The sequence below is a fragment of the Pogona vitticeps genome, chromosome 2, assembly GCF_051106095.1.
Source record: "Pogona vitticeps strain Pit_001003342236 chromosome 2, PviZW2.1, whole genome shotgun sequence".
NCBI lineage: Eukaryota > Metazoa > Chordata > Lepidosauria > Squamata > Agamidae > Pogona > Pogona vitticeps.
The window spans coordinates 186,844,473-186,956,102 of NC_135784.1; the positions used below are offsets into that span (position 1 = coordinate 186,844,473).

At 41.1% G+C, this 111,630-nt stretch overlaps 1 protein-coding gene across 2 annotated transcripts; it reads right to left on the reverse strand.

The window, feature by feature from the left end:
• Window positions 1-5,304: 5,304 nt before the first annotated feature.
• On the reverse strand, window positions 5,305-90,069 carry LOC110069780 (alpha-2-macroglobulin-like protein 1). Of its 2 annotated transcripts, none has more exons than XM_072991652.2 (37): window positions 89,912-90,069; window positions 83,807-83,993; window positions 80,570-80,614; window positions 79,801-79,942; window positions 78,277-78,329; window positions 76,311-76,331; window positions 74,942-75,104; window positions 73,907-73,991; window positions 72,189-72,315; window positions 71,678-71,792; window positions 66,744-66,853; window positions 64,729-64,893; window positions 56,068-56,301; window positions 54,431-54,494; window positions 51,976-52,127; window positions 48,895-49,041; window positions 48,192-48,359; window positions 45,886-45,970; window positions 38,646-38,790; window positions 34,729-34,957; window positions 33,667-33,793; window positions 32,532-32,653; window positions 32,207-32,258; window positions 30,140-30,223; window positions 28,443-28,619; window positions 27,492-27,573; window positions 20,211-20,367; window positions 18,984-19,058; window positions 17,942-18,104; window positions 16,556-16,707; window positions 14,656-14,871; window positions 12,449-12,570; window positions 12,188-12,278; window positions 11,350-11,418; window positions 11,035-11,137; window positions 8,797-8,838; window positions 5,305-5,422 (listed from the first exon to the last, which is right to left on the reverse strand). In XM_072991652.2, exons 1-37 carry the CDS (start codon window positions 89,977-89,979, stop codon window positions 5,385-5,387), a joined length of 4,377 nt encoding a protein of 1,458 aa, XP_072847753.2. In that variant the 5' UTR covers window positions 89,980-90,069; the 3' UTR covers window positions 5,305-5,384. The 2 variants fall into 2 exon arrangements, with proteins under 2 accessions (XP_072847753.2, XP_078242796.1); XM_078386670.1 differs by lacking the exon at window positions 89,912-90,069 and adding an exon at window positions 89,429-89,492.
• Between the last annotated feature and the right edge of the window lie 21,561 nt (window positions 90,070-111,630).

The following is a 111,630-nucleotide window of genomic DNA, read 5'->3' on the forward strand; positions in this document are numbered from 1 at the left end:
TGAGGAAGAGCACTTACCTCTCACCTGCCCATATGCTCCGTCACCTACATACAAAAGTATTCCCATTCATTGCATTCCTTCAAGACTCCTTGAACAGCAAAGGGAGAAGCATCAGCGGACCAGACAAGTCACACAGTGTACTTTGTTCTCTATCGCCCTCCCAAACACTTTGCTCAGGGACTAACCAGAAAATATTCCAGTTTACCTTTTTTTGGGGGGGGGGTCATTGTCACAATTTGACTTGTCTGCCAAGCCTTCCTGGTCCACTCCTCAGATAATATCTCCATTCCTCTGCCCTTTTCCGTCTCGAGATGAGGAAATTCAAGGAAGGCGAGAGAGATGCAAGAGAACCCATCAAGCTCAATCCCGACCATTTCTCTACACTCTCTGGCATGCCACCCCCCTTCTGGGGTTGTGGCTTTTAGGAAGTGTTACCCAAGAGTGCTTAATGCACCCAGACTCACTGCCAACGTCCTCACTTCCATTCTGCTTGCCTCAACACTCTAACTAGGCCACAACACTAAATATTAGTACCCAGATTTCCTCTATGCAAAAAATCCAACATCTGGGTAGGATTTCATATATTTTTATTAGAAATAAAAGAGTTAAGCAAAAGAGAGAGAGAGAGAGAGAGAGAGAGAGAGAGAGAGAGGATAAAATTGCTACAAAAAAAGAAAAAAGGTGAAAGTTATACTATAAATCTCCTTGGAAAAACAGAACAAGGTTACATGGCATTACAACACCAATTTTTGAGAAGGTACACACTTAGAAAAATAAGAAAGTCCAGATAACCTGGGTCTCTTACTTATTCTTAACCCATGCTATTACCTGAACAGGATCTCCTCAGAAATAAGCAGAGCCTTTTGGGGGTGTGAAGTTTGTCCTTACATGAGTTCTCACTCCTCGCTCACCTCAATCCCAAATCTCTCTGGCTTGCTCTATAAAGAACAGTGCCTGATGTTACAGATGCTTTACTCACCTCTCATTGCTGTTAACTTTTCAAGTACCTTCAGGTGAATGGATTGCTTCCTTAACAGGGATTCATCCCTGGGTACCTGGGGCAGGAAGCAGGTACCCCATTGAGTTCTAATACACTTCAGACATCGGAGTTAAGCATCCACAAAGTGGGTCCCTCAGGAAAGTGCCCTTTAGCAGCTGGCTTAGGGAAACCCAAACTTAGAGAGATTTTATAGGAGAGTCAGGGGAAAGTTCTCTTCAATTTTGGTATCTCTAGGTGCCTTGGGAGCTGTTTTATAGACCAAAAAATCAACAAATCAAAAATTGCTAGAAATTCATTGATTCGTATTTGTCAGGGGCATTGATTTGTACAAACACAAATCAAGAAATTAGCGATATTTGAACAGATTTGGTGATTCATTTTTTTAATTCGTGCCCACATCTAGTATAAAATCATACAATCAGAGACATATAGAATTGTAGAGCACGGAGGGATCCCAAGAACCTTCAAGCCCATGCCAAAGTAAGAAATGTAGTAAAAAGCTGAACACATGGGTATTTTGTGTGCAGGGATGGGCTGGTTCACTGTTAAAGATGGCAGTCAGGTGACATGTTTGCTGAAGTGAACTGCACTGTTTCTAGAATGGTCCTGCCTGCACCTTTCTGGGCCCTGTTAGGGTTAGGGGCTTCTACTTTTTTGGGTGCAGGTGGCATCACCCTCTTTTGGCTCATCTCAAGTGGGTGTCATCGTTGGGAACCAATGAAAAACCTTCCTGTGTTTATTTGCCAGTGTCATGAAGTGGCTAAATATGAGAGACATCTTGTGTTGTTGACTAATTAAATATTTCGCCTGCTCCTCAGATTTTTTAAGATTCCATTAGGGCAGAAAAGTGTGCTGCATCACATTAAGAATTATTTTTTCCTTCCCTTTCCATTAAAGGTCTTGTTAAAAAAAACACCCACAACTGAATCTCCTAGAGATCATATTTAGTCCATACCACCTGGCTCCAGCCTAGCCATATAAAGAAGCCCTAAAATGCATGATGTGAGATCTTTGAAATTTTCATTTTAAGGATTACAGCTCCCATATTCATTACTATGGTCTATAGTTTCTTTCTATGCATTGTTTGTATAACATCTGTGCAGGTGGTGCTGAGCAGGTTTCTACAAACACATTTTTGCTGATTTACATCTCTATGAAACCTTTTAAACTACAGATGACTTCACTCTTCTGCTAGACCTGGCTAGATCTCTAGCAGCTAGAGGCTTTCTTTTCTTTCTTTTTAAAAGAAATCTTGGAATTTGGGGCAAATGATGATCCAAACACCTCTAAGCTCTGTAAAACAAATTTAGCTAAAGGGATAATAAGGCAAATTATGTGTGTTTGGGTTATAATTTTTGCAAGGGTTTCTTTGAGAATCTACTTTGGAATGTGGTAGTTGTTGGTTAGAGCGTAGATTCTGTAAAGGCATAAAGGAAATCAATATTAGAAAGTGGCACAGTGAACCATACAATATGTGACTTGTTCATGATGCTCTGAAAAATACAACTGTGTGCAGAATCTCAACTTAGAACTCCAGAGCCGGAAGGGACCTTATGGATCATCCAGTCCAGCCTCTGTCAGGGAGGCACAGTGGGGAATCGAACTCCCAACCCCTGGCTCCACAGCTAGAGAACTAAACACCGAGCTATTCAGCAAGTACACTGAAATGAAGCAGCATGTAAGAAATTGAAATAGTTGAAGATTTTGTTTACCTTGGTTCAGTCATCAAGGAATTAGAAGACTGAGACTAGGAAGGACAGCAATAAAGGAATTAGAAAAGATAATCAAGTGTAAGGATGTGTCACTAGAGACTAAGACCAAGATCATCCACACCCTTGTGTTATGAATCACCATGTATGGATGTGTAAGCTGGGCAGTAAAGAAAACTGATAGGGGGAAAATGATTTCTTTGAAATGTGGTGCTGGAAGAGAGCTTTGTGAATACTCAGGACTGCTAGAAAGACAAACGCATGGGTCCTAGATCAAATCAGGCCTGAACTATATCTGGAGGCAAAGATGTTGAAACTTCATTCCCACCATAAGACAGGCCTGTGGAACATATGACACTCCAAGTACTGATACACTATAATTAGTCCTATGATTCCCTGGCTATTGGTTTCATATTGAACTAGAATCTAAGAACACCCAGAAAGCTGAGTAATCTCTAGGAGAAGGCCCCTTTATTGGTGAAGGTTGAGAAGTGAATGAATGTTGGGAGTGATCTTAAGGAGCATAAAGCCCCAAAGAAATGTATCTGAGCAAAATACATACGTAAAGGACTGAGAGAGTTAAAAGAAATGTAGGTGGAGGAAAAGAAGCTTGAGAGGTGAAGAACAGAGGAAACAGGGAAGTGAAGAAGTAAGCAGCTCATCGGAATGGGTGCTATAAAGAAACTTCCGTGTTTAAAATTAGACGAGTAGTCTGCAATGGAAGGAGGGAAAGGGAAAGGTGAAGAAGACAGGGCAAGAATTATGGTAGCCAGCATCCCCACCCCCACCCCCACCCTCCCCGGGGAGAAAAAAGTACTGGATGAAAAGCACAGGGTGAAAGCAAAAAACAAAACAAAACCCAACCTCCCAAATTTTGCTTGGCTACTGGTCTGGTGCTAGTGAAGTGGGGGCGGGTTGTAGTGGGATCTTTCAGTAGCATATGCCTTAATGTTTTCAGTTGCCACCATGACCTGGATGGGTATGCACCATGCATTCATCACTGAAGTCTTTATCAAAGCAAACAAATCTGTGTTTGTGACTCAGAGACCTTTTCATATCCGCTTTGCACTTAGTCGAAATGCTGCTGTTCCGGACTGAAGAACCATATTACTATGGTTTGGAAATTTCAGGACCACAGGACCCCTGGGGCTTTTTGAAAGCTGAGGTCTGCAAAGATCGACCAAGAACTATTGATGAACTGAAGGCTGCTATGCACCAAGAGATTGCAGCAATATTGCCACAAATGACCCTCCAGGTGATGCAAAACCTCAAAACGCAATTAAAAATGGACAATGTCATTTTCAAAACAACATGCACTTTTAGGTTATGTAATAAAATTTTGAATTGCATTTACTGTGCCTTTTTTGTTGACCTTTAAAATCAGGGAGTTGTTTATTTTTGCCTCACCCTGTATTAAAATAGTAGACAAATATTATTGGCATAAAAGAATCCAGAACCCCTAATCACATCAAACAAAGCAGCCAGATTCTGATGGAAGGCCTTTGATTCATGCTGCCCAAACGTTGGCTGGTGCTAAGGATTAATTAAATCCACTGACTGAATGCCTTCCAACCTGGCAGGAACATCCCACCTTGGATGATTTTGCTAGGTGTCCAGGCTTGTAATGGAGTTTAGCCTCCTGATGGCATTGATTTTAGTTTCTCTGACACACTCAGACCCCCCTCACCATGTTTAGATGTGCATCCAAGAGGAGAAGACACTAAGATGAAACTCATTTTCTATGTATTTGGCTTGGTATGGCTTGGTACTAAATTGAGACCTGCAGCTCAGGAAATATACGTTTGTGTATATCTGTAATTATTACACAGCAGAGTTGGAGGAGTTATATTCTTGGACTACCTTGCATTTCCTTGCACTACAACTTCCAGAATTTCCCACCCACCATCGTCAGTGATAGTGAGGGATTTGGGAGGGGGGGTTGTTAATTCAATGAAATGTATTCAGACTCTGAACACCTTTGCTATTGGGGTAGGTCACGTGGAACTGCTTACCTTTCTAGCACAAATTCTTTTCAGCTTCTACATTATGACCATCTAACCAGGGTGTTCAGAACGGCAAAGGCTTTTGCCCGATTACTTGATCCTTCTCCCTCCTGGCAAATCAAATCTACAAAGATGGCACTGGATGTCATGGTTAATGGAGAGGGTAAATGTTTTTCAGTGGCTCTATCTCTTCTGTCTAAAGGAAGCTGTTTTAAGACCCATGTTAATGAAAACTGCCCTTGACCCTAAAGTTCTCAGTAATTATAGGCCATAAAATTTATTCTAGCTGAAAAAAATGGTGGCAGTGTAACTCCAAGCACACCTGGATAACCCGATTACCAATACCTGGCTTTCAGCTGGGATATGAGACTTGGTCCTCTTATCCAGTCACCTACTCAGAGACTGAATAAGAGGACTGCAGCTTTTCAGTTGCATTTGATCATGGTACTCTGTTGGATTGTCTGGTGTTGGAACACTGTATTGCATCTCTGAAGGATGTTTAATGTGATGTGAACAATCCTTTTATATCCCCTGTCATTATGATTTTATGATTAAGCAAGCAGTCCAAAAATATGATTCAACACAAAGGAAGTCTTCTCCAGCAGCTTTATTGTTCACAGTGGACTATTAGGGACACAAAAATGGAGAATCTTAATGTGCCTTTGTTTCTTTTCATGACTTTTCTTTTCTTTTCATTTCATTTGCGCTTTCTGTGGAGAGAAATGAATGTTATAAAAGTGAGTCTGGAGCAGTGTTCCCCAAAATCCCCTGTCCCGTGGGCATCATTGCTTCCTGACAATAAAAGGGATTCTATGGGAGCTTTGAGTAGGAAACTAGAAAATACTTTATTTCCAAATAAAATGGTCATGGCTGACAACAGGAGTCTCTTCTTTTTGATGAGATTGACTGGGTGGGAGAGTGATTAAATAAAGGGGCATAGATGGGGTGTGAAGAAGGGAGAACTCTTTACCTCATGTTTAAAAACGAGGTGCTTATATACCAGAGCTAACTTGGTCCCCACTCCAATCCTATAAAGCTATGGTTGTTGCCCGCCAAAATGTGGATATGGAATCGTGAAGGGAAAGAACAGTATGTGTTCAGAGGCATTCACTATTAATACTTCAGAACAATATTCTTTATCACTGACAGAATTCACCTGAGCCCTTGCACTAATGACCCCCACTCACACATTCTTATTCTGAAACAACATTTTTCAAGTAGCTATTATTGCATTCCTATAAACACTACTCTGAGAGTGCTTTCCTTTTGCAGGACCTGGTTAATTAATCACAATTACCAGTGTTTATGCCACAGTCTATTTGTGAACTGAGAAATGGAATTTATATCATGAAATTTACCACCTGAAGTTCACAAACTTGGTTTGTGTGCAATTAGATTTTTACCTTCATGGCAACATCTACAGATAGTCACTGTCAACCATCACCATCCATATGGAACTACATTCTCCACCAGGTGTTTCATACCTGCCAATTACATTTCTGGCATAACTACTGCCCATACTTTAAATAATACACTGCAATACAAAGAGGCATAGAATTCTATGGTTTTATGTATCAGGACATAATAAAAATCGTCTTGTCCTTACCAGGCTTGAAAATTAGGTAAATACAACTTCAGATGAAGAGCAACACATAACTTATTACACTGTGTCAATATTTATTTTGCAATAATAAAACCAAAATGGAGAAGCCATTTGTGAAAAACTAAGTACTGCTTTACTGCTTCCATAGGAATTAAAGAGACTAAGTAGCAGCCAAGTGCTGCTAACCAAGTGCGCTTGAATAAATTGATCATCAACAAGTGTGACCACCTCTATAAAAGCCAAAATTTTGGCAGTTAGTTGGTTTGGAGCATTTGGGTGTGTGTTAACACAATGTCAAGGAAGAAACACATCAGCAATGATCACAGAGAAACAATTGTTACTGCCCATCAATCTGGGAAGGGTTATAAGGCCATTTCCAAGCAATTTAAAGCCCATCATTCTATAGTGAGGAAGATTATTCACAAATAGAAAAATGTTCAAGACAGTTGCCAATATTCCCAGGAGTGCACATCCAAGCAAATTCACCCCAAGATTAGACTGTGCAGGTAAAAGTAAAGGTAAAGGTTCCCCTTCACATTTAGTCCAGTCATGTGCAACTCCAGGGGATGGTGCTCATCCCTGTTTTCCAAGCCGTAGAGCCAGCGTTTGTCCGTAGACAGTTTCCATGGTCACATGGCCAGCGCGATTAGACACGGAACGCCATTATCTTCCCACCATGGTGGTACCTATTTATCTACCCACATTTTACATGCTTTTGAACTGCTAGGTTGGCAGGAGCTGGGACAAGCAACGGGAGCTCACCCTGTAGCATGGATTCGATCTTACGACTGCTGGTTTTCCAATGTTGCAGCACAGAGGCTTCTGCAGTTTAACCCGCAGCACCATCATGCCCCTTTTCAGACTGTGCAATGCTCAGACAAATTGCAAAAAAACTCAAGAAAATAAATAACCCCCCTCCAAAAAAAATAACCACAAAAAACCCAATGTAAATAAATACATATTGTGGTTATTTTGAGAAATGTAGACAGACTCTCAGACTCTAGAGGCCTCAGTTAGCATGTTAGATGTTAAAGTTCATGACAGTACAATTAGAAAATGGCTGAACAAGTAGCATTGGTTTAGAAGGGTTGCCATGAAAAACCCTCTTTCTTCTAAAAAGAACATGGAAGCGCAGCTCTGGTTTGCAAAGTTGCATCTGGACAAACTACAAGACCTGGAACAATGTCCTTTGAACAGATGAGACCAACATGGAGATGTTTGGCCATAATACACAGCACTACATTTGGTGAAAAACAAACATAGCACTTCAAGCACATGGTGAAGTGGTGATGATTTGGGCTTGTTCTGCAGCCACAGGACCTAAGCACCTGCTTTCACTGAATTGATCATGAACTCCTCTGTATACCAAAGTATTCTAGAGTCAAATCTGAAGCCATCTGTCTGACAGCTAAAGTTTGGCTGAAAGCGGGTCATGCAACAGGACAATGATCTCAAGCACACCAGCAAATCTACAACAGAAAGGCTGAAAAAGAAAAGAATCGAGGTGTTGAAATGGCCCACTCAAAGTCCAGACTTCAACCTGATTGAAATGCTGTGGCAGGACCTTCAGAGAGCTGTGCATAAACAAATGCCCACAAACCTCAAGGAACTGAAGCAACTGTTGTAAAGAAGAGTGGCCAAAATTCCTTCACAATAATGTGATAAGACTGATAAAGTCATACAGAATACGATTACTTCAAGTTATTGCTGCTAAAAGTGGTTCTAAAAGCGAATGAATCATAAGATGTACTTAGTTTTTCACACATGGCTTCTCCATTTTGTCTTTATTTTTGTTAATTAAATTACGACACGGTATAATATGTTGTGTGTTGTTCATTTGAGGTTTCATTTACCTACTGTATTTTTCTGTTTATAACACACCCTTGTTTATTTATTTATTTTATTTATATCCCGCCTATCTGGTCGTGTCAGGATTCCCCCCCCTTTCTAACCCAAAAATTAAGAAAACTTAGCTTTGAGGATTCAGTCTCTAGGCTCAGAATGGTCAGACATTTTGTGTCCCTGTTGAATCTGTGCCTACAGGCTCCGCTTCCAATGAGGTGTGTTCCAGTTGGTTTGTACAGCATCAGCTGATGTCAGTTCCATAATGCTTGTGATTGGAAGAAGCTAAGTCTCCTGACTATAGGAAGCTAAGCCTTGTGACTGAGGGAAGCCTGTTTACAGAGGCAAGGTATGTGCTGTTTTGTTCTCTCCTCAATTATCTCAGCTTACTTCCATGTAAAAGACACCCTTCAATTTTTAGTGTAATGCTTTTAGGAAGAAGTAGAGTCTTATACATGGAAAAAATATGGTAAATTTTCATACCTGCCACGGACCAAATTATTTTTATTACGATCTGATACGTAAAACCATAGAATTCAAAGAGGGTGTACTTTCTTTTTTGTTGACTGTATGTAGTGTTACACCCAATCCTTGCAAAGGAAGAAGGAAAACAGAAGCTTCATTTTACCCCATCCTTACCTATGGTGCAGGGTGCACTATATTCCACAACCTCATACTCATCTGTGTGAGAGAAAAGAAACAATATTCATTCATTCATTCATTCATTCATTCATTCATTCATTCATTCATTCATTCATTCATTCATTCATTCATTCGACTCACAAATTATGGGATAAAGATGAGCACAATCTAAAATCAAAGAAGGGGTTCATTAATTTTTGGGTAATCTGATGCTGTTGGTTGTCCTGATATGTGGTTCTAGAATAAGAATTGCGTGATGATGGCTCCCTTCTTTGCTGAGAAGTTGGAGACATTAAGATGGTTTACCCCCACCCAGAGGCTATTGGACACAAATAAGTTCCAGGAGGCCTCTGAGGGCAGGGTTCCCAAAGGGCCTGGTCCATGCACTTGTCAAAACCCAGGTTGCCAAATGGTATTCCTTGGTGGCCAGGCAATTGACACAGTTGCGCTTAAATGCCCTCTCCAATCCAGGATTCATCCTTCATCCTGGTTTATGGATGCGTTATAAGCCATGAAGGCGAAGGCTAGAGAGTAACTAGAGGAAAGCTCCCTCAGATGGGAATTTAGCTGCAGTAAGAAAACTGTCCAGCAATATTGTAATGTCATTTGATTGCCTAAGAGAGCCTATTATACCTCACTCATTATTGAGCCATCTCACCAGCAAACCATACTCTCTGTTAAGTGGTCTGGGACCTCACAAATGCTGGACAGTCCAATGGTCCTCAGTCTTATATTGTCACTGCTAGCTGACTTGCAGCTCACTTTCAAGCAAAAACTGAGGCCATCCCTAGGCACCTCGACTCTCTTAGGGACACAGTTTATTGTGCTGAAATGTCCAACGCATTGTCTTTCCTGGTTTTGTTGGATCTGGTTCAATCTGCAACGCCTGATGACATGGACGCTTGCACACTGCACAGCCACTTCCTCTCTACTGGACCCATGTCCTCCGTGGCTTTTGAAATCTGCCAGGGAGGCAATGGTGGAATGCGCCACCCTGATAGTTAGTTCCTCTTTGCAAGAGAGCCTTCAGCCCTCTTATTTGAAAGAAACTATAATCAAGCCCATTGTTTAAAAATCATCCTTAGCAGCGGAGGATGTAAATAACTGCAGACTTGTTGCTAACATTCTGTTTTTGGGAAAATTGATAGAGATGGTTGAGGCAGACACCACTATGGGACTAAGATAGTTTTGTTCACTCTGCTCAACGACCTATTGAGTTAAGCCAACTAGGAGAATGTGATGTTGTTGGTCCTCCTGGATCTCTCAGCAGCCTTTGATACTGTCAGCTATGGACAAGCTGTTAGGTTTGGAGATTGGAGACTCAGTGTTACACTGGCTCTGCTTTTTTCCTCAACGGCTGTGATCAGAGTGTGCAGGTCGGGGCTTTTGTGCATTGTGGAGACTGAGAGGGGTCAGTCATCTCCCCAGTGCTATTTAATATCTATTTGATGCCACTGGGGATGATCATCTGGAGATTTGGAGTTCATTGTCATCAATATGCTGATGACACACAGCTCTATCTCTCCTTCTCATCATCATCATCAGAAGTTGTGCAGACCCTGGAGTGGTGCCTGACCTTGCTTATGGCCTGGACGAGGGCTAACAAATTGAACTAAATCCAGAGAGAGATCATGTTGTTGGGAGGGGAGCCTGCCTAGTTAGGAGGTAACTTGCCTGACCTTGAAGGGGTCACACTCCCCTTAAAGGACCAGGTCCACAACTTGGGGTGTTGCTGGATGCAGCTCTCACCAGGGTGAAATAAAGATCTGCTGTGGTAACGTCTGCATTTCTTCATATTTGGCACAGTTGCTGCCCTTTCTGGACAGGAACTTCCTAATCACACTGGTCCATGTGTTGGCAATCTCTAGGATCTGTTACTACAGTGCTGTCCATATGGGGCTGCCTTTGAAGGGAACATGGAAGCTTCAACAAGGGAAATTTAAATGTCAGCTTATTTATTTATTTATTTATTTATTTATTTATTTTATTTTATTACATTACATTACATTACATTACATTACATTATATTATATTTATGTACTTCCCATCTGGCAACCAAGGCCACTCTAGGCGGTTTACAACAACTAGTTAAGCTACCACTGAATTAGTGGTAGTTACGTTACCAGTGGCTGTTGAGAACCCGGGGCCCTGCCAAAAGGAGAGAAAGAAAAGGCACAAAACAGCTTGAAGAATCAAATTCAATATTCAACATGCTGATGCATCCTGCATGCTTACCTGGATGATAATAATCATAGACTTTTACAACTGCAGGCTTAAGATCTGTCACTTCAAATTCCTGTTCCACAGAGAAGCTGTAGCTTTGAACTCCGCTATCCAACTAAAGAGAAGAAAGTGGGGGAAAGGTCTCATATCAGTACCAGATTTCTCACAGGGCCTATTCCTTCAGACAAAAGCTATACCTGCTCCTCCTTATTGTCAAGAAGATGGCTAGTCAGCTGGAATTATTACCCACAGAACTCTACAGACCCTGATCTGTCCCTCCAGGTCGCAGACATGAGTGAACCCGACAGACATTTCCACTGTTCTTACCTCATCCAGGTAGATGCTGATCTTATCAGGATCAAATTCCACCTTCTTTACATGGGTTTCCCTTTCCAGCTATCAGAGGATAGACCAGGATAAAGTTAAGAAATAGCTTGACTGTAGTTTTCTTCATACAACAAGCCATGAAGAACAACTAGTGATGATAAATGTACATCCACACAGCATATGATTACATATAAGTAATCTTTAAATGGACAGGTTCCACACCTCTGCTAGAATAGTAGAATGATTATTATATTCAGCACTCTATACAGGTTTCTGCTTTCCTTCAACTGGACTTTTTACACACAAGTAAGACTCTGGCTCAACAAATCCAGCTTGGCAACCACCTTTCTTCTTACAAGTGTGATGGTCTCCGCACCATCACACAGGCTTTTCCAGCACTGGGAAGGTTGGTTGCTGTCACATTGTTATTCCTCTGTCCATCCAAGAAACAGTGTCTAAGGCAAAACTAAATGCTACATTTGTCACTGCATTTACATTGGGCTCCCCGCCTCCCTTCCAAACGATTAAGCATTTCTTTTTGTCACAGTGTGTGATTTTCCTATAGTTAGTATGCTTTGCTGCTGTTATTGCTCACTGGAGGAAAAACTCAAGTCTTACAAGTCTTATTGCTAAGGCAATTATGTCTGATGGAATTCCATCATGGGAGGAAAAATGGGAATCAGATGAAAAACAAATTGAGTGTAATGTCTAAATTGACCCTATATGGTGTCTCTTGACCCCATATAGCACTGGAAAGCATGGGCTGCAAGCAACAATTCTGGCAGTGCCCACCTGGACAAAAGGATGCATAGCCAAGTGTGGTTCAAAACTTTCTTACCTCCTTCACAGACTTCTTCACAGGAATGAATCCTGAGACCATGGAAATTTCTATCAGAACCATGTTGCTTGTCTCTCGTTTACCTTTGTAACTAAAGGATGAAAAGACATTTCAGCAAGGAAGGGATTCTCAGCATGCCCTTGTCAGGAAGCAAAATGACTGGGGCATAAGTCTTCATACACCTTGTAAAGTTTCACAAGCTGCCTTTTTACCAAATGCGATTGTCTGACCTCAGGATCCAAGTGAGATAAAATGCCATACCTCACTTGGAGATGGATGTCAAAATGTTTCCTGGAAGTCTGGTTGCATTCTTCAGGCAACGTCTCCACATTCAAAGCAAACATATTAGTCATCTTGGGTGGCCAGTTGTATCGAAGGACAGCCTGGGAGAGGACAAGAACATTGCTGTATCCAAACCATACAATACTATCAAGCAATGAGTCTACTGTATGTGGACACAAGAACATTTACCAACCTTGTAGCAAAATGGATTTCTCTTGTAGTATTATATTTTCACAAAGACTTGTATGGCAGATATAACACCCAAGCTATTCACTTGGTTCACACTGAGCAGCGTGACTTTTGGTGGCTAAAGAGTTCTGACAGGAAGGGACTGAGCAGTATTAGATCTCCTGCATTTTGGATGGTAAAGATTTCAGGCATATCCCTTTAAGAACCTGCTCAGGTGTTAAGATCTTTAAGACTTTCTCTTGGTCCCACCACCCTCACAGGCATTGTTGGTGGGGATACAGGGGAAAGCCATTCTCTGTCACTGCTCCCAGACTCTCGAACCCCCTCCCACAGACCAGGATGGTTCCCCATCATTGCTGTCCTTCTGCAAGCAGGCAAAGACCTTTCTCTTCAGGCATGGCTTCCCCTTAGTGACTGTATGCCTGGGACAGGTTTTTAAATGGACTGTTGAGCCATGGCTGCTTTTAAATGTGTTCTTGATCTTATTTATCGTTTTGTTATAACATTTGTTTAATTCTTTTATAATATTTGTATACTTCTTGTTTTTAGCTTTTAAATACTGTATTTTAACAATGTAAGCTGCCTTGGATACTTTTTAAGGAGAAAGACGTCCTTTGTCTAATTTGGTTAAAAAGGAAGGCTTGATATTGTTGCGATGTGTAGGGTTTTTTAAAGTTCATACCACTCCAGTTTTTGAAAGAGGTGGAACTGAGGGGACAAAGAAGTCTAGCCTAGTACATGCTCTGCTTTTATAAAGGTAACAGATTTTGGAAGGAACTATATCTGTCAGGGAAGTGCCATTTGGATTTTTGCAAGCTGGGCTGGGTTCAGGCCACAGAACCTGTGAGCAAAATGTAGGTGTGTGTAGCTGTGGGTCTGTCAGGTGGACTTCAAAAAATCTGGATGGCACATCCCTAGTTCCAGTTTCTCTTCCCCCTCTAAGGAATGTGATAATCCAGAATAACAGAAAGAGTCTGGTCATTTATGTATGTCAGAACTGAGACTAAATGGAAGCAGAGGGCTGACCAGCAGTCTGCAAGAAATCTTAACTGTGTTATGGGTTGTCCTAGATCTCGAATTTTTCACAGAAATGTCCTAATTCTCTGATGATCTCCAAAGAAAACTAAAGTCTTGCTCTGCAGCTAGGAAGAATGTCACATGATTTTATGGTTATTGTGTCTGTTTTGCTATCTTGTTGCATTACTTTCGGATGAATATTGTGTTATATGTTCTTTTGTAAGCTGCGCAAAGTACTCGCCACTAAATGGGCAGGATAGAAGCACCATGAAAGAAGGAAGGAAGGAAGGAACAAACTCCATGTCTGTAGCAGCATCATAACAGAAATCTTCCTCATTAATGTTATGGACAGGCATTTCTGCACAAGGTGCACATTATAATGCAAATAGGGTTGATGTTTCTTTTTTGATCATAACTGTAGTCCAGACATATCTGATGGTGTCTGGCTGGACATGTGGGAGTAATGCAGTCCAGCACAAGGAACATAGTTCAGTACTGATGTGCCACAGTTATTAAAGGGAACATGGAACTAATTGTGGACTGGATCAGGGGTCTACTATAGATTTCCCCTTACTTAAGACAGTAACAGATCCTTCACTAATAGTCACAGATGTGACTGCCTAGTTCTTTCTACTATTGGCCTTGATAATTTCCATGGAAAAAAACCCCAATGGCTAATTCTATGCTGGTGCATAAGATGAGGAGGAGTTCCCCCCCCTTCAGACTTACTCCAGCCTATACATTTCATGGCAGGTTTCCAACAGCGCTCTTGCACAGCATGACAACAGCATGGCAAAAAAATGATTTTTTGGTTCACTTTTTCAGTCTTGCTCAGGATTCCAGTCGCCCCATCAACCTTCCCCATTCCTTAGAAAAACTCCTTAGGGACTCCCTCCTCAAGCCCTGCTTCACAACCTATTTCCAGACCAGGTTCCTTGGTACCTTTGTGAGTTTGTTGCCTAAAGTTTCCATTAGCTCACCTGCACATAGACACAGCCATTCCCTGAGACCGCCACCTTGTATTGACCTGGGATCTCTGGAAGAGAGACCTTCTGCAGCATCAGGCGATTCTTCTTGTCCACATGGAACTCATGCTGGAAATCCTTGCTGGACTTCACCAAGACCTTTAGCTCTTCTGTTTCTCGGTAAGTCAAGCTTGCGTATTTGGCTAAAGCCTGCAAGGCAACAATTGTGTCCTGGGGACAAAAAGAGGGAGACTTGGTGTGGACATCATGTGTTGTTTAGAGACAGGAAGATAAAGCATCCTATGTAGGGAGATTTGAGCTATGGATGGGAATAATGCTCAGAAGGTCTAAAGATTTTGAACTACCTGTAGTTATATGGTCATTTCAAATTTACATTGTACCCAGTCTTGGATCAGACTCAGTGAGACTGCCATGATTTGCTTGGAGAATGGTCTTCCAGAAAGGTCACAAAGACCATCACATCATCAGGCTGAGAGGAATGAATCTGAAGCTTTCACTGTTGCATCTAATGTCGCATTTCTTACCAGTGTAAGGGGACAACCACACCCCGCCTGGACACTACCAAGCATCTCAAGGCCTGCAACAACCCAGAGCTAATTTCTGGCCAATCCTGTGGGCTTTTGGGAAAAAAACCTATTGATTTAGGCCATTGTGTCCCTTTCTTTGAATTTTACAAAACATTCAATTCATTTTCAATCTTTCAATCAATTTTTTTATTTTAAATTATTTACCTGGCCATGTGTTCATGTGAGGTATACATTAACTGCCATGCCTAATCATGGTCATCTGAAAAAGTGGCAGGGTTCACATCATGCCTGCTTGTGCAACTGAGATGGACTTCAGCATCTCATCATTTAGCCACAATTAGCCACAATGATGTGTGCAAATTAGTGAAGATCAGTAAGATCCAGCCACTACAAACCTCAAACTCTTCCAAAGACAGATAAAATAACAATTCCGTTGATTTATACAACCACGAATTACTTTATACTTAAATAACACATTTGGCAGACTAAAAATGAATTTAATATTTTTCAGCTACTTGTAAACTTCCGATTTTGATAGCTTCCAGACTCCATTTGCTTTTATTCATTAAATTAAACCTTATTTGGGAGTTGTATTTAATTTAAATAGCCTACTATCACTATGAATACCCAGTGTAGTATCATGGACAGGGTGACGAACTTGGACGCTGGAGGCCTGGGTTTTAATCCCCACTCTGTGACAGAAGTTCACTGGGAGTGTGGAACTAGTGAAACCACTCGTTAAATATCTCACTGACTTTGAAAGCCCTATTATGTCACTATTAGTCAGATCTGACTTGGCAGAACACAATGATGACAAACCCTCATTGTATAACTCTCTTGTCTTTGAAATATGTATTTGTACAACTGCATGTTTGAATTGTGTGCCAAAGCTAAATTACCACTGCACATGTGAAGCTAGCTCCTGGTAGTAGATGCAGACATATTTTAACATGTTCTATTTATCTGACTTTTTTCTCTCATGGGCATATTGGATAAAGAATTGTCCAACGAACAGTACTCACACACAGTCTTTATACAGTGGTGCCTCGACTTACGAAATTAATCCGTATTGGAATGGTGGCTGCTGCCCTTACTCATGAGTAGACCTGCAAATTCGGTGCCCTTACTCATGAGCAGACTCGTGCCTTCGGCGGGCCTTACTCATGAGTAGAGCAATGCCATACTTGAATTTCATTTACATTTCAAATGTTGTCACCACCACTGGCCCCATTAGCCATGGCATTCAGAGCCCCTGAATTTAGTGAGGCAAGCTTTTGCTGCCAGACTGTGTACTTCCTAATCCATGTGCTCTGCAACAGTGCTCTGCAACAGTACTCTTTTCCTGCAAGGAAGATTTGGCTCCTTACCTGTGTGGAGTAAAAGCCTCCGTAGGGATTCTGCCGTTTGGTGAGGGAACGCACTATCTGTGAGGGTTTATCTGTGGACACATCTGGTGCAGAAAGATGGGCCAAGAGAAAGTAGGCAGTTGTCTCAGTCTCTAAGAAGGACAGAGTACCATCTAAAAGGAGGGGGGGGAATAATGGAATGAAAATGGATTAAAATTCAATCCAGAACATAAGACCACCACTAGGTCTCACATCAATGTCCAACAATAATTCACAGTAATTCATGGAGAAGTGCAGGTGCTTCCAAGATTTTGCCCACTAGGCTGCTGTATTTTGCACACCCCGAAGGCAACTGGGAAGCAACAATTTAATCTCAGAATTGTTAACCATGTTTTCTGAAAAAGATATAACAACACAACTGGGAAAATATCCAGATATTAGGTGATCCTATAGATGAGTACAGGTCTGGTGGGCCCTTCAGCAAAATGTCTTCTGTAGTCCAGTTCTTACATCCGTGCATCTCTCAAGCATGTTCACATTCTTGAAATGCATGGGACACACTCTGTACCAGTCAATCCAGGGCAGTGTGAGAAATAGCCTAAAATATGAGATCTCGTCTTCCCCAAATAAAGACACACAGTTAAATTAACATGACTAGCTCTATAAAGAACTACAGAATCTACACATCGCTTTCAACTAAACGTCTTTAGCAGAATGCTACAGAAGCCAGCTTAAAAGTATAGAATTTTGACTAAGTTATTCAGCCTCTTAGCTTTAATGTCCAATTTCCTACCATACCCACTACTTCACATTATGCAATTTAAAATTACTGGCTTCTAGTTTCTCACAGATTAGGTTCCCACAGATTACTTTGTATGAGAAACACTTTTAGAAGTTTGAATTTGGAGCAAAATTAGTCTTTGCCCTCAACTGGAGAATTAATCCATAGTGATATGGACTGCCTCTTCCTTCATCACAGCTATCTCTGGAGACATTTAGATAAAGTTTTTTTTTAAAGAAACCAATGTTAACTTTAACGTTTAGTAGTCTTTAAAATTGCTACAGGATTAATAACGAATAACACTAATAATAGCTTTATTATTGTAAATTTAGGGAGTGGCCCTATGACAATTGGTGGCCAGTTTAAAAAGACCCAATGATTCTGCTTGAACAGGATGATTCTGGAGGTTCTGCACAATGAAAATGGTTTTGTCTTACTTATCTCTTCGGCAGCTGTCTTCAAACCACAGAATAATACATTAAATTCTTCTTATAATGAGTCTTAGGAGGTATGAAAATACTGCTCTTGTAGACACTGCCAAATCCAATGAAATTCTTCCATAGGGAAATCCTGGCTAAAAATATTTGTGGCTGGTATACCATATTGAATGGAATAGTTGTTCCTACCTGTTTTGTCAGCCTCGTCCTCTAACTCTTGCAGGAGCTGTTGCCGTATCTCTTTATCACCAGCCAATGAGAAGACATAAGCTAACAGGGCCTTGGGGTAGGTCCCATTCATAGTTTTTGAGTTGTTCCTCAGGCAGCGCAAGGCACCATCTACCATTGTATTCTATAACACAACAATAGTTAGTTACATTACTAAGCAGAATACAGGGGCTGGACCAGATGAATTTTGGGGTGTTTTCTAATAGAGTTCTATCATTTCTGATCCCCCAGAAGCAGTGACCTATTTATACACCTGATCTTGGCTGCATTGAATAATTGTAAAAGAAGAAAATGAAACAAAATTCTATATAACAAATATTTTGTATTATAAGATTCTAAATATAGGTATTTCCTACAGCATTTATAATGAGGGTCAGCAGCCACTTATGCATATACGTCTGTGCCATAGGCTGAAATGAAATATATGTAGTATGTTAGAACTTGCCTAATACAGTGGTGCATCGCAAGACAATGTTAATTCGTTCCACGAAAATCGCTGTTAAGTGAAAACATAGTCTTGCGAAACACGTATTCCCATTGAAATGCATTGAAAACCTGATAATCCGTTCCAATGGGAACGGATTGTCATTGTAAAGCGAAAATTGCCATAGGAAACATCGTTAAGCGAAGACAGCCGTCTAACGAAACAGTGACTATTAAAAGACCTGTCTAGCGAAGCAAGACCAAGCTGTCAAAAACATCATAAAGAGAAAAACAGGGACCTAAAATTTAATCATCTTGTGAGGCAAGGTCCCTAACATAGTAAAGCAAAAATCGCCCATAGGAAACATCATTATACAAAGCGCAAGATCGCTCCGAAAACCTCATTGTAAAGCAAATTCGTTATGCAAAGCAATCGTCTAGCGAGGCACCACTGTACTTGCTTTGGTGTCAAATGTGTTCAGTCTGTATACATTGTGTCAGAAAATCCATTCTTCAGGCTCTGTGTTAGCAAAGACCTCAGACGTCTTGCAGAAGAAACAAAAACTAAGGAAGGACTTACATCTGTCTTGAAGTGGAGCTCAAGCAGGGAGGCAGTGATGTAAGCTGTCAGTAAGAAATCATCATCCACGGCGCCCTGTAGATGAGCAGTGAGTCAAGCCAGAAGGCTGTGAAGGTGCATTTCTTCACAGCCCCATTTTGGCAACAGTTCAAATACCCATATTATGCCTGCCTGCCAGGCAACAGCAAGCATCACCTTAAAAGACAGAATATATGACCCAAGGAATAGTTTCTTCCTTGCCTCCCTTGCCCCAGGGACATTTTCACAAGTGACTGTGAAAACCCAAAGAATAAGAAGCTGTGTGGAGCTTATTGTTCAAGGCTTTGAGCACAAACCCATTAAAAGGCAAGCGCTTCTTTCCAAGACTGGACTTGAGGGACAATAATGAGTGGGAGATACAGAGGTCTGACCATAAACCCAGGACCTAACCTGCACGAAGGGCATTGAAATGAAGGGGAGTGGCCATGGTTTCCAGGAGACCTGAGCTACAGAAGGTCATAGTGGCTCATGTCTCAGGTTAACGTGATCCAAATGAGACTTCACACCACAGGAACCAAAATATTTTAGGCCTGCCCATGCTATTTTCCTGCCACTGTTACTCTGCAGGAAGGAAGGTGCAGAAAGACTGTGACAGAGGCCCCTGGTGTACCCACGGGTGTGGCAGGTCACCAACCATGCTTTCACCTTAGAGTAGCTCTCCTGACAAAAGAAAAAGCAAAGCGGGTGCTTATATATTGCCACATAGAGCTTAAAGCAGTGGTTCTTAACCTTGGGTTACTCAGGTGTTTTTGGACTGCAACTCCCAGAAGCCTTCACCACCAGCTGTGCTGGCTGGGGTTTCTGGGAGTTGCAGTTCAAAAACACCTCAGTAACCCAAGGTTAAGAACCATTGGCTTAAAGCACTCCCGGGGACGGGGGGTGGGTTACAATTTAATTACACTTTCCCATTTCCCCAGAGAGCTGGATACTTCATTTACTGATCTCGGAAGGATGCAAACCTGAGTCAAACCCAAGCCAGCTACCTGTTAAGTCATGAGCAGAGTATTGACTACAGTACTGCAGTTTAACCACTGCACCACTCCTGCCAGCTTGTGGAAGTATCATATAAATTACTGTAACTATGCTGCAAGGAATAGACAACTTGATTTTTATGACAGCAAATGAGTATAGCTATTCTGGCAGAATCCTTATGTGCTATGCTACTGCCCCAGACGTCGTCGTTCCTACCTTCAGAGCATTGTTGAAGAGCTTTCCCACATTTTGAAAGCAGCCACTGGGAAGCTGCTGCCGCCCCAACCAGTGAACGGCATCCTGAATATGCTTTTCTTCAATATAGGTATAGGACTTTGCTTGCCCAAAAGCCTTAGCCACAAAAGCTGTCAGCCTGTAGTTTAGAAAAAGAAGAGGGTAGAAAGAACTGAAGTGCAAAGGTCATAGTAGACATCAGCATGTCTTTCTGTTCCACAACAGGATGTTCGGAGAGATCCTTGCTTCAGCATTGGATGTGCAATTACTTTCAGATAACCAACCACAAAACAAAGCATAGAAAGTACTGTGCTATATAAATGGCCAATTCAATTTTACAAGAGGTGCTCCCTCAAATGATGGAAGAGGTCTTATTTTTCCAGAGCACATGATTCTCCTCACTTGCATTTGCCTTTTGCAAGCTTCGTTTTGTGAAAATACAGACATTGCTTGCAAGACTCCTTCATGATGCATTTTTGAGGGATGAAAGTGGTGTCAGTTGTTGGTAATTTATTTATTTATTTATTTGGCTTTTATAACGCCCATCTAGACCAATCTGGGCAGTTTACATTCCCAAAAAAACCAATAAAATTAAAAACATCAATAAAAAGACTGAAAGAAGCAAACATAATTCAAGATGGAAAAACCAGGAGAAGAATTTAAGTAATAGGCGACTTCCGGTTGGGTGGAGTTTGCGTTCGGCGGTGTCGAGACGGAGCTCCAAGAAATTCAGAGTTATAGCTGGTAATGAAGGTAAACCCTTTGAAAATTTTCTACTTATGAGAGAGCTTCTCTGCTCTCAACAAGTCTAGAGAAGAGAAGAGGAGTTTGTGCTGCAGGCTACAGCGTCTGAGAACTGAGCAGTATTTTACAACCAATATACTCCCCCTCACATACGCAAGATAACATTAGACAAGGAGCCAAGAAGTTGGCTCTGGAATGTTAATGACTACTGTCTTTTCATGTTATCAAGTATCTTGCAAGAAACTTTGATGTGAGGCTCTTAAAGGTATCACCTGTGCACCACCAGTTTTTAAACTCTGTTTGTTGAAGCCTTTACCTCCGTTAACTGATTTCCACACCTATACTCTCTGCTTCTCATCAACATAACGCAGAGATTTGCACCTTTAACCAGAACCTATGGAGAATCTACAGAGAATGGAAGAGCCAGTTTTAATTACTGATGGGTCACCTGATCAAGTACTTGACTTAACTTTATCTCCCCCAGCGTTGCAACAGGTGCTGAGATATACTCCAATGTCCATTACTCCTGTTACTGAACTTAGAAAAAAGTGCAACAATACTGAAATTCCAGACCATTTACCAGAGGATAGACTTCAGAGTTGCAAAAGTGACAGCCAAACACAAAGAAGGATGAGGCAAGCTAAGATGACAGATTATATCTTGAGATCAAAATCAAACTGCAAAGAACCATGTAGTCCAATTATTGATTTGCCAAAAATGGTTGCTGATCAGAGCCATCTCCTGGAACAAAGTCACTTGAACAGCTTTTCAAATGATGACTTTGGCAGGCTGAAAATGGAATACTTTACATCCCCTCTATGCAACATGGCTACCCCTGTAGAAGTGCCCACTGAACACAATAACACCCTAGATGAGTATCTAACAAAGCTCCCTATCTTCGATGAGAGTATAGCTAAGAAACTACAGGGACCAAAGCTGGCTACACACAATAACTCTCAGTGTAATCAAGCTCCAACCCTACCAGAAGGAGGCACTCACTTCCCTCAAAATACTATCTTGGAAATAAGGGACTCAGTAAAGGGTATAAAAGACCTGCTGGGCTGTTTGGTTGATTTAATGAAGGAAAGGGTTATTCCACACATAAATGACCCTATTGGACACAGTGGAAAACCAAATGCCTCCTTGTGGGCAGAAGCTGATGAAAACTTCAATTTATCATCTAATACCATCCAGAAAATCGCTAACCTCTCCTATGAAGAGTTACTTTCTTGCGTTACACAGACAAATCAGGGACAGTCCTTGCCTCCTAGGCCAGACTTAGATGAAGTGAATGAAACCTTAATACCTCAAATCATCATCAAAGAGTATATACCAAACATACCCATAACAAATACTAGAAAGGAACAGGTGAAGCCCAAAGCCAAAAAGAAAGACAAAGCCTCAAAAAACCAAATACCAACTAACTCCATAAGACAACCAAATTGTAAGGTTAACAAAAACAACAAAGGTAAGAAGGGTTTCATACATCTTACCCAAAAAGGTAGAAGGATGGACTTTAAACCCTTATTCCAAATGCTAGATGTAATGCAAAATGACCTAAGGAATAAAGATGACCAAATAATTCCACAGCAAGGAAAAGGAAAAGCAAGAGAAATGACTGCAAAGGAAGGAAATCAACGGCACACACTGAAAATGGGGGAAAAAACCAAAAAGCCTCCAGCAGAGAAAGGTGAAGCGCCTGTTCAAAAGAAGAAACAAATTACCAAACAGACCTCAAAGATTCTATTGTCAGATATACACTCTCCACTCAATGGAAACTCGGAGATGACTACTGCCAAGGTGGTCAACAATGAAGTGGGAGGAAACAACTGCAGACAAATCCCAGCCCTGATACGAGACAGATATGCAACAGCTAAGAAAAGAAGGGGAATTTATAAGAGACCCACATATATGTATAGAAATACAAATTATTCTGCTAACTATAGAGCAAATCTTAAGGCGGATCTGCAACCTGCTGATTTTAATCAGGTTAGCCACAGAGATCTAAACCATTTTTGGTGGGATTATAGCAGCTACGAGGATAGACCCACCTGGAACTATATGTATTGACCAAATAGCCACTGCAATGAGCCAGAATGCTTAAACACCAGCACCATGAAATCTAGCTGGATGCCCCAGATATCCCAATCACATGGAAAGGTTGTCGTATATCCAGATGTCAAGACTGAGGCCCAAAAGACAACCTTAACGTCAAGGGCCTGTTTATTGAAAATCCTTTCATGGAACATAGCTGGTTGGGCCTCCAGACAGGGTGACCCAGGAATATTCGATTATCTAAGATTACACGATATAATTGCAGTACAGGAAACTTGGAGCACTGATAATATTAGTTTGAATGGCTATCTGGTACTTAACAGCTATGCAGTTCCTAGCAGTGGAAAGGGCCGCCCCAAAGCAGGGATGGCTCTAATGTTCTCTACTGCTATGGAGGCTAGGGTCAAATCGCTTCCACCCTGTGACAAAATTGCTATGGCTGCCTTACTTGTTATCAGGTCAAGCTTTTATCTGATCATCAATGCTTATATTCCTCCATTGTCTTCTAAAAATCAAATAACTCAAATGTGGAACCAATTGGAACTTTATATTACAAACTTAGAATCTATAGTCCCTAATGCATATGTGATACTTATGGGAGACCTGAATGCAAGAACTGGATCGAATAATGACATCTTTTACCCCTCCAATGTCTGGGGTACAGACTCTGTAGAGAACCACACCCTGATGAATTATAGAACATCAAAAGATTTGAAGATCAATTATAGTGGGATATGCCTGGCACGGATGGCAGAACGTCTTACTCTTTATATTGTAAATGGCAATGCATTGTTTGATAATTGCGCAGAATTTACTTTTGTATCAGGGAGGGGCAGTAGTGTGGTAGACTATGTGTTAATTTCTCCATCTTTAACCAGGTTGGTTAAGGAATTCTCCGTTGGACATAGAACAGATAGTGATCATTTACCCCTACTCCTAACCTTGTCACTGCTAAACCCAATACATCTTCCCCCTGAACATCACTTAAGTGACAATGTCTTATCTGTAAGATATAAACGTCTAACTTGGACAGATGAAGTTAATGCAAAAGTCTCCAGTTTCTTAAAATCTCCTACCAGTGAGAAATTAAGAAACTTAATAACAGCACCTACAAAATCTACTTTGACTTCCATCGTAACAAACTACAACTCCCTAGTTTTAACAATACAATCTGTTCTAAGCCCAAAACAATCTCAAACTCATAAACAATCGGGAAGATATACTCCTAAATGGTTTGATAAGGAATGCTCCCATAAAAAAAACCAACTTAGAGAAATATACATGCAGTATAGGAAGAAGAATTTGGCAGTTCTCCCCCGGGAGTACTACATAGTTAAAAACCAATATAAAACCCTGATTGCCCAGAAAAAGAAACAATCAATTCAAAAACAATGGAACATCTTGATTGACTCAGTACTAAACAAAGACTCTAAGCTATTTTGGGCCTTGGTCTCTGGAGCGCTAGGTGCCCAAACAGGATCAGCTTACTGCACTATCCCGGCAAATATATGGGAACGGTACTTCACTAAAATATTCGAGGAAACTAAACCTGCACAAACTGTTAACATCACATTCTTAGATTTAAACAAATTGCCAAACTGGGACCCAGTAAACGAAAATGAAATAAGGCCATTAATAGCTTGCCTAAAATCAGGGAAGGCACCGGGACCCGATCTAATACCAGCAGAGTCTTTAAAGACCAATGTAGACTGGTGGGCTCCCCTTTTATCACATTTATTTACATTTATTAATAACACTGGGCAAATTCCATACTCCTGGTTAGAGGCAATAGTGATACCAATCTATAAGAAGGGGAACAAAGATGAACCCTCAAATTATAGACCAATTAGCCTCCTGTCAATAGTGGGCAAGCTTTATGCTAGATATCTAAACAATAGACTAATCACATGGATTGAGGAGGAGGAGATCTTAGGGAATGAACAGGCTGGTTTCAGGAAGAACCGCTCCACTTTCGACCACTGTATAGTACTGAATCACCTCGCAGAGAAGTATATGGGTTGTCATGGGAATGGCCTGTTTGCAGCATTTATAGATCTAAAATCTGCCTTCGACTCAATACCCAGAGGAAATTTATGGGAAAAACTCTACTCTTCCTCGATTGATAAGAGGCTACTATACCTTATTAGAAGCCTCTACCAACAGACCACAATTAGGGTAAGATGTGGAGTCGATGGGAATCTATCAAACCCCATTCAGGCAGAGAGAGGGGTTCGCCAAGGTTGTATTCTGGCGCCTACATTATTTAATCTGTATTTAAATGACCTTCCTAAAAGCTGCACAGCTCCTGAATTTCACTCCCCGAAATTGGCTAAAATCAGTGTGCCTCTTCTACTATATGCAGATGACGCAGTTATCATGTCACTATCAGAAGTTGGTCTCAAACGTATTTTACGTGCATTTATGAGTTATTGCAGGAACAACCTATTAACAATTAATTTCCAGAAAACCAAAATAATGGTTTTCTCTAGACATAGTAAAGTTAAAGATTGGGTTATCGAAGGCCAACATATAGAACAAGTTAAAACATTCAAATACTTGGGAATTGTCTTCTCACGTACCCTCTCCTGGGCGTACCATAGACAAGCAGCAGTGCAAGTGGCTAATAATACAACCAAAGTTCTTAGACGATACCACTATGTCCAGGGTGGGCAGTTTATCCCTGCTGCTCTACAGATAGTCAAGTACAAAATTCTTGCACAGCTCCTGTATGGTATTGCGATCTGGATAAATGGTTTCAATTCCTCCGTTGAAAGTGTTCTGTCAAACTCACTGCGAATCCTATTCGCTATGCCAAGATGTTGCTCTTCAGCTGCTTTGCGTTTGGAGGCTGGCCTTCAATCGGTGGAATGTCAAGCCTGGTTGCATGCATTCCGATTCTGGTTGAAGGTGGTATATGCTCCCATAACCAGTGGGTATATACACTATTTACAAAAAGATGTCTTTACCAGCTCATGGCACAAGGGATTTACTAATAAATTACATCTCTTAGGCTTCTCTATGGACTTCTTCCTGAGTCAGCCTTATGACAACATCAAGACAATGCTTGTGCAACGCATTAAAGACATAGATCTTCAGTACTCATTAGCAGGTGCAGACAGGACCTGCTCACCAACGTACTTTGGTATAAATTTTAACTTTCCCAAGTTACCAAATTATCTATATCAAATCAATGTACCAAGGTATCGTTTTGCCTTCTCAAGGGCTAGGTTCAATTGCTTTCCCTCAGCCTTGTTAAAAGGGCGGTTTAATAACATTCCTTATGGAGAAAGGATATGCCCCTGTGGGGAAGAAACAGTTGAGTCTCTGGCACACACCATTCTAGAATGTAGTTTATATAAGTCTGAACGTACCCATTACCTCCACCCAATAATGTCTAAATGCATTAGTATACCTCCCGCAGACTACCTTAAGTTTCTGCTGTCCGGAGAGAACCAATTAATATCACAGTCAGTGGCTAAGTTTTTATTCTCAGTTTTAAGAATCCGTAAAGTGTTGTGTTTAGATGTATGATTCAAGTTTTTATTCCTGCTATCTTTTGATATCTAACTTGTTTTGTATATTTTATGTAATGTTTTTATCCTTGTATTTTTGGGTCTTTGACCGTACAATAAATTCAAGTTCAAGTTCAAGTTCAAGTAATAGGCATTCTCCTCAATGTTTCTTTTTCGACTCTCCAATTTACTAATGCTGATAGCTTTTATGTTGCCTGTATGGTACAGGCCACTCAGCTTAATACAGTGGGGTCTCTACTTAAGAACGTCCCTACTTAAGAACAATCCAACTTAAGAACAGCTCCATTTGCTAAATTTTGCTTCTACTTGACAACAGAAATCCAAGATAAGAACAGGAAAAAAAACCTTTCCTGTTCTTTTTTTAACCTTAGGTCATCTTAGGTTAAAAAAAAAAATCTCCCCATAGTGGTAGAGTACGTATTAACCAGCTTTGGTTAATGTACGAACGCACCTCTACATAACAAAAAAAACAGCCAGAACGGATTAATTGGTTTTCAGTCCATTCCTATGGGAAATTTTGCTTCAACTTAAGAACATTTCAACTTAAGAACACCATTCCAAAACGGATTAAGTTCTTAAGTAGAGGTTCCACTGTAGTTTCTATGGCCGGAAAAGAGCAGATACGGTTTAAATGGTTTTCAATGCATTCCTATGGGAAATGCAGATTCAACATAAGAACTTTTCAACTTGAGAACCACCTTCCAGTACGGATTAAGTTCTTAAGTAGAGACCCCACTGTACAGTAATGGCAAGGAAGTGCTGTCAAGTCAATTCTGACTTAGGGTGAGTAGGGTTTGCCCTTCCTGTGGGGGCTTCTCTGGGACTGTGTAGCCTGCCTAAGGCTATACCGCTGGACTTTGCTCCTAACAGGCACAGCATACTTTGCAACCACATATCACAACTCACTGAACTATTCAGCCATCTTGCTCACCAGGTGTTTCCCTCAGCATCATTCTTCCCAAAAGCACTATAGGAACCATCATCATGTTTGTAGAGTAGCTGACGTTGGTATCCTGCAGGGGATGAGTGGGAAGAGTATTGTCAGTTCTGAACCTGTACTGTACTTGAGATTTACTAAAGGCTTGGTGAATTTAAGGTTGGAGACAGCACAGAACCAGCTTGTCTGAAGTCACAATGAGATGATTTTCTTCCATTGACTATCTTTAAAAATAGTGAGATACAGCTCAGGAATTTGTAACTGCATGCATTAAACAATTTAACTAAAAATCTCTACAGACTTTTCATCAAGGGTAGCTCTATTTCTACTCTAAACTGAGCGAAAGGATGCAAGGAATGCTTTGCTTTCTCTGAAAACCTGTAGCAGTTGCTGTGAAAACATTCAACAGACAGAAACCAGCCCTAGGAGTTTCTGTATTTGATCACATTTTATCCTGAATGGATTTATTCAGGGCTGGATAAGACCTCTAAAGGCCCTGAGTACTGGAAAAAATTATGGTGTCCTCTACAAATATAACACATGGTAGGTCCCATGGCTTGGGGGAAAAAAACATATAATGCAGACATTATATGCATGAAAATACAGTAATATAATTGTATAGCATGTGGAAAAAAAGAATCACGTATTGTAAGACTCATGTTTTGAAAGTGGCCAGCAAAGTGACTCGGAGGGGCCCATCCTGGTTTTGCTGCTTTCATTTCACAGAATTCCTGCAGTAACTTGTTCAGTTCAATGGCCTTTTACTCCTCAAGTAGGCGTGCCCTGTATTGCATTAAAGTAAGCTCTTTAAGGGCCTCTGATTAAAAAGCAAAAAGATGTAAAACATTAAAAACATGATACATCTTTGATAATGCCATGGGGCGTACAACGTTTCACATAGCTGTGGGTCTCAGCCTATCTCGATCCAACTCTGACCTTACTCACCACTCTTCATGTATTCTTCTGCTTTCTCTTTGATTTCAGGAGTCGCCTGGTTGGTTGCCTCCAGGTATTGAAGTACAAAGATGTTAGGAACAAACTTGACCATGTTTTGCTCACCACAGCCAAAGGGCATCTGAAGCAGCTGGCCTATATTTTGTAGCGAAGTGCCCATTATATCTCCTGAATGCCAACAAAATGGAGGATGAAAATGTGAGAATCTTTCTAACTCCCAAGCAGACTTTAGAAGCAACCTTCTCTTAGCAGCCTGAGACATGAAGGGCAATGTCACATATTCAGTAAACATCCTTGTCCTTGTGAACAGTCTGGGGAAGAAAAAAAAAAAAGGCTGCCCCATCAGGGATTTGCCAAACCTTGCTACTGAGTCCTCTTCTCAAGGATTACTTTGCCACCTAGCTGAGTCTAGGACCCATTCGTTTATTTCCCACCATGTCCCACAGACTGACACAATATGGAAGATCACTCAGCTGTCCAGAAGATGTTATTTGTTTTAATGAGATGCAAGGAGCCAGGGCAGGAGAAGAGCACAGCAGTATCAAAATCTGCTTCTAGTCTCTCCACATTCGTTTGAGATTGGGCAAATTCAGGGGACAAACCTGTGCTCCCAGGCCCTTCTGTAGCACTTTTGCTTGACTTTTTAAAGGAAACTGGAAATTCCTGGATGGGGTCTTCCTTCCTTCCTTCCTTCCTTCTTTCCTTCCTTCCTTCCTTCCTTCCTTCCTTCCTTCCTTCCTTCCTTCCTTCCTTCCTTTCTTTCTTTCTTTCTTTCTTTCTTTCTTTCTTTCTTTCTTTCTTTCTTTCTTTCTTTCTTTCTTTCTTTCTTTCTTCCTTCCTCCCTCCCTTCCTTCCTTCCTCCCTCCCTTCCTTCCTTCCTTCCTTCCTTCCTCCCTTTCTCTTTCTTTCTTTCTTTCTTTCTTTCTTTCTTTCTTTCTTTCTTTCTTTCTTTCTTTCTTTCTTTCTTTCTTTCTTTCTTTCTTTCTTTCTTTCTTTCTTTCTTTCTTCCTTCCTTCCTTCCTTCCTCCCTCCCTTCCTCCCTCCCTTCCTTCCTTCCTTCCTTCCTTCCTTCCTTCCTTCCTTCCTTCCTTCCTTCCTTCCTTCCTTCCTTCCTTCCTTCCTTCCTTCCTTCCTTTCTTTCTTTCTTTCTTTCTTTCTTTCTTTCTTTCTTTCTTTCTTTCTTTCTTTCTTTCTTTCTTTCTTTCTTTCTTTCTTTCTTTCTTTCTTTCTCTCCCCGCCCCCCTCCAATCCAAAGAAGTTAAAACAGCAGCAACCCAACATTGCTTCTGAAGATCTCCAGGAACAGAAAATCTTACTATTGTCTAATTTTAAAAATGCCCCTCTGTTTTTTTATAGGGAGAAGGGGGGGGGGCTTACATGTTTTAAAAAAATACCCCTAAGGGACCACATTCAGTCTGTGCCCACCCCAATTTAAACATTCCTGGATATAATGAGGAAAGTCAAGATTCCTTAATGGCGTAGCCCCTTCTCAGATGTGTAAGGAGGGATGGAGAGATACCCCCCATGGTTGCATTGCTCCATACAGCTGATCAGAATATCTGCCAGGAACTAGAACAAACAGATCAGACCACGGACTGAGTAGGATATCCACTTAGCTCTCATGGGGTTGGTGATGGGAAGGGCTCTTGGTCTGAACTTTGTTTCACAACAAGTGCACATGTTGTTACCAATGGCGGAGATTGTGGCACGGACAGAGTCCTCCACTGCAGTTTCAGGCAATTCTATGGAAATATCATCTTCCACTGGCTCCCCTGCAGAAGGATAAATCCGGGAAATTAAGATGGTATGTTATGCTAAACCAAATAAAAATCACGAGATTGCTCTTGTACAGAGCTGTTGAGTACTTTGCATCTACAAGCTCAGTGAGAGCCGAAATATATGCAAGCAAAATTCTTCATAGGATGCACAAGCAATAGGTTGTTATAAACCTGCTATGAATTATGAACCTGCTTGGGTACTAAGATCATCGGGGAGGCCTTCCTCTCGGTCCCATCACCTTCACAGGTGAGTTTGGTGGGGACATGGGAGAAGTCATTCTCTGTTGCTGCACCCAGACTCTGGGACTCCCTCCCTCAGGAGGCCAGACTGGCCCCATCCTTGCTGTCCTTCCTCAAGCAGGCAAAGACCTTTCTCTTCAGGCAGGCTTTCCCTCAGTGACTGGTTGCCTGGGCACAATCTTTTTAGATGAATTGTTAGATCATTTCTTTGTGTTTTTAGTATTGCTTGTGTTTTCTAAGAGGGGTATATTGTTTGTTCCCTTTTCATATTCCTATACTTAGTGCTTTTAGCTGTAAATATTGTCTTTAAATATTGCCACTTCAATGTTTTGTTTTTAAATATTGTCTTTAAATGCTGTAAGTTGAGTTGGCTCCTTTTCTAAGGAGAAATGTGGGGTAACAAGGATCTAAATAAATTTAAATAAATAATAGTTTGCACAATCAATAGGCAAACACTGCCTGTTTCCCCCCCCCCCCAGTGATTAGCCAACAAACAAAAACAAGTTAATTTGCAGCATGGAAGTTAGTAAGAGCCATTTCAATTAACTGAGCAATTCACATAGGCAGATATGGAAACAGACATAATATATTAAGGACTGTAAGGCACACAGGCTTATAAAAAGGGATGCAATTCATAACTGAGGAAAACAGATTTGCAAATGAACACCTGATTTTTTTTAAAAAAATTGTGTTGTAGTAATTGTTCAACTGCTTACTAAGCATAACTGAAAGTGTATAAAAGGATTGTAAACACCCCAAAAAAGATAGGAGGGCCTGGTGTGCTCTGGTCCATGGGGTCACAAGAGTCAGACACAACTAAATGAGTAAACAACAACAACAACAAACAAACACCCCAAAGGGGAAGGTGGCTCTCCTGGTGTATTTCTGCTTTGTGGCTGAATTGCCAATTAACTGCCCTTCTAAGTTTTGTGTTTGGTGTTCACTTCTACAGCAGCTTGTAAAACATTTACAAGTCTTTATTGCTTACACATCCACTTCTTCTAACAGCAGAGCTCCCTGAATGATCTACACACAACTACTATATTCAAGTGGAACAAGATGAGAGTCTGATTCTACTGGATAAAAAAAAATCCTAATTAAATCAAGTCTCGCATGGTTTACATTGATTTAAATGTGGGCAATTACCCAAGGTACGCACATGCACAGATTAATTTAAAAGAGGGTTAGGTTTTTTGGTGTGGCAGAGAGCTATTTTACTCCTCTGCTGGAGGCCCATTTATTTTGACAGGGATTGGAATCGACTGGAATGGATTCTGCCTATGTGAACACCCCTTTCTGCATTATTATTTTTTAAATGCCTGCTATCTGTTCCAAGAATTCATAAAAATAAAATAAAAGTGTCATGGTCTGCTTGCAGAAGCCCGCACCGCACCAAACAGCTGATTTCCAGTCAGTCAAGCCAAGCCAAGCCTTCCTTCGTTCCCTTTCTGGGGAAGGGAATTGCGATTGCAAAAACATCGTCGTGAAGCAGATTTGTCGTTATACAAGGTAATCGTTAAGCGGGGCACAACTGTAATTGGTTCCATTGCCGTACTGCTCTAACAGTTAGGAAGTTTTTCCTGATATTCAACCAAAATCTAGCTTCCTGAAACTTGAGCCCATTGTTGCGTTTCCAATTGCCTGTGAATAGGGAGCATTCTTTCCTTTAAAATACTATTCAGTGAGGCATTGGGGAAAGAGAAGCTGTCCTGCATGAGTAATGCTGCCCAGTCATACCTGAAGAGCAAAGGAATGCATTGTGGGTCTTTTCTTCAAGGACACCTTCTGCCTGTAGGAAGAAGTAGTAGTAATGAGATACTGTATTGGGTCTATTAGCTAACTCCTCAAATGAGCTTTTTTCTTGCCATACCCTTTAACAAAGTACGGCCCTAGCTCTTTCCTGCCCAGATTGCCAGACTGCTGGACCTGATAAAAAAAATCATCTTTCTTTGTATAATCCCTTTATTATTAATCCTTTAAGTATCTTCCAGAGGCTCTCAGGACTTGCCAATGATTAAAAGGTATGAACCAGATTTGGCTTTTGCGCTGGCAACACACAGACCTTTACAAGCAGGGATTTGATCACTGTGTCAGACCGGCCTTGTGTAGGTGTCGTGGAGATCTCATTGCCACACAGGTCTTGTGTCTCCATGGCCTCAACCGTTACCGAGAGGTTGACCTGCCCTATAGGAAAACAGAAAAGGAGAGATCATTGACTACCAGACTCAATGTAAATGTGAGCATCCAGCCACCCAGCATCCTGCTGGGCACTAAAGTCAGCTTAGTTTCATTTCTAAAAACATTTCAAATAGAAACAATAGCTGTACCTCATTTTATGACATTCATAATTAGAACTGAGGTTTACAGTAAGAAACAGAGACATGGGGTTGGAGATAAAGGAGAGAATAAGCATGATGGCATGTACCCGATGATACAATTGAGGAGAAAACTCATTAGTATCATTCATCTTTATAATAAATTAAGTTGCATACTAAATTCCTCCACAATATCACTTCTATTTGTGAGACACTGATTTCTGGAATGCTGTTGTAAAAATACAGAATAATGTGATACCACATTTCTCATCATGTGTCTTTTTTCCCTGTGAGTTGATAATTCTAAAACATCCCATATTATACTAAATTATGCTTTCACTGTAAAAACTTTCCACATTTTTGCCACTTCTAACTGGCAACAATTTTCACTGCTTCTAATCTAACCTAGCAGTAAATATATAACATCTTTGAGGAAAAGACTCTCACTTTCTCCCTGCAAATAACAATAATAGTAGCAGTACTCCACATAATTCAATTGTTTGGTGTCACATAAACTATAAGAGAGTTAATTTGTCACCCAAAATCAGAACCTTTTGGGAAAGGACATCATCCTAGATAGGAAGAAAGCCCATCAATATCTCTACAACCTGGTGAGTGTGCATAGATAGACAAGGTCTGACCAAAATCATTACACTATTCAGTGTTTATGAACATGAGGGGCTCCATCTACAAAAGCTGCCATAGCCATCTGACAAGGTACCAGTTGCTTGTGAATAGCTGCTCATTAAAGCCCTGTTGGGAGCTACCACAGTTAAAGTTCTACACACTAAAATACTGAACAAGACACCAACTAAAGAATTCAGGAATAGATCTCTCCCCCCCCCCCCCCCGTCCCTTCTTCCTCAGGTCCTTCGGTCTCACCCAGCTGGGTAGCTGTCACATTCCAGAAGAAAGTTTCGGCCTCATCAGAACAGAGGCAGGCAGTGAACTGGCAGGTTGGGCATGGCTTCATCTCCACTTCTTGAGACTTTGGTAGATCTATTTTCACCTGGACGATGCAAAGGAGAAATACACATGATATGGACAGCACAGCAAGTGGCAGCCGTTTGATGGGAGTTGTGGAATGGGTATGTCTCAAGAGGATACTACAGTACTGGGAAGCAGTTGCCAATGACTGGGGCTTTGCTGCTAACAAGGGTGTTATGAAGGATATGAAGTGGTGCTGAGTAAAATGGAAGTAGGTATGCCTTCCTCTTGCTCCCCAAGCACTATATTTCAGTCAGGAAGGAATTTCTGCCTGGATCGGATTGTTTACAAAGCTTCTAGGGCTGTGGTTCCCAACCTTCGGTCTCCAGATGTTCTTAGACTACAACTCCCAGAAATCTTAGCTAACGCAGCTAGTGGCAAAGACTTCTGGGAGTTGCAGTCCAAGAACACTTGGGTTATTCAAGGTTGGGAATCACTATTATAGGGGTTTTGTATTGTAAGTGGAGGGTCTGGCTGCCCCCATCTCATGAACACTATTTGTAGCACACTATCTTCTAGACTGGGAATGACAAACTGTAGAGACTCAACGAGATGCTTCTCTGAGTTGTTCATCTTTCTGTAGTTAGAGATGAAAGACTTTAAAACATCTTCTGGCATTCTAGAGATGAGGCTCCATCTGTACCTCTGGCTCTCCACACTTGGGTAATACTTCTAAACTTTGAAAGCTACTCCATCCATAGCTAGATACTGTATTCAAACTACTGTATTCCCCAACACTGAACTTTGGTTGGATATTGTGAAGGAAATAATAGAGTTCCATCTTGGAAGTGACAGAGAAGTCGTTAAGTTTGAGGGAAAAGAGAGGACTTTTCCACCTCTGGTTTCCTGGCTCTAGACTTCATCTTGTCCAAAGCCGAGGGCAGTTTTTCATTTCTTTCAGGATATCTATGTAAAGGAAGTCTTTGGGCCAGGGCAGGGGCCAAAATGGGCACTCACCTGGATACATTCTTTGAGATAATTGAAGACAATCGCCTTTACTAGGAAAGTCTCTCCACGAACCACAGAGTACGGCAGCTGGAGGTCAGCAAAGAAGGGCTTGAAAACTGTGAGTGTGGCTTGCTGGGAGAGTCCAAACCCAACAGACGAAGCCACACAGAAGGCATTTGCATTCCACTCTGTGATTGTGTCTGGAACGGTGACTGAGTGTGTTGCTTTCCCTTCCTCACTGAAGAACAGAAATGAGGTAGATTGCTTAGTAACCACAAGGCTGCAGAGTGTGGAATCCTTCTAGCCAGTGTTTGGTTACTCAGAGAATCATACAAGTTCTCTCAAGTGTCTAACTTTAGGCCTGTCCCGATTGGCCCTTTTGGGTATGGCGTGGAGAGGGCTACAAAAACTCTGGATAGGGTCTGAGGGAGGAGCAATGGGCCATTTGGTGTGCTCCTCCCATCCAAACAGAAAACGACGCTTTATAGCCACAGGAGCTGTGCCTGGCTTCCTCCCTCGACTCCTTCAGCAGGCAGTGAAAAGCACTATTTTTCAGGGAAGCCTTCATGTCAACCCACGTCAATGCCTTGCCCTCCAGTTCCGCTTCAGTCCAAAAACTGGTTTAGCGCCACTGGTTGTGACTTTTTTAAGTAGAAACATTCGCTGACAAGGTCTTCTTCTGCTTCTTCTCCTTCTTTGAAGCCAAATTATACCATCTCCTATCTATGTACCCTATCTATATGCCACTTTTCTTAACTGACCTAAGGGGGGAAAAATCTGGAAATAGTAGGTATTACTGAAATGTATGCTAACTTTTATGGTTCACATTGGCTTTCAAAGATAGCATGAGCTGTAAGATGTGGAAAAATGAGGAGAGCCAAGGGCCAGGACCTTGTTGTGTCAAACGGTCCTTGCAATGGACTGCCAGTTAAACTGTTTTGCATTTTTGCTGGCCACACACAGAGGCATCCAGGACCCATCACAATGAAAACTGTGCGGTCTTGATTGTGACCATAGCCAGTATTCAGTAGGATCCTGGCTACACATTCCAAATATCTCTGTATTTGAGCTTCACATTTGTCTCTTATAGAATCAGCTAGGTTCTGAGTCTGTCTTCTGTTTTAAGTGAGATTAGACCCTCAACAGCTAAATCAAAATGAACTGAGGAACATTGAAAAGTATGCTGATGAGGCCTACACATTCAGAAGCATGTAGAGCCTGAGTAATTTCTGCTCTCAGGCATACTCTTGATCTCATAATTCCCTTTCAGTATGGTCCCTCCAGATGAATGCTTGAATCAAGAAATAATTAGGAAGTGGCCGGATTTAATTAGCTGTTAACTTTTACAATTCAATTCTTCTTTATTACAATCAACAGATCAGATGAAAATCAGCAGCAGAACTACATAACAATGGGAATTAAAAAACCAAATTAAATATATACAGTGGTGCCTCGACTCACGAACGTCCTGGTTTATGACCATTTCGAGTTACGACCAGCTCCAGCCGCAAAATTTTGTTTCGACTTGTGGCCGGGGCTTCGAGTTACAACCAAAAAAAGGCAAGAAAAAAGGCGGGGAATTCAAATTGCTAGCCATTGGTAGGTGAAGAAGCTGCTTCTTTGTAGCTCTTTCATCCCAGTGGTTAGAGAGTGTGAGATTGGAGGAGGCTTCAGATTGGCTGGTAAGGTAAGGTGCTGCTTTCTGCTTTTTAAAAACTGTTCTGGGTGGGTTTTGCAGCATGGTTTTGGGCTGGGTGGTGGGATTATGTTTCTATGCTGTGATGAGTCTTGCAGGGTTTGTATGGTTTTTGGTCCCCCCCCCCAATTTCTGATGGGTCTTGCATGCTTTGCTTGCTTTCTCTTTTGCTTTTTTTGCATTTCCGATGGGTCTTGCATGCTTTGCTTGCTTTTCTTTTTTTCTTTTCCTTCAGCCAGAATGGATTAATTGCATTTCCAATGGGTCTTGCAGTGTATGTGTGTGTGTTTTTTGGTGATTTTTTCCTTTGGCCGGAACAGATTAATTGCATTTCAATGCGTTCCTATGGGAAACGTTATGCTTTGACTTACGACCATTTCGAGTTACGACTGGAGTTTTGGAACCAATTACGTTCATAAACTGAGGCACCACTGTATTGTGTATGATTAACTCTTAAAAATAGAAATTTCAGAAGACAATCATAATAATTTTTTCATAATTTTGCTTGTCCATTTTTTTATTTTGCCTTCCAATCTTACAAGATTTTCTAAGCAGCTTCCAAATCATAATATAGTGTCATTGCCTCAGCTATCAAAAAACAGAAGATGATAAATATTTTTATACTTAATATGAATAGAAATGTCCATTGGGCAGATTTCAATACAGTGGTGCCCCACAATACGATTACCCTGCTTGACGACGATGTTTTTGCGACCACTATAGCGATCGCAAAACGATCATTCCAATAGGGTTTTTTCGCTAGACGACGATCAGTTCCCTGCTTTGGGAACAGATTTTTCGCTAGATGATGATTTACAAACAGATGATCGGCGGCTTTCAAAATGGCTCCCCACTGTTTTGCTGACTTCATTTTGCAAGACAGGGAGCAGAAAATGGCTGCCCTATGGAGGATCTTCACTGGATGATGAGGTATTTCCCCCATTGGAACTCATTGACCGGTTTTCAATGCATTCCAATGGTTTTTTTCCACTTGACGACGATTTTGCTGTACAGCGATTTTGCTGGAACGCATTATCGTCGTCAAGCAAGGCATCACTGTATTTCAGAATCAAAACATTTCTTTTTTATTTATACTGATTATTAAACACCAATATACATGACAAATACCTAATACAAGCTCTCCCTCTCTCCCCCCCCCCGTGGGGTGTGTGAAAAAGGCAACAATTGTCAAGATAACAGAACTGAATCAAGAGTTGTAAAAAAACCCTTATTTTAGATATCTCACAGTCTTCAGACTGGGAATATAAATCAAAATGATGTGTAGAAAAGGAATTAAGAAAAATAATCTATTTGATTGGAACTGTCATGATTCACACTAATACTGTCATGATTCACAAGCTTACCTCTGTTGGCAGCCACAGGCCATGGCACACGAGCCACACATAAAATATAATGTGCAGCCTTAACTTGGAAACAATGTCAAGTGCACTTCTGTCTGCACACAAGCATCCTGTGTACATGGCGCACACAGCCGCTTCCATGACTTTTACGTATGCAAAGACATGAAGCCTTACCACTACGTCAAGCAAATGAGTAGCCATTTCAATAGACTCTCTATTATTTAACAATATGATTTAAATCACTAAGGTGTTTGGAAACTTTTGGTAAAAATGGGAGGCTGATCTTGAAAGCCTCAAGATGCACTCTCACTGCATTCACTGTGCCAGCCTCATGAACCAGCATTATGTGCAGTTTTCTGATGATCCACAGTACAGCTTTCCCAGGAAAGGGGTAACATTAGTTGAAAGAGACCTTCTTATGACAGAAGGGTCAGGTGATTTTTTTTTAAAAAAAATTATATCTAAGGAGGGAGAATTCTAGTTTTGCTCTCTGCCTGTCACCACCTCCATGGGGAAGGCATTATCTGAAGACAAAAACTTCTGCTACAAATAGCTTACATGGGGATACTGCCAGTAGCATAGAGTCTCCTCTTCAGAGTGTCCTTCATGGGAAGAGAGTCAGAGAGAGGAGGTGGCTAGAGCTACTCCCCTGCTCATGCTTTCAGATTAATCTTTGTTGTACTCCTGAAAAGGGCTCGTGGAAATGCAACACAATGATGTTTTGAGTAAAGATGAATATTCAGGCACTCATGTCCATGTAGGGATCTAGCTAAAAGAACTCAAGAGGAATGATGGCTTATATTCTTATATTGTGGCTAATGCTAGTCAGATCAGAAGACCACACCCTTCCCCAATAGAGTTTTACTTACTTGATGGGAACCAGATTCCAAATCCAGGTCTCTGGAAAATATGCCCTGGGCTTGGCTTTTTCTTTCTTGTGGGTGACTGGTTTAGGAATTGATTGAGGAACGACATCTGCTTCGTTCTTTAAACTTAAGAGCTGAGGAACACCTCCTTCAAAGTAGTCAAAGGGGAGCAAAAAAAAAATCGGAAGTCTGTCAGCAAAGATGGATAAACAGTCAGAACCACTGTGTTTAAAAATGGTTGGGGTGATAACAGAAGTGTGGTTACCACTGACAAAATTTCTTAACATCAAATTTCAATGTCTAGAAATGACAGAGGGGCTTCCAGGGAAGAGCTGGCAAGAAAAGATGCAAGATCAAAAGCTAGTTTAGCATTAGGTAAATTAGATTAATAATAAAAGAAAGAAAAACAACTCCCCTCTGTTTTCTTGCAAGAAAAACCAAAATTAAAAACCTATGCTCCCTTTAAGGGTTAAATTAGATGTTAAGGTGAATGTGTATTCTAATTTACCCTTTTTCAGAATTTCAGATACATGCCTGTGAAATCAGACCTACTAATTAAGCCTATCTTTACCCTCCAAATATCAAATACAAAACAAGGCACACTAAATACAGGGGACATAGGTGAGGCAGATCCACGTGAAGGAGCACCCCATCTGAAAAAGTGCTAAAAGTGCAGTTCCAACAAATGAGAGCTTGGACCGAGTTGAGAACTGCAGGCAGCAAGGGGCTAGAGGAGTTTGACACCTGGCTCTTTCTGTCAGGACAGAACCTTTAGATCCTGATTTGGTACCCTAATAAAGACCAGCTTGAATAACAAGGAGAGCCTGGAGTTCATGGAGCCTACGGCAGAGGAGACCCTCTCAGCCATCCCCACTTTGGGGACAAGAAGACAAAGACTCCCTACTAGAAATGATAATAATGCGAAATAAACTGGGAAAACATGAAGACTGAGTATGACATGGATTGAGTCAATAAAGAAAACCAGAATCTTTAGTTTTCAAGATCTGAACAGAACTGTTGACAATAGGATCTTTTGGAGGTCATCAATTCATGGTCATCAAAAGTCAGAAGTTGCAACAGATAAAATATGTTTGAAAACCACAATTTGACCTTATTGCGATAAATTACAGTTTATCAAAAAAACTGAGTAGAGGTTGACCTGGTCCGATATTTTAAAAAACCAAAACTCTGGTGTTTAGTTTTAAAAACCGAAGAGAATGTTATCATCATTTTGGATTCTGGAGGAAGAAGCACGTATGCCTGAGGTTTGTGCATGCTTTGGAACGAAGCTTTGGAATTCCTTCCGTCCTTTTCTAGTCCTTATGGAACTGCAGATATAATGCAAAATGCAAGCATAGGACTTTGAGTAACAGCTTGTCAGAAACAAGGCTTTACACGTGATGAGCCAATGAGTGAAGCCATTTTTACAGGATAAATATCACAATTCTCACAAAATGCTATCCTTTGGCAAACAGTTGAAATCCATTTATGGACATCAGTTTGCAAAGGCCCTGGCACTGTTTTTATGTGAAAATGACATACAAAACAATCTACAGCACAAATCCTCATCAGAAATTATGGGACCTGTTTTCCAGAAAAGGAACATTTCAAAGTTCTGACATGAGCCAGGTCCCCCTAGTTCAATTCAACTGGGGCTCAGGTGTGCAGTCCAGCAAAGCCAGGTGTGCTCAGAAACGGCCTCCACCGGGCTGCTGCAAGCTTGAAGGCCTAGGAGCAGCTGAAAGGAGCAAAGAGATTCTGGACAGTCCACTTCCAATGCCTGGGACATGAATCAACTAATCAACAGCTCAGAATTGGTGGCCAATTAAGGGCCATGGCACAGAGGCTGCTTGGTGGACAACAATCTGGTCTGCCAGGTGGGTTTAAAAGAGGAGAGCCTCACCTCATCATGGGGTCTTGGCAGCGAGTGGATCCAGCCACGGTGAGAAGCAGTGGGTAAGGGCAGGAGCAAAGGCAAGAGCAACAGCCGCAAGAGAAGGGGTGGCGGCGGCGGCAGCAGCAGCAAGAGGAGTGAAGGCAGTGGTGGCAACTGGTTTGAAGAATGGTGGCTGGAAAAAGGGCCAGGGGTGACGGTGAACAGATGCACAGCAGCAAGAAAGAGGACGTGGTGGCCATGGTGAGAAACAAGGAGGGGCAAAACACGCAGCAGGGGCACTGGTGAGAGAAGCGGCAGTGGAGGGAGGACAAGCCGCGGACACAACGTGAGAGTGAGGAATCCAGAGGCAACAGCAGGGGCTGTAGAGGGGCAACAAAGCCTTGCATCACAGAGAAAAGGGCAACAGCCTCCCCATTTTTCTGGTTCAAATGGACTTAGTCTAACTGTGACTTCCTTTAGCATTTGTTGCTATTACTAAATTATTCCATTTGTTTTCATATTTTAATATGGTTTTGCAACCATTCTTTCTGCACACTCAGCAGAGGCTTTTACTATGCTCCGAAGTTTACAAGAGGTCCAGAAAGATGGACTTCAATCTTCAGCCCACCCAGTGTTGTTATTCTTTCCTTCACTGTGGTTCTTACAAGAATAAAAATCATTATAGGATAAAAGAAGAGCTCCACAACGATGCAGTGGTTAAACTGCAGTATTGCAGCCAAAACTCTGCTCAGAACCTGGGTTCAATCCCAGGTAGCCAGCTCAAGGTTGACTCAGCCCTCCATCATTTTGAGATCAGTCAACTGAGCTCTTAGCTCACTCGAGGCAATGTGTTGCCTGAATAATTAAATTGTAAACTGTCCACAGACTGCTTTAAGTGCTATGGGGCAGTATATAAGCAGCACACTTTTTAATGTGGGCAGTAGAGTCTAGAAGCAATCTTTGGAATTTTTTAATAAAGCAGCAATACTAAAGTGCTTGAAGTAAAGGAATAAACAAATTTGTTTGCTTCTCCAGCATATATATAAAGGCTTCTGTTCCTGCAGCATGCAATTGGCAATATTCTATATTTAATTTAAAAATTACATCTCAATTAAAATACAATTATTTCCATTCTAATTACTTTGTGGAATGAGGTTGGGTCATGAGTTCCTGTTTTGTATTGCTTATTTTACAACAACTAGTTTTGTGAGACACAATTCTCTCACCATAACTTGAAAAGTTATTCATTGAACAACTCCTATAATTTCAGCCAGCTGCATCCTTTGCTCCTTGACTGAACCAAGGTTGCGTCTTTGCTAAATTTAAAATTAGGCTTGGAGTGTTCATTTATTTCTATTCTTTGGAAACGATGTGCTTCACATGTCTACAGTGATATGGTTGGTAAAACAGGAGCATGGTATACACATGGTACAAAAGATGGAATGTAAGAGTGTGGTTACACATGGAAGAAACTGTATTTGAAATAGGTTTAGTGTGTTTGAAATTGATATTTGCAAAAGTGACTACATGATGGAAATGGAACCACAGATTTTTTTTCCCCTGGGAAGCATGTTTTTTTGGCTGGACAGCAAAGTATTTTCTCAGTTGCAAAAAGTTCACTTAGTAAAAATTGTGAAATTGGTTTATTTTGAATCATTTTGGCATATGTAAACAACTTAAATTTAAATTGAGTCTGTATGGTTTGTCACTTACTGGTGTGCCTCTCGTGCCCCCTCTCCTTCACCACCTTCTCTCTCTCTCTCTCTCTCTCTCTCTCTGTGTGTGTGTGTGTGTGTGTGTGTGTGTGTGTGTGTGTGTGTGTTTTCCTCCTTCACAAGCCTAAAAATGCCAAAAAATCTATTCAAAATGTGGTTGTGGGTTTTTCGGGCTCTTTGGCCGTCTTCTGAAGGTTGTTCTTCCTAACGTTTCGGCAGTCTCTGCGGCCAGCATTTTCAGAGGACAGCACTCTGTGCTCTGATGTAGTTGGCTTGGGAGTGGAGTATTTATGGCTATGAGATGGACTTCTGTCTTCTTCTGTAGATGGGTGATTAGTGTGTCTTGTTGTGGGTGTATTGTTGTGATAAGAAGGAGAGATTATCTGTTCCTGTGGTTGATGGGCGTCATTAGCTGGTCTTTTGTGTGACCAAAAACTCCAACCACCACCCAAAGCCAAAAAAGAGGCATAATCAAAACACTGGTAGACCGTGCAAATTGGAACTGTGAAGCTCAGTTGCTCAGCACGGAACTCAACCATCTGAATTGGGCCCTACAGGCAAATGGCTACTCCAAAAATGAAATCACAAGAGCCATCAAACCAAGAAAACAACACCAAACTGAAGAAGAAAAACAGCCACCCACATATAAAGTATTTCTGCCATACATCAAAGGGGTCACAGACCGCATGGGGAAACTATTGAAAAAAACACAACCTATAAACAGTATTCAAGCCCACCAAAAAATACAACAAATGTTACGGTCAGCAAAGGACAGAAGGGATCCCCTCACCACTGCAGGAGTATACCGGGTACCTTGTAGTTGTGGCCAGGTATATATTGGAACCACAAAATGAAGCATCAACACCAGAATCAAAGAACATGAGAGACACTGCAGACTAAAACAACCAGAAAAATCTGCAGTAGCTGAACATGCCCTAAAACAAACTGGACATAAAATTCTATTTCAAAACACCGAAATACTGGACAACACTAGCAATCATTACGTCAGACTGCACAGGGAAACCATTGAAATCCACAAGCACCAGCAGAACTTCAACGAAAAGAGGAAAGTTTGAAACTCAACAAAACTTGGCTCCCAGCTCTCAAAAATACAGCGTGCAAAAGGTCAACGAACTCTACCCAGCCACAAGGACTGGTGATCACTATACACAAAAGACCAGCTAATGACACCCATCAACCACAGGAACAGATAATCTCTTCTCCTTCTTATCACAACAATACACCCACATTCATTCATTCATTAGGCATCCTTCAGTCTCGAAAGACTATGGTAGCGTGCTCTGTGTGGAGGACTTGGAACAGCGTCTAGTGTGGCTGAGGAGGCCAATTCGAGAGTGACAATCCCTTCCACACTGAAGACAAATCCAATCTGTCCCCTGTCCAGCTCCCTGGTTTTGCTGCTTTTGTGATTTCCTCTTTGCCTCGGCCTGCTGGGCAAGGGTCGCTTCAAATTGGGAGAGGCCACGATGCAGTGCCTGCCTCCAGGCTGAACGCTCAGATGTCAGGGTTTCCCATCTGTTGAGGTCTATTCCTAAGGCCTTCAGATCTCGCTTGCAGACGTCCTTGTATCGCAGCTGTGGTCTCCCTCTGGGGCGATTTCCCTGCACTAATTCTCCATACAGGAGGTCCTTTGGAATCCGACCATCAGCCATTCTCACGACGTGCCCAAGCCAACGTAGACGTCGCTGTTTCAGCAATGTATTCATGCTGAAAATTCCAGCTCGTTCTAGGACTACTCTGTTTGGGACTTTGTCCTGCCAGGTGATGCCAAAAATCCGTCGGAGGCAACGCATATGGAACGTGTTCAGCTTCCTCTCCTGCCGTGCACAAAGGGTCCAGGACTCGCTGCAGTACAGGAGTGTGCTTAGGACACAGGCTCTATAGACTTGGATCTTTGTATGTGTCGTCAGCTTCTTATTGAGCCATACTCTCTTTGTGAGTCTAGAGAACATGGTGGCTGCTTTGCCAATGCGTTTATCCAGCTCGACATCCAGAGAGAGGGTGTCAGAGATGGTTGAGCCAAGGTACACAAAGTCATGAACAACCTCCAATTCTTGTGTAGAGATGGTAATGGAAGGAGGTGAGTCCACGCCCTGGCCCATGACTTGTGTTTTCTTCAGGCTGATTGTTAGTCCAAAGTCTTGGCAGGCCTTGCTGAAACGATTCATGAGTTGTTGGAGGTCTTCAGCAGAGTGGGCAACGATGGCTGCATCATCTGCGAAGAGGAAGTCCCACAACAAGACACACTAATCACCCATCTACAGAAAAACACAAAAGCCCAACTCACAGCCATAAATACTGCACTCCCAAGCCAACTACACCCGAGCACAGAGTGCTGTCCTCTGAAGATGCCGGCCACAGAGACTGGCGAAACGTTAGGAAGAACAACCTTCAGAACACAGCCAAAGAGCCCAAAAAACCCCACAACAACCATTAGATCCCGGCTGTGAAAGCCTTCACGAATACATATTCAAAATGTCTTTGGTCAGTTTCAACCTTGGCTGGCGCTTCCCTGTTTCCTCTCCTTCGCCTCTCCTTCACCATGTCTATTTGTGTGTGTGTGTCCATGCATGCCTATCAGGATGGCAGGAAAACCTCTGTTTTATTTTTTTTTCTGTGTCATACGGAATTAGCACTATGCCAGATTGCAATTAACCACCACCACCACCACCACCTTTGAATGGCAGAGCTGGAAAGGACCCTGTGGATCATCAAGTCCCGCTCTCTCAATGGGGCACTGTGGGGAACCAAACTCCCAACCTCTGGCTCTGCATCCAGAGACCAAATATCCAATAAAAACAACATCACAGTAGCAGCAGCAGCAAGTGACTGTGAGAGGCAGCCAGCACGAGGGTGGGCAGGCAGAGCTCAAAGCCTCAAATGCAACTATTCTAAAAGCCTGTGTAGCCCCCTCCACCAATATAAACAAAGTTTTAAAATGGATCAAAAGTTTTCCCAAGAGGATGCACACGCTGAGCCAACACCCATATGACCATGTGATTAAATTCAAAAACTCTGACCCATCACTCAATGTATTTCATTAGTGCAACTGCACCCTAAGAAGGGCACATTTTCAACAAATGTGCATGAAGAATGGCAGCAGCAAAAGACAGATGAGAAACAAAGAGAATGAAGCACAGGGAAGACAGCTTAAAAACAAAATATAGTACTCTTCTCTGAGTCTGACACACTCTTAAACAACAAGTGCCACATATCATGTTACATTTTAGAGTATAGTGGATAGACAGCTGGCCTAGGAAGCAGGTGACCTGGGTCCAAAACCCCACTCAGCCATGGAAACTCAGTGAGGTCACTTTTTGAATATCTCACTACCCTAGAAAGCCCTACTAGGATCACCCTAAGTAAAAATGGACTTGACACATTATGTGACACAATGCTTCCAAATACTGTACTGCAAAACCTCTTTGACCAGAAATAACAATAGCATCAGACCTTATAGCACCCTATGGGTAATGTAGGGTCTGATACAGATCTTACATTCTTTAAAAGAATGGTCTGTCTTCAATCAAGAGAGGCTTCAAGGAAGATGGATTCTAGCAACACCCTCTTCTATTCCATCCTCCAGGAAGAGAAAATAGAAAAAAATGTCAGATGACAACAAGATTCTCACCACCAAAAGCTTCTCCTTCTACTGGCAATTGACAGGACACTGGTTTCTTTACTCTTGTGTTGGTAAAAAGTTTCATCCTCAGTTGCTGTGGAAATCATGAGACAAAGAAGGGCAGTGTGAAAACAGAATACAATAAAGGAGAAGCATCATGAAATGATGCAAAGATTGGCAAATCTAAGGAAATATTAGAGACTGTCCTGTCCCATGTTACATGCTATTCTGGCAGTGTCGTCTACCAAAATGTTCTTGTGTGGAAAGGCACTAATTAGTACCTGCCTGCCTGCCTATTAATTTGTTTATTTATTTGTTTATTCATTCATTCATTCATTCATTCATTCATTCATTCATTCATCTTCTATACTGACCATCTGGCCACCAAGGCCACTCTGGGCAGTTCATAACACAAATAAAACAAGCAACACTTTAAACAACATTAAACATAATAATTATACAAAAACAAAAATTAAACACACCAATCCACATACACAAAAAGACAACATCAAAATAACTAAAACTAATTTTAAAAGGTGACAAACAACCTCATGGTCATGCTAAACGTTTAGCAATCAAAGCACAGGTTTTCATGAACTGCAATCCGATTCATGGAGTAGGGATCTAGCTAAAAGAACTCAAGGGGAATGATGGCGGAAGGTCAATATATTTGATGGAGTGGGGGAGTTCTAGAAAGTGAAGTCACAGGGAAAATAAACAAAATACTTAGAGTGACAACTATATCACTGATCCTGGCCACTCACAAAGCTATTGCTGTGAACACAGACATCCTGGCAAGTTTGTATATTTAATTTATTAAAAATATTTGACCCCCTCTTTCTCCTTCAAAAAGATCCAAAGTGGCTTACATTTAAAAGCTAAAAACAGGAAATATGCAACATTTAAACATTTAAAAGCTAAAAACAGGAAATATGCAAATATTAAAAATATTAAATATTATATTAAAATTGGTTAACTGGTTAATAGACTCAGCACTAAAAATACAATCCATTTAAAAAAACTCACTCAGGCAGCCAATCACTGAGGGAAAGCTTGCCTGAGGAGAAAGGTCTTCACTTGCTTGTGGAAGGACAGCAAAGATGGGGCCAGTCTCCTCTCCTGAGGGAGGGAGTCCCAGTGTCTGGGAGTAGCAACAGAGAAGGCCCACTTCCGTGTACCCAACAAATTCACCTCTGAAGGTGATGGGTCTGAGAGAAAGGCCTCCCCTGATGACATTAACACTTAGGCAAGGTCATTTGTTGTGGATATGTGACTTTTACAAACTGCCAAGAGTAGTGACTTGGCCCTAGATGGGCAATATATAAATATAACAAACAAACAAACAAACAAATAAATACATGGAGATGTGGTCCTTGTAACATGGGAGTTGTGTGATCCTTGTAGCTCCAGTCAACAATCTGGCTGCAGCATTTTGGACCCAATGAGATTTCCAAACTTGTGTGATTAATCATTGCTCTGGAGCACCTTCTGCTGAAAATCATTTCTGCCTATTTGTCCATCTAAGTGAATGGGAATAGCCAGTAAGCTTGAAGCTTTCTTTGGCTGCTCTTCCATAATTTTCTTTCCTATTAACATGGTGTTACAGACATCTGTGGAAATCTGTGGCCCAAAACGTCTAAAGAACAATGATGCACGTGAACCACAAACTTCCTACTTCAGTGTTAGAAGCACACTAAATAGAAGTCACAGGTTGTGTAGTTTGAACAAATGTGCACATGTGGGAAACTTGCACATGGTGCACTCTCATCTCACAGCCACTTTTGTCTGAAAGGCATTTCCTCATTTCATGTGTTGTCTGTGATTAAAATCCAACTAAATGACCCTACTATCTGAAATCCAGTTGCTCCATGTAGTAAACTCCACTAAAATAGACCCAGTGGGGATTTGTTCATCAAATCCTCTGTACATTCTATTGATTCAAATGGGCCTATTCTAGTTGCGATGTGCTAATTACTGTTGTTAGTTACAATTACAGCAAGCCGATTTGAATCAATGGGACCTATGCAGGATTTGACACACCAAATCCTCATTAATACAGTGGCCCTACTCTAAGCAACAGGATTTTTAATTGCTGTGTACAAGGAGATGATACATACATATGTGCGCATCATTGAAGGACTTCTTTTCAGCTTAAATTTTAGTTAACATTTGGCCTTCTTAATCATCAAATAAATCTCATGCCTCTCAGAATCCCCATCTCCTTTGAAAAGACACCACGTCTCGTGGGCTTCAGACCAAAACGCAAGATTACAGTTCAGGTATCAAACCTAAGGTTAGAATCGGATGTCACTCACCTTGAACAGACTATAGACATCAGGCTGCCTTTGAAACCAGGGGGCTATCAAGGGCTGGTTTTGCGTCTTGCCTTCAGCGGGTAGGCATGGATATGGCTCAAAATCTTCCACGTGATACATAAATCCTCTTGCAGTAGTTAGAGTATCAAATCGATAATCATTATATAACTGAAAGCGAAAATCAAAGGATGAGTTAGGGAGACTACTCACCACCAATCTCAGCCTATCAAGTAGAACTGCGTAAGTATTCCAGTGTTAACCAAATCAGGGTTTTGGTTTATGGCGAGGATGCCCATGGCTGAGCACTGCATAGCCCCTCAGATCCATCAGGGCCGGCGCTATGCTGCTGAAATTTAGCAGCAAGTGCCATGGGTCTTTATAGGTTGGCTATGTTATGTTGGTAATAGACAGGAAGCAGGGCCAGAGGCACAGTTCTGATGGTGCAGTGGCAGTTTCACATGTAGGTTTTGCCAATCACAGAGAAAGGCTTGGGAGAAACCGGTTATACATTGCAAGTTTCTTGCAATTAATTTCTTCTGCAATAACAAAGGCAAAACTAACTGACTGCCACATAACAAGAGATATCTTCACTATGCAATGTAGTTAGAACTGAAGAGTCAGACGCATATAAGGTGACCTCCCGAAAACACTTTTCAAACCCTTTGGTGGCCATGACACCCAGGCTGGGTCGATGCACACTTACATTTTCTGGTGTCAGAGTTACATTCTCCTTGATGAGTACACTTTTGTCCACAACATGGAGAGAACACAGTGCACCAGGGGCAGCTTCTATCTGCAGACTGACCTCTGACTGTGGAAGCTTCTCCTTCTCTGAGAAGTCCAATGTTACCTTTGGATAGAGATGAACAGTGAAGACATTTCCGGCAGCAACTACATGGTTAAATATTTTGAGATTTGCTGCAGGTGTAAAATGGATAAACTCACATTTTTACCTTTCACAATTGGCCAATTTGAATCAGTCTAGTCCTCTTGGCTCCTGAGGGCAGAGGTTTTTTCCCCCCTCTGTCACTGGGGGCTTCTACTTTTTTACAAGCTGGAGCAATTCAAATAGACTTTCTCCTATGGGATCAGTTGTTTCATTCCCCAAAAAGACAGGAAAGGGGCATGACTGTGGATGGTATTTGGTGACGTACTAAACTGGGCATGATGTTTTGGACATGGGTAACACTCATCGCCGCATTCTTCCTCCCTATTTACAAACTACCACATTTAGCACTGGATTCTCCCACCATTACACTGATATACTACTTTAGCACTAGATCACCTTTGCATGGAATTTTTTAAAGCTAAAAATTGATATCACATCGAAACAATTCTGATGAACTACAGCAGACTACTATGTTTCTGTGGTATGCGTGTATATATTTGCACATTATGGAGAACTCTGGAAAACCATCCTTTTTCCTTAGCATCATCAAGCACTTTATGTAGCCCACTGGCTTCACAATGAATCATAAAAGGAGAGCTGGAGATGAACAGAGGGCAAGATCAAAGGAAGAGGGGCTGTGACACAGATCAAACAGCATCAGACTGACAGGCCTGTGTGGACCCTGACACTGAAACAATCCACATTCTCCATGTGATCACTTAATCTGAATGGAAGGGCGGCAGCAGGAAGGAGAGGAAAGAGCAGTGGGGCAGGAAAAAGAGGAGAGAGTGGGGTAGGGGCTAGCAGGGCAAGAAAAGGGCACAACAGCAAGAGTAACTAGGCAAGTATATGGAACGAAGTACAGTAGTACCTCGGTTTATTAACGCCTTGGTTAACGTAATTTTGGTTTACGAAGGGAATTCCATTGAAAAGAATGCCTTGGTTTATGTTTTTTTTTCCTGGAATATGAAGAAAGTTTCCCAGGATGCATTGTGCCTGGAGGTTTATAGTGCTACCCCGTTCCTATGGCAATCCGTGTTTCGGTTTATGAATTTTTCGCTTTATGTAATGTCCCGTAGAACACATTAATTTCATAAACTGAGGTACTACTGTATCAATGTGAAACAGTTTTATGTGCATGTGGTGAATGATGACAATGAATGAAGGAAATACAGATTAATCTGGGTGAGTTGTGCCCCACAGAAGAACCTGAATGATCTGTTTGTGTCTCGTTTGTTGAAACAGATCGTTCGTATTTATGATGTTCTGTTCCAAAAAGTGATGGAAGATATTTTATTTATTCTGTAGTGGTGCAGCAGGGCACCAGGGCTGGTTGGGTGGTGTCCCTTAGAACCGGGGTCCCCAACAGATCTCCCGCCCCATGCACACACGCACACACACACGGGCCCCCACATGCACGAATGGGTGCCCCCGCCCACCTGTGCATGGGTGCCTCGCTCACCTGCATACACATGCCACCCATCCGCACATGCGTGCACTAGTACCCCACCCACTCCTGTACGTGCTTTCCTTTTTTGGATTATTTTTGCTGTCTGCTGGAGATGGACTCAAGAAGAGAAGAAAATCCAGCCTTGCTCCTGGTTTTTAAGTAGTTTGAAGGGTTATTTAGGAGTTTTGAATTGATTCTCTGTTGCATGCCTTGACCTGGTTTGTTTTTGTTTTGTTTTGTTTTGTTTCTTTAAGTGTTTCGAGGATTTTGTGTGGCTTAATTTGGTCGAAGTGCCAGAAACAGGAATGGGGGGAAATGAAATAAAAGAACCTGAAAAAGTTGGTTTCTTTTGTGTTTAACGAAAGGATAGGTAAATGAAAGACATGAAAACAAATGAGGAATCCCTCTGAAAGCTGTGCAGGGGAGCGGAGTCAAGCGTGCACGCATGCTCTTCTCTCTCTCTCTCTGTCTCTCTCAATTCAATAAATTCTATGCTTTGGGAAATCCCTTATCATCTATTCCTTTCATATAAACAGTAAAAGGATGCCAGTGTCCTGTACAAGAATCCAAGTATTTTCTCCCTTTAGCTACATGCAGCTGAACAATTAATTTTTACTATAGTAGTAGCTATTCTGTAGATTACCATATTTTTTTTTTAAAGTAAATAATATTGCTGTTTTGTGTCCTTACAGAGAAGGGAACCTATGTCTTCAATTTTCTTTCCTATCTGTTGGGCTTTACCAGAGGTCATATGACCGCTATATGATTATTAGGTCATACTTTCCATCTTGGTACTGTGTTTGCTGTTGTTCAGAACCTGATGCATCCATGTCTTTTGATTTTAGTGCCTCCTCATTCTTTTCCCCTTCCCTGATCTTATTTTTACCATCTCATCTAACTAAGACTTTATCGAGACTAAACTTGCATATTTTGTACATTTCATTCATTCATTAGGCATCCTTCAGTCTCGAAAGACTACGGTAACGTGCTCTGTATGGAGGTCTTGGAACAGCGTCTAGTGTGGCTGAGAAGGCCAATTCGAGAGTGACAATCCCTTCAACACTGAAGACAAATACAATCTGTCCCCTGTTCAGCTCCCTGATTTTGCTGCTTTTGTAACTGCCTCTTTGCCTCAGCCTGCTGGACAAGGGTCTCTTCAAATTGGGAGAGGCCATGATGCACCGCCTGCCTCCAGGCTGAAGATCAACATTTACAGTTGATCTTAAAAAAGGATTTGCTATTTATAGATTGGAGTTTGGACTTTAAACAATCAATTATATATTCTGTGGCACTTGCACAAATCCTGTAGGTATATAAAGAGGATGTTGTTTGACCATAGATGGTAGTGAAACTAAAAACAATGGATATAAATGGATATAAATGGCTCTACCATACCACTTTTGGTTCAATTGATTCTAGCCATTTGCTGTCCCAGAAGCACTAACCTTATGCTTGATGCACCTCTCTGTAGGGAACTGATCCATGTCAGCTGCCACCTCACCATCAGCAAACACAGCAAAAAGTAAGAGCCAGGCAGTGGGGGCAAAATCAGAGCTTGGAGACAGGGTGAGAGAGAAGGTCCCTTTAAGTGCTGCACCTGATAGTAAAGGAAAACGCATGGTAAGAGAAAAAGAACATGTCATATGATAAAAATGAACATTCTCACACTTCACTGCAACAGAATGCTCTAGGAAATAGGGCTGGTTTCTCCAATACTGTGTCCCCAACTGATAACCACTGAGTTATTGTTGGATATTATTTACACTGAAGGACTAACTTTGTGGAGGAGGTTCTTGGAGAGGTCTGGTCTGGCCACAGTGACACCTGTCTTGGTCATAATCCTGGCTTACTATAACATGCTCTATGTGGGGCTGCCTCTGGAAAGTGTCTGGAAACTTCAGAGGGTCCAAAACGCACCAGCCAGATTCTAACTGGGACTGGTCCCATGGAATCACATAACCATCCTGTTACAGCAGCTCCACTGGCTGCCAGTCTTATATGAACAGAAGCCTTTCTCTCCGTTCCGCCACCTTCACAGGTGTGTTTGGTGGGGACACAGGAAAGGACCTTATGTGTCACTGCTCCGAGACTCTGGAACTCCCTCCCACTGGAGGCCAGACTGGTTCCCCATCTTTGCTGTCCTTCCACAAGCAGACAAAGACCTTTCTCTTCAGGAAAGCTTTCCCTCAGAAACTAGATACCTGGAGTGCAGATTTGTAATCGACTGTTGTGCTTTACTGCTTTGAATGTGTTTTTGATGTTACGATTGTTTACCATTTTTAGAATGATATTTCTGTGATCCTTTTTATTATTTGTAATAATAAAATATTGCTTTTAAATATTGTCTTTTAATGATATAAGCCACCTTAGTCCTTTTTAAGGAGAAAGGTGGGTTAATTTTAAACAAGCAAGCAAGCAAGCAATCCAACAAACAAACAAACTCAGAGAGGCTTCTGTTACAAGCTAAATGTTAAAAATGACATTTTGAGATGGCACACTACACCAGAAAAGCAGGCCCACCAAATATGTTTAGCTTGTCCTTATGTGGGGTTTCCCCGGGTCTAAGCACTACCAGTATCGCTTAGGCAGACAGAGGAATTGCAAATTCATGGCTCTCTCCCCTTGCTCGAGGGGCCCTTCCCATTCATCACTGTTCTGCAGAGGTGTGTTGACAGAGAAGGAATGGCTGCTACACTAGGCTGCTAATTTGGGCAATCCACAAGAAGTCTTGTGGTATCAAACAACTCTCCAGAGTGATGGGTACAAAAAGATACGGACATAAGGAACTTCAGCCTTGGTTCTATGGCTTAATGTTACAGCCAAAAAGCATGCATTCCATCCTAGCAAAAACTCACTTATGTAACATATGCCCATATCTTGTTTTGTGTAACCTGGGTGGTATCAGCTGGCTCCTTAGTTGAGAAATTAGTTGCAGAATATGCTTCTGTGGCAGAGTAGAAGGTCCCAGACTATTCATTTCCTATATATGTTTTTCTATTTAGCTTTGATATGAATTCCTGTACGGAGCAAGGGGTTGGACTCGATGGCCTTATAGGCTCCTTCCAACTCAATGATTCTATGTGTTGAACCCATGCTTAAGATGTTGTTGCTGCCCATTTCTTCACACTCTTTCCCCCCATTCTTTCGTTGTTCATCACCATTCTTTCTTTCTTTTCCTACATCCTACCAAGTGCAAACAATCCAGTGCACCTTCAGAGACTCCCTTCCCCAATCTTAGGTCCCCACCACCACCAGGGATAAAGTGTTCTTCCAGTAATCACTGCCTCTATGTTGCCTGTGCTGTTGGAGTGAGAACTGGGGGTGTCGAGTGGTGTAAACCCTTCAAGAAAGACTGGATATACTGCCAGTATGTACATACAGTGGTGCCCCGCAAGATGATGTTAATTAGTTCCATTGAAATCGCTGTTTTGCGAAAACATCATCTTGCAAAAAGCGTTTCCCCATTGGAATGCACTGAAATCCATTTAATGTGTTCCAGTGGGGAAAAATCATCATTGTCCAGCGAAAATCACCCATAGAGAAGCCATTTTGCGAAGCGCCAGTCAGCTGTAAAATTGCTGTCTTGTGAAAAACGGAAGCGCTGATCAGCTATAAAAATCATCATCTTGTGAAAAATGGTCTGCGAAGCACAGACCAAATCATCATCCAGGAAAATCCCCCATAGGCAAAACTGTTTTGCGAATCGCTATAGCGATCGCAAAACGTCATCGTCCTGTGGATTACCCGTTTTGCGAGGTAATCATCTAGCAGAGCCCCACTGTACTTAATAATACCCAGTATGTTTCCCATAAAGACCACAATGTGTTGTACAGTAGTGTCACACCACAGTGGAGCCTGTGCAAGTACAGCTGATGGAACTTGATGGTTTCTCCTACTTACTCTCATCTTGGCTGGTTGGCACTTCTTTTTGTCCACTGGTGACAATCTTTCCTTTTGATACAACCTGCAGGGAGATAACATGTTAGACCATAGGAGGAGCTGACATGCAAGGCTTGCAGATAGCTAAAAATGCAGGAGGAGTAACTAAAGCTATGGGTCACCAGAGCCTTGAACGACAGGTCTTATTTGGAGCTATCTCAAATGTTAAGGGGACAAAGAGCTCTTAACCCCTTCCGTGGGTTTAAAATGCTGCATCCAAACTGTTAACTGGGGCTGGCCCCTAGAAGGACAACAACCTCCCTGTTATAGCAGCTCCACTGGCTGTCAATCTATTTCCACAGACAATTCAAAGTGCTGCTTTTAACCTATAAAGCCCTAAATAGGCTTGGGTCCAAGCTATCTGAAGGGCAGCGTCTCCCTCTTTGAGCCTGCCTGAGTGTTAAGTTAATCAGGGGAGGCCTTCCTCTCTATCCTGCCACCCTCACAGGTGCATTTGGTGGAGGGATGGGAGTGGGTTTTCTTTGTTGTTGATCCTGGACTCTGAGACTCCGTCCGACGGGAGGTCAGGCTAATCTCATCTTTGCTGTCCTCCTGCAAGCAGATTAAGACCTTTCTCTCCAGGCAGGCTTTCCCTGCGTGTCTCAGAGTGTTTTTCAAATGGATGATTATATAGTTTTAAATGTGTTTTTAGTATTGATTTTATTCCCAATTTTAACATAATATTGTTTAACTCCTTGAATATTTATATACGGCTTGTTTTTTCAGTTTTCAAATATTGCCTTTTAATGATGTAAGCCACCTTGGGCCCTTTTTAAGGGGGGAAAAGGGGTAAAATATTTAAAATAAATAAATAAATGAATAAATAGTCCCATTTTAAAAACTAACATCTTTGGTTCAGTGTGAGACTTTAGGGGCGCAAATCCACTTGTGCTTTGGATGCACTGGATCCATGAAAGCTCACACTGAAGCAAATTTATTATTCTTTGAAGTCCCCCAATAATTCATCTTTTTTTGTGAACCCTCTTTTCCTTTAAATTTTTCCAATACAAAATTAAATGGAAGAGGATGTAATAGCGCAACATCTCCCTGCCCTCTGGATCCAAGAGCAACAGAGCAAAGCCTGCTCTTGAAATGAGGATTTGATCCAATGAACAGCAGATGTGCCATCTCTTTCTTTGAAGCCTAGCAAAGTACCCCATAAAGAAAACAGAGAAAATACAGCTTGAATTGTTCCATGTTTAAAAAAGCAAAAGCCCCCAGTGGCGGGGGGGAATCCAAATGGGAAGCAAAAGGACAAGATTGATTTGCATTCAATGTATAATTGCTGGAAAATATTTTAAATTCACTCATACTGTGGATAAATCCCAAAGTATTTATCAATGTGGTCGCAACCTTAACACTCTCTTATTTCTTTCTTTACCTGGTCACTCTGGTTTTGTTTTGTATTTTTCTCTTATTTATATTTACTCTTCTCCTTTAATAATTCCTTATCCTGCTTCCATATTTGTCCTACACTGCAACTTTTCTTGTTTTGCTTCTGTTTTACTTTGTCCCCTTCGAACGTTCTCTGTGTTGGCATCAATTCCTCTGTCTACACATGTGCTCTTCCCTCTTTCTTCAAAGGACTAGATGCTCACCATGTAGTAGAAATCTATGTGATTGGCTTCTGGGTCCAGTTCTGTTCTATCAAGGACGTAGTCCACTAGTATTTCCTGATCCTTTCCACAGGGCAGCGTTTCTTCCACATGATGAATCTCAAGGAAACTATTGCTCTCTGAGTAGAAGGGCTTCACCCAGGCAAAAGCTTCATTATATGTTCTGTCAAGGTCAAAGGGATCACCTTGGGTCACATTAAAAATGGAATACCTACCCTACAAAGTAAAATGGTAGAGGAGATATCAGAAACAGCCAATGGTTTAAAGGCATTTGATTACTGGCAGAGAGAACTGGATATATTTTAGAGGTTGTTAAGCATAACAGAAGTTGAAAAGTGCATTCTCAGTTACTGTTGAGATACGGAAAGTGAAAGGCTTGAGATAAGTCATACAGATTGTAGTAGGAACTAAGATGACAGAGATGCAAGAGGCAAAACAGGAACAGTAAATAAAAAAATTATAATAATGGGAAAATATTTCTACATGTATTGGAGCACAGCATCCTAATCAAAAATGGCAGGGTGACCCTCCCACTCAAACTATAACCCACCGTGAGTGATTTACACAGATTAGAGTTGCACCTCTGATATGGTGTGACCAGTCAAAACAGCATTCCATAGGTCATTCCTAGTAGGAGGGAGCAGTCACAAAAAAAGTGTGTAACTTTTCAACAGATTCTTAGCAGAGTAATAGACTTGTTCTGGGCCAAATTTGGAGAAAATTGCCTGCTTTTAGAGCAGATTGATCTTCTGTTGCCTTAAAAAAATCTTTTTTTAATGTTGTCACCCAAATATCAATATGGTCACATATTCAGCAATATATTTATAGTACAAATAATACAATTCATTCCATCAAGTTTAAAAGACAGCAGACCCATATTCCAATCTTCTTAAAATATCATGCTCTCTATTTAATTGTAAAGGAAAAACTAACAAAGAGCATCAAATGTTAATAAAATTATCTTCTTTTATTTCTCCTCTAAGTAGTCTAAGTTGTTGTTATGTGCTGTCAAGTTACCTCCGACTTATGACCCTATGAATAAGCAACCTCCAAAGTGTCCTGCCCTCAGCGATCGTGCTCAACTCTTGTAGACTCAAGCCTGTGACTTCCTTTAGGGAGTCAGCCCATCTCGTGCTGGACCTTCTGCTTTTCCTGCTGCCTTCCACCTTTTCCAGCATTATTGTCTTTTCCAGAGAATCCTGCCTTCTCATGATGTACCCAAAGTAGGACAGCTTCAGTTTCAACATTTTTGCCTCCAGAGATAGTTCAGACTTGATTTGATCTAGGACCCACTTGTTTGTCCTTCTGGTAGTCCAGGGTATCCACAAAGCTGTCCTCCAACACCATATTTCAAATGGATAATTTATTTTCTGTCAGCTTCCTTTACTCTCCAACTTTCACACCCATACATGGTGATCAGAAATACAAGAGTGTGGATGATCTCGGTCTTGATCTCCCAGTGACATACTCTTGCGCTTGATTATCTTTTCTAGTTCCTTCATTGCTGCTCATCCTAGTCTCATTCTTCTGCTGCTTTCTTGGCTGCAGTCTCCATTAAGATTGATGACAGACACGGGGACGAATATAAAAATGAATATTCGTTAAATATCCCTGATTTGTCAGAGATTTGTTGCTTGTTGCCAGAGACCCCAATGAATACGAAGCAATGAATATAACCCTTTTATATTTGTCGCTTCATTCCCTATCTGCTTATGCCCTCCACAGATCAGCTGTTCCTCTGTGACATAAGCAGAGAGGGGTTTTCCCTTCGGGTGGCTTGCTAAAGGCTGCCTGAAGGGAATCCCACCCCCAGGATTAGGACATGGTTTGTGTCCCCTTTCCTCTTCTTCCTATGCCTGCGCAGTATAAGAAGAGGAGCAAAGGGATCAAAGAGGGATCAAAGGGATTTCCCCAGCCACTGCGGGATCACTTTGATCCCTGCTTTCCCTTCTCTTGCTGTGTCCTGCAGGGGAAATAGGAGGGGGAAAGGGATCAAAGTGGTGCAGGATCACTTTGATCCCTGCCTTCCCCCTTCTTGCTAAGCCCCATGGGACTTAGCAAAAGGAAGCGGAAAGGGATCAAAGCAATCCTGCAGCCATGGCTGAGCAATCGTTTTGATTCCTGCTTTCGCTCCTCTTGCATAGCAAGAGAGCGAAAGCAAAAAACATTTTTTAATGACCCTGTGACAAACCCAGACCTACTGGGATCTGCCACACGTTAACTAAGCTGCCACCAACCATTCCCTATAAGAAGTCACACAGACCAGGGATGGATTTTTAAACAAATAAAAGAATAAGGTTTATTTAAATACAACACACAGGGAAAATAAAATGATCAGGTGAATAAGATAAAGTAACGTGGCTTATTCTCATTCATACATGCATACAGTTTGGTTCACACAGAACCCTTAACTTGAAGCACAGACCCTGAACCTATCAGTTCTGGCTAACCAACAGACACCTGAACCTATCAGGTTGGTACTCTGACACACAGTAGTACCCTGTCTGACACACAGACTCCCACACCAGCTTCTTCTTCCCAGCTGATGCTTCTTCTCCTCAGCTTCTAAACTTCTCCACACACGCTCCACATATATATACAGTACAGCCCCTCCTCCTGATGTCCCGCCTTCCACTCCCCATAGGATGGAACTTTCCCTCCAAACCCATGACAGACAGGTAACATCAGTGCTGTATGTAACACCTCCCCTCTTTATAAGTTGTTTTGTAGGGGGAAAGCTAAGGTGCTTTTTCCCAAAAAACAACCTGGATAAAACACACAACAACAGTTATACATACAATATCATACTTACTTATACTTACATTCTAAGTTAACCATGTCAATTAGGCATTTAAACATTTACCATATACATTACATCAATTTACCTTTATTCATACAAACCAAGTTCAAAAAAACCCAGGTACATTTAACTTTTTGTCATCAATATATATACATAGTCCATGTTCTTTCGCCGTCTTCATTCTTCAGGTCTTCTTGACAAGGCGTCAGCAACACAGTTCACTGACCCTCTGACCACCTTCACTTCAAAGTCATAGTCCTGTAGGTTTAAAGCCCACCTCATAAGTTTGCTATTGTGGGTTTTCATTGTCTTTAACCATTGCAGTGGTGAATGGTCAGTGCACAGAACAAAATGTCTTCCCCAGATGTAAGGCTTGGCCTTCTGGATCGCGTAGACTATGGCCAAACACTCCTTCTCCACGGTTGCCAAATGTCTCTCACCTTTCTGGAGTTTCCTACTCAGGTAGGACACTGGATGCTGGTCACCATTCTCATCCTCCTGGCAAAGAACTGCTCCTACCCCGCTGTTAGACGCATCGGTGTAGATGATGAACTCCCGGTCGAAGTCTGGAGCACGCAGCACTGGATAGTTGATTAACGCCTCCTTCAACCTCTGGAACGCCGCCTCACAGTCGCTGGTCCACGGGATGCGGTCATCAGCCTTCTTCCTCGTCAGATCGGTCAGCGGAGCCGCCATCTCGCTAAACCTCGGGATGAACTTTCTGTAGTAGCCCACCAACCCAAGAAATGATTTTACTTTTTTCTTGGTGTTGGGTCTGGGCCAATCACGAACAGCTTCTATTTTGGCCTCCAGGGGTTTTATCACTCCTCCCCCTACCATGTGACCCAAGTATTTCATTTCTGGGCTACCCAGCTGCAGTTTGTTCTCTTTGCAGAGCCTAGGCCAAAGCACTTCCTCCCCTGGATTAAAGTGCCTCTCCCCGGCTCTCTGGACACACCAGGCTTTCTTTCTGACCTTTTGAGCTTGCAGGGTCTCTGCTGCTAGCTCTAGGTTTCCCTTTAGGTCATTCCTCAAGGTGTCTATGTATGTCACAACGTCTTGTGGGTCATCCTGGGTGATCTGCTCCCAATTTTGTTTGATCAAATCGAGGGGCCCTTTCACCCTTCTCCCAAATAAAAGTTCAAATGGACTGAACCCGGTACTGGCTTGTGGCACTGATCGATAAGCAAACAAAAGGGATTGCAGCTTCTGGTCCCAATTGTTTGGATTCTCTGCCAAGTAAGCCCTAATCATGCGCATTAGAGTCCCATTGAACTTCTCAGTTAACCCATTACTTTCAGGATAATAGGCAGTGGTTTCCTTGTGCTTAATTCCACAGATTTGCCGTAAGCGTTTCATGAGCTTCGATGTAAATGATGCTCCCAAATCTGTGATTATTTCTGAGGCAAATCCCATCCTGGACATATACCCCACCAAGGCATCTGCCACTGTGTTAGTTTCAATGTTAGTCAAGGGTATGGCTTCAGGGTACCTCGTGGCATGGTCCACAATGGTGAGAATGAACCTGTTCCCCCTCTTTGTGGCCTTGGGCAAAGGTCCCACAATATCCACCCCTATGCATTTGAACGGAGTGTCAATCACAGGCAAAGGGCACAACTTTGCTTTGGTCCTGTCGCGGCTATTCCCCTGCCTTTGACACACATCACATTGTTTACAGAACTCCCTGATCTGCTTCCCTATGTCAGGCCAGTAAAAATTCTGTGTGATTCTCTGCTGTGTTTTGTTCACCCCTAAGTGCGCAGCAAACATGTCAGAGTGCCCCCTTTGTAAGATCATGGGGCGATACTTTTCAGGTACCACTAGCTGACTCCTGATCCCATCTCCCCCTTTTGAGATATTCCTCAGGGTCTCTCTATATAAAATCCCCTTTTTCTCCAGAAATCTCACTGGGGTTTCAGGTGTTAGCTGGGCGTCAGTCACCTGTTCAAAACACTTTTGGAGAGTGGCGTCTGCCTTCTGCTCTTGTCCAAATCTGCTGTCTGTGGTTAAGGTTTCCACCACAGCTTCTGAACTTCCCCCACCTGCTTCCGTCTCTGGCTCATCATTACCCCCCTGAACTGTCCCCGTGGTGGCTTGTGAGCGTGTAATCACTAGCACCCGTTTCACATGTTCAGCCAGGTCATTTCCCACGAGCACGGCTGCTGGCAGAGTCGATGAAATTGCTAGCCGCCAAACTCCCCTCCAGCCTTGAAAGTTCACAGGTACCTCCGCTACTGGCAGAGAGATTACCTGCCCCTCAATCCCTGCCACCTTCATGCTCTCATTTGGGATTACATATTCCCTAGGAATAATATCTGGATGGCACAGGGTCACCTGGGAACAAGTGTCCCGCAGCCCCCGATACTGACGGTCAAGTATTCCTACGTCCACCCCTGCTGTCTCAAACAACTGGGAATCTGTTCTCACCAGTAGGCAGCGCCTGACCTCTACAAGAGGACCATTTTCCTCAGCCTGATCAGCAGAGGTAGCTGTTCCAGATTGAGTAGCCATGGCAACAGGCTCCCTCAGTGACAATGAGCCTTGCTCTTTCTGGACACAGAACACAGCTTTTGTCTTGGTCCCACTCGAATCCTGAGGCACAATTCCTTTTAGCTGCTTTAATTTCTCACACTCTGAGATTAGATGGCCCTTTCCCTGACAGAAATAACATTTTCTGGTGTATTTTGAGTCTTTCTCATCTTGTTTTGGTTTTCCCTCCAAAATCTGAGGTCTTGGTTTCATGTCTGAGGGCTTCCCTTCACCATGGGCCCCTCCCCCTTGCTGGCTTTTCCCTGGTCCCTGAGAGTACTTGCTGTAGGTTTCTTGGGGTTTTCCTACAGATTTCTCCTCACCTAAGGGCTTTCTTATCTGGTAAATAAAATCTGCGATCTCGGCTGCTTCTGCCACAGATTTTGGTTTCCTTTCCCTCACCTGGAATTTCAGTTCCCCATGCAGGACTGAATAGAACTGTTCCAGCGCTATCAAGTCTTTGAGCTGCTGAAAGGTCTCTGTCCCCTCCTGAGATAGCCATTTCTCAAGCAGCCTCACCAATTGGGCCCCCACTTGGGTAAAAGTCTGCTCTGGTTTCTTTGTGAGGGACCTGAATCTTTGCCTCAGCTGTTCCGCATTTATCCCATGTCTTGCAAACACCAGTTTTTTAAACTCTGCAAAATCTTTCATCAGTTCCTCAGGCATCTCGGCATAGACCTCAGCCAGGCTACCACTGATTAAAGATCGCATGATGGTCATCTTCTCAGTTTCCCTCACTGAGAAGTCCACAAACGCTCTTTCCACTAAGGAAAAGAACACCTCAGGACAATCTCCCTTGTGGTACACAGGGAATTTCTTCAGGTCAGCTTTAGACAATTGGCCTCCCTCAGAATCCCTATTGTTATTATTGTTCTGGTTCATCATTTCCAATTTTCTTAATTCAAACGCCATTTTCTCTCTCTCCAATCTTTCTGCTCTTTCCATTCTCTCTATTTCAAATTGCCTTTGTTTCTCTCTTTCCTCCATTCTTTCTCTCTCTAATCTTTCCTCCATTTCCCTCACCCTCAGTTCATGCTGTTGGGCTAGGAGCAATTTTCTGAGTTCTGGGTTCTGCTCTCCTGTGCTGTCACCCTGCACTGAGCCAAATTCATCCTCAGAACCTTGGTCAACCTGGGGGTCTTTCACTTCACCCATTTCTGCCATTTGGCTTCGAGTCAAGGGCATAATCCCCCCTCAGAACAAGCTGCTTTAAAAAGTCAAGCCTCAAAATAAAACGACCACTTTTTTTTTCTTTTGCCTCAGAACCAGCCTTCCCTATAGATTGCTGCTGTCCTTCAGCACTACTTGCAACAGTAGCGATTTAGAGTCTACCCCCCTCTGCTGGGCCTCTCAGCAGGCAGGCTAGATCACTTCTACTTTACAGTTTTGCCTCAGCTTTTTTCCCGCCAAAAACAGGCTGCCTCAGAGCACCCTAATCTAGTCTCCCCAGTTGGCACGTTCTTCCACTAGCGCACCTCCCCGTGAGGTACACCTAGAAGATTACCTACGCGCCTCAGATTGTCCCTGACTAGACCCCCCTTGCTCTGGGCACACTTGCCAAGGCTTTGCTGGACCGCTGGACAACTGGACCAGTCGTATCCCACACGCTGGACACCAATCAATGTGACAAACCCAGACCTACTGGGATCTGCCACACGTTAACTAAGCTGCCACCAACCATTCCCTATAAGAAGTCACACAGACCAGGGATGGATTTTTAAACAAATAAAAGAATAAGGTTTATTTAAATACAACACACAGGGAAAATAAAATGATCAGGTGAATAAGATAAAGTAACGTGGCTTATTCTCATTCATACATGCATACAGTTTGGTTCACACAGAACCCTTAACTTGAAGCACAGACCCTGAACCTATCAGTTCTGGCTAACCAACAGACACCTGAACCTATCAGGTTGGTACTCTGACACACAGTAGTACCCTGTCTGACACACAGACTCCCACACCAGCTTCTTCTTCCCAGCTGATGCTTCTTCTCCTCAGCTTCTAAACTTCTCCACACACGCTCCACATATATATACAGTACAGCCCCTCCTCCTGATGTCCCGCCTTCCACTCCCCATAGGATGGAACTTTCCCTCCAAACCCATGACAGACAGGTAACATCAGTGCTGTATGTAACAGACCCGACAAATGACAAATTGATTAGTTGTTTTTCAGGTCACGGGGGGGGGTCAATTCATGGTTCATGATGAAGCAAGATTGAGCACCATTTTGGCACTTTATCCCTATCTCTATTGATTACTAAACAAAGACAGGTCCTCCTGTCTTCCACTGCCTCCTGGAGTTGGGTCAAATTCATGCTGGTAGCTTCGATGACACCATCCAACCATCTCGTCCTCTGTCGTCCCCTTCTCCTCTTGCCTTCACACTTTCCCAACATCAGGGTCTTTTCCAGGGAGTCTTCTCTTCTCATGAGATGGCCAAAGTATTGGAGCCTCAGCTCCAGAATCTGTCCTTCCAGTGAGAAGTGAGGGTTGATTTCCTTCAAAATGGATGGAAATCATTTCATCACTAGTGTCCTCTAAAGACCCCACCAAATCACTTTGATCTTCTGCTTCTGAAGAGGTATCCAGTCAACTTTCTCATCCCATCTTCTTTGATCTCCTCATTTCTCTATTAATTGGCAAATTTTACTTCTCTGTTTGCCAGGTTTCACATTTATTAGTTATATTATAAGGAGGCTGAGAGAGGAGCAGATCTCTTATGCTGCTGTCTTCCATGGCAGCAGACCACGCCCCCATTCTCTGTCACCTTGTCTCCTAAAAGCAGGTTTTACAGGAGGTTTTTTTAATGGCTTTTGGAGTGCCAGGAAACAGAATGGGAAAAGATGAATGAGAAACCCCAAAGAGGCATTCCCCTTCATATAAAATGAAAGAGCCATTACATGAAAAATAGAAAAATGAAAGAACTAATCCTAGCGCTTGAAGAAGCCTGAGAGGAAGGAAATGCAGGATTTTTCATTGGGCACATCCCTAGTAATTCTTGAATGTTACATTACTTTTGCCTATTATACCACAGATTCATGTGTAGCTCATCTGTAGATTTTATAAACATTTGCAACAATACTGCCATATTATGTATTTTTTGGTTATCCAATACTAACCTGAAGCTGCATTGTTAATACTGATCAAAACAACTACTACAGCACAATGTATCTCAGCCATATCTTGCAATGCTGTATGATCCACTAGTCCAAATGCTTATTGATTGCAGTTGTGACGTGTAACTTCTTTTGGTGCAAAACTTTTGCAAATCTGACATGTTTTCTTTGTCATTGTTTCTATGACTCACCCGCAAAGCAACTTCAGTGTTCTTCCATTTTGTTGTGTCTAAGGAGAAATTAACTTCACCATTCTCATCTGTGACATATGAAAGGTGTGTATCCACATGATTGATGTCAACAGTAAGATAGACGGTCTGGTTCTTTATAGGTACTCCTCCCACGGTAAATGTCATCTGAGGGTAAAAAAACAGGAATTTTGTAATTCTTCCCAAATTATGGAACTAGTCAGACACCATTCCATGACAGGTTGCAGGGAAAGGAGAAAAGAATTTATTAAAAACACCACTTTCAAATTAAATCTAGTGTTTCAGTTGACATGGCTTATTCCTCAAAAACACCTAATCAACTAACTCAGGAATTTATAGCAAAGAATAATTTTATGGAGAGCAGTTTATGTGATGGGCAATTAAATAGTAGGCCAAGAGCAACCTCAAACTAGAAATGTGAACATATGACGTGAAAGACAGAAAAACTATTTGAACTATAGAAGAGAGACTAAATGGACAAACACATTATATAGAATATCAGAAACAAAAATAAGGACAACAAAGAAAAATTGTGGTTAGAACAATGTAGACTGCTGGTGGATTGGGGCCATATGCATTCCATAGGATTGTCTGGGTCATTGTGTCTTTCCAGGTACTTGAAGGTGAGGTGTGCATACATAGGTACAAACGTATACGTGTATACATACTGTAAATACAGTAAAGAGAGAGAGAGAGAGAGAGGTGGTCCACCTGTCACATACAGAATAGCAAATGTAGAGAAGATATACACCTCCTTTAAAATGGATAAGAAGATCAAGGGGTTAGAATGTATAATTTAAAACGTGGCAGTGTGCAATACTGATGAATACTAATAGTTGTCCGATGCTTAACATCAAGGATAAAATCATAGCGTGGTTGAAAAAACTGGAGATTTATCTGGATGCAACACAGCGTAATCACTGTAATGCACTCTACATGGGGCTGCCTTTGGAAAGTGTTCAGAAACTTTAGCCAGCCGAAAACACTGCAGCCAGATTGCTGACTGGGGCTGGTGATAGGGAACATATAATTCCCCCCGTTACAGCAGCTCCACTGGCTGTTGATTCATTTCCAGGCACAATTCAAAGCGCTGGTTTTAACCTATAAAGCCCCAAATGGCCAGGGTTCAAGCTATTTCAAGGACTGTGTCTTCCTTATGAACCTGCCTGGGTTTTAAGGGGAGGCCTTGCTCTCGGTCGCATCACCTTCACATGTTCATTTGTTGGGTACACAGGAGAGGGCCTTCTCTGTTGCCACTCCCAAACTCTGGAACTCCCTCCCATAGGAGACGACACTGGTCCCATTTTTTTGCTGTCCTTCCACGAGCAGATGAAGGCAGGCTTTCCCTTAGTGACGGGTTGCCTAAGAGGTGTTTTTAAACAGATTGTTGTGCCTTGCTATTTTTCAATTAATTGATTTCATTTGCAGTTTTAAAGACAGTATTTGTTTAATTCTTTCAAAATATTTGTATTCTTACTGTCTTTGGTTTTTAAATATTGTCATTTAATGTAAGCTGTCTTGGGTCCTTTTTAAGAAGAAAGGTGGGGTAATGATATTTTAAAGAAAGAAATCTGTCCAAGCCAGACTAGATGGTGCTGCCCAGCCTCTCGAAGGAGATGATTGAAAAGAAGGTGTGGCAGACAATGCCATTCAGAGAGAATTTGCTTAGGAAAAAAAAAGTTGTGCTCATTAATGGGGCTCAATTCTGAAAATTGAAAAACACACCTGTTTTTAGTGTTATACTGAAAAGGCATTTCCAGCCCTATTTCTGGTTTATGCCCAAGGACTATGTCGCTTCTTTTCTTTTCTTGAGGTGGAGGGAATTGAATCTTGGTCCATAAAGGTGAGCATTTAAATATTGCTATCCCATCCCTTCAACCTGCGAAGGAACCTTTAAATCTCTTTCAATCTCACAACCATCCTAGATTAATTAAATATGTCAGGACTAGTGCGATCCTTCAGTGGGCAAAGTGAACTGGCAGTTCTTAGCATCTGACCTTTCCTTTATATGGAAATCCTTGCTTGTAGTAAGAGTTCAGATGGATGAAGTTTACTTCAACCGAACCGGTCCTAACGGCAATAATGCCACGTCCTGAACCAGTTGTTCCTGAAGGAGGAGAGGGGGAGAAAAAGAGATTAAATCCTTGCTTAGTATGTCTGCAGAAAAGAGGACTGTAAGAATATGACAGAGAAAGCACAACTCTCTTTCTAGAGTTATACAATTAAAGATCTTAAAGATGGAACATAATTCTAAACTCAGGCCCTGGTCACAGAACGGAAATGTTTTCTAGTTCTTCTGATACTTTCCATGCCCCTGTTGTGCTGAGTTGTGCCCATGTGGTTTATATCCTAGGACAAACGTCCCAAGAACTTTTAGCAGTAACGATTTAGTTCCTCCTATTTGAATCATTATGGCTGGCAACACCATGGTACCGGTTTATTTTCTCTCTTGCTTCAAGGGGAAGCTTAGCCCCTTGATTTACTGGTGATCACACTGGGTTCTGCTGTGACAGGAATGAAAGAGGCTGGAGACAATAGCTGTGGGTGCATGGGGGAGGAGGAAAGCAGTGCAGAGGGGGGCAGAGTCAAGCACACATAAATGTATATATATAAATCAAGGGGTTAAATCCAGAGTCAAGCGGACTTAATATATAACCGGACCTTCTGGTTACCTATGACTGAGTTACTCTGTTTCAGTAAAGAAGCTATGCAAGGGCTAGACCGGAATTCAGAGGTACATTGGCCAACATCTGCTAAATGAGTGTGATTGCTGTAGTTTAGAATCCCACTAAAATACATCTACCTGTGCATGAGGCTTTGCCTCCCCTATGTAGAGCTTTGGCATGAAGCGGGAACTGTGAGGAGCCTACATTTTTTACACAATAAGTCACACGTTTTATACAGATTTTTTGCATATACGGAGTGACATTTCCTTCATGTGACCCACTTAAGATGCCTCCAGTTTGTCATGTGGATCAGAATATAGATGCCCTAATACTTCAAGGGCCAGATAGAATTAGGCTTATGGCTTGATGCTTGTTGAACTTGTGAGCCTACCTGAATTCCAGGTATTCATTAAACACACAGACAGACACAAACACACACACACAAATGCTAGCCCTTAGAGAACCTCATAGAAGGCAGAACACAGAATCACTGTTTCAATCATTTTTTGTGAGAATTAATTAGCCAGCCTCAGAGCCTTCCCCTATCAATACAATGGTGCCTCGCATAGCGAGGTTAATCCGTTCCGGATTAACCTTCGCTATGCGAAACCATCGCTCAACGGAACAAAAAAACCCATTAAAACGCATTAAACTTGGTTTAATGCATTCCAATGGGCCCTAAACTTACCGTTGAGCGAAGCTTCTCCATAGGGGCGGCCATTTTTGGGCCCTCCCAAAGCGAGGGCGCGGCGGGAAAAGTTGTGGCGGCCATTTTGGAACCGCCGATCAGCTGTTTTCCCCCGCTTCGTTGTGCGAAAATCGCTAAGCGAATCGCTTAGCGATCGTCGCACAGCGAAAAAACGCCGTAGGGGCCATCGCTGAGCGAACGCTCCAGCGATGGCCCGGACCCCCTCGCTATGCGAATTCATCGCTCAACGGAGCGATCGCTAAGCGAGGCACCACTGTATTTCCTTCACTCCTTTTATTTACATGAGCTGAAATCCTGTTCAGTAACTAATATTTATTTATTTATTTATTGTTTGTGGGGGTTTTTAATATGTTTTATCTATAGGCCATTTTCTCCCAATAAGGGGACCCAAGGTAGCTCACAATATTAAAAAGAATAGAATAAAGAACATATTAAGGTAAACATTAAAAAATGATCAAACTATATGCTAATTAAAATGCAATTTAGAAATGGGCACCAACCAGCAAAATGGCTGCTCAGTCTGCCACCTGATGACTGTTTAAAAATGTGTCTGCCTAACTCAATAAATAAATAAATAAATAAATAAATAAATAAATAAATAAATAAATAAATAAAGAAAGAAAGAAAGAAAGAAAGAAAGAAAGAAAGAAAGAAAGAAAGAAAGAAAGAAAGAAAGAAAGAAAGAAAGAAAGAAAGAAAGAAAGCCCAGCTGTCTCAGTGGAGCGGTGGGCTGTCTAAAATTAATTTTTCTTTTTAAGAGGAAGCCCGGTTGAGTCATATACTGTGCTCTTAGAGTAGAAAGCATTTCATAAGCCAAGTCAAAAATAGGGATGCCCCAAACAAAAAATTATAATACGAAACTTGACCTTGGAACAGCACCAAATTTGGCATAGATGTAGCAGAATATCTGCTCTTGTCCTGTGACAAATTTGGGGATGTTTGGGCAAATGGTTTTCAAGCTATGATTTTTTTAAGGTAACACTGTTTTTACCCTGTGCAGAAGGAAGAGACCTGAAACTGCAGCCGATTGAAAACAGATGAAATACACTGATAAGACAAACTTTGCATAACTGAAATAAAACACTCCAATTTAATTTCTTTTTTTTCCCTTTCACTGAAATTGAGCCATTCATGGCTCTAACTCATGTTTGGTAATGAGTGCTTTTAACCTCTGAAATCACTGTCATTTTTTTAAAAATAACAACATTCTAAAGGGCAACTGTTTGCATAGTATTGCAATTGGACTAGTCACAATGTATCTGGAGTCAGCTAGGCAGTTATACAAGGCAGTGTCAAAAGTCTGTCACTTTTAACCCCTCCGGGGCATTCAATGTGGAAGAAAGTATTTAACTACTTTCTGGCAAAACCTTTTTAACTTCAGCCTGTGAACATATTTAAAAATATATTTGTGGCTGGGAATGATCTCAAAGCAAGTTTTACCTGGTTTACTCATGACTAAGTTTTAAATATTTCTTTTAAAATACTTGTGAGTAAACCAGATAAACTTACTCATAAGTAAATAAGGTAAATTTATGAGTAAACTAGGCACAGCTATGCATGGGTACGTTTACCTGGCTTACTCATAAAAAAAGTTTAGCCGATTTACTCATACATTTACCTTGTTTACTCATGAATAAGTTTACCTGGTTTACTGAGGAGTATGTTTACCTCATTTACTTACAAGTACTTTAAAATAAATTTTAAATAATAGCATAACATTCAGAAACTCACTCTTTTAAGCTGTGAAAATACTGGTTTTGAACAGTCTGTGTGAAGTGCAGATCCATGAAATCAAGAATGGATTCTGATGATTTCATATGATTCTTTTGTATGATCCTAGCCAAATCACCATTAAATCATAGATCCCATCTATGCCCACAGACTACACCACAGAAATCATGGCTCTTTTGACGCATGACTCCACAGTGGTGCAAAGAAAATGGATGCACATGATGTCATATGATTTTAATGTAATCCTCCTTAAACCACTGTCAGATCATAGCTTCCATTTGCACCCATAGACTGCATCACAGAAACCATGTGGCTTTGCAGTGGTGCAAAAACATTTATCCCACCCATGGATCCTCATGGATCCATATTATTTTTATGCAGGAGAATCCCTGAACCACTATCCAATCTTAGGCCCCATCTGTCCCCATAGACTTCACCACAACTATCACGGGTCCCCCAGTGCATGGCTTTGCAGTGGTGCAAAAACATAGATCTGATGTACTGTCTTCATGGATCCACATGATTTTTATGTAGGATCATCCTCAAACTGCAGTCCAATCATAGGCCACATCTCTACCTCCACACTAAAGCAAAGAAATTGCAGTGAAAAAACACCAATCTAAAGCATGTATCCTCGTGGATCAGCAGACTGGTGGTACCAGACCATAAAATTCTGGACAGCCTCTTTCAGGTTGTTCATGTATCTATGAAACAGTGTGGTGAATCATGGAACTAAGAAAGGCTCCACAGGCTAATGGGCAAAGTGTTGAACAGGAATCCCCCGGCACCACTACTGTTCACAAAGTGACACCATGCAAGGGAAAATACTAGAAGCTAACTCCTTTTTTCATCAATTTACCACTTCTCACCCAAACACAAAGCAATTGGTAGGACTGTTTTTCATCCAGTGTGAATAGTGCTGAGCACAAGAGGTTATCTTGTAGACCATCTTGACTGTTCTCATTGGTGTTGTCAACATTCAGGCTGCCCTTTGCTATGTAAAGCCTGGCATCGTTTTTCCTGTTGGCAACGCGAGAATGATATTGTGCAGCATATTAGGCCTTTCCCAGGCCTTTTAAATCATGAGTACAGAAACACAAGATCCCACATTCATAAACCAAAGGGTTTTTTTAAAAAAAGAATTTAATATTCACGTAATATGGAAATAGTGTCACCTCGATAATGTCTAATCATGCTGCTCAGATTTAGAGGATTGGAATACAGCAAACCTGCTTCAGAATGCATGGGTGCTTTGTGACTGCTAGCAAACTTAGAAAAATACATGTCTCCTTTGAATTATATGAGTCTGTGCAGCATAGTCTTAGTTACAGTACATAGATTTTTTTTAATGCTTCCTTGTGCGGGGGAGGGAAGATTGAGCCTCTGTTTTGCCCCTTCTGTAATAGGCTTTTTCTTTCCTTTAGCTGGCGACTGGTTAAAGGCAGCTAAAGGACAGAATATTATTATACTCTTATGTAATTCATGTGATGCTCTTATAACCCCCCCCCCAAATATAATGCAATTTATTATGTTTGAGGAGGGTGTAAAAGTTTGTACCTGGATTTTGAACTACACAGGGATCTAGTGCCCCAACTCTAACCTCCCTTGTTGAAGAGAGAAGTGTAATCCACGTTCTGAAAATATACCATACAAAATCTGATCATGTAAAAACAGCTGCGTTTATGAAAGAAAGCAACTACAGTTATGAAAAAAAAAGTGGGGCTCAAAGAAAAATACATCTGCAGAGAAAGAGTATTAAGATTACAAGGAAATAAAATAAAATTTTCCTCTGCTTTTTAAAATTATTATTGTTTTATACATATACCTGTTCCTTCTTCTTCTAAATCCGCTGAAAGCTTAATGTAACTGTCATAACCTCTTTGAGACAGATGAAGGCCTGTTGCATTGATCGTAAAAGAAGCACAACCAGTCTTGTCTGTCTGGGGATGCAGAGAAGAAACGTTAATGAGCAGTGTTGCCTTCTGTTCATGTTCATTAGCAAACGTTTACCACAGCTTGGTTAATGCATATCTTGTGCACAAATTCCCACTGTTGTTGAAGTGCGAAGGTGACCTGTTATGAAATATATTTACTTCAGAGATGCTTATTTTAAAAGATATGAAAAACTATTTGACTGCCCAAAGAGGTGATTTGGATAGATGTCATCAGAAACCCCTTCCTATAAATCAAAATGACATTATCAAGCAGTTCTCTTCCTCTCCTGATCCAATTTGGTCTGATTGATTGAGAATTGAGGGCAAGGTGAAAGACTCAGTGAGGCAGTTTGGGGTGGTAGCACCTTGTCTTAACGTTTCGTTCTGTGGTGTTGTTTTTACCTGGCCTGTGTAATTCAGATGAATGGAACCCTCTCTTCCCAATTGTTCATCTTCAAAAAAATAAAATGACACATCACGAGTCAAATGGAGATGTACTTTTCCATGAACAGGCTTCCCATATGTGTACCTGTATCAGAAGGTAGAAACAACCAGTTAAAGCCATGTTTAAACCTAAACAATTAATGGCCATGATAACTTAAGAAAAAAAATGTAGTGGGCAGCACAAGGAGATAGAAACAAGAAGGGGAACAAAATCAGCTGTAAAGTTTATTTCTGGAAATGGAAAAGAAGCTGCTTTCCAAATATTAAAAGCCTCCCTATTGTTGAAAAATCAATTCTTAGAGGCTGTCCTTGGGGGCATTTGTTCTGCTGTTTGGTGCACTGTTGAGTCGGGTTGGTCCACTCTTTACTTCCAACATTCACACATGGATGTCACTGAAGCAGAGAAATTTATCCCAGCCTGCACCTTTTGGAACCCCTGTCACGGTGCTCTACTACATTTAATATAGGTTGGAGGGCTGCAGTTTACTCCATCCTCAGTGAGTGTGGTTGCTTAGAATCTCCTAAACTATAGTGTTGCAGCTCCTTCCAGTGTCAATATCTCATATTCTGAAGTTGTTTACAAGCTGCTTCAGGATATCAGAAACTGAACTCTTTTCCTGATTGTCTATGGCGGGTCAGCAGTAGTGAATTTATTCTTTTCATGCCTGCTAGATTGTCACTGATGTAACGAATCACTTCATTTAATGGTTTTTTTTAATATTTACCTGACTGAGTAGTATGCCAGGCACCCACGACTCCAGGCAGTTTCTCAATTGGCAATTTGTAGACAGGCAAAGGATTTTTTAAAAAAAGCCCTCTCTATACCTGAGTAAAGCAGCATGTTGCATGATTTTTCTTTTACAAACTGAAACAGCAGTTCTTTAAACCGAAACAACTGTTTTGAACAAACAAAACAAGAAGGTTCTTTTCTTTTTTAAAAAAAAAAAAAACTTCTCTTTTTTAAAATTTACTTTAAAAATAAACACAAACCAGTGAATGTATTCAAAATGGACAGGAGGAACATGGCAGACCTTAACACAGGGACAAAACTAGAATCATTTGAATAAAAATATTTCATCTAATCTCATTTGATTTGATTGGTCTTTGTTATTTGTTTATCAATCAACTTAGGAACCCCATAAATGAACTACTGTTTCTCATAGCAAATATCTTTTTGGTTGGAAAATGAGTGGCGTGTTTTCAAGAAGTTCTGTATTAGGTGAGCAAGTAAGAGAAAATGGGTGTCTGGATTCCAGTTTCTGTATATGACAGCTGCAAAAGACATACAGTATTTCTGTCTAGGATTTTGCCATAACAAGCAGTTGTTCTTATAGCTTGCATTTAGTGTGCTTAGCATGCATTCTGGAGAGACATTCTAAGTTATGAAAGATGTTGCCCATCTTTGGGAGTTGTAATAAAAACATTTTTCTTATCTATTACTTATCTTGTATTTAGCATGCTTTGGTGACTGATTGGCCATAAAATGTAAATACAGGCTTAAGTCTAATTGGTAGAACCGTAATTTTCTTTTAAGCAAACAGTTACATGGAAAATTCACCTTCGATTTGTTTAGAAATGGAGATCCATCTATCCTGTGCTCCTTACTGAAAATGAAACGCTAATTTCAAGCAATGGCATAAAATAAAAGCATGAGAAGATTGTAAGTTTTTACAAACCTGCCTTGCACTTTGACGTGGATTTCCTCATCTGCTGTGGTGATTAGGTGGGGTAATTCAAGCAACACTTCAAATTTAACTGGCACTGTAATGGAGAGGGTAAAAATAACCCAAACAGAAGAATCCACATGATCTAAAACCTATTGGACTTTTGCTGTCGATAAACAGATAGGAACTGGCAAAGTGAAAGGTTAAGGGCATCATTGAATGATGAGAACATGGAGAATTGTGACTGTACTGTAGCTTCATGGGAAGAAATACAGTAGTTTTTAATAGATCTCTCAGTTTTAAGGATGCCTTCCCCTATATCATGTACATTTATAAAATAAAATAAAATAAAATAAAATAAAATAAAATAATAATAATAATAATAATAATAATAATAATAATAATAATAATAATAATAATAATAATAATAATAATAATAATAATAATAATAATAATAATAATAATAATAATAATAATAATAATAATAATAATAATAATAATAATAAAAAATTGTGGGTTTTAGGGTGGGCATGGGGTTTTAAGATGGGCATTATTTATGGCAGGCAACTGTTGGGCTGGTGTAATGTAGAAGTCATATTCATGTTTGATTCTGAACCTGAACTGATACCTGGTTTATTCCAGGTCTTTTTTCTGATCATCTAGTTCTGCATTGTTCTAGGAAAGTCAGTCCCTATTAAGTCAATACTAATTTTGTCAGTCTTCAAGTGGCCATACTTAACTATCCATTCAAAATGCTACAGATGTCCATAAGGGCAAGACAATTTGGATTTTTGGGGCGCCATCTCTAATGCAGAATAAAACCTACTTCAGCGTGGGCCATGGTAGCTGCCCTGCTTTGAATTATAATGTCTGTATGTGTCCATTGGTGGGTGTCACAGAATTTTGCCTAGGGAATTCTAGGAGTTGGAGTAAAAAAAAAATCCAGTTTGCACACATCTACTGTGCATCAATGAAAGTGCACCACAGTAGGAAAGTGCTTCCTTTGAACCGTTGAACAATTCTTAGGAGAAGTCCTCTGAATCTTACCATATTCCTCCACTTTGAAATTTTGTTCGGCTTTATCTATTCCCTCAATTTTGATAGTGTATTCTCCCAAGGCTGTTTCAGAGGCCAGGGGGAAGGACAAATCTATAATGCCATGATGAGGCTTCACATCAGTCCATTGTCCAATCCTGTTCTCATTAGAATCCTGTACATAAGAAGAAAGGCAAAAGAATTCTAACTTTAAACATTGGAGAAATGTGGAAAATCTTACCACAAATATCTATCTTCTTTTTAAACAGAGTATGGCATGTGACAACAATGCAAAAATTAACTCCCAGGCTGTCATTGCTAAATGGGATTAACAAATCACACAGAGTCATACAAATGCTATTTCCCTTTTTTTGCAACAAAGAACTGCAATGTTCGCCATTGATTGTCATCATCAAATGTGTTTAAATTCACAGATCTCATGCTGAGTATCTTAAATTATTTGGAGAGGGGTGTGTGTGTGTGTGTGTGTGTGTGTGTGTGTGTGTGTGTGTGTGTGAGAGAGAGAGAGAGAGAGAGAGAGAGAGAGAGAGAGAGAGAGAGAGAGAACTCCATTGGAGAAACAAACTGGAAAAATTCAGCTTGAGTTTGATTTGATTTGAAGCCTGTATTACATGTTTAATTGCAGTGAGTGTTCTCACAGGGGTTGCAGAATATTTTGGGAGTTCACCATGTGCCATAGATGTGATGCAAGCTGCATTCAGACCGACAGTCTCCCTTCTTTCCTGCCAATCTTTTTATGGCAATCTTTGTGATCTTATTGAAATGTGCATGCATGTATACACATGCACAACACACTATGGGATTCCCCCTTCCAACTCCATTTCTTTTTCTCCCTCTGAACATCTGTGGAAAGTTCAGACCCGTTGCCTGTTTTCCCTCATGGGCTCCCTGCGCTCCAGCTGAGAGGAAATGGTCATGGCTTTGAAATTCAGACACCCACATCTCTTCGTTTGTGAAGTAGGAGATAGAGTCATGTTACTTTAAATGTAATTCATGATAGAAATTAAAATACCACACAGATGAATGAATAACAGATTTAGCCACCTAGAGTGGTCTTAACCGACCAGACAGGCGGGATATAAATAAAATAAAATAAAAATTATCTCTGTACCAATCTGGAAAGTACTATCAGGGTTATACTCTTTGTTTTCTACTCCATTCCCCTATTTCTTTCTCATAACCCTCAGCCCTTTACCTTTTGATGTAATACCTTATATGTTGCATGATACCATTCTTACTTCTACTTGAAAATATATATATTTTTAAAAGGTAGTGTAGATAGGCTTTAATGTTCTAGTTACCATATATACCAAAAGAAGCACAAAAGAATATGTCGAGAGGAATATTCATGGTTACTCACTTTTAGTTCAATCAAAGGGATCTGCAAATGATGAGAGAGAGAGAGAGAGAGAGAGAGAGAGAGAGAGAGAGAGAGAGAATAAGCATCATAAGAAACAGAATTTCCAACCCCTCCAGCATTTCTACAGAACTGCCAAGAAACAAACAGCCAGCTGCCTTCTCTTGCCATCATCATTGAAAAGCTAATGGTGGTGTTGTAGCATGAGGGCTGCAACGGCAACCATCTCTGTGGGCTATAAGTCTGAAGAGGAGAAGCGAGACCCTCCTTAGCTTATTTGCCTTCCTCATCTTCAATTCTGTCTTTCCCAAAGTGAAGGCACTACTGTTTGGTGCCAAGGAACATACACGACGAACAGCATGGTGACCTCTTTCTATTTCACCATTTTTGCTGAGATACCTATCTGCAGAATGCCAGGCAGGTGGGGGGGCTTTTATTTGCAGAAAATGTGCACTTTTTCTTTGCAGGGTCTGGATAGCATAAATCAGTCTCTAAAACAATCCCCTTGCCAACTGTACACCTCTGAATCTGTACACATCAAATCCGTTTGCTGTCCCTCCAGGGTTTCCCGTCTAGACATCAAAAAATATCTCTATACATCATTATTGTTAAAAGATAAGAGTTTCACCAGGTGTTGGTCTTCTCTGCATAGTGCCACAGCAATGGGAAAAAACTACCCTGGAAGAATGTTACTTTCTGTATTTATAAAGGGTGCGGGAGGAACTTGTGGACCTGGAAAAAGTTGTTGGACCACAACAATACAGTTTCTCTTTATTTTTTTGGTTCTCCCTCCTTTCACAAACCTGGTGAGTCTTTTGCTTGGTGAGTTGGGAGATATGATCCAACAAATGACCATCGGGATGGAATTTGAAACCCACGCTCCATACTTGTCTATGGAGTCTGCATTTTGGAACTTGAAGAAGAAGACCTGGCATAGACATTGCCATGACCTCTGAGACTTTTTGTTGAAGACTGGATTGAAAGCTAGTATTTTTTTTTAATTAGTTGCCCAATAATGGTATTATTACCCTTGCTGTGTAAGGACCACCTGGTTTTGTTTTGTTTTGTTTTTGATCTAAAGAAATTATTATGATTCTTGATGTTTTCATTGTACATAGACGGAACCCAGACTTAGCTGGGGTCCCACATTGTGGCGAAGAGGTGGCCGGGTCACTGTGGCGGCAGCCATGTGGTGATGTCAACAGAAGGCCACTGACTGGCTACCCACCCAAAGGGTCACACAGGCCAGCTGGGATAGGCCAGCATGATGGAAGGGGGCAGGGAGGTGGGTTGGTGGACCAGAAGGGGTGGACTTGCACCCCAACCCACTCACCAATGTTAAAAGAGCGAACCACGGCCTTCCAAACCCCAGTTCCTTGGAGCAGCTTTTCCCTTCCCTCCCCACCCTTTTCTTCAGACATGCTGGTTGCATTTTAGTTAGAGGTTCATGGTTGCACTGCTTGAAGGTTTTCCCCTCCTTCATTGTCACAACTCAAGGGCTGGTTTGGGGCATTAGGATGGGTTCAGGTGTTCAGAGGGCAGCGAGTGGGGACCTGCATGTTCTGCTTGGTATGGAATCCCTGAAAAAAGGGAACCAGCAAAAGGGGGGGGGGACTGTCCCAGCTTGGGTGGGACAGATTGCCCCTGCCCTTGTACAGTGAGGAGCCACAGAGTTGCATACATCCACATGGTCTCCAGAAACCAGCCATTTCAAGTGGTCTTACATGAAAGGTCCTGTTGAGCCAGTGGTGCCACACTAAGAGGCAGTCAGGCCTCCCAGTGAACAGGATCCAACCCAATGCTTTCCAGTTTTAACTCCTGTTGTAATTAATGAAGTTGTGGCCTTTTTACTCCACTTATGGTGTGTGTGTTGGCTATTTAAGGGACTAAAGCCTGCCTTGCAATAGACCCACACAACAACAATTTTGGTGACGCTTTCCTGTATTCTTCCTGTAATAGTAACACTTACAGTTTCATCAAGGGCCTTAAATTCTTCATTGAGCCTCACAATTCGAAACTTTACTGAAAAATATAGCAGAGACAATACTTATTACTTTTTCAGATACTTGTTCCTTGATTAGCCATTTCTCATATATTTACTCTTTCTTCCTTCTACACTTTCTTTTTGTCATGTTTTGCTGCTAAAAGTTAAATGGATTTTCCCCTCGATGCTCTATGTGACTTGCTTATGTTACAGTTGTTTCCAGCCTCACTTCTTCATTCCAGGCTCTAGAAAATAACCTGCTACTGTCAACATCTAGCAGGTGTTCACACTGCATGTTCAGATGTCTGAAAAGTCAGGAACTATTCCGACTTTCAAAAATAGCTAATCTGAAGCTTTGACTTATACAGCTTGAAAGGATCTTAAGGGACATCAAAGTCAATCCAGAGCCAGTAGCAGAAATTAACAGCTGAAACATCTCTGAAAGATGGCCATTCTCTTGAAATATTAATCCAAGCCCTTTAATAAAGAGACTGAACAGCACTGCAGACATTTCAGCCTGAAGACAAGGCCATCTTTATGTAGAGCAACAATTCATTTTTTCTGATCCTCAGATATTTCATTACCGTGAGGTGCCATGTGGAACTTCGAGTGACCAGTCTGAGAGAGTGAGAGTGATAACACCTGCTCCTCCTTCACACCTGAGACTTGTGACACTAATGGGAGGGAAAATGGCTACTTAGGCCCAATTTGGACATTGTCACTTGGGGGTGTCCTCACTTTTACTGCCAGTGGTTTAGACATTAATGGCTGTGTGTTGCGTTATTTTGAAGGGACAACACATTTACACTGTTACACAAGCTATATATTAACTGCTTTACATTGTAGCCAAGTGTTATTTCTTCAATATTTTCACATGAAAAAAATATACTAAAATATTTATGAAATGTGAGGGGGTGTACTCACTTCTGTGATATACTGTATATATTGTGACATGCAGAGATTCCACACAAGAGACTTGTCTTTTCAGACTATTATTCATAATGTGACAAAAAAATAAAGTATTTAATTTGTAATGCAGACCAAACTTCTACTGTGAACATAGCAGCAATATTTTTCCATTTCTTAGGCTGCCGATCACTTGCCTGATTTTCTAATAAGGAGCAAAATAGTCAGGGAAATACAGAAATAATACATGGAGCTGTAGATGCTGCCATTTCTTATCTCCATTTGAGACTGAATTTCAGTGCAAACCTCACGGATACAACATATGGCCTAATTTTTGCATGTTGATGGATGCTAGCTCTTCCTCATTTCTGTGCCAACCTTTTGATTTCCTGTAGCTTATTATTTAACACTGATCTAGAAGATCAGTAAGATTTCAGTTCTTAGGAGGAAATCTATGTTGATTTAACAGCTTAACTTTGGAAATCCTTATCTGGTTTACCCAGTTCGTACTTGTTAATAACATTGTTCTATACCTTCCCACACCAAGAGATGGAAAAGCAACTGCATTCTTCTTTCAGGTTCATCTTAGTCACTCACACCTACCTGTTTCCCCAGGCTTATAAAAGGGTTTGTCTAGCACTGTAAGAGTCTTTCTATAAGGGTTCTCCACAAGCACCTTCTTCCGGCCCTCAAATCTCACACTGTCGCCCTTTTGGATAAGGATATGAGCATGGGCTACTTCTTCCTTTACAATGCAACAAAGGGAAAGAAAAACTGGTGTTGACAAGAGGAGCGAGATCAAACAATAATTTCTTAGGTGAAAAAGACGTTTGGGAATTAATTGAAAACTGGACCTTGCACGGCTATCAAATTTCCTCTTTCCTCTCAAGCATATAGAGAGTAAATTTCACTCAGTTTGTAATTCTTCCCTTGATAAACATTTTGTCTTCTTATCTTTTCTCAACCTTGTGTTGTTATTGGTGTCATCAAACTAGATGATACCAATAACATATCATTAGAAGATGAAGCATGGTAGCATTTTAAGGATATAATTCAAGATTCAGTGCAAAGAAAACCTGTATTTACATTCTGATAATGAACACAAGGCGAAGCAAGCTGATTTTCAAGCTATGAGAGTTCAGATAATCTTATGGTATTACAACCAGACAATTGACAAATTGCTTCTTCTAATGATATTCTAACATTACATCCATTTTGGTGCATAGTTCCTTCATTGACATTTATTTTCCCAATGTCACTATTCATCCTAAGCCATTTAAAAATATTTTGTACTCCAATTTCCCCCCCTCCGCAACAATTTTTGCAATACAAAATGCAACAAAGAAGACTGACTCAGAGACATGAGACTTACAGAATCTTGGCCAAACTTTTTTTTGCCAGGAGGAAAGGGTGGAACCTAAAGAGAATGAGAGGCAAATGGGAGAACACCACATATATTTAGTCACATTTTTACAGTCAAATCCTCAGTTGGTATCTACGAATAAATTTAATGCATGGGTGGACAAAATGTGCCTTGCAAACTATATCACCATGTAATTTTACCCCCTCTAAGAGCTCCCAATATATATTTTAAATAAAATTTTTGTTGTTGCACACATAGAGGAATTGTGGTTCTTTTTATCACATTTGCTTTGGACCCAATGCCAATCCAAAGCAACTGAATGTGATAATTTATGGGCTCAGGGCATAAATTTGGCCCCTAGCCCCTGGTTTAATGAATGTTTAGCTTTCTTTAAACGATTTCCCATAACCCTCATTTCAACCTTCTTACTCAATGTATACTGGATAGGAATACACAATTCCTATTTCTATTTGAAAATACATTCTGAAAAGAAGAAGAGTAAGAGGATTTTGCTAACAAAAATCATGCTACACTATCAGCTTTAGTGTGTGCCTTTAGAAACAAGAATAAGGATCTTGGTCTTAGGGACTCATGTTCCCAAGTGACTATCTGTCACACAGACATAATTCCTAAAGAAAACATGTTGGAACAGAAGAGGATCACTCTCAAAGGGGTAAGTTCTGATTCTGTAATATTGCCAATGACTAGAGGAGCATTGAATTACCATGGGTGGTCTGGTATATGGAATGTAGCTGTGTCAGATCAAATGCCAGCTCTTTGTCTGATTGGTTTGGATTTCTCAAAGCATGTGCAGAGTGTTTGCATGGTAACCCGCTCTCAGGGGAAGCAGATTGTAGCGACTGAAGAAAGAATGGGAATCCCAACCACTGAAACTCTTGTTGAAAGACCCAGTTTAGAGGAATATCTTGAAATAAGGGAGACTGCTGATTCGGTGTTGATGAAAAATCCAAATAGTTCCTCCTTTATTAAGGAACAAAAGGAAGATAGCACCTTAAATTATTTCTTTGAAAAAGTTAAGGAGAATCCCATTCCACTGTCCCCTGAACATCCAGAGAGGTATTGTGTGGACCAAGACCTATTGTATAGAGACATTTTAATGGCACCTTGTAGGGGTGGATAAGGACCCCACAAACAGCTAATTGTTCCTGTTAAATACCAAGAAAAGATTGTGGAAAAAGCACATGAAGATGTATTTGGAGCACACATAGGCACTAAGCAAAGGGTCGCACAGAATTATTATTGGCCAGAGATGGGGCAGAAAATTAAGCAATATTGCCAAACCTGTGATATTTGCCAGAAGTGAGGTACTGGAAATAACAAAACAAGAGCTAAGCTATGCCCATTGCCTATTATCTCGACCCCTTTCCAACTTTTAGGTCTGGACGTGGTGGGACCCCTATCCAGGGTGACTAGATGAGGAAATAAGTATATTTTATCCATTATTTATTTTTGCACCAGATACCCAGAAGCAGTCCCCTTAAGAAACATAGAGACTGAAACTGTGGCAGATCCATTAATTAGTTATATGTGTCAAATGGGCTTTGCGTCAAAAATAATAAGAGATTTAGGAACTTCCTTTACTTCCAAATGAATGAAGTGACTATCTCCTTACCACCCCCAAATGAATGGCTTAGTGCAAAAATTTAATGGAATTAAAGAGAATGCTACGTCTGTATATGGCAGAAAATCCAAATGACTGGGATAATAAATTACAACCACTGCTATATGCTTATCAAGATATTCCACAAGAAACCACAGGTTTTAGTCCTTTTGAACTTTTGTTTGGTCATAAAGTAAGAGGGCTTAGGGCTTCTAGATTTGTTATGACAGAACTGGAAAGATTATAAAGAAAGGGATCCTGAGTTAATTGTAGAATACATGGATAATTTAATGAACACCTTACAAAGATCCCTAGAGATAGATGGGGAAAACTTAAAGGGGGCCCTAAGTAGACAGAAAGTTGGTACAACAAAAAAGCCCGAGAAATAACATTCAGTCCTGGAGAAGAAGTATTAATGTTGAGACCCATAAAAGGAAATAAGTTGCAGTTAGTGTGAATCAGACCATACACAGTGGTCTTCAAAATTAATGATGTCAATTATATTCTCCAAAGGGTAGATAAAACCCCGTACGGTCTGAGAGAGTTCACTATGGCTTACATGGATGACATTGGTATTTTTAGCTAGACCTGGGAGGAACATAAATCCCATCTAGAGGTCATGTTGCAAAGGTTATGTGATGCCGGTTTGTCAAATTGGGAACTCTGAAATAAGGTACCTGGGGCATCTAGTTGGAGGGGGGATGATCAAACCCTTAGATACAAAGATAGAAGCTATTGATACTTTAGCCCATCCTGACTTCTAAAAAGAAAATCCAAGCGTTCCTTGGGTTAGCTGGATATTATAGACATTTTGTCCCGAAGTTTAGTGAAATAGTTGCTTCGTTAACAAACTTGACCTGAAAAGAGCAAGCTGAAAACATCCAGTGGACATCAGAAGGCCAGGTGGCCTTTGATTCTCTGAAGATGGCACTGACTTCAAATCGTGTCCTTATTGCACCAGACTTTGACCGTGAGTTCATCATTTACATGGATGCATCAAACATGGGACTGGGAGCTGTGCTGTGCCAGACAGAGGACAGCAGGAATCTACATCCAGTGATCTACATAAGCAAGAAACTTCAAACTGGTGAGAGACATTTATCCACTATTGAAAAAGAGTGTCTAGCTATTGTATGGATGCTGCGAAAGCTGAAGCCCTACATTTGGGGAAGGAAATTCGTCCTCTGCACCATTCCCCTTTGGTGTGGCTAGAACTATGAAATCTAATAGCAGTAAACTTATGAGATGGGCACTGATTTTGCAAGACTTTGATTTTGAAATCCACAGTGTAAAAGGATCTCAGAATGTGGTCATGGACGTTTTGTCCAGAAGGCCAGATGACTAGAGAAAAAATATTCTTTTTTAATCTGAGTTCAATATTAACATTTCTGTTTGTGCAATAGTCATGTGATATGCTTAAAGTGCAAAATTTGCTTGGATATCAATAAACTAAGAGGTATGTATAGGGATAGTAAAAATAATAGTAATGTGATCTGGAAAACTGCCTGTGCCATCAGGTTAACCTGCTCCTGGTATATTTCTTGCCTGAGGCAGAGGTGCAACGTTGACTTCCCCTAGTTATCAGGACCCTTCTTATGGTAAATATACTCTATTAGGAAGTTTACCTGAAAGTGATGGCACTCATAGATCCCCGGATTCTCTACTTCCTTGTCCAGCAGTGTGTGGTTCTGGGATGGAAACATCTCCAGTGTTACACTCACATGGACTGTCTCTGGAAGGGTTCGTAGGAGGATACAGAACTGTTCAGTGCTAGTAGAATGGATAACTGCAGGGAAGGCTACCAGATAGTGACTGGAAGGGAAAGCAACAGAAAATTTGGACAAGTCAATGAGTAAGAACACTGTGCAGACTCTGGGACATGCCTCAATCAATTTCTTAGGCAAAGAGGGTCAATTGGCAGCCTACAAGCAGTCTGAAGAACTCCACATATTCTTGAAATTATATTTGCTTAGCTGCAAATTCAGTGTGTAGAACCTATGGGCTTTAGGCTGTCTGTGGTCCCCAAGGCCCCCATCACTGATTCCTTTCTCTGACAAATTGCTCCCTTACGTGAGTGATTGGTATCACTGCCTATCTGGTGCTAGTGCTGGTAAGAAGTAGACACTGTCTAGGGGGGGCAGGGCAAAAATCTAATAAAATAAAATAAAATAAAATAATAAGAAAGCAGCAGTTCTAACTGGGTCTCAGTCATGGAGAAGCAGTCTTCCATTCCGCCTCTGCGATCTTCCACAGAATCACACTATGAAGGATTATACTACTTAAAGAGTAGTTTAATACTGTATATCTAGTGCCTGAGAGTCCCCAGGGACTGCCCAGGCATCAGATATATTACCTGGGTCTAAAAAATTTGTGCGCCCTTGCTACACATTTTGCAAAAGAAAATGATCAAGAACTGTATTGAGTATGTATGGACTTCTCTAACCTTTGAGCTGCTTGTTCTGGTCTTTGACCCCTTGCACTCTGTCTTGCAAGACCTCTCTTTTCCTTCCTTCCTTCCTTCCTTCCTTCCTTCCTTCCTTCCTTCCTTCCTTCCTTCCTTCCTTCCTTCCTTCCTTCCTTCCTTCCTTCCTTCCTTCCTTCCTTCCTTCCTTCCTTCCTTCCTTCCTTCCTTCCTTCCTTCCTTCCTTCCTTTTCCAATAAACCTGCTACCTGTATTTGCTAATTACCTGTGTCTGTGGGATCTCTCCAACCGTTTCTCTCTTTTTCAGGACTTTGCCAGAGGAACCGAGAACTTTAAAAAATGTTATTTTTCCTTTTATAACATGAGATGACACCATCATGAAGGCATCCTATGCTATGATATTTTTGTAAAACAGGGCTCCAGCAGTCTGGAATCGGGAACAAATGTCTGTCCCAGAATTTGGAGGACCATATCCACTCCTCCAACCTCACACTCCCATAGATTTCTCTTACAAAAATGATAGTCCTCTGCTGGACTCAAAGCATTTTTTAAACCCAACAATATTCAGGGATGTGGCCACCTCAGGAATTCTGGAAGACTTCTAAACAATTCAGGATTATCCACCACAGCTCCTAGACCACAGGAGACACTTTTTGAACAATTTTTCCACCAAAATTGGGGGCACCAGGGGTGCTAGGAGATCCCAGGGATACTGGGGGTTGCTGCAAGCTGCCCACCTCCACTTTAAAAGGATTCCAGGATGTCTTTTCTGGACAAGAGGTAAGCAAAACTTGCTTTCCTCTTTCTATATATATTGAGTTTTGACATTTCTGGACACATATCAAGAAATGCTACTGTTTTCAGGACTGAGTAAATTCATGTAACTGCATGCGAAAGCAACACATTACACTTCTACTATGGTATTTGATGAATTCTCTAATATGCTCATGGGAAGGTCACAAACCTGGAAGAAGGAACTTCTAAATCCCTACTTAACCATTTTTGCAGTCTATGTAACTGAATGTGCTTTGGGCAAATTTAGAGTATCTTCAAGCTTTTTTTATATTCTCCATATAATAAAAAAAAATCCATCATAGGATACATTTCTTCAGGGTGAATTGTTTATTTTTATCGTTCAGTCAATATGACACTAACGGGGGACAGTGTTGCCTAATTATTAATCTTGCCCAGATCCAGCAGACTCTGCAGTTGGTTTTAACTGGTATGTTAAACTGTTCAAAGGCATAGTTTCTTGAATTGTTCAAAGCTACAATTGCTTCAACTCTATAAGCAATTACTGCGACAAGCCCGCGCACAGCCCAGTATTGAAGGTGTACAATTTAAACAACTATAGGGCATGGAGCGGTCACGTTGCTAAGAGTTTCTAGCGTGGATTTCAGTTGGATTGTACAGCCACTGGCCCAGGGATTAGGTAGGTAATACTTCAGTGGCTGGATGGATAACTCATTCAAGTGGGTACCTAGTTGCAGAACCAGAATCTGGATGAGTCTCTCTGAGTAGCCTTGGGCAAGCTGCCTAGTCCTAGCGCTCCCAGAAGAAGGGAACAGTGAACTACTTCTTAGTACTCTGTGTCTAGTAAAGAGTCGCCGTTGGTAAGAATTGACTTTATGGCATGTCTTTATTACTGGGTTGTCCTTGGATAATCAGCAACACAATGGCCATTCCCAATGCAGACATTTCCTTATTTCTACTGTGTATTTATTTATTTATTTATTTATTTATTTATTTATTTATTTATTTATTTATTTATTTATTTATTTATTTATTTATTTATTTATTTTTCCTAAACTACAACATAAACATAAACTACACAGACCAAAATACAAATCAACTGTGTTTCCCACCACCACAGTTGGGATATCTTGCAGTAATCCTCTTCTTCCTCTATTCTTCTTCCTTTATTGTCTTCTTCTCCAGAACTGCATTGATTCTTGATTTGGATCTTCCCCTTTTCCTCTTGTTAACACATGTTCAAGAAATCTGCCCCATATATCATATCTTGTTTTCCCGAAAGTAAGACCTAACCTTCCCTCCAGTCAACACTTGATTATTTTCTTTCTTCTTCCTCTTTTTCCTTATTTTTCCAACTTGAACCACTTGTTTATTGATGTTTAAAATTTTGTTATTATATATGCTGGAAGCTGCCCAGAGTAGTCGATTGACTAGATGGGCGGGGTATAAACAAACAAACAAACAAACAAACCTGAAATTAAGCCCTAGTATGATTTTTCAGGGTGCTCGTAATATAAACCCTACCCAAAATATAAGCCCTAATTAAGTGAAACCCCGCCCTCCACTATTGGGCAGCAACCAGAAGAAGATGACATGATTGTAAAATAAAACATCCCCTGAAAATAAGCCCTAATGTGTTTTTTGGAGCAAAAATTAATATAAGACCCTGTCTTATTTTCAGGGAAATGCGGTAGAAATTATTCTTTTCCATCTCTCCTTTCTTAACCTTTAAATTACAAGTTAACTTTATAGCAATGTTCCATATTTCATTATATGACTCTTCCATTTGAAATTCAGACTTTGATTTCCAATTCCTAGCTATTATTAATCTGTGTGTTTAGTCGTTTAGTCGTGTCCGACTCTTCGTGACCCCATGGACCAGAGCACGCCAGGCCCTCCTGTCTTCTACTGCCTCCCGGAGTTGTGTCAGGTTCATGTTGGTTGCTTCGCAGACACTGTCCAGCCATCTCATCCTCGGTCGTCCCCTTCTCCTCTTGCCATCACACCTTCCTAACATCAAGGTTTTTTCCAAGGACTCTTTTCTTCTCATGAGATGGCCAAAGTACTGGAGCCTCAGCTTCAGGATCTGTCCTTCAAGTGAGCATTCAGGGTTGATTTCCTTTAGAACTGATAGGTTTGTTCTCCTTGCAGTCCAGGGGATTCTCAAGAGCCTCCTCCAGCACCACAATTCAAAGGCATCAATTCAAAGGCATCAATTCTTGCTGCTGTTAATAAATTGGTCTAGTCATCTTATCATATTCCACATTCTCAAATATTGATAACAGAGCTATCTCAGGATTTAATTCTATATCGTTTTCACATGTCATTTAGTTCTTTAAAGATTAGCTTCCAAAATCTTTGTACTTTTTCACATTCCCACCACATATGAAAGTATGTACCAATTTCCTTTGAAAAGGAACCAATTTGGAAAAAAAAATTCTTTTATTCTCACAAAATGAGATTCTCCTATCTTAATGATAGTAGACAATCTTCCTCACACATGCCCAGAAAGGATTCAGCTTCTGTTTGGTTGTCCCTCCCACCACTGATAACCATCACCTCTGGCATTCCCTTACCCCAGACAGAAATTCACCTCAATACAGTGGTGCCTCGCATAGCGAGGTTAATCCGTTCCGGATTAACCTTCGCTATAGCGAAACATCGCTAAACGGAATTTAAAAAGCCATAGAAACGCATTGAACTTCGTTCAATGCGTTCCTATGGCTTGAAAACTCACCGTTCAGCGATGTTTCTTCATAGCGCCGCCATTTTCGCGCCCTCGTTAAGCGAGGGCAGGGCGCGAAAATGCGACGCGGACCTTCCGGTGGCCATTTTGGAACCGCCGATCAGCTGTTCTCCCCGGCTTCGTTATGCGAAGATCGCTAAGCGAATCGCTTAGCGATCTTCGCAAAGCGAAAAAACCCCATAGGGGCCATCGCTGAGCGAATGCTCCAGCGATGGCCCAGAGTGCCTCGTTAAGCGATTTCATCGCTCAGCGAGGCACTCGTTAAGCGAGGCACCACTGTACTTCCATGTTCTCTCAGGGTAACTGCTATCACCCTGGTTCTGAACATACCCAGACTATCACTATTGTATGTGCATAAAGTTTTTCCTTCAACTTCAGTGGCATAAATGACCAGGTGATCGGCAAAGTTATTTTGGAAAATGGATGAATTTATTGAATACTATTATTGATGCCAGATTGCTACTCCTTCTCATCCTTGAGTTATTCTAGTGTCATCAATGTAATTAATCTTAAACTACTCTTTAAGTACAGTAGCATAATCCTCCTTCATAGTCTCTCTCCACAGTTCTCATGCACATTCCTGCCTCTGTCTTTCTGGCTCACTCTCATAACCTCATTCTACAACCACAAGCTCATCGTTGTCCATATGAAAAAAATATATTTTGTAGCCAGGTATTCCAAACCTGTCCATAATTCTTTGCATATGCTCTTACATACACACACCATAACAGAACAATTATACAAAATATATATCAACAAAGAAACTCAGCTGTTCATTACACAAGTGACCTGTTTTCACAGAATCCAAACTCTGAAGTGGATTTTGTGTTCTGGAATTAATAGAAAAGCCAGGTATAATGGCTACTGCTGTGTTGCAGTTCATCCTGTGACATACAGTGGACCCTTGACTTACAGACGGCTTGACTTACAGACTTTTTGAGTTACAGACTTCTCTGGCCGCAAAATTTAGGTTTGACTTGCAGACTGAGATTTGACTTACAGACCAGAAAAAAACCAAAATGGAACAAAAACGGCCTGTTACGGGATTAATCGGTTTTCAATGCACTGTAGGTCAATGGAGACTTGACTTACAGACTTTTTGACTTGAGAACCGCCTTCCAATACGGATTAAGTTCTCAAGTCAAGACCCCACTGTAGTAGTAATCATTTCCGCATGCTTGGAGCCAGATTTTATTTCTATCGTTACATTACATTTGACCATAATCTATTTTTTTTAATTTAAAATATTTTTATCCTGCCTTTCTCCTTAAAAAAGAAACAAGGCAGCTTGCATCATGGAAAGACAATATTTAAAGTTTAGATTACTTGTCCAGCAGGAATGTACCAGCAGCCCGGGTGCTCCGTCCTAGAATTTTCAGTACGCTTCAGCCTCTGTTTCTACCATGTTAACTACCATGTAAACAAATAGAACTGAACATCAACTGGCTTCCACAGTTTGGAAGCTGTAGCAATAGAAATAGAAATAACAGAGCAATAGAAATAACAGAGCAATACACCCAGTGAGGACATAAGGTGGTAAGATTCAACTACATAAACTATCACTGTAGACTTCAAAACCCTGACTTCAGAAACACAGATTAATTCTAAGGCAATATGTGTAGAGGTTAAAATTGAAAAATAAAATGCAGACATTCATTGTCTCTTCTTCCTTAAATAAAGCTTGACTTTGTACATTCCCCAAAGGAGTGAATCACAGTAAAAACAATGACAGGAGAAACATAGACTAGTGCATAGAATTTGCCCAGCAAATGAAATGAAATGAGAAATCAAAAGCAAAAAAAGTCTTACGGATCTGAGATGACTATAGTTGTGAATGACAGTGCAAACAGGGTCTGGAGAATTGTGGCTGGCCCCATAGTTTCAACTGTAATGGGCAGCACAGATTATGTTCAGTCCTGCGTTCCGAACAGTCAGCCCTGGAGTCCTGGTGCAAAGATCTAAATACCCTCCTAAAACCCCCTCTGTTGCAACAAACATAGCTACTATGTGGGTGTATGAAGTTTGTCTTTCTGGGTCAGTGACACCCATATTGATTCTCCTGCAACATCTGTTCCAGGTAGAGGGGTTTTGGCAGGTGGGACAGTGACAGTTCAGAGTCCTTACTTGTGGATCATTGGAAACAACACAGGAAGAACGGCTTAAGGCTTGATCTTGAAGGAAAGCCATTCTCAACATAATCAGAGTTGCCATATTCTAGTTCTTAAAATCCAGGCACTCATACTGTGTCAATTAAGCAATGGTACATTGTGTTTGTACAATTATTCTATACTTATTATTTTGGAATTATTCCTGTAGCAACAATTGATTTGAGAAAGCCCATATGGTCATAGGCTAGAGTGTTGGAACAAGAAGACTCCAGGTCAAATACAGTTTGTTCTTTGCATTAAGAATACTGTCTCCTTCTTCCTCTGCCAGCGAGAAGACAGTGCATTTCATTCTCTATATTTAAATATTTTAGAGATAGCCACACAGTATCTTCTATTAAATATTCAGCTTCCTCTCTTTTAAATGTGGAGCTAGAAGCAAACCAGTTATGTTTGATAGCAGTTAGCCTTGCCACCGCCGCCACCTGCAGAAAATCAGCAGCATATGAAATCCAGGTGTCGTATGAAGAGCTTGTGCTCAAGCAATATAATTTGAGAATTAGCACAGACTGACAGCAAAGGGTGAACTCAGGGTATGGGATCTGTGGGTTGCAAGCACTCAAGGACATGCATATTGATTGGTTCAGAAGGGCCCCACCCGGCATATCTGCATTCCGCTTACTAAGGCTGCCAAATCAATTGTGAAACTGGCTCTACAAGTGTCCCCAAAACTAAAGTTCCCTCAGGTAAAAAATAGCTGCGATGTGGATTTTTTTTAGTGCAGCAAGGACAGCTAAACGTGGAATGAGTGCAATTGTTGGGTCAGTGACCAATCGAAGCTGGCACAAGATGAAAGTTTGTTCTGTGTTTTACTTGCCTGCTTTCAGGTTTATTTATCAAGGCTACCGTTCCCTGTTGCTGTCGCTCCTGGCAGCTGCCTGTAAAGGATGTTAGAACATATGCTTCCCTTGATCCCAACCTGTGGTCCTCTTAATAAGCAAACACATATTAAGTGGAGGAACTGTTTCATTTTCAGTCTTCATTTTCCTATATTTTCCCCAGTTCCACCACCCACTTTGCTGTTGACCTTGGAAGCCTACAATCTCTGCATGGAAATTCATGAGCATGTTAAACACATTTTTTCCCCTGAACATGTAGAACCATTTACATCTAGTTTAAATATCTGAAGCGTGTTTTGTTCAATTATGCATATTTTAAGTGCAAACATGGAATCATAGCTGAGCTTACTTCATCACGGTAAAGCACTGATAGAAAATTTCAAAGATGACAGACATGGAGAAGGAAAAGTTTAACGTGCAAATCCATGTCCTTCCTGTGTTCTCCGTGTCCTGCTTGACCGCAGCAGCTTCCATGTCACTTCTTGCCTGTCTGTACTTTGGTATATTGTTTCTAGTGATATTCTGCGTCAGTTTTTCAGCCGCCAGATGCCTGTGACATTTGAAAGCAAATTATTTGTCAAACTTTGCTTCTCTGCTTATTCCTTGGTAGGACTGGTTAAAATTTACTGGGCAATTTTCCTGTTTCTCATCGTAGTAACACCCCTCTGGATATTCCAACGGATAACTAAACAGCTAGTAAATTCTATTATCAAGCTGTGGGGATTTTGAAAACCCAGTGCATTTGAATCCCCACCCACTGTAATTTCAGCCAGGAATAGCCGACTGGGAAGAAAACCCCACTTTCAATGTTGTGTGAAATAAAAGCAATAAAGACCTATCATTCAATAGTCTTCTACAGCACTACTTGAATCAGGCTGATGAGTTAGCATGCCTGTAAACTGGTGAGAGTGATAAACTATGAAAAAGTGCCTGGTTCCTTTTTTCACTAAAGATGGGAAGCAGCGTCTTTCTATTTTTTTTTTTCAAACTAGCTCCTCAGAGTTAAGGAGAATGGAAGTGGAAAGTTTGTTGTGATGAATGAAAAACATTCGCTCCCGCTCCCCCCATTGAATATGTATTTCAAAGATTATAAGTAAAAAGAAAATAAACGTTTAAAAAAGGATAAAATACAGTAAAATAAATAAAAAGACAAAAATGTGGTGGTACCTTAAAGACTAATATATTTTATATTACTTTATATTTTTTATGTGAGTTTTTGTGGACAAGTCCACTTCGTCAGACATAGAGAAAGAGAAAGAAGTGGAATATCTTGGCGCGTGTTCCTAGCTGAAAGTTGTCGAGTGATACAAAACAAATCATACCACCAGATAGCAGCGGGGGGGGGGGTAATCAGATTTGCAAATGTAGGAGGAATGACTGCTGGCTTTTAGGAATGTGTTCTGAGGTGGGCAGAAGGGAAATTCCCAGAAACCTAACACCCCAACATCACTGGTGATGCCAGTAAGAAATAAGGTGATTGAAGTGAAAATCTGGAGTGCTCCTTTAAGAAGTAGTCTTAGTAGACCATGAGCTAAACTTGAGTTAACAATGTGTTGCAACAAAGAACCGTGAACTGAATTTAACTAAGTTAATACTAAATTTTAATAACAGAAAAAAACTGGTAACAGAAGAATACCATATAGTGGAAATAATAAACTTTGGTAACACAAGAATACCATATAGTGGAAATAATAGCATTACTGTATTTTAATCTGACCTCATCTGGAATACTGTGTCTAGCTCCAGGCACCATAAGTTTAAGAAGGATATTGAGAAGCTGTGATGAATCCAGAGGAGGGCAACGAAGATAGTAAAAGTTTGGAAACCAAAACTAATGAGATGGTTGAAGGAGTTAGGGTATAGCTACCCTGGAAAAGAAACTGATAATACAATCACAGTTTTTAAATATTCGGGCCATAGAGACAGGAGCCTCAATTAAGAGAAAGGAAGGAAGACTCAGATGATAACTGAATGGATTACCTTGCTATCTGAGCAACCTGTTCTACATCAGAAAAGTTCCCATACCTTACACAGAGAGATGAAGCTGTATTTTTCTGCACTGCATTCTAGAGTGTGTAACAAAACTCTTTATTTTATCTTTATTTAAGGGTATGTCTGGTAATCATGCCAAGTTGTATTAAAAACCAAAGGTAAGGTTAGTCCCATGAAAACTAGATCCATTTAATGTATTAAAACATTAAATTAATACTTATGGAATGTACTAAATTAATACATTTAATTACAAGTCTCTTTTCAAACTGATATTATCTCAGTTCCACTTCATTGGGAATGGACAACTAGTGACTCTATATACTGATGGAGTACAATAACCATGACCAATGCCTAGAGCTGGCTAGCATTGCAGTCTAAAAGGATCTCAAATTGCGCACGTTAATCATTCTGGTTATAAATATTTTTAAACTGAATTTTAAAAAATTAAATATTAAGACTGACTCGCTATAGGTTTAATGAGGGAAATGTAAAGTCAATTGCTGCCCTCTAGTGGCTAGTATTAAGATAACCAGTGATCCTGTTTGGTTAACGTTGAAATCTTAAATCTAATTACTTGGGAACGCCGAAGAATTGATGCCTTTGAATTGTGGTGCTGGAGGAGGCTCTTGAGAGTCCCCTGGACTACAAGGAGAACAAACCTATCCATTCTAAAGGAAATCAACCCTGAGTGCTCAATGGAAGGACAGATCCTGAAGCTGAGGCTCCAGTATTTTGGCCATCTCATGAGAAGACTCCTTGGAAAAGACCCTGATGTTGGGAAAGTGTGAAGGCAAGAGGAGAAGGGGACGACAGAGGATGAGATGGTTGGACGATGTCATTGAAGCAACCAACATGAATTTGACACAACTCCGGGAGGCAGTGGAAGATAGGAGGACCTGGCGTGCTCTGGTCCATGGGATCACGAAGAGTCGGACATGACTAAATGACTAAACGATGACAAGTGGCCAGTATTAAGATAACCAGTGATCTTGTTTGGTTAACGTTGAAATCTTATATCTAATTACTTGGGAATAAGTCCCATTGAACTCAATCAGGCTTACTTTTGAGCGGAGCTCACAACACAGTCCAAAAGCTCAGGGGGCGAAAAGCTGGAGACGGAACTAGTAGCAGAAAAAGCATAACTAACTGTACTTGTCTTAGACACAACCCAAATACGTATGCTCTTATTTAAAATGTGTGCTATTAAGCTGGTGGTGACCAAAATTTCCAAATTGTTAGCAAATAAACTTAATCAAAGGAGAAACAGAAACAACAAATAAGATGCTGCTCTACACAGAGCTTTACAAGTTAGAATGTTAGCTCAAACAGTTCTGGACTTTTTAAATAAAATCGACCACTGTATTATCTTAGGTCACTTGGCTGAGAATTACAGATGAGAGAAAATTGTTTTCTGCCTTCTTTGATCTGAAAGCAGCTTTTGACTCAATCCACAGAAAACTGCTGTGAGACAAATTAGATAGAACTTCGATAGATGAGACTGCTGTTTCTCATTCGAAAGCTATATTTCCACACCAACTGTCAGATCTGCTGTGGCCCTGCAGGAGAATTTTCAGATGAGATCCTGAGTAATAGAAGGGCTAAACAGGGCTGTATCCTGGCCCTCTGTCTCTTTAACCTGTTTATAAATGACTTGGGCTCCTACCTGAGGTCAGCCAAAGGTAATTTCCCCAAACTTTGCTGCTAGTGAATCCCACTATTATTATACGCAGATGACGCTGTATCTTTATCCTTAACTCAGCTGGACCTAAACTGGCTCTCAACAGCCTTTGTAAGCTTACTGTGAGGCTTACCTCCTGTCCATTAGTACTCAAAAATCTAATATTCTGGTGCTCCCTAACGCTTGAAAAAAAATTCTACTGGGCACTACAGAACAACACCCTTCCAATGGTTAAAGAGTACGGAACTTGGGGCTAAACTTTTAAGTATAATTCTAGCTGTACTGCCCACCATAAATATGCCCTTAACATGGCTAAAGGCAGTATGACAGCCGTTGCTCACTTTTAATGGTGGATGCCATGTCCCCTCTGCTATTGGTGTTTCTAAAACAAAAATGAGGGTCCAACTACTTTATGGCATACTCTTTTGGATTAGTATGCATAATTATGAGGTAGAGAAAGTAGAATCCAACTTTTTGCACCATATCCTGGATGTTCCTAACTGGGTAGGACATGCTGCCCTATACTTAGAAGCTAAAGTTGGCCACATGGGTCCATAACATGGCTCCAGACTTTAAAATGCCGGTTGCAGCTACACTTCTTAGATGAGCACCTTGGTTATGTGTACCATATGCTAACTGATTCCTACACCAGCAAATGACTATCTCTGATTCAACATAAAATCAGCTCCTTGGGTAAGCCCCTTGATTCTATTCTAATGCATTCAACTCAGAGACTTCACAATATCAAGAAACAAGAACTGTTCTCCTTAACAAATAGAACCTGTTCCTCTTTGGCAAGGGGTATCCTCCCATCATAGAGGTCACCGGTGGGTTGTTTAACTATGCTTTGAACACCCCAGGTGTGTGGAGCATTCATGCTTGCTAAAGTTAATGTTATACTCTCAGGTCAACTCCACAGCAGATTTCATGGAACCCCATTCCAAGGAAGTCAATGCCCTTGTAGGGTTGGGGTCCCTGACTTTTTGTCACATATCCTTTCTGTACTCTTTACAAACAAATTAGGAGTGAACTGGTCTATCCCCTGCTGCATAAATTTCAAGGCTTTTACCAGAACTTTCAGATAACAGCTCAGATTGTTAACTTCTTCTTGGCTGCAATTCGTAGAAGGGCTGTGTTACTCACAGATGTTTGAATATTGTATGTGCTCCTTGTTTTTCTTTTTCTTTCATTTCTCTCTCTTTTGTACTGATTGGCTTTGATTTCCATATGGGCCATATGACTGCAATAAACTCTATTATTTTATATATTTAAATAACAGTCCAATACAAGTAATTACAAATAAATATATAATATTATTGGAGTTACCTATAACAGAGGCATAGGTACAGAAAGCTATAGGAAATTTAAAGCTACAAAAATCAATTTGATTATTTTTAGAAAACTTCCAAAGATTTTCTCTCTCCACCTGACAGCTCATTTTAATTTCAATGAATGAACATGATGAAGTAAATGTGAGAGTAAGTTTGTGAAAAGCACTACAGAACACCATGTGTGTGTTTACTTACGTAATTGTCCAGTACGAAGCTGTTCTGGCTGCCTTCACATCAGAAGAAATGTATTTTACGGTACTTACATAGCTCTTTGATAGTGTTGGGGTCCGTTGTGAAGGAAAGAGGATAAAAGGTGGTCTTTGAATTGTACTGGCCAATGAAGTTCTAGGAATTCAATGTGGGAGTGCCTAAAAGCAATGATGCCAGCGCAGATGTAGACCAGTAGTTGTGTGCTGGGTTGGACTCCCTCAGAATCAAAGGTTGTGCAGAGGGAGATAACAAGGAAATACAAAGTACCATGTAGTTCCACCACCACCACCATCATGTCTTGTCTTCACATTTACACTGTAAAGTAAATGTGAGAGGGCCTTCTCAGTGAGAAGTATTGACTTCCAAAGAGCATGTGTATTTTGCTTACATACTTGTTCAGAGGCATTGTGCTCCCTTTTAAAGGAAAGGGTACTCTGTTTCTCAGGAGATAGCAGATGGGTAACTGCAAACTTCTTGGCTGGTGAACAAACACATCACATTAAATGTGGGAGTGTTCATGTTCTTATTAAGAAGTATTTATTCAATGACTATGCAACAGAATGTATTTTACTTACAAAGTGGAATCCTTTATTGGGCCATTTCATAACAAAGTGGAAGAAGCCAAGCATCTTGTAAACAGTATATTTTAATCTTCTTTCTTAACTTTGATACTTTTGACCTGTAGCAATTCAACCACCTAGCACATAGTAGCTGAAATTTTCTTAACGTAGGAAGTCTGAACTAGAGTAGGCAAACTTGAATTAGTGGAATCTATGGAGTCTTTGACTCATCAGATCCCCCAATGATTCAATGAGTCTACTCTAGTTGCCATTTGTAATGCTAAGTTACAGGATTTTAGCCACAGGATTTCTGTGTCAAGTATTTTATGCAAATTAAAGAGCATCAATTGGCTAAATATGCTTTTAAAAAACTGTTTATTAACTATGACAGCTCTGTATACTTGGGACTCTGGCTCAGGTTGATAGTTTGATTGCCTGCTGTGCTTATACGGACAATAGACATTCTGTGTAGTCTTGGATAAGTTGCATAATTCTACAATGCCCTTAGAAGAAGGGAATGAGAAACCATATCTGTAATTTAAAAACCCTGGAAAGAGTTGCCAAAGGTCAGTATTTTCTTGATGGGATATAATAATAATTATTAATACAGTTCTAGGGACCTAAGTAACTCCACTTTTAGCCCCTATCTATTTTGCTTCACAAAAATAGACATTCATGCAAAGGTCCACCCAGATCTGTAAGAAGAATTGTGTGTTTTTCCAGACTAGTAAAATCAAAAGTTAAATTCATACAAATGCATCGGTTAATGGACCGATCATAAGAATGGCTTGAGGAATTAAATTAGTCTGGGAAATTGATTTAAACATTTCTACATGTACCGTGTTTCCTCAAAAATAAGACAGGGTCTTATATTAATTTTTGCTCCAAAAATGCATTAGGGATTATTTTCAGGGGATTTTTTTTTCATGTACAACAATCTACATTTATGCAAATAAAGTCATGTCGTCTTCTGCTTGCTGCACAAGGGTGGAGGGAGGGGTTTCACTTAACTTGGGCTTATTTTTGGGGTAAGGCTTATATTACGAGCATCCTGAAAAATCGTACTAGGGCTTATTTTCAGGGTAGGTCTTATTTTCAGGGAAACAGGGTATACCTCACTAGACCAAACTGTGGTCTTCCCTAAGTTTTTAATAGGTTCCTGCCTAACAAAGGAAAGTCATATTAAAAAATGGTTCACTGCTGGTTATACCCTATCATAATATTTCAGTAATAATCAATTTCACAGATGTTGGCAAAAGATGTAAAAGGAAACATTTTTACTTACATCATTTCATTCTTGCTTCTATAAACAAGTGCATACACTCTTGAATTGTATTAACTGGCATATTCTAATGTCACTATAAATGATGCATGTCAAGATTGTCTTGATAAAACATATTCTGAAACAGCCACAAAAGAAGAAAACTAACAAATGCTTCACAGTATAGATAAACTTTCTGCGAAGGGGTAAAGGACCCTTCAGAAAAACAGACTCAAGACTCAGAATGTTGAAAGGCACAGAAAAGAAAGGTTTCTTAATGTTCAGTTCTATATACTTTTTAAGCATGTGAGGCCTTCCATTGCAACCACTAACATTTCTGTAATTTGTTTTTAATTCACACCAAAATCTTTAATGCAGAGTAGACACCAAGAAACTTTAATGATAGATTTTAATGTGAATATGAATATGGCAAGAAGGTCGCAGTTGGTAGATAAGACATTTTAATTTCTCAAAATGTTATAGCATTCTAGGTTCTTGCTGTCCAGTTATATGTTGCTCAATTGAAGCTTCTTGGGATTTTCTGGTATTCTGGATTCTGTTGTAATAAAACAAGAGCTGAAGTGAAAAGCCGTATACAGTCCAATTTGCAGCAACATTGCATTTGTTGCGTCATTGTCTAACCTTGCCTGAGTTCTTAAAACAAGCAACAGTCTGGAATTACAGCAACATTACATCCGCTCTGTATCAGAGGTTTCATCACTGCAGCATGGTGGATGACAGGGCAGGAAGTTGTCCAAATCAGAGAATCGATTTTATCTTTGCATTTAAAACAGGTCAAGCATTGACACGCAGACACTCATTGGGAAGATGAGGCAGTTGAACTGTTCCTTATGCCAGATGAATTTGTCCAAGAGAACATGGGTGTCAGTTTTAGTCTCGAAGGTGATGTTCAGCACAACACTTTTCTGAAAGTTACCTAGGTCTATACATAGCTTCCCACTGGATGGATAGCTCAGATGGACTGGAAGGCCCGGTGTGTTTTTCCTGAATGCGGAGAAAGAGAGAAAGCGAGTCAGACAAATAAGAGAAATAAAAATATACATTTGTGGAAAGAAAACGATGATTTGTGAGCAGTCTAGGCCATTGCACGTCAAAGGCTTTGTATATGATTCCACAAACCTGTGGAAATGTCCAGAAAGCCAAAACAATTAGAGATGGACCTTTTGTATTTAAGCAAAAGACCTGAACTGGGGTGGGGGGAGCGCTCATGTAATTCATGGGTTTTTTTGTTACCAAAGAGAACCTTTGAAACACGAATTATTTGTGTTTTCTGAAAAATAGGTATGCAAAAGTATGTTTTAGTCCTCATTTCCTCTTTTGTGTAGCCTTTTTTTCACATTTCATCTGTTAAATTGTCTAACATTATTTCAACCAGCCCATAGAAAAATAGTATTATATCCTGTATCACGGCAAAACAATCATATCAGCATTTTCTGCAGCAGAGGTCACATCTGTTGGCTTTTCCACTAATCACGATATGGCTGACAGCCAAGTAATTATACTTGGTTACCTAAAGCACCAAAACAATGCAAAAAATATGAATATACACATTTAACACAGTTCTAGTTAAGCAGTAAGCAACTAACCTAAAAAGCAAGACAAAACTGGACAGAGGCAAAACAGACCATAGATTTCACTCCATAGATTCAAATTCATTTTACTATGAGAGAACATTGTTAAATAACTTATCTGTGTTGTGTGCTAAACAGCAAAGTAATGTACAGTATTTTTTACTTTTTGTTAGTGTAGTTTTCATGAAGTGTGGTTTTGGGGTGCCCCCTTCATTAGAAACACACATAGTTTCTGGTAGCCTTCAAGAACGAGCTTACCCCTCAACTCAAACTACAAAAATACGGTAACAGTGATTCATTTTCTATCCTTTATTCCCATTTTCAGGGCCAGTATATTTTGGAGGTAGAAAATGTATCCACTAGGACAGGGGTCAGGGAACTTTTTTACCTTTTACCTCCCAAAAAATGTATATACGTTGACATTACCCCCACTGGCTCTCGCTGTCCGCAGCCACCCCCTGCGCTCACCCGGGACCTGCTACCAGGGTGGGTGGGCATGGGCAGGAAGGAGAGCCCCGGCTAGGGCTCCACCAGGCAAAGAGTCCAGCTGGCCTGGTACACTGCCCTCCCCTGCCCACCTTGGAGGCAAGGAGGGCAGGCGGGTGCCCTGTGCAGTTCCTCACCGGGGATTGCTCTCCCCGTGACAGAATGCCCGCCTACACACAGCATCATCAGAAATAAAATCCCTGGGGATAACATGCCTGCCGTGACCGTCCTCATTACCCCCAGGATTTTCATTTTTACCCCATTTGGGGTAATTTACCCCTGTTTCCTGACCACTGCACTAGGATTTTGTCTCTAATCCCTCATAGATGTGTTGCTTACAGAACCCAGATCCCAACCATGTGTCTTATAATGAATCTGTGCTGATTAGGTCTTCAGGTTCTTGGCTTTTGTCTATAATAACTAATATATAACCTCTGATTTGCAAAGTCTGCACATGGCAGCTTGAAATGTACTGACTAAAACACTTTGCAGAGTAAAATTTCATATTCTCCCTTATGTGTGTTTGTGCCAGCAACAGTAAATAGTAAATAATCACTTGTGTCTTTTATTAAACTCATGGTGCTTAGACATTTTGTATTTGTCATACAGGTACATGTTCTTAAATTAGTGACATATTAGTAAATAGGTAACCATCACATCCTAATACTATTCTACACATTCTCATGCAAATAGCTGCAACAGTGAAACCACCAGCTGTGGTCTCCAGGGTGTGGCTCCTATAACCAGCTACTCCCAGAGAGCAGATTTGGAGCATTGTAGTTGGCTGCCAGACCTGACAAGCAAGCATACACAAAGTTTTTTCTATGTCCATCCCACTGTTGCCTAGGGAACTGATTGCATGGCACCAGGCTGTTTGGATGATGCGCCCCGAAAACAAACTGTGTGAATTGCCAATGGCAATAACGGTTCAGTGTTTAATTTCGTTCTAGGCAGGTGCTTTTCCCCAAAGCATCTCAAAATGAACCATGAAATGGTCCAATGGTGGGTTTGTTGTTGTTGTTGCTTTGGGGTTCATTATGAACCCATCTTTACTCTAGAGGAGGATGGCAGAATCTGGGGAGCATAGACACATGGCTTCTTAGCATAATAGGTATATTAATAATCCAGCTTTTTATAAGTAACTTTTGGGTAGTAGCCTCCTTGAGAGGCAACCTCTGTCCATGAAAAAAACTTTATTTCTGTAACAGCTGACTACTTAGCTTATCATTTCAGCTAATTGAATTGAATTGTGTGCCATCAAGTCAATTCTGACTTACAGCAATCCTTTTTAGAGAGTACTCAGAAGTGATTTACCTTTCCTTTCTTCATTCTGGTATTGTGCAGCTCGCCCAAGGCCACACAGGCTGGCTCTTCTGAGATGCCCAATGGGGAACTGAAATCCCAGTCTCCGGCTCCACAACCAGATGTACATTATTATCTAGCCAGCCAGATACTTAACTCATCAAACTATCCAGTCAGCAATCATTTTAGCTAAAATCCATTAATTAACAGCTTCATAGTCCTATTCCTGTGTTAACATTGTTACTCTGCATGTTCTATGTGGACTAGGCATAAACGTCAACAGAACAGAAGGGAACGGAACAGCGGAATGTGCTAGAAAAACATCCAAATAAGCTTTTAGACCATAAACCTAATTAATATTGCTCTTTTATTAACCTTTATTACCCCCAAACCATCAGAACAGAACAGAACAGCCCAGAACAGCAACTTCTAAACAGGATGACCCAACCAAATTCATAACACAAATATGGCTAGGTGGGATGAATGGAACAAGCCACAAATAATCTGCAGAAACAACATTCTGGTACCTATTCCAGGCAGTAAAAAAATTGATTTTCCCGAAAACATCCCAGAATGATGAATAGGCTATCTCAACCAAATTAATCAGGACCCATTTAGCTAGATGGGATTGATGGAAGCAGATTACAAAAATGCCCTAGCATCACAGCACCTGTTCCAGGCAGAAAATTAATATTGTGAAAATCAGCCTGGAATAGCAACTTCTGAGTAGGCCACCACCACCCCCCAAAAAAAATTCAGCAGACCTATTCAGCTAGACGGGATGGATGCAGCCAGCCATAAAATACTCCCAGGAACAATGTTCAAGTACCCATAAAATCAATACAGGAGGGTGAGGAAACACCGTCAAACCTCAAACAATGCTTTGCACTATTCTGGGTGATTTACCACATGACAAAAACACAGCCACCCATAAATTAAATTAAATTAATTAAAATAGAACACATAGTCAATAACACAAAAACTCTCACACATCCTTTCTGGCCAAGCTGAGACATGTCTGTTTCAAAGAAAGACCAAACAGGGAGGTGCGTGGAGCTTATGGCCTCTGTCTCTTTGTTTGTAAGGTGTGATATATCCCAGTCCACAGCTGCCTCAGCTGTAATCTTAAAACAGCAACCATGCTACTTCATGCACCTCTCGTGACTCACATCTAAGAGTAACTTTCCTGGCAAAATCCATTTTGCCACGATCTTCAGAATGATGAAGGCATTTTGATCCCTGAAAGCTCCTGTATTGTGTGATGATTTTTAAAATAGTTGGTTACAGGGGCGTATTCGAAGAATGTTTCTCATTTGTTCCTTCTCCAACTGGGAGAAGGTAACAAGCGGGGTACCCCAAGGCTCACTCCTGGGCCCGGTGCTCTTCAACATTTTGATGAATGACTTGGATGAAAGAGTGAATGGAATACTTCTCAAATTTGCAGATCATACGAAATTGAGTAGAATAGCTATTACCTTGGAAAACAGGGGAAAACATTCAAAAAGTTCTTGATAGGCTTAAACGCTGGGATGAAAACAATGAAATTTAGCAGGGATAAGTGCAAACTTCTACTCCTAGGGCATAAAAAAAAACGAAATGCACAGCTACAAGATGGGGGATACTTGGTTTAGTAATATTATGAGTGAGAAGGCTCTTGGAATTGTTGCAGATTAAAAGCTGTACATGATCCAACAGTGCAGTGTGGGTGTAGAAAAGGCAAATGTTATTTTAGGCTGTATTAACAGTAGTCTCCGAATCCTGTGAAGTACTATCCCACTCTCTATTTGGCACTGTTTAGGCTTCATCTAAAGTACTGTGCCCAGTTCTGGACACGACACATTAAGAAGGTTGCTAAGAAACTGGAGCAAGATCAGAGGAGAGCAACAAGGATGATCAGGGACTGGAAACCAAGCCCTATGCAGAAAGACTCAAAGAACTGGGCATATTTAGCCTTGAGAAAAAGGGAGATGGTAGCACTTTTCAAATACTTTCAGAGCGCAGGACACATAATAATAGGCTCAAGCTACAGAAAGTCAGATTTAGGTGGAATATCAGGAAAAACTTCTTAACTGTTAGAGCAGTATGACAATGGAACCAATTACCTTGGGAGGTAGAGAGCATTTATTTAGCTGTTTTCTGAAAGCATGCATCTAAGGACCTCATGGGTCAGAGAGAAAAGTGTTATTTTCAGAGAATGTCCATTTTATTTAATGTCTGATATTCTTCAGTGTTTAATGTCTAGAATATTTCTATGCTTCAACTAGTCTTGAAATCAATATTTTATCAATATTACCTGCCCATGCTCAATCTATCTTCTCTACTTTCCATCCCCTTCTGTCTTCAAATCAAATTGCCTGCTCCAATCATTTTGTATTCTTAACCTTTGGTTCACAATTTTATCTGAACTTCTCCATGATGATTTTCTCCTTTCCATCCCCATCAAACCAACAATTCTTCTTCCATGATTGTTGTAGGTCACCATCTTGGATTTCACAATGGCCAGCTTTTCCCTCCCAGTCATATTCTCTTTATTTCTCCCCATTATTATAAGACTTCCATCCATACAACAACTTACGGAACGGCGTTTTCTAGGCTGGCTAATTGAAGGATGGGAGCAAAGCCACAGAGGAAGAGGAGCCACATCTCCGTGAAAATCGTTGGGGGGACCTCAAATATACAAGGAGTGTATTTCGAGAGGCACGGATGAAGTATTTCCCCCTGGATGGAATATCACTTCTTCCTTTCTTCTCCGCTTATCTGATTCTCATATAATAATGTCATTCTTCCAGGGGAGTGACATTGAGTAGACTTCCTACTTATGAAATATGAGCCGCTACTTGAGATTTATGCAAGGAGAAAAGCCAGATATACCAGGTGATAAACTGACTTTGGGACATAGGCATTTGTGTTATTGAGAAACTGACCAGGCCACTCATAGCTGGTCCTGCTCTCCTTTTCTTCTTCACGAAAATGATATCTGCAGACACAAATACATGCAACATTTTAAATTTAATGTATACAGGCTGGCCAACGTGACTCACTAAACAATCTGGGTATGTAGTTGAATTCACTCACATACATACATTGCTTTCTAAATCAGGTGCTTTATATATGAATATCTTTTTTCCCAGCACATTCAAGTGGTAACTTTTTTCTCGGATTGCACCTCTACTTTAAACTGAAGGTGGGACTGAAAGCGTATTCTAAGTAACCTCTCTCACACAGATATGCACACGCATATAGCAACACAAAAATCCTGCCTATGCATTAAAGATTGTGATGCTCTGGGGTGACATTTAAGACTACGTTTTCTCTTTGTCACACAGGATTTTTGTGCAGTGTCCCATTTTTAAAGCATCTTTGTTTATCTGGAAGTTGAGTTGCGGCAACTGGATTTCTTTCTAATTAGGTTGATACGTTTTGCTACTCATCCAAGTAGCTCCTTCAGTCTTGGATGACTGAGTATCTTCACAGATATCTTTGTTTATCCTCCTGTTCTACAATAATAAATAAATAAATAAATAAATAAATAAATAAATAAATAAATAAATAAATAAATAAATAAAAGGGAGTACAGGAACCAAAGTAGAAGTGCACAAAGGAGTAACACCACAAGAGGACTGCATGAAGCTGAAAACCCTGACAGGATCAGAGATTGCAGGGAAGGAGGGGTGAGATCTTAGCTGGAAAGGAGAGCTGGGGTGGGTGGTGGGTGGTAAGAGGAAGATGATGATTCTGAACTGTGACACACAAAAACAACTTTTCCAGAATTTTTAACTGTCTACATTGGGAAATCAATTTCTTCCTTGAATCAAGTTGCAAACCAAGCAAATGGCCACCAAGTGTGCCCCTTTCTTCCTTGTCTTCTCAATATGTTAAGTCTGCAAGTCTTTTCAGAAAGGTGCGAAGTGCCAGATGCACTGTGTGAACTGTGTGAACTGTGTTTCCCTTTGGCCACAAACCCTTGAACAATATGGTGATATTTCCTTATAAGATTCCGTATCGCCACAGAGTAGGCCCGATAATGGGCTCTAAGCTGTGTTTGGTCATAGTTGCAGCTATATTTCCTCCATCTGCACTCAAGCCGTCTCCCCAACCGTTTCATAGCCAGAAGCTCTTCTGTGTACCATGGAGCCATATAGGCTCTGCGGGCAGGAAGAGGGCACCTAGGTGCAATCGTGTCAACTGCCCAGGCCATCTTCTTGTACCACAAAATGACCTGGGCTTTGACAGGAGCGCCAACCATACCAGCTGGAAACTCCCCTAGAGCATTCAGGAATACTTCAGGATCCATACATCTCCAGGAGTGGATCATTTTGAAAGAGCCGTCCCTCAAGGAGGTAAGAGGGACGGCTTGTAGACAAAGGGCCTTTTCAGCAGCTGCCCCAGACTATGAAATGCCCTCCCGACTGAGATTCGTCTGGTGCCGATGCTGATGACATTTCGGCGCCAGGTCAAAATTTTCCTGTTCCAGAAGGCTTTTAAATGAAATAATATTAGCTGTGGGTCCAATGGCAATTTTATATACGTATATATTAATTGTATTTTAATTGTTACATATCTTTATTGTATTTTAAATGCTGTAAGCCGCCCAGAGACCTTTGGGTAGTGTGGGCGGCATATAAATTAAACAAACAAACAAACAAACAAACAAACAAACAAACAAACAAACAAACAAACAAACAAACAAATAAATAAATAAATAAATAAATAAATAAATAAATAAATAAATAAATAAAATTTTAATTGATCCCCCACCCCTGCAGAGGGTAGTAGTGGCAGAGAGTCTAAACTTTACCAGGAAATGGTCCGACCATGACAACGGGGTCAAAGATAAACCCACCACATAATAAACAATTATTGAAATTGTTTATTAATTAGTCAGGTAAACTTTCTTCTAATTATTTAACTCAATTAAAATTTTATTTAAATGATTAATTTCTTCCCTTCTTCCCTTTCCCTCTACTTAAACAATTCACTGTTATCTTTCTCCTGGCACTGAATTCAATGCTTTGGGGAGAAGTTTGGAGATTGCTGGAGTTTGGATAAAAGCTTGAGGTCATGTATTTTGACTATGACTTCCAAATGAAACACACAAGCTTATGGCAGTTTCCCCAAACTCAGGAGAGCTTCTCTGAACAACAGAGCAGCAAGACCAGTTCTTATTCAAAATTTAGCCTGGAACAGGCTCCAAATATTTCCAAGTGCCCCCCCCCCCCCCGGTCTCTAGCCCACTGCTTTTGCAAGCACATTCCAGATAACGCATTGCCACTTCCTTAGACTGTCCACATAAAACTTCCTGCTCCTCCAGCCTTTTTCATTTTGCCACTTTCTTCCTGACTATGTGGTTCTCAATGGGGATATTGGAAGCAGCTCTCTTCTTAACTTCTTACCATAAATCTGCACAGCCACGTCTGTCCCATCTTGACCCTGTTTGTGCCTGTTCCAATAAGAAAGGAAGCAGGGTACAAATAAATACAACATGCATTTTCTTCTTCGCAGAAAGAGTCAATGTTTTTGTTTCTTTCTACAAATGGCTATTTCACAGGTTAGCCCATTCATGTTCACATTCTGTGAATCATGTAGCTCCTGTTAAATGGCTCCACTTCCCAACTGACAAACAGCTTATGACCCTGCAGTGTTGCCTGAAGCTAAAAGCCCCACCCAAAAGGCAGAATTTGGGGGGAAATGAATCACGTGATCCCTCTAAGAGCACCTGATATTGCTGTATATCTCTCGGAAGTGAATTTAAACCACTGCGTGTATGGAAATAATTGTACACCACCGCCCTGGCCTGGCCCCACAAATTTATGTACCTTCTCAAAGTGTTGTAAACCAACAGGAGAAGGTTTTGACAGTATCCTGTCCACCTTCAATGTAGCTAGTCCCGACATGCTTTGTGAACAACGTGGGAACTGATCGTTCTTGGGCGTCCACACACTTTCTGAAGAGAGGAGGACAGAGGCTCCAAGAACCCTGCTGGGAAAATAAATCAGCATTTTATACCCCATTTAAGAGATCTCAAAACTCTTCCTGTTGTAGGTGATAGTGGGATTTTCTCACTGTGAGAATATGTGCTCACTAAGCCCTTTCAAGGGCTGGGTCTCATAGCTGCTGCTGGAGTAGCTGATTTGAAGGGATTTTGTGGAGTGCATGGAACCTCTATCTCTTTTCCTCAGAAAGGAACATGCGAAAACCATTGGCTGTCACATGAATCTCCTGACAATGGTCAAATAAATGACCTGTATTGGGGAGGGACACGATCAAAACCTCTTTCTGTTGCCTTGAACTCCTGTGAAAAGATGCACGTGGTGCCAATGTGAGGCTATTCCATCCCATGTGGATCCCAGTATTACCTCCTGGATAGCTTCTCTCTTGATTCAAAATCAATATTCCTTCCTTCAAAATATTTTATCCAATCTTTCTCCTTAAAAAGGACTCAAAGCAGCTGACATTATTAAAAAAGACTATATTTATAAGCTAAAAACAGGAAGTAGACAAATATTGAAAAGAATCAAAGAAACATGATATTAGAAATGATAGATAAAATAGATACAAGGCACAATAATATACTTAAAGACAACAACAACAACAACAACAACACCCTCTCGGACAACTACTCATTAAGGGAAAACCTGCCTAAAGAGAAAGGACTTTTATGTGCTTGTAGTAGGACAGCAAAGGTGGAACCAGCCTGGCTTCCTGTGAGTGAGAGGTCCAGAGTCTGGGAGCAGTGATAGAGAAGGCCTTCTCCCACCAAACACACCTGTGAAGGTGATGAGATGGAGAGAAAGGCCTCCACTGGTGAGCTTAAGAGGTGGGCAGGCTCATAAAGAGAAAGGCAGTTGAGCTCAAGAGTCCACATCTGTAATTAAGTCTCTGCTAGATTGAAGGCAGTCCGTCCACATGGAGTGAAATGTTGCCCTTTTGTGCTAGTTTTTTTTTGTCATAAAAATCTTGAGTGACATCTTATAGGAAGTCTCATCAGACTTTGGAAAAAAACTTGGGAAACCTGTATAAAGTCTCTTCCCTCTGAAATGACTCGAACATCCAAACACCAGGTGATCTGTTGGACTTTGGGGATTCTCCCATTTGGATCTAAAGCTGTGGAACTCTGTCCCCCTGGACCTTTGTATGGAATCAGAGTAGGACAAATTTAGAGAAGATTTAGAAAATTCATCTGTTCAACTTGGAGTCAGGTGTAGAGGAAGGACAGCAACTGATGTATCTTGATTTCAACTAATTGATTTTGTTGGTAGCTAGTTTAACTCTTCTCGAATGGCTGCTTCTTTAATAGCTGCTTATTCCAAAGGGTTTTATTGATGTACATATTATATTTATAATACAATTAATATTAATATATTGAGCTATATGAGCAATTGGAGAGGGCGTGTTTCCTATTAAATATGCTTTCTGCATGTCTTCTATGTTGTAATGGTTTTATTGGAATGCACTCCGGTGTAGAGTGCAATATACTATGTTTTTGTTTTTGTTAATAAAATTAGGACCTTAACTTACCTAAAATTATCTATCATTATATTTCGATCATCCTTATTTTGTCAATTTCATCTAAATATCAAGCAGTTGGTGTATAATTAAGACTGGAACAGGGGTCCTATCAAAACTTAAGAACTGAGAGGGTAAACAAGTTGCACCAGTTTTTAAATCTGCTAAAACATCTTCACAGATGAGCTGGTTCTTCCACCTCATGTAGATTTATGATGTCAGTGATTTAGAACATCATAAAATTTCCCACTAAATGCCAAAGAAAATATATCTCTTTGCCATCTTTCTAAAAACCAATGCAGGGGTTGCTTGCAAATTAATTTATTTTCTACATTCATCCCCAACAGGCCAAACAAAAGACACTTCGTGCTTAATTCTTAAAAAAAAGGTGGGGGGTCCTCAGTGGTGCTAAAACTCTAGTTGAACTGATCATAAGTTTAAACTAGCCTCTGAGAAGGAAGACATGTCTCCATATGTGTGAAGACTGGAGAGAGGGTTTTTGTTTGTTTGTTTTGGGGGGTAGCTGCTCACAGGCTGTGGAATTCCTTTCCTAAGCTGCCTCCCACCCCTGTTGCCCTTCCAACATCAAGCAAAGACCTTTCTCTTTTAGTAATTGAATAAGAAATTCTCCTTTCTCATCTAAAATGTTTTTAATCATTTTGACTTAATTTAATTTAGGATGAAGTAAGGAGATTTAATCTCATTTTGATATCGTAACTCTTTTTTAAAAAACCCTTTTGGTTAGCAGATTTGCAGCCCTGCAATTGGGAGAAAAGCAGAACTTAAGTGAAATAAATGCATTTATAATTAAATAAATTCAAGAAAATTTGAATTATCTTATAACTGCAGAGCTGGAAGGGAACCTGTGGATCATTGGGTCCAAAAGGCACAGAGGGGGGAATCAAACCCTCAACCAATGGCTCCACAGCCAGATACTTAGAGCAGTAAGCTAACCAGCGTAACTTTCCCCAGTAATATGCCAAGCTTTATTTTACACCACCTTACCCAATTTTGAAAAAGCAAATCATGGTGGCAAAAAATCTAGAGGATTGACAGAATAAATACAGCTGCTTGAAAAGGTGTATTTATTCTGTCAGTTCCTCTGTGCCCCTCTATAATTCCTTTAGAAGTGCTAAAATTGCTGCTTTAGTTTCCTCTTCTGCATTCTCCTCTCAGTCTTCTCCATTCACCCAAGCGCCTTGTTCTGTGGAGTCCTTCATTCCCACGGGACCTCCGATGCTGCTGCTGTGCAAATGACTTCCACGGCCCTTCGGTAATAAAGGCACCAAAAAAATTGCAAACTATTCTGTTATGGAGGCTGAAACAATGGGAATAGATGAGTGAATCTATAGAATCCGTTCCATAGATGAACTCCTGAACTTTAGAAGCAACCACATGCTTTAGCACCTTGCTCAAGAATGATCCAGCCGCTGGAGGGTCCCTGACCTCGAACAGCGAGGCTGGCCTTGCCCTCCACCCGGGATAGCGCGAGAGGGCCAACGCGACTTCCGGGTGGGAGGGGAAAGCCCTGGTATTTAAAGGGCCTTCCCCTTCCGGAACGCCATCTTCTTTTCAGGCACGCGAGCTGGAAGGAGAGTGGTCGGCGACTAGTTCATTGCGGACTTTTCATTGCTTGGATTACGTTGGAGATTAGGAGGGCGGTGAGGCAGCGGCTGGAAGGATCGGGGAGCGGAGCTCGTTTGGCGGCGCGGCTGTAGCGGATCAGGAGAAGCATCGGCTTCTCCTGCAGGCTGAGTACACAGAGCGGAACGGGAACCCGAAGCGGGGAAGGGGCTTGCCCTGGGAGGGAGCATAGGCAGCAGCGACTGCGGCCGATTTCTTTTTTCCCCACCCCACCCCTCGCTGTGGCCCACTTACTGTAGATCAGCTCCGTGAGTCTCGCCTGCAGTTTTCTTCCCGCCGGCGCCGGGCCAGGGCGCTTTCTTCGGCCTCCTTGGTTTTCAGAACAGCGGCGGAGGCGGCGATTCTCCCTCTAAACAGCGTCGCCGCAGGCGTTTGCCCCGCTTTACTCGCTGGGGCCCGCGGGACTCCGGTGACCGTTGGGAGTCGCTTGGCCCGGCCCGATCAAATCGCCCTTCCCTACCATCGCGCGGTACCGGCTCCTTTAAGACCACTGACTACACGCCTACCGCAGGGGTTTCTTTTTCCCGGTCTTATCTTGCCCACGCTAGGGGCCATTGAAATTTTGAATTTCCCGCCAATTTTCGGGCTCCGCCCACTCGCCTATTCATTGCGGTGGTGTTATTGTTCGGCAGCTAGCGAGGCACTCAGGGATCAGCACAGGACCGGCTTGCTGCACGCTTGCACGGCAGCGCAGCGCAGCGCGATAAACGCGGCGATCCCCATCGGTCTAGGGGGCAGACCAGTACCGGCATCTGCCTTGAGCGGGAGGGGGAACAACCCAACAGGACCCCTTGCGCTTTATTTATATGGCATTGGGCAACAACCAGGAATTGCTGAAATAACCTGGCATTGATCACTAGCAGGCAGATATATTCTTCAATTGGCTTGTTAAGCACTTAAGCATAAATTCTACACTGCTTACCGGAAAATTTTGTGTGTTCAACTTGCCCTACTTTAATCTG

Bases quoted from the DNA above. Each gene is read 5' to 3' on its own strand.
- LOC110069780 (XM_072991652.2), bottom strand. From the start codon at position 89,979: ATGGGGCCAGCCACAATTCTCCAGACCCTGTTTGCACTGTCATTCACA. The intron at 52,128-54,430 runs GTAAGTAGGAGA...CTTTACTATCAG, and splicing joins GCCAACCAGCCAAGATGAGA to GTGCAGCACTTAAAGGGACC. The intron at 11,419-12,187 runs GTAAGAAAGTTT...ATCCTCTGATAG, and splicing joins TGAAGAAGTCTGTGAAGGAG to CTGGAAAGGGAAACCCATGT.